General features: G+C 41.4%; 3 protein-coding genes across 6 annotated transcripts; 1 reads left to right on the top strand and 2 right to left on the bottom strand.

Moving 5' to 3' along the window:
* Nucleotides 1–6,708: 6,708 nt before the first annotated feature.
* On the bottom strand, nt 6,709–13,511 carry TMEM42 (transmembrane protein 42). The gene is made up of 3 exons (XM_054991529.1): nt 13,339–13,511; nt 9,257–9,403; nt 6,709–7,726 (listed from the first exon to the last, which is right to left on the bottom strand). Exons 1-3 carry the CDS (start codon nt 13,486–13,488, stop codon nt 7,580–7,582), a joined length of 444 nt encoding a protein of 147 aa, XP_054847504.1. The 5' UTR covers nt 13,489–13,511; the 3' UTR covers nt 6,709–7,579.
* A 1,326-nt stretch (nt 13,512–14,837) lies between these two features.
* On the bottom strand, nt 14,838–60,663 carry KIF15 (kinesin family member 15). Its single transcript, XM_054991387.1, has 35 exons — nt 60,618–60,663; nt 58,654–58,684; nt 57,906–58,089; nt 55,434–55,510; nt 55,215–55,252; nt 54,480–54,577; nt 53,110–53,289; nt 51,497–51,706; nt 51,289–51,414; nt 50,144–50,266; nt 49,512–49,635; nt 47,318–47,409; nt 46,819–47,028; nt 45,421–45,598; nt 44,821–44,950; nt 40,608–40,749; nt 40,129–40,320; nt 37,617–37,724; nt 37,240–37,345; nt 35,826–35,991; nt 33,896–34,046; nt 32,239–32,324; nt 28,583–28,658; nt 28,382–28,468; nt 26,423–26,527; nt 25,695–25,817; nt 24,860–25,006; nt 23,188–23,286; nt 21,300–21,464; nt 20,864–20,973; nt 20,053–20,125; nt 19,062–19,099; nt 17,244–17,409; nt 16,849–16,980; nt 14,838–16,588 (listed from the first exon to the last, which is right to left on the bottom strand). Exons 1-35 carry the CDS (start codon nt 60,634–60,636, stop codon nt 16,514–16,516), a joined length of 4,167 nt encoding a protein of 1,388 aa, XP_054847362.1. The 5' UTR covers nt 60,637–60,663; the 3' UTR covers nt 14,838–16,513.
* A 160-nt stretch (nt 60,664–60,823) lies between these two features.
* On the top strand, nt 60,824–88,139 carry KIAA1143 (KIAA1143 ortholog). Of its 4 annotated transcripts, none has more exons than XM_054991366.1 (4): nt 60,824–60,979; nt 65,964–66,117; nt 73,056–73,261; nt 87,463–88,139. In XM_054991366.1, the coding sequence occupies exons 1-3, from the start codon at nt 60,872–60,874 to the stop codon at nt 73,259–73,261; spliced, it is 468 nt and encodes a 155-aa protein (XP_054847341.1). In that variant the 5' UTR covers nt 60,824–60,871; the 3' UTR covers nt 87,463–88,139. The 4 variants fall into 4 exon arrangements, with proteins under 4 accessions (XP_054847341.1, XP_054847344.1, XP_054847343.1 ...); XM_054991369.1 differs by lacking the exon at nt 87,463–88,139 and adding an exon at nt 87,187–87,202; XM_054991368.1 differs by lacking the exon at nt 87,463–88,139 and adding an exon at nt 87,184–87,200.
* The last annotated feature ends 25,792 nt before the right edge of the window (nt 88,140–113,931 follow it).

Raw genomic sequence — 113,931 nt, 5'->3', positions numbered from 1 at the left:
ATCTTCCGTGCGCTCTGATGCAGGGCTATAACTCACACATATATGCACTAGTCCAATGTGCACGGAATTAAAAATAAGGTACAAAATTGTGTCTCCTTACCATTTCAGCTGTATTAACACCTGTTCCCCAGTTAGCAACCCAGGACTATCCATATCATAACATCCCTTGCTTCTTACAGGCAGCTTACATACTTCCACTTGATGTGCTACATGGATGTCCTTCCAATTCCGCATCTCTACTTCTGGGATTTCTTCGAGACAATTACATTTTGTCATGCAATTTCTGCTTTCCCAAGAATACTGGCAAATATTCTTTCACATGGCACCTCAACCACCTTCTGCTTCCATCTGCAAACAAACCTTTATGTTCACTTCTACAAATTAAGAATTTTAAATTCCTGCCTCCTAAATTCCTTCAGTTTGCTGTAGTGCTTAAGAGCGGCAGGACTCTAGTCTGGAGAACCAGGTTTGATTCCCTACTCATCTGCTTGAAGCCAGATGGGTGACCTTGGGTCAGTCACAGCTTCTTGGAGCTCTCTCAGCCCCACCCACCTCACAGGGTGATTGTTGTGAGGATAATAACAACATACTTTGTAAACCTCTCTGAGTGGGCATTAAGTTGTCCTGAAGGACAGTTTATAAATTGGTTATTATTATTGTTGTTATTGTTATTATTTCATCTGTGGCAAAACCTCAAAGCTGCAAAATCAGTCAAATATGAAATCAGGCGGGAGCCACCATCTCTTAAGAAATAGTTAACTGTTTTGAATGATTGATGGTAACAAAGATAAACATGCCAATAATATAACTTTTATATATCAATTTTTTATAATCTAATATGTATTTTGCACAAAGAAAACAAATCCACTGTAAAGTTTTCTGAATCAATCAAGATACACTGCAATTGAAAAAAGCCAAAAGACTGAGATAGAAAAAGTAAAATGTCACAGTAATGCAAATTTGTTATTTAAAAAGTACTGTTTAATATTGTCAAGTATTGAAATGATGCACAATACAGAATAAATCAATAAAAATTAACTTTATTTTAACAATATAGAAGTGTTACAACCTAACTCCCTCCCCACACACCTGCTACTTTGCATTCCGAGGTTTCTATACCTACAGCTCCCAAACAAACACTCCCTACTCACGTTCATTATCATAAAAGTAACTAACACAGCAATTCTAAACAGAGTTATACCTTTTGAAGTCTATTGCCTTCAATGGACTTAAAAGGGTGTGATTCTGTTTAGGATTGCACTGTACATTTTTGAGGAACTGTGGGGTTTAAGCAAAGGTAAGATAAATGGTTTAAGGGATGGAGGTAGTAAAGATCAGAGTCCATTAAATATCCTACACATTTTCCACTTCCTATTTTACAAAGGGAAAGAAAGAAACAAACAAATGTTGGTGGATGCTACTTTTATGATTTTCAATAGGCTGGCGTTGAAAAATGTTTCAGTATCAGTTAGGACTTCAGTTATTTCTAGTCCCTATTAAATAGGCTTATTTATAGACGGTCTAGATTACAGTGACAATGTACATCAAAACAGACAACTCCTAGTGCAAATAATAATGTTCCAGCAATCAGAGAAGTGTTGATAACTATATAGCTAATAACCTGAGCAAATATTGATTGGGAACAAGCAGTTTATTACAGAATTTGGCAGGGAAGCAAGAAAAGTTATTGACAAAATACCTCCCCGCCTTTTGCATATGATTACAGATTCTCAGGAACACCAGTTTGAGAGCCAGTTCTTTAGAAGCAGAGGGTGTCAGCAGGTAAAAAGGCAAAAGGTGCACGTTATATCTTCTGTGCTACCGATAAGCACCCACAGCTTCCTTTGCCAGCTCATATACTTAAATTTAGTTTGTAAAGTTAAAATTAGAAACAAACGTGGAGTTGGATTCTGAGGATTCATTCTGCTCATGGCAATCGATTCCTCCGAGGAAAGTACTCTTCGGCTGATACAGGACACGTCATGCCTCCAGGGAGAACTCCTTCAACCAAAGGAAAAGATCGCAATGGAATCCAACTCATTGAAGGGTCATATCATTTTTTGCAACTTTACACATCAGTGGTTTCGCTGATGTTCCATCTGATCTCCTTGGACTCCAGGCAGCTAACAAAGAAGTTGCAAAGGCATAAAACCCATATTGCAGTAATTCGGGAAGATTAAGTTTAACCTAAACAGTGATCAATATAATGAGCATCACAAATCTGTTTTAGCAGAACCTTTCAAATGTCGTGTTGGCACAGGGCAGGTTCTTCAGCACCCCAACAGATATGTGAATATTTGTACCCTCCCTCACAACTGTCACATGGGGGCAGGGCTCATTTTGAGGGGGAACGCACAGGAATGCAGTTCCGGTAGTTCCCCATAGAGGTCACATGTCAGGTGGCCCTGCCCACCTGACTCTCGGCCATTTTGGGCCCGTTTCGGCCTGGATTGGGGCTGAAGTAGTCCAGATTGGGCCTCTGACCGCTAGTGGACCACTCTCCCACTCAGCAGCAGCCTGATCATGACCATTTTGGGCCCCTTTTCATCCATTTTCAGCCCCTTTTTGCCATTTTGGGCCCAATTTTGGCCCTGAATGGCCAGGATTGGGTCCAAAACAGCCAGGATAGGTGATGTCAGGGGGCATGTCATATGCAAATCAGTTATGCTAATGACACACTTCCGGTGATGTCAAGGGGCATGGCATATGCTAATGAGTTATGCTAATGAGTTCCTCCAGCTCTTTTTCTCCGAAATGACCCCTGCATGGGGGTAAGGAGACAAGAGAGTCTTCTTGTGCCTCGAGTGGAGCAAATCCTTTTGAAGGAGCCCATTTCTGTACAGCCTGCAGTTTTCAACCTCTTGACTTTGTAATATTGCCATTGAAAAGGGTCAATCCTATACACACTTTCTTTCTGCTTGGCGGAAATTATTTCCAGCAACACAGGCACAGGACTTGGTGTGTCTTAGCGGAGGTTTCAAAGAGGCAGCCTGGATTATTGCTGGCTTTGATCAGCTGTGGACTCATTATCAACCTAGGAATTTCTAAGTCTTTCATTTCCGTGTACAAATGTGATTCTAAAGTTCATCAGTGGGCATATTTGATGTAGTCTGAAAATTGTTGGCACAGATGCAATCAGTTTGTGTTTATTTTTGGCATGACGCTCTGTTAATTCTATTATCACAAGTTTTCCCTCCTGGATTAGAAATATTTCTTTTCCGCTAGTGGTAATACTATATACATTGCATAACAGCTTGGGGTTTTTTGCAAATTGTGCGACACATTCAGTGTGACAAGGCACTTGACTTTTTGTACAGAATCTGGGCTGGGACTCTTGAGAGCGGAACTACAAGTGACACTGGTCAGCTTCCCTCAAGTTTTGATGGGAAATGTAGGCAGCTTGGCGGAATGTTGGACAAGTGACAGTTGAAAAGTCCATTGGACAGCAGTCAGAAAGCCAAGCTGAAAGACTAGGATGCCCACATTTCCCATCAAAACTTGAGGGAAGCTGACAAGTGTCCAACCTGTGCCTTTTGTCACTTGTAGTTCCACTCTGAGTGGTCTCCTAAGTACTAACAAGTTCTTTTAAAATGTGTCTAGTCCTCAGTTAAAAACTTTGAAAAACACATTGACTGCATCTTTTGAAGAATCTGAAATCCCAGACCTCAGAGATTCTCTAGAGACTCTTCATAGACTATTTATATAAAATAGATAACAATTTGTGGATTTATGGATTAAGAGATTTTGACATTAGAAAAAAGAGTGGTTTTAATCATTACCTAGAGAATAGTGTAGATTTGACATGATACAAATATTTGTTTTGGAGAAAATCAGTTTTTGTTTAGCTTGTTTGTTTATTATGTATGTTTTGTATGTTGATTAGTTGTTTTTGTTTTATTAGTATGTGTTTTAGTATTTTTAGATTTAATTTTAATTATATAAAACTCTTAATAAAAAAGAGTCTCTAGAGATCAAGAGGTACAGCTTTTTGTACTTCAACTGAGACCTTTTATATGTCCTTCAGGAATCTGCAGAAAGATTGAATCGTTACCCCCCTCCCCCCATCAAAAAGAACAATGGAAACTCCATTATTGCACACTGTAGGCCATGAGCTCACTTGGAATGCATCTGACAAATGGAGCTCGACCCTAGGAGGTCTGACTTGTCTTTCACTACGACTCTGCAGGATGTGTCACATACTGGACTTTCTGGTTTACATTTTATGCTTCAGTGCATTGCCACAAAAGGAAATGAGGGAGGAAATTTGGGTCAGTATCACTGGAGAAAAAGATGGCTGCCTTTTTGCCAGCTGCTTGAGTGGAAGTCAAAAGATGGTATCAGATGCCTGTGGTAGCCTCAGGATTAAAGTTCTGCCAATACTTGGCATTTTTAACACCCCGGTTGTTCTTCATTATATACTGATCACAATACTGTACTGGGCTGCCAGCAGAGGACACAAGCCAAGAGAGGTGTTGTCCTTCCTAAAGCAGTTAACAAGCTAAGGGTGCAGCCAGAGCTGTTGCTTTTTCTCAGTTTGCTAATGCTACTGATGTGATCTGACTGCATCTCTGCTCTCTTTCTGGGATGAAAGAAGTTGAATAAAACCTAATGCCTTAAAAAGTTTTATTTTCATATGCTTTTTTTTTTGCAAGTGGTAAGCATTTTTATTGTTTTAAGAGTCTTTTGTAAACTGACTAGTAATCTGTTCTAGTGCAGGGCATCTCACGTGTATGTGGATCTGCAATGGCCTCCTCATTCATTCCAATTAAGATTCCAGACTTGCATAGGCTGTTCCTTCAGTGTGCTGATCAACTCCATCTGCTGGAACGAATGGACCCAGAAATTTGAGCCTAGAGTAGAAATACAAGTGGTGGATTACCTGGGGATGCTCAAGTGCAGGATTTTATGTGTAGTCCCCAATTCACATGCAGGCTGTTCTCTCTCAGCACATGTGAATGCTGCTTTCACGGGCCCTTCGTCTGATTCCATCTGCAAGTGTGTCTGGAGGGCAGAGCAATAATTTAGCTCAGCTTTTGCTGCAAGAACAGCAAGTACTGTAGGCTCCTTTGACTTACCAATTTGCATTTTTAAAGGTGTGAGAAACTGTCAAGATCTGCATTTCAATGAATGGATGTGGGAGGAGGGGGAAACTGGGATACTTTTAGCAGTTGAGGAGGAACTGATATCGAACTCTTATTCACGCAGAGCAAATTGAAGAGTGACTGTGTGAGTGAGTGCATGGAAAGTTGGAGGCGGGACACATGAAATGAGGTTCACTCAATGAGCATCCCTAGATACTTGGTAATGTGTATTTCCATCCCTAGGTAACTAGAAATGTATGATAAAATCCAGTAGTATCTGAATATGTTTATTTTCCTTACAACTCTGTGAATAACATCTTTTTTATTTCTATCATAATTTTGTTGGTCCATGTACAAATGCAGCCTTCTCACCCCTTCCATGAAAATGTTGCTGCTCCTTAGTATTTCCATTTAGGAGATTTTCAACCAACTTATCTTCTGTTGCAGGTCTAAAAAAACAAACAAGCCACAGAGACCCCAAACAGCTTACAACACTGTTCCCCCTTCCTCCATTTTATCCTCACAATAACCAGCTAAGTTAGCCTGAGTGTGAGTGACTGATATGAGGCCACCCAGAAGCTGCCATGGCAGAGTAAAGCGTTCACACTCTTTCAATGCTAGGACGTAGCAGCTTTGAACTGCCCTAAAGGATCTAGTGAGAGCTGATGTGCCCCTTCTGTCACGACTCCTGAGCTGATCTCTGGCCATCTATACTGATGGTACATGAAGTGCAACCAAGAGAAGGTCAGCATCTCCCGCCTCAGATAAGCTACCGAGAATACACGAAGCTGCCTTATACTGAGTCAGTCTGGGTCTATCAAGGTCGTCATTGTCCACTCTGATTGGCAGCTGCTCTCCAGGGTCTCAGGCAGAGGTCTTTCACAACCTGCGACAAGAACCTTTTAACTGAAGATGCTGGGGATTGAACCTGGGACCTTCTGCATGCCAAGCGGATACTCTAAAACTAAGCCATGGACCCTCTCCTGGCACTGCAGAGAGCAAGGTGCCTAGGTCCTGCTCCCAGAATCCTTGTTTTGCTTTGGGTAACAATTTAAATATCACTTCCTTATCACATCCTGAGAAGCAGGTCTTTTTGTTACCATTTTACAGATAGCCAACTAACCCTAAGAAAGAATGACCTTCACAAGGTCCCCAGTGACTCAATGATGGAAAAGGGGTTTGAACCCAGGCCTACCAGGTCTAACCCTTTACTGCGACAGACCACAAGGCCTTACTGCACAGAACTGAACATGTAAAGATCTGGGACTCAGTTACATGCAGAGGATGCTGTAGCATAGCAGTTAAGGGGTTTGGTGGCAACTCAGCAATCTGCTGGTTCGAATCCTTCTACTGCCATGAGCTCAGTAGAGGGCACTGGGTATGCCACTCCTCTCAGCCCCAGCACCCCAGCTGTACTGTGGGGATAATAATAGGACTGAATTTGATCATCACTCTGAGCAGTATATGTTGAAATGTTTTATAAAGTGTAATCCGCCCTGAGCCTTCCTGTGCAGGCAATAGAAGCTGAAACAAACAAAACAAACAAAACAAACAAGCACTATATTAAAGGTGGGTTAGCAGGCATTGCATGACACCACCAAACAATGTTTCCAGAAGCATCAATCCATATGTTTCAAGTAGGGCTCGTTTCTTTTAATGTGTAAGGCAGTACACCGCGACAGAAGAACAACACCCACACTCCGAGTACAAAATACATGCAGGTCCTGTAGATCACAAAGAGCTCAAATGTGTAGAATTAGTTGTTTGTGTTAAAAACCTGAAGTCAGCAGCCCAGCCAAGAGATTCAGCAGGATGTGGCAGTGCATCGAATTGTCAAAGAACATTTGGTCTAGTCAGTCTTGCAAAGTTCCAGGTCGTAGCTGCCTTCAAGTTCAGTGTTAAGTTAACTCTTCTTATTTACCAAACCCCCTGAAGCATACCTAAGAGTCCAGAGAGCTGAAAACATCCCTTTTCGATAACCCTCCTCCTTCATGGTTCGATGCGCTGGAGTTTGACATAACTGTGACTTTAATCACATCCTTTGAGATACTTACCATCATATATTGGCAGTAAATCCATCTACATAAACAAAACTAGAGAACGCATTGCCAGAGAAAGCCAAAAGCATTGGTTTTGTTCTGGTGAGATTTCCTGTTCGTGACAGAAACAGAAGGCCCTTTGAGGCTTTTTTTGAGGAAGTGCTTCTTCACTCAACAAGTAAGTAAATGGTGGAATTCCTTGCCAGTGTCTATAATGAAGGTTGCTAGCACAGGTGGCTTTGAAAGGGAATTAGATTCATGGAAGAGAGATCTACTAGCCAAAAAGATCAAAGGGAACATCCACATCTAAAGGCAATTAACCTCTTTAGGAGGCAACACCAGGGGAAGGCCTTGGCCTCTACTCTTTTTTTGTTGACCCTCCAGGGCAACAGGCTGGTCCTGTGTGCTAGACTAGATGCGCCACTGGTCCAGTCCAGAGAACAAACACCGTTTAAGTTTCTATGTTTTCTTTTCCTTTGGATGCCTTTGTGCTTCTGATGGAGGTGGAGCAGTGTGGAGCAGCAGAAGGCCAAAGAGCGTAACAGATATCCCTATCCACCATAACAGAGCATGAGTCTCCCCAAACAGCAAATTGCCAAGAAAAGCCTGAAAAGAAAAGAAGGGTGTCCCACAATTTGGTAGCTATACTGTAGATTAAATCACAGATTCTTCTATTTCCAGTTTGCATGAACAGATACAGCAAATTTCGATTTGTGCTAACTTAAACCCCTTTAATCTTGAATTTCTGATCAGGCATTGCATTTGTTGTAAACCAAAACAGAGCAATCCCCCTCAGGTCTGGATGGTATATTTTCCTTATACCCAGATGCCTTCTGACAATTAAAAGACTGACTTTCTTTGAAGGAAATAAAGGTAAGAAAACATCTCTAAAAATTGGATTCTGAAAATATTTTTCACAAGCTGGTCTTAAACATTTACTACTTCTACCTAAACATTTTATTCCAGATTCCAGAAATCTGAAACACTTGTTACACTCTTGAAGTAAGAAAAAATATTTAAAATCATAGAGAACAATACAACTATTGGTAAAACCAATTATCAAGCCCCATTTACATTATTTACTTCTTTTTAGACCACGAAGTCCTGAACTAGTCATAGTATTAAATGAACTTTATGAAAAGAGGGATTTTAAAACTTTTGTTTTCTTTCAAAATTTTAGGTTTGAGTTGGATCCTGACTAAATTGACAATTTCCACTGGCACCCGTTTACCTCTGCAGATCTAATGTAATCCCTCAGGTTCCTCTGATCCCCCTGAAGCAGCATTTTGCGGACATAAGTGGACTGCAGTGAGAGGGGAGAAGCAGGAAAGCGCCATTCTGCCACTGGAAAATATAGTCTGGATTCAACCCTTAGTGCTACCCTACTGCAATGTTCCAGAATGGAACTCTCAGTCATTTTAAAAATACTGAACATTGGCCAGTTTGTCCTGTTTTCTTCCCATCATCATTTGGTCTGCAATTTGTTTTAATTTAGTTTAACACACACACACCCCAGTTCCTTAGAGGTTTTGCACTGCCCTCCTCTCTTCACTAGAACACTCCCCAGCCAGATTTACATTGAAGAAGAAAAAGAACAAACAGCCACACAGAGAACTTGATTCTCAAATGCTTATGCTACAATAAAATTGGTTAGTCTTAAAGGTGCTACTGGACTCTTTTTGATTTTGCTACCACAGACTAACACGGCTAACTCCTCTGCAGCTATTCCCCTACCATTCTGTTTTTCTCTTAAAAAGGCAAACCGTGCAATGTGCTATCTCCTTGACATTCAGAAGCATCGTACACATGTGGCTGGAACATGCTCTGACCGATCATGTAGGCAAGCTCTATGATGTCACTTGTACTCAGGGCTTTTTTTCTGGGAAAAGAGGTGGTGGAACTCAGTGGGTTGCCCTTGGAGAAAATGGTCACATGGGCTTGTGGCCTCGCCCCCTGATCTCCAGACAGAGGGGAGTTGAGATTGCCCTCCACGCCGCATGGTGCGGAGGGCGATCTCAACTCCCTTCTGTCTGGAGATCAGGGGGCGGGGCAACCAGCCCCTGTGACTATTTTCAAGAGGTTCCGGAACTCCGTTCCACCGCGTTCCAGCTGAAAAAAAGCCCTGCTTGTACTTACAGAAGAGATGAAATTGGAAGCGGTTGAGGTCACAGTGGCTGCTGCTGAAGAGGAGGAGTACTTTAAGGCTTTGGCAAAGAAGGTCCACATTATGGCATTGCAAGCAATCACCAAACCACCGCATCCTGCTTGAAGTATTATGGGTAACTGAAGAACAAGGGGGTTGGAGAGGGAAGGAAACAGTATGATTGCATTATTATTTTTCTCTCCCTATCTCCTTTCATTAATTGTCTGTACAAAGTTAACAGTTTGGAATTAAAGTATAAAACCGTAGTTTGATAAAATCTTTTAATAATGCTAACTGAAGAGTGATGTGGTGATTAAAGTGTTGGGAGACCCAGGTTGAATTCTCCACTTTGCTTGGAAGTTTGCTGAGGGCCAAGCTAGACATGCAGGTTTTTAAAGAGTTGGGTCTGGGTTCCCCAGACCCCCCCCCCCAACTCGAGTTCCCTGAAGCTACACAGCAGCTTTGGGGAGTAGCTGTTAAAAATAAAGGAGACCCTAAATGGCCTCAGAACGCCTCTACAGTGGGCGGGGCTCCTCCCTCTTCCCCTCAATTCGTCCCCCCCCCGTCAAAATAGCAGGGCAAGGAGTTCTTTTTTCCTTGGTTTTTCTGCTCCCTGAGGAGTATTCTGTGCATGTGGAACAGTAAAAACAGGAGGGAACCCTCCCATGCTATTTTGACGTGGGGAAATGACTTGAGGCACGGAGGCATTCTGAGGCCATTTGGGCTCTCCTTTATTTTTTAAGAACCATTTACTTTTTAACTGCTGTATGGCTGTGGGCACCTGAGTTGGGCCTGGGAAACAGCCCCAGCTCTTTAAAAACCTGCAGATCTAGCTGGGCCCTGAGTGCCCTTGGCTTAATTACTCACTCTCAGCTGAACCTGCCTCACCGGGTCATTGTCAGGGTTAAAATGGTGGAAGGGAGACTGTTGTGCTCTGCTCTGAGCTCCTTGGAGAAAGGGCAGGTTAAAAATGTGCTTAAAAATAAATCTGAGAGGGCGGCACTGCAAAAGCAAGGAGTTTTGTGTAAAGGACAGATTGGTTCTGGGGCTGGCTCTGCATTGTCAGTAAATGTATAGCAAATTTACTGTTCATTATTTTTTTTCCTGTTAAACACAAATCTTTTGTCTTTTTAAATATAAAATGCTAAAAGATTTGTGTTTAACAATTTGAAGTTTAAGATTTCTGAACAAAAAAACCTCTAAAATATTGTCAGCCAAGATGGCAGTATTTCAAGATGACAGGAGTGTCATTTTACCATTAGCTTCCTTGGAATATCGATCAGACTAATCAGTCTACATACATGCACAATGGATTAACTCCTAACAAACAGACACTGCTTGGTAGATACGCTGAGGAAAAAGCAACTTTGGGAGGACAATTCTGAACAGAAAGCTTTTCTGTGGAAAAAGATGAAGCATTCTGTCTCCCTGCAATACTCCTCCAATCAAATTTGCCATCTCTCATAACTGTTTTTGTTTTAAAGAAGAAATTCTTGAGCAATTGTCAGACACATTTGCTGCATAAGGTCTAACTTGGCCTCAGGTGACGTCTTGGCAAGGCCAAGTAGATTCACTGCTATTGCTACTCCTTTCAACAATACAGTAGACGTTAGAGTGTTTTCCCAGCACAGTAGTGGGATGAGGCAACCCACAGACAAAACAGGGATTTCTGATACTTGGGTGACTCCTCAGGTATGTAGGGAAAAAAATGTTTTTAGAATCCCTAACACCAAGCAATATCCTGATGAGGACTGAGCATACTCTAGGAGACACAGAAAGCCAAGGGCTTGACTTGCCAGCCTCCAGGTGATAGCTGGAGATCTCCTGGAATTACAACTGTTCTCCAGGAAACAGAGATCAGTTCCCCTGGAGAAAACGGCTGCTTTGAAGGGTAAACTCTATGGAATTATACCCCACTGAAGCCCCTCCTCTCCCCAAATCCCACCCTCTTCAGGCTCTGCCCCCAAAATCTCCAGGAATTTCCCAACCTGGACTTGGCAACCCTACCAAGGGCAGTTGATAGTTAAAGGAAAAACCAATGAAAAAAAGTGGGCAGGCCCAAGAGCTTATAGTATTCTTCAAGCAAGAGTTGGGTCAAGGAGAAATTTCTTGATTACTGACTCCCCTCTATGGCTCCTGTCTCCCAAACTGCACTCAACATGCCCAGTGTATTATGAGCGATCAAACAGCACGTACCAATGACCTTGAAAATCCCTAGACCCTATTATTTTTTTAAATGTAAGTGCTAGCTTCATGGGTACTTCTAAACACCAGGCTTACGTAAGGTAGACTCAACAAAACACTTGAAGAGAAAGAAAGGGAGTGGGATAATCAATCATCACACGGACACAAATATATGGTCCTTTAAATAAATATAATAGAAAGGTGTTCCTTCTCAAACGGGATTAAGTGGCCTCTGCCACACCTTCAGGTGCCTTTATTTCGAAGGGGGCCAGCCAGGAGGCTTTTGTACTCCCAAGTTCAAATCAACTTCAAATACCAGTTAAGGAAGGGATGAGAGAAGCTGAGTATACACCATGCAAAAGATTTGCTATCGGACCTCCCAGTTTTATTTTTTTAATGAAATTCAGTGTGCATTAGGGTGAAGCTACCCATTTGACTAGAGCAGCAGTTCTGGTTGTGTGCATGCTTAACCCTTTTGCTCCTGCATCGTTGTGGTGTGGTGGTTAGACTGATGGACTAGGACGTGCGCAGGGGGTGGATTCTATGCTTGCCATGAACCTTACTAGGTGACCCTGGATCCGTTATTCTGTCTCAGCCTAACCTACCCCACAGGGCTGTAGTAGAGATAAAATGGAGTAGGGCTGAATCTGTACATTTATTGCCCTTTCTTTCTTGAGGAGATGTGAGGCAGATTATGAAACAAACAAAAATTCAGTCAAACAGCACAAGGCATTCAATGAACAATACAGTAGGACTAGGATTACAGAACTGGCAAACAATAAAAACAAAAAAAAGTGATGTTGAGTTTTCTAGAACCCGGCATTACCTGCATGAACTCAGCCTCCTGCAAGGCTGTTATCTAGGTGCTCCCTGCCCCCGATCTTCACTATTCTTGTTCCTATTATTTTTCCTTTACTTGGTTTTTACCTTTTTAAAAGAAGTCATGAAACATCTTTGTATAACAACTAACCAAAATATCACAAAACAGTGCGAAAGCTCTCAAGCTCCCCAGAATGCTTTGCTGGGAGGTTTGGGGATAGAAACTGGGGTAGGCAGGGTTTAGGGAGCGGAGGGTGCTCACTGGGGCATAATGCCCCATAGCAGCCATTTTCTCCAGAGGAACTGATTTTCGTGGACTGAAGGTAAATTATAATTACAGGAGATCGCCAGCCACACCTGGAGGTTAGCAATCCGAGCTACTGGGAAGAGAAGTATGTGCATGTAATTGCCTTTTGACCATATACAAGCCAGCAGTTATATATGTAAGCTACCTAGAGTCATTTTCTCTCCCCCACACTCTTTCCCCCAGCTTAAGAATTCAGTGTAACTCAAAAGCCTGCACACCATATACATTTTGGTTGATTCTAATAAAATTACATGACAGTTTTGTCAGATGATGATTCTATGGCTCAACAGGGCTACCTACAATCTGGTTCTTAACTTTGTAATATACACAGCTAGAATGTGAAATTTCAAGCACTATTTAGTGCACTAATATTTGCTTCATGCCACACAGGCTCATCGGTGTGCTTTTAAAAAAAAAAAGGGTGAGGATACCGGATCTAACCCAGCAGTTATACACCATCTGTCTGTATAGCTTTGCCTTCTCTAATCTTGCGTGGGCAGGAAATGCTAGATGTCAAAGGATGGCAGAAGGCAGTATTGTCTGTGGTGCAAAATCAGCACAGGTGAGCCAGCCCTGAAAATGTAGGGTAAATAAAGGGGGCTCTTGATTCGTTTCTGAAAGGGAGCCGCAGCTGTCGTGTGGACGGGCATGTCGGCTCACGAGCGCCTTTCCCCACAGCAAATCCAAGGCCAGCCTGGCTGCCCTCTCGCCCACCGCCCTCAGCTGCCAAAGGAGACGCTGCGACGCGAACCGGCTCCCTCTTACCCAGTCGCAGGGGCCAGCGGCGGATCCAACCACGGCCGCGCAGCCTCCCCGCAGGTAATCCGCGCCCAGGGCGAGCTTAGCCGCGCAGGCCGCCAGCGCCCCCCACAGGCCAGCTGCAGCAGCGTAGGCAGACCCCCACACGCCCGCCATCGCCGCGCCTCCTCTGCCGGTTAGCGCCGAGGCGCCACGTGGTTGCCGGGAGCGTTCTTCCGGGTACGGTCAGATCATGTGACCCATTTCCTCAAAAGCGCGGGCGGGGGGCGGCACTAGTGCAGGGAGATGTTCATTGGCAGGAGCGAGGGAGGCAAAAGTTGTCTTTGAAGACCTCCCAAACGTCCCATCGCAAACTTGCGCAGAACCACCAAACTGGAGGACGTGTCCTCTTTTATTGAGTCAAGCCCTCTTGTTTTAGGCCTTCCACTTTTCTTAGCATTATTGGCTTTTCTAGAAACACTGGTCTTCTCACAATGTGACCAAAGTACGATAGCCTCAGTTTTGTCATTGTAGCTCCTAGGGAGAATTCAGGCTCGATTCGATATTGTCCCCACTTATTTCTTTTTATGACAGTGGCCCGTGGCAATTTAATACCTAGGAACCTATCCTGGCTCCTCGCACATACTGCCCTCTATCAGGGGGGCGTGCCCTAACCTGGACACTCAGGCTGGTTACATTTCCTAAGCCCTGGTTAGCACTTGGATGGGCAACCACTAAAGGAGTCTCGGGTCACTATGAAGAGGCAGGCAATGGCAAACCACCTGTTAGTCTCCCCCTGTAACATCTCAAAGACCAACTAGATTTCCAGAGCATCAAAGCTCATAGCCTGGGAAGCCAGCTGGTCTTTAAGATGCTGCTGGAGCCGAATTGTTATTCTACTTCTTTACCACACGGCTACTCACGTGAAACTGTCTTCGTCGGCTGTGATTTGACAGCATTTAAGTGTGAAGGCACGTGCTGAAGATGCGCCTTCCCAATGTAATCACTGAGTGCAATGTTCATATAAATGTAACTTTTTGGAGCATTTGTTAATTTTTTCTCACTGCCCTTTCCCTCAAGGACCTGGTTGTTAATTATGAGTTGCTTTTGGCTAGTGTCTGCTTTCTTCTCTTAGGCAACTGAGAATCAATCCAAGGCTGCTCATGGGGAGAGGGACTTTCTTTAGCCTTACATGCTGCTAATAAAATCTTCCCGATAAACAGTTAACTTATCAATGAAGGGAATGACATTTGATCTTTTTAAATTATAGCCTTGGTGCTATGAGGAAGGAAATGGGAGTTTGGGGGAAAGCAAACAAGCTGTGTACATTAATTTGGGGGAGGAAGGAGGGTGCAGCTATTTAGGAGCAGGCTAAGATACATAAACATTTTAATTAAATACCACAAGAAAAGTACTTCTGAAAATGCACATGGAATTCACAGAGCCAAGGATACAAAGCATAAGAAATACATTTAAATCTCACCTTTCAAGCCTTAAAAAAGCAAGACACATTTACTTAATTTTTTATTCTCAGAATAAAAAAAAAAACAGAAAACATTTACAGAATTTTAGAGTCCTGCTATAGCTGCCACGGAATGAATCAGGTACTGAAATAACGGAACACCTTTCTTTCGGCCATGGGACTTAGTCCACATTAGTCTATTGTAAGAAAAAAAAGGCCTTGTGGCACTCTAAAGACTATTTATAGTCTTTAAAGTGCTAAAAATCTCTCCACAACAGGAAGTTTTGTTCACCATAAATATGGATCATGCATGTTTAAATATGGATTACTGGGAGCATACCTAGTAGGGGATTCATATTGTGATGGACTGTGCAGTGCTGAAGAATACTGGACTGTGACTCAATTCAGAAGATCCTCCGAACCATGGTTTTGAGATCAGGGATATGCCATGGGCTTGTTCACTCCCTCCTTTCCCTTGCCACACAAATCTCCTCTAAGATACGATTCTGAAGATTAGCATCAGCTATAGTTTGCCAGATTTGGACATCAAAGAATGCTAGGATTAGAGGAAATGGAAGTAATAGACACATGATGGGAGAAGTGGAGCCTGGAAGGGGAATGCAAACCCTTGACAGGTTCGTGATCCTCCACTGTTCACAGGACTAGCCTCACAGATTACTATTACTTAGATTCTTACTCTTTATTTTGTACTTTTAAACATCATGTGGGGCAATTTAGAATAGCTATTACACATTTAAATGACTACCTTTTACAGCAAAATACACAATAGGAGGGGATTGCTCAAGTAGATATTCTGTTCACTTTAGTGAAACAGAGAAAATATTGTCAGGCATGTTTTAGCAGACACTCGATGAAATTCGGAATATGGAACATTACGTATAATCCATATTTAAACATGCAAAACTTTGCATGATCTAATAAGACAGGTAAGGGCAATACTAGAGGGCTAATTCAATCATATTTCACAAAGCCAACAGTTCTTTCATTTTATTGCCTCCTGTGTGTTGACTACAGATTCTAAAGACTTCTGCCGCTTGTAATGACTCTCCAGTGTAACCAGGAAGCCTTACTGCGCTCCTTCAAAATGAATAGGACATCTTTTTAAACAGCTGACACTCATGTTTCCTGGCCAATGTTGACATTGATGCCTGATGATGGTCTTGTACCTATTTTACACTGAGGCAAGGAGTATTCTGGAGACAAGGACAACTAAGAGAAAGGAAACACACATGACACCAAGTTTACACCGCCCATCATATTAAACATCCTTGTGGTATTTAACAGATCATTTTGTTTCATTAAAAATAAAACACATTTGTTTAAGGCCTCTTTGAACAACAGTCATGAGACAAATCGTTTCGATAGATACACATTTCAAAATAAGTATTACAGTGATTTTTTAACATACAGTCAATTCAATGTGAGATATCCCTAGAGCTTTTAATAACAGGAGGCCAAACGGTGACATTTCCCAGTATATGCAATATTACAATGAAATTCTTTAAAATGGCTCAGTAAGAAAGAATGAAAATTCTGCTAAAAACTGCAAGATCATTTGGAACAAGAAGCCCTGAACCAGAACTACCGCCTGGCATGTTACACAGTTTGCAACCATTTCCTCCTGAGCAAAGGGACGTTGGGCTAGTGGGGAGAAAACCAAGCCATGTCCCATTGTTTACTTGTTGCCAATGACGTTAGTATTTTGCTTTCCTGACCCAGTTAATCCAGAGGATTCTTGCACATTTCACCCTTTTCTTTCAAACAAGCATTTTCAGCACGAAGTGCATCGGCTTCCTATAGAAACAGAGAGAGAGAGAGAGAGAACAATACTCAACTAGAATCCAAGTTATGAACAAAACCACTTACATTATTAAAACTCATGGCTGAACAAAAGCATATTAGCTTTTCCAGGAATTAGCAGAAGCAGCTCCCTTCGCAAAATATGAATCAAAGCGTATTGAATGGAGCGTCTGAACATTAGCCATATTAATGCAATAAGGAACAAAATTCAAACACATTTGATCAGAATGAATTTGAGTTTTTTCTAATCGTACCTCCATTAGTCTAGCATGATCTTTCTTTAGCTTAACAAGATACTGTATCTTCTGATTTAAGTTTTGGTGACCCACCAGCTTCCCGTTCTCCTCAGCAAGAAACTCGACCTGTTTCTTCAGCAAGGACATCTCCTGTATTTCAAAGATTGGCATGAAGAAATGATAATGTAGTTGGTCAAAGACATCACTTTTGCAATAGCTTCTCTGACATGGTGTGCAATTAGGCCCATTTTTAAATACTCTAAAATTATACTTGAGGTTCTTTCAATCCTAGCATTAAAGGGTTCCCCCCCCCATCATTTAAACCGAGGGCTAGTCCTCTGCATTTCATTCCCAACTGACCTCAAGCCAGTAACATTTTGAAATAATTTATTACCCAAAACACTTATACAAACCTTTTCCATTTTTACACTCTGTTCATACATTTCTTCCAGTTTTGATCTCATTTCTTCTTTCTCCTGGAAGGTTTTCAACTCCAAAGCTCTTGTCCGTTCCACCTCCAAAATCATTTCCTGGAAGGCAGTGTTCTTGTTTCTAAGGTCACTCCTGGCTTTTTCCAACCTTAAGAAATTTATAATTAAGAGCATTAATTGACACCTTATCACACCACGACATTTGTTACTTGATACAACAGCAAATATTTTTCTGTAGGCTGAGATTTACATTTTTAAGAACAGTGACATCTTTGAATCTAACTGAATCCACAGGACTGCTTTAGGATCAAATGGGGGAGGGAACCATGTACCTGTCCTGGACTCCTTGGAAGAAGGAGGAGGAAATAAGTTTTTTCAGTGAACTGAATTTTCAATAGCTCAGTGAGCAATCATAAGAAGTCTACTCAGAAGGCAGTCCCATCTAATTCAATGGGGCTTACTCCCAGGAGAGTGTCTTTAGGATTGTAGCCTCAATCCTGCAGTGCTTGTCGGGAATAGTCTTGGTAAAGGAAATAAAATGTACCTCTCTAACCTTTCACCCTGATTTAAAGAGACCACCCTCTTTAGCATGATCTGCCCTAAAAATTATCAATTAGAATTCTACCACACTTACAACATGCTCTTAGAAGTCAAACATGCTTTAATGCTTTGAAGATGCCACCAGTTGCTTCTGTACAATAATGGTTATCCTGTGTTAGAAGCTGCTTTGAATATTTTTTCCCTGAACTTCTCTTGCAAAATTTAATGTATAGGACATAGGTCGTGTATTTTGACTAGTGTTTATGGTTATTTTATTGTTGTCATATACCACGCTGAGCATTAGTTACACTTTTTTTTAAAAAAGCAACTCAATAATACATAATTGGTTGGTATTATGCCCTGAATATTCAAAAAAGGACTTTTATTTGTTGTTGAGCATCACACAGATAATGTGTCAAAGTGTTTTTAAAAATATATTCTTTCTTCAGTCAGGAACTTCAGACGTTTCACTAGTCTGACAGCAAGAAGAAATGGGTGTGTGTGTGTGTGTGATCAGTGTTGCAACATCACGTCCAGGGTTCACGCCGATTGAGGCTTCTCCTGCCCCTCCCCCCGCGGTCCTAGAGGTTGAGGGCAGAGGTATGGCAACCCTCCTAGTTCCCAGAGACACCACAGAAAACATTTCTTGATCACACACCATAAAACAATGAACAAATTTTGGCCAATAAAAATTCTTATTTTATTAGAAATAAAATAAGATCACACAGTCTTAGCAAATTCCACTGAATGTGGTTGAGTTTACTTGCGAGTAAATGCACAGGATGAGGCTGCAAATATACTTTGTTTTAAAATGGCCTACATTATGTATATTTCACAGTATCAAACTCTTGTAATTTTAATAAACGTATCACATTATTTTCATTCCAGCTTAGTAATATAATGATTGCTCTTATTCTAGATGTTCAGAAACAGTAGCTTTTACTTATCACAAGTGATGCTGACACCACCTTTCAAATGGCATGTATCATTTTGTGAAGATGTTTGTGTATAGAAAGCAAAAAAGAACAATTTAAAAAAACACACACACTGAATAATCCATTAAAGTGCATCACATTCATAGGTACTTAAATTTGTAAAACAGATTTCAAGTAAATTACAGAAAACAATCCTTTAGTCAATAAAAGTTTTTGCTGCCCTCTGCTGGTTAAAAGTAAACATTTCAGAAAGCAAAATCACTGTTATTTGGCACATTTCTCTATCACATGGGCTGTTAAATTTTTTTACTTATATTTAACTTACTCTGATCTGACTGCCAGCGTTTCTTCCATGGCTTTAGTCTGGAAAAAAGATGAGCCATATATACATAACTGAGAAGTTTAGAAAGTACAGCAGCAGTGCTGGGGAAAAAAATCACTGATAGCAAAGTTACAACAATATAATCACTGTGCAGTTTATCTGTGGTCAGGTGCTATATAGCCATGCTTTATCTTTGCATATAGACAGCCAGTTTGGTGTAGTGGTTAAGAGCGCGGGACTCTAATCTGGAGAACCAGGTTTGATTCCTCACTCCTCCACTTGAAGCCAGCTGGGTGATCTTGGACTAGTCACAGCTCTCTGGAGCTCTCTCAGCCCCACCCACCTCACAGGGTGTTTTGTTGTGGGGATAATAATAACATACTTTGTAAACCGCTCTGAGTGGGTGTTAAGTCATCCCTAAGGGCGGTATATAATTCTATCATTATCATTATTAAGGGAGTTTATATCATTTCTGAAACATACTGAAAAGCCTGCAGTTGTAGAACAATCTGTTTTGTTGGGAAGTGCATAGTAACATTCTGAGTACAGTCCACATTATGAGAGGCAATATACTGTTTGCAGCCAGTGAGGAAATGTGCATCTACTGCTAATTGTAGCTTGGATTCAAACTCCAAGTGTGGCTTGCACTGTAGGGAACGGGGATACACTGATCGCACTGCACGCACAGGATCTACCCCCAGGAGCAGAGTGGCTTTTTGAGTGGGTGTGAAAAGCAGCAAGTGGGGGTAGGAGGTTCTCTGGAAATCCAATGAATGTTTCTGCTTGCCTAAGTGAGGACTTGGGTAATAGCCAATGAACACAAGAGAAGTCATTTATATATTTAACCATCACAAATTACATAAAAATCACTATAATAAAGGTGTATGCACAACACATGTTAAAATCACAGTCATTATGAAACTCAAATACATGGTCAATAATCACATGCAAGTCATCATGAGATTACTATGGTTATACAAAATATATCCGATACCTTTGCTAGTCTTTCCTTGTTAATTTCCTTCTCTTTTTCCTGTAGGTCTTGAACATCTGGATACCTGGGACTACTGTAAAATATGCAAAAATGAGAAATAAGTGCATTATATAATATTTTTTAAGTTCAACATATTTCCTAGTCTGTCACCTTTATCATCTCTGTAAGACAGGCCTATATTAATTTTCAAACACTACCTGATGGAGAGCGTATTAAAATAGTCTGCTCTCGATGTTACTAGAAAATAAGCAACTATGGTTAGCCCAGGTTAGACTTCGGCTGGCATGAAGTTTTAAGACGGTGAGGGCGTTGTCCTCATCTGACATATATAACTATGGCCACTGTCATCCTTTGACCATCCTGGACCAAAGCTCAGCCAAGGAGTTCCCCTAAGAGTCAACCCAAGTCCTTGTGAGAGTACAAGTCCATCTAAAAACATGGACCAAAAGGATCCCTAGCCAATAGCACCACTTTCTTACACAGATTAAGCTTCAGTTTGTTCTCCCTGTCATTGCCTTCAAATACTGGTTCAGACAACCCTCTGCTTCCTTAGGATCAAATGGGTTGAGCTAAATACTGGTATACTGGTAACACTGTGACCTCCTAAAGACCTCTCCCAACAGTTTTAGGATGTTATTAAGGAGCATAGAAGGTAAGAAGGAACTTTGAAGACCTCAACAAACTAGAGGCCTCTGGAGAAGACGACAGTCTCTAACACAACCTTCTGAAACTTGCCCTCCACGGAGGATTACCAATAGCAATACCAATAAAACGTTTTGCAAAAAGGTCACATCTGGCCACCCATGCTTACCCAGTCCTCTTTCCACTTCTTGCTTCTTCAAGTTGACACTGTAAATTTCTGTTATTTTCCATTAATACCTGCATTTCCAGACGAGTGTTTTCCAATTCACATAACTGAGTCTAAACCAAAGAAGAAAAAATTATCCAAGTAGACATGACACAAAGATTTCAAAACTGTTCCCTGAGTACTTCTTGAGTCAAATATAAAAAGGCATGCTTTGTATCAACAGAAATATTAAAACTATTTTAAAGATTGTAGAGGCTTCGAAAAGAACCAGTTTATCACTAGGAATTTGTCAAGCAATTTTATTAATTTTTTTAAAAAAATGAAAGGATCAGACTCTGCAAGATGATTCTGTTTTTGGGATGGCAGGGGAGTGTCTTTAAAATACTGGATATTATAGCTACTCACAAATTATAAACTTAAAACGGAACGAAGTGTATACCTTTAGCCTTATGATTTCACTGTTTTTAGCATCTCTTTCTTTATTTAATTCAGATACAAGATGTTCCAGGGTGACTGCAGAGGCTCTTCGGTCTATTATCTCCTGCTCTTGGGTCTCTAAATATTTTGCCAGGCTTACATCAAAGTTTGGTGGAGTTTGGGGGTTCTATCAAACGAACAAGAAAAACAACCTTGTTGAGATGAAAGCTTCTTTTGAGCACCTTGCAAGTTGCTTATAATTAAAATACCAGAAACAAGTGCAGCCCCGACATTAAGCAATACAAATGGTTAACTTTTTATTTCAGTTCTACAGCCTGAGTTAGTCTAGAGATTTAAAGTATGATTTTAGTTTATTAGCAATGGAATGGTCTAGTACAACGCAGGGAAGCAAAGTTTTACAAATGCTACAATGAAAAAGAATAGCTACAATTACAATTTTATTGTAATTTAAGTTTTACAAACTTACTTAATATTTTATCCTACTCTTCTATTTCAAAAATAAGGTAACTTACAATAAGGATATAAAATACAATTTCTATTGACAACTGTATAGTCATTTAAAAATTATCTATAAAACTATTCCTAGCAGATATCCAAGAACATTCCAATAGAATAGAAAAAGGAAAAATTATAGAATTAGGTATATAAAACGCAGCAGGAAAAAGGTAGAAATCCAGGGCAAACAACATGGAACTAAAATTAATTAAAACATCAGAGCAGTCCACTAAAATCTTCAAAGCAAGGCTTCATCAGAACTTGGTGCTCTAAGTCAGACCAAAAAGCCTTCTGGAAAAAGATACATTTCATGTTCTGCTAGAAGGCCAACAAAGAAGGGGATAAATGGGTCTCTAAGGGGAGGGAGTTCCATTCTTTGGGGACCACTACTGAAAAAGCGGTGCTCTAGCACCTGCTCCAAGCACCCTTACTTCCAGAAGTGCCATTTCCTACAGCAGAGCTTCATAGCAGTTCTCAGATCTCAGGCAGGAACTTGGCCCTTTAGTTACTTTGGACCTATACCATGCAGGACTTTAAAAGTCAGAACTAGCAACAGGAACTGAACCTGGAAACAAATTGGTAGCTAACATAGTTGAAAAACATTGGCCAGACTTCTTTGAAACAGTGGCGACCTGTTGAACATCCTGACTGCTGTATTTTGCACCAACGGAAGCATCTGGATCATCTCCAGGGGCAGCCCCAGATACGCCATGTAACATTAGTCCAAGCTGGATGTTATCAAGGCATGCGCAACTGGTCAGGCCCATCTTTTCCAGGAATAGATGTAGCCTAAGGTGACAGAACACACTCCTGGCTGTCTGTGCTACTCACCTATCCAGAGGCAGCGATGAATCCAAGAACAGCCCAAAACTGCACACCTGACCTTTCAGCAGAAGTACAGCTGCATTTACAACAAATGGCATACCAAGTCCCAGATCAGCTGTATTTATCGATAATATTTCTAGGCCACCTCCTCAGAGTTCTGCTCAAGGTGGCTTACAATTAAAAACCACAGTATAAAAAACAAGCCATTCCCCCCCCCCCCCTCAGCATCATCTCCTCTACTGCCAAACAGAAATTAATAGAGCAAATGTAAGTCAGTACCCTCGCCCCACACCACCCTCAGCAGTTAGCCCAGAAGGATTCTACGGCTGGAAGTGTCAGACGTTGCTGAAGCGTCCAGAAAAACATAGACCAGCATAGGTGCAAGTAGGGTGACTAAGGCAGCTGTCCCATAGCAAGGACATATTCAAAAGAATCAAGATATAGGAGGACTGTCTCCACTATAGCTCTCTCTCTCTTGTTGTAAGTCAGTACCTTTCACAATATTCAGACCATACATGTACATATACTTCACAGAAGTAACTCTGCATCACCAAAAGTTAGTAATATACCTGTGACGTTGCTGTAAAGGAGTCCATAAGACATTCTGTTTGGTGCATTTTAAATTCATATTCATTCTTCCTGCTCATCAGCTCTTCTGACTTCTTTAGCTACAAAAAATTCCACAGATTGAATTAATATTTGGAGATCACAAACAGTTGAAATGTTTTTTGTAAAGACAACAGGCAATGAATAGGTCTAGACATTTCTGAGAATCTGAACCCTTCTTGCAGTTCTAGTTTATTGGTTCCCAATATTATCATTTATTAAAGCACCACACATCGCCAAGGATCTCTGAGAAAACATAACTGGATTAGACTTTTACACTTATGTAGTGTACAAATGTTTTGCTTGTGGAAATAATTATTTTTCCAGTTCTAGTTACTTTCCTCCATAACCTGAGGGTCTATTACAGGACATGTTTTGAGATACCTACTAGTTAAGTCGTAGTATAATGGGTTGCAGTACTGTCTCTAGTCACAACCAGTGCATGCAAGCTAGAGGTATTTTATTGCATTTTTTAAAATTTTAATTTGGTTGGGAGGGGTGAAATTTGAGTTTTACTGGAATATGGTGTTTTAGTTATATTCTGTAGGCTGCTTTGAGCCATGGGAAAGGTGAGATGTAAATGTTTTAACTGAGAAATAAATGCTATAATGCCAGATCATGAAATGTCCAATTCAGAAAAACAAATGTTCTCACAGACATTCCATATAAGCTCCCAGCACTATTTGATATGCGGACTTCTCAGATCTGGATTCGATAAAGACACCTTTTCTTCATGTGCCTTTGGTAAGCGATTTGTAACTTGGATTTATTAGATTTAATTTAGGTAGAAAAGGAATGTCATGTATGCCCATTTATTTTTAATAGCTTTTATATATGCCAGTGTGATATATGTGTGTCCTTTATACTGTCATGTTTATTTAGATTATTGATTATTGGCTGGGAAAACAAAAGTTTTCACATAGGATCTGGGATAAATAAACTTCTGGTTTTCCCTTTAAGTCAGAAGCCTTGATCCTGTAAGTATTCAATGCCAGAGGGAGCATTCTCACACTGCTCAGTATGACTTAGTGGTTTGTGAGTTGTCTAAGTTCTAGCAGAGAGACGTCTTAAATTATCATGGAAATGAAATATTTTTTCTTTTATAGCACTGACAGACTCCAAACTGCCAATCTTGATTATTCTAGCTATTTTTCAACAGCTATCATTACATGTAAGTATGAACAGCTGGAATCAGCAGTGTTGGAGATCTCAAAGGTAGAAGGGGAAAAAAATGGTCACTATGCCTTCTGCTGTAAGGCTGTACACAAAAAAATGTCTAGGTAGTGCACAAGTAAACCAATGCACATGTTACAAGGTCACCTGTCTAGCTATTTAGGCCTTGGTGTCAAACAAGAGCATCCATCCTTCATGTGAGCATTCAACTAGAACCAATGGTCTCCACAGCCACGTGCAACACATGCTGTCCACTGATAGTTTAACCAGTGCAATCCTAAACACATATCCTCGTAAGCTCACGTACTTCAATGAATTTAGCATGTTTTAATTCTTCTTAGGATTGCCCATGTAATAAAAACCAATTCAAATTAGAAAGGGATGCATGCCAGTCAACAACACGAGCTCCATTTCTTTCCCACCCCCCTTATAAAAAAAACGGCAGTACTACCACAAACTTACTTGCTCCTGAAGTCCTTGGATGATGGTTTCTTTTTTTATCAGATCTTCTTGTGCACACTGAAGAAGTGCTGCATGCTCTTTGGAAGCTTCAGTTAACTTGCTTAGCTGCTCAGAGGTGTGGTTCAAATCTTCACAAAGAAGCTCTCTCTGTACATAACAAAGGCCCAAACAGCATCAATCAGACAGTCAGTCAGTCAGTCAGTCAGTCAATCAATCGTGATGGTAATAGCCTTCAGGATCCCTCTGTTTTTCTCATTGTTACCCTTCAAAACTACACACAGTAGGTTCAATTGCAGTGCCACTTACCTGGAGAAGCTACAAAGGTTTTCCAATTTTGCTATAGCTTAGTGATTGCATTTTTACATCGGAAGACATTAGATTAATGTCTTGTACCCACAGGTCAGTGACTCACAGTTTAGATTAGTGAGTCACTGACCTGTGGATACAACAGTATTACCCTTTCCAGTCAGTGTAGATAAGGAAATTTTGCATCAACAATAGTGACATCCTAAGCAGAGTTATACCCTTTAAAAAACACAGCATGTTACATATTCTAAACACATCATTAATGGGAGCTAAGAAGCCAGCAGAATTTTAGAAGGGAAAGACTCTGGAGGTCTTTTCATTAGTGTTGATCATGTCGGCGACTTACTTTAGCCAAAACCACAAGAATTTGAAATCTGATTTCTGCGGAATCAATACTTCCTCAGGAATACCTGGATCAAGGAAGACTATATTGCACAGTTACTATTCTAGCTATATGATTTCTCTATTAAGGAGACATTTTATACATTTTTCCAATCTATTAGCCATTCAAGGTATGCATGTATCTTACCTCAATCTTGTCTGCAATCTGCAGTCTCTCTGTGGTCTCTCTCAACTCTTCAATCTGCTTTTCCTGTATCTCTATAATTGCTTTGCTTTCTTCTTTCATAGCTAAAGCAGAATTGTACTTACACTAAGGAAATAAGAAGGTAAAGTTAGGATAGAAGAAACACCTCACATATCAGACCTGAAACACTGCAAACTGGTTGCAGGCTGGTGCTGTGACTGTAAGGAGATTTTCTCCTTTTCCCCCAATTTTGGAGAACCCTCTATAGATCAGTTTCTTGATTCATTTAGGCAGTCAATGTTTTAATGTTGGCTGTGACTAAAGGCTGAAACACCCCTTCTATACTTAGAGAAGGTGCTTTTGTTTTTTTAAATGTGTTTTTATGTGCTTTTAACACTTTACTGTTATTTTGTTGTAGTTTGCTTAAGTTCCTTTTATGCCCTAATTGTAAGGCTTTTGGCTCTATACGATAAATACTACTATAAGTGTATGAGAAAATGGTTCTTTCCCATTACTTTTTTAAAAAACTTCTGAACATGTTTTTTGCTCTAGAATGCACTATTCAGAGTCAGTATGATAGCCTTCTAGTCTCTGGAGGGGCTTCAAAAACCAGTTCACTTTCTACGAGTGCTCAAGGAGTCAAAAGAATCTGGCATCAACTGCTGTTGAAAGCATTCAGGTTTCTACAGTTGCTCCACTCTTTAGATCATTTAGGAAAGAACAGAACATACATTTAGGTCCTCCAGGTCTCTTATCAGCCCTTCTATGCATTCTTCTTTTTGACTGACAGACATCCTCATCTTTTGGATCTGGCTCATCAGGTCTGTTACAACTTCCTAAGAAACAGAAAAATGGTGCTTATTTTAATTTTGTTAAGGCACATATTTTTGAATGGCTATAATATAATTATTCCAGTTATTTGTTCTCATCTTCATATGTATCCTACTTGCTAAAACCATCACACTGCTTTGGGTGGCTTTAAAATGGTAACTGGTGCATGAGAAGTGTTTGTTTTATTTATTTATCATCTGCCTTTCTCATTGAGACTCCAAGTGGATTATAAACATAAACCAGTGCTCTCAACAGAATAAGACATCTGACAAGAGAACTAACAGGACTAGGATGACAGAAATCCAAAACAAAGCATATGCATCCCACATGACATATTAACAATGCCAAAAAGTGGAATTATTTTGGTAGAAAACAATCAAACTACTTATATCAATCAGGCACCTTCCCACCTGGTAATTTAACAAGTTTTTTCATAGGGACTAAAATTGTCAAGTATGGGGCTGCCATCACTATTTATTATTATTTTTAATAGTAAAGTGACCATCTGTATATTGGGCTGTAGTTCTTATACCAGCTGGTGTTTGCTCCCATCTATCCTATATTCACATGTGTATGTGGGCTTATCATATCTCAGTCTCCACAAACAGATGTTACATACTTCAGAAACCATAGAATGTAAGCTTCTCTAAGGAGGTAATGAGGGTTTCTATTTGAGTCAACTCATCTCTGATCTCTTCCCATTTAATTTCTATGCCTCCTAGTCAATGCAACATAAGAGTCTATATGGAGAAGCAGTGACAGGCTAGACTTACTCCAGTCTAAGATCAATGATTTCAGTGGGCTTAGACTGGAGGAACTCTGCTTAGGATTTTTTTGAGATACTAGGATATGCCAAATGGGTGACCTGCTAGGTAAGATTTTGTTAGGTTTCTGCCATCTCCATTCTCCTAATTAGAACAAAAGGGGCAATCAGAGATCCAGAGACAGAGAATGTGGTATCACATTAGCGCCCCACCCCCAACTTGACTGAAGAAAGTTGACTCTAAGTCTTAAAACTCTTAGTTTAACTGATTAAAATTGAACTACTTCCAAGCCTGCTTCCCTTTGTTTTCTCTTACTACAATTCCTAGCAGATAAGGCTGAAAGGAAGAACAGGTCAATAAATGAAACAGTTTTATTATTTATTATTATTTATTTATTTAATTAGATTTATATTCCGCCGTCCCCTCAATAGCAGGCTCAGGGTGGATTGCATACAATATAAAACATGAATATTGTAAACACACACTTTAAAACAGAAATAAAATCACATAAGTATTATAAATATTTAAAACAATGTGGCAGCACTTCTCAAAAAAGGGATCCACCACCCAGTCCTCTCCACAGATATTTAACAGAGAGGCTGGGCGGAGAACACATCTGATAGGGAGGGCAGATTTTACACTTGACTCCCCACACTAAGCAGTATATTGAATATCATGCAAAATTATTTTTTATTTTTTTAAAAATATCAAATCTGGATCTACACAACTTGTAGAATACTTGCAAGGAGAGGAATGACAACTAGCTCTGGAGAAAAACTGCAGCTTACTTTCGAGGTCAGAGAAGCAGCAATACACCAGGGCATTTTTAAAGCTGGAACGCAGTGGAACAGAGTTCCGGAATCTCTTGAAAATGGTCACATGGCTGGTGGCCCCGCCCCCTGATCTCCAGACAGAGGGGAGTTGAGATTGCCCTCCGCGCCCCCGAGCGGCATGGAGGGCAATCTCAACTCCCCTCTGTCTGGAGATCAGGGGGCGGGGCCACCAGCCATGTGACCATTTCCTCCGAGGGCAACCCACTGAGTTCCACCACCTCTTTTCCCAGAAAAAAAGCCCTGCAATACACTACACACATACCTTATCAGCAGTGTTTGTCTTACGCAGAGAAGCAATAACTTCCTCAGCAGCAAACAAGTCTTGCTCTAGTTTCTGCAGCTTTACGTCCTACGAAAGAAAAGAAAAAGCAGAAAATACAAAACTCTTTGGATTTGCAAATACACTCACCACACGCCATTACTGACAATTACAAATATTCACATTGCAAATACACTGTTGTACCTGCTGCTCACATCTTGGCATCATTCCACATGATGGTTTCTCTAGTTGTACAGTTTCAGGAGCTTCCAACAACTCCCTACCCCAAAAAAGAAAGAAATGTTCTTAGGAACAGTCGCTTAGACAGAAATTAACGCTCTCATAAAGAATAAACTTCACAGGATGGCAGTGTTTATGCCTACTATTAAAATATTGTTTGTATTTGCCAGTTCATCCCTAGCCACTGCAGAGGCCGTTAGTTATATCACTTGATCCTTGAAACAACCAAGCATCTTCCACAAAGAGAAGCCATTTTATAATAAAAACAATTTATATTGTTAATGGAGCTGCAAGAACAGGAAGCCCTCAATCAGAGCTTTAGTTGTTTAAGCAGCAGGGCTGCAAGCTTAAAGGTACATTTGTTTATTTCTAAAGCTATTTTAGTTCTGATACATTGCTATAATAGAGAATGAAAAAGAAATTAAAAATGGGGTTTCTTTCCAACAGTGGAGCAGCAGCAGTTTGCTTATGAACAAGTTAGGACCTTTTATATTCTCTTCAGTATCTGAAAAAATTACATGGAGGGAGGACAGGGTAGTATGCACATTTAAAACTGATTAATCAGCCTTCTAGCTGACCAACTGGAAATCCTCTCACTTCGGAAACTTATTTAAAACTATACTAATTGAAGTCCAGTCAGAATGCATTCCCCAGGTTAGGAGAAGGGCTGCCAAATTTAAAGATGCATGCATGGCTAATGACCCAAGTCACGGAATCCATAAAAGGCAAAAATGCTACTTTTTAAAAAGTGGGCAGTCTGGCCCAATGAAGCAAACGGAAGGGATCACAGGGTGTGGCAAACGAAAATTGAAGTTAGGCAAGCAAAAAGCAAATTTGAGAAGCGGATTGCTAATAGCATCAAGACAAAGAAACATTTATTTAAATAAAGCCAGAGCAGGAAACCAGCCAGAGAAGTAATTGGGACTTTGGATGATCAAGGAATAAAAGGATTTCTAAAAGAAGATAGGAGAATGCAGAGAAGCTGAATGAGCTGTTTCCATCTGTTTTCACTGTAGAAAGTGAGGGGCATATACCCATGCCACAGTCATTACTTTAAAGGAGCTCAGAACCGAGTCAAATTGAGATGACAAGAGATGAAGTTATAAAACTACTGGGGAAATTAAAAATTAGCACGTCTCCAGGTCCTGATGGCATACATCCAAAAGTTCTTAGGGAACTCAAATGTGAGACTGGTGAACTACTAACCTGTATATACAACTTATCACTAAAATCAGCCACTGTACCAGAAGACTGGAGTGTAGGCATATGTCATACCAATTTTTAAAAAGGAGCCCAGAGGGGAAACAGGAAGTTTCAGGACAGTTAGCCTAATTGTATCGGTGCTGGGGCTATTTGATCTGGAACTGGAGGTGGTGAGCAGTGTAATGGCCAAATCTGCAGCTGACCAAATTATTCAGGATGGCAAAAACCAAGGCCAACAGTGAAGAGCAGCATCTCCACAAATTGGGTTAGTAGGGGTTAGTAGGCAACAAGGTGGCAAATGAAGTTCATGGTAGGCAAGTATAAGACGATACACATTGGAACAAAAAAAATCCCAATTTCAAGTAGCAGATAGCTCAATGAAAGTGTCAATGCACTGAGCCACAGTAGTGAAACAGGCAAACTATGCTTGGATTATTATGAGAGAGAAAATAAAAACAGCCAATATTATAATGCTCCTGTACGAGCAGTATTCCAAACGAGGCTAAGGTGTAGCCTCGTTTGGAATACTGTGTGCAGTTCTGGTCACCACAGCTCAAAAAGGATATTGCAGAACTGGAAAAAGTACAGAAGATGGCAACCATGATTATTAAGGGGCTGAAACACTTTCCCTGTTAGGAAAGACTGAAGAGTCTGGGACTTATAAAAGAGAAAACTGGGACCGGGGGGGGGGGGGCAGACAGACCATAATAGAGACTTATAAAATAATGCATGGGGTGGACAGAGATTTTTTTCTCCTTCTCCCAAAATACCAGAACTCAAGGGAATTAAAGCTGATTGGCAATAGATTCAGGACAGACAAAACGGAATACTTCTTTACACAAGAAGTGATTAAAATGTGGAATTCGCCGTCACAGGATGTAGAGATGGCCACAGGCATAGATAGTTTTAAAAGGAGAGTGGACAAATTCATGACTGAGGTCTATCAGTGGCTACTGGCCTTGGTAGCTATAGGGGAACCTCCACATCCAGAGGCAGTAAGCCTCTGAATACCAGTGCCAGACGCAATATCAGCGAAGGCCCTGGCCTCCGTGCCCAGTTGTTGGCCCTCCAGAGTAACTGGTTGGCCACTGTGAGAGACAGGAGACTGGACTAGTTGGGCCACTGATCTGATCCAGCAGGGCTCTTCTTGTGTTCTTATGACTGACAGCCCTAAGTCCTCAATGCTTTTGCTTACATAGTTGGCTCTAAAGTTTCCATTCCACTAAGGCAGCTCTTGCTGACTGGTTCTTGCATAGAAACACTCCACTAGAGCATGTTAATGGGTCTCAGTTCTCTCAAAGGTGCTAGTCCAGACTCTCACATGTGAAACAAGTGCTAGAAGTACATTTGGCCGCCTTGTAGGCCACACATTATAGGGTGGACACGATCCTACTAAAGTCAAACTACATATTATGCAGAAGGATCTGGAAAGCAGCTCCAGGGGGTGGGTAATTGAGAAAAAGAGAAACGTTTAGACTAGGGGCATGGCAGGTGGGGGTGGTTGGGTTAATTATTTTCCAGTTCATAAGCTGCCCCTTCCTGGCTGTTATTTATTAATTTAATATAAATTTAATATTGATACCATTTATTAATGCTGTCATTTAATATTAATGCTATTCCAACCCTTCCTTCACTTTAAACTATTTTTCTGCAAAGTTTCAAAGCTGCTTTTCAAGCAATGTATCATCGACTCAGTATATCATTACTGTAACGTAACTTGAGTACATCAATATGGAGAAGCGTGGGGTGGGGGGAGGGTGCCAAATATAGAATTGTTAATTGAGGGCAAATTTTGAAAATGCCTAGAAGTGCAAATCATTTATTTACTATGTTTATTATCCACCTCTCTCATGGAGACTCAAAGCAAATTTCACAGTGTAAACTGATATAGTCAGTATGAGGAAACATTTAATAAATGATGCACTAGACGAAGCATGTTAGACATGATATGAAGTGCAGACATAATGCAGAAAAATAGTACTACTTCTACAGAAACCAATGCAGTGACCACAGGATAATACGTGCAGCAAACAAATAATACATCCTATGTCCTAGACTCCATAGTCCTTTCTCCTTTATAAACACCTTCCTGAATCATTCTGTGACAATAAAGCCCTAGTACCTTAATAGAAAACCCTGTTTTACATAGTTTACAGAGTGAAAGAAACATGGAAGCCTTTTTGACCACCTCAGGCAGGCTACTCCAACAAGGTGAACCACAGCAGAGAAAGCATGTGTACAGGCAGTTGGTGATTGTGTCCATTTGCAGGGCAGTTGAAGGCATATTTCAATGATTTTCTTCACAAAATTTATGTTTATGCATGGAAAACATCATTATGTAACAAATTCTAATTTAAATATTAGCAGAAGATGTAACTAAGCTCAAATGGAAGTGAAATTAAAGAAGCAATGCTCACTTGGAATTATGTTCTTTATCTTCCTGTAACTGCATTGTTAATTTTTGATTATGTTCCTTTTCATTTTCCAACAGGACTAAGAGATTCTAAAATATAAATTGTACAAAATTTAGTACACATCTACAACATTTTAAGTTCTCCATAAGGCTCATAAGTTTTTGCATCATACCATATGACTAGCAAGGGGCTTCTCATTCCCTCCCAGTAGAACTGCCACCACCCAATCTGAAACAGGTGTGACCCTTCACCAGCTGTTTGGCAAACTGGTGATTCTCTGAGTGTGTGCAGAGTTCTGGCAGCTGAACAAAAGGCCTGTAGGTGTGGTTTGAAAACAGCCTGACTTAATCAAAGAAATGTCTTTATTGTATTATAGTAGACTACAAAATATATTGAGCACAAGCATACATATAGAAGAATAGTGCTCAAGGCTACAGCTAATGAGAGAAAGAAAAAAAAGCAATCCAAGGTTGAATCTCTACCTGTCCCTTTAGAATTACCAAATAGTACCTGAGGCATCCCCTACTGGGATAGGTGTCTAGTGCTTGGGAAGGTGAAGGCAAGCCCACCTTTAGGCCTCGCCATTCTCCTTCCCCTGAACCACACAAACTAAAGGCTGCAGAGCCTTTTTTTATCCTTGTTTTCCAAGGGGGTGGGAATGGAAAGGAGGTCCCCTCCCTTAAAACCAATCTCTCCCAAACTCCATGGCAACCTGGACGCTTGTCATGTCAGCCATTTCTCAGACCTTTGGTTTCATGATGGTACCAAAAAGCTAGACCAGCATCCCTTGATCCATCTCAGGATGTCAGTTACAGTAAATGGTGTTTATTGTCCTGTCCCTCTTGCTTTCTCAGGTTTGGATTTGAAAAGGTGAATCACAAGCCAGTTTGAAATAAAAAGGCCTACGCCCTGATCATAACAAGATGTTAATATGAAACAGAACCACAAATATTTGAGAAGATCTTACCAGTCCCATCCTAGAGCCTTGATCAGCAATTGGTGGGACAGTCAGGGATTTTTCTTGTTAATAAGAGACCTGACTGTCCCTGAGAACAGAAGAAAGGAAAGCTACTGCATCCTGTGTTGGATTTTGCTCAATCAGTAACTGCTTCAAATCAGCCCCTATTGGATGAGGCAGTTCACCTATTAGCTGACCCAGTTTTTTGCTGCTGCTAAAGTCTGTGTCCAAAATATTCTAGGGTAAGGTAGCAGAACTCCCCCACATAATTATGTGATGTGACAGCCAGGCTGTGCAGAAACATTGCTTGCGGGATCCATTTCAGCAATCTACTGACCTTTGTATAACTTATTTTGTACAAAACTAGAGATACGTGCCTCAAGTTCAACATATGAATTAAGTCTCTGCAACAATGCGCATGGTATCTTTGCATATGGGAAGGGAGTATCAGGACATGCAGTAGTTAATGGTAAAGGGGTGGTTTTCTGAGCTCTGTCTCATCCCTCCACTAACAGCTGTGGTGTGCAAGGGCAGATGAATATCTCAGCACACTTTAGTTCATTCTCCTAGATCGAAGGGGCCGGAGCAGGCCCACTCCTCGACACACTTTCCCACCACTGCAATTATAGAACCCACTTATAAATATGTATTATTATAAACCAGAGAAGTAAGGGTTAATTGTGCATAGCATTCCTCAGGTACCTGAAATGCACTTTTCTGTGCTTCATTTTCCTGCTTGCTTTCGATTAGCTGTTGCGTCAACTGGTCAGTCTCAAACTTCAGTATTTCCTGGAGATTGTCATAGTCATCTTGCAGGCTTGCTTTTCCTTCAAGCACTTTTTCATATTCTAGCCTACAATGGAAGAATTTTTTTTACAATGTTAACCACAAGATTTTGAGCTTTTGTACAGAACTTCTGTATGCAGCTATTTACATTGAGTAGTCAACCTGCAGAATCAGTTCATTGTGTGCCTTACTGTTATAAAAGTATATGCAGACAATTGCTCATTAATTACCTCAGTTACAATTTTAAACCGTGAAGGCCAGTCACTTTTTTAAAGAAAAGAAATATGTCCCTAAAATGCCTCCCTAAAAAAGCTCAGCATCATTTTGCTTTTTAAAAAGCTGTAGAGGTAGGTCTAAACCACCATCTTGTAGAGTTTTATAATCTTGCTCAACTGGCAGAATTCTAGGTTTGTAATCGGGAAATATTAATCCGTATGCACGACAACATGAAGCAAATAGTACAAAATAAGATTCTGCTGCCTTAAATTCACACATGTTGACCATTAGATTAAACTTTGAAATGGGCCACAGGAAGTGATTCTCTAGTTTCAAAACAAAAAAGAATGCAGAATCTCAAGGATTAGTTTGCAGGCAAAAACACCAGGATTGGAAGGTAGAAGCCAATACACAAAACCTATTTGGGCATGAACGCATAATCATGCAGCCATATTTTGTTCCCTTCAAATACCACTAGAAATTCTCTTCACATATAAGCTTTTCTTCTGGCCCTCCAATCTAGAAAGGCTTCAGGTAGAAGTCTTTCATATCACCCCTTTTAACTGGAAATGGAACCTTGTACCTTCTGCATGCAAAGCAGAGGTTCTTCTACTGAGCAGCATGCCACATTGGTATCTCTTCTCAAAAAGAGGAAGTCTTTTTGAAATTTTAATTGGATTGGGAAAATGTACAATAAATTGCTAACATTAACAGTCACTGTAAATTTCAATTGGCCCAGCTTGTGTTGTAAGATTTTGATCCTTCTTCCACTGGGTAGCAAACTCACAGAGAGCAATCCTAAGCAGGTCTACTCAGAATTCTACTCAGGTCTATTCAGTGGGGCTTTCTCCCAGGAAAGTATTCTTAGAATGGCACTGTTAGTTCTGTTAAATGAGAGTCACAACTGCTTTTTCACAGAGCTGAAATTTTTTTAGCTATTCCAAACTCAAGACTACAACACCCAACTAGATCCATAGAGTTAAGGGTAAACACTGTAAAAAAATGTTGCAACCAAATTCTAATCCAAAATGATATTATTTTTCCCTACATGGATGGCATCATTGGAAGAAGCATACCATATATTTATCATCATACAACATTAGCAAGCATTTTTGTGATTATCATATATGGCCATATAGAACTGGCCCATTTGATTCCAGAGCAACCTGAGCCCCAACATGCAGTTTGTACTTGTTGTCTTTTTTGTGTATATAAATTTATACGTTATTGTGTATGTGAATTTGTACTTTATTGTACTTGTACTTCTTGTAAGCAGCTTGGGGCCCATTAGGAAGAATAGCAGCCAATAAATATAATAGCAAATTAGCAAACACATGACAGTATACATACAGAGCCCTGTTCAGATATCACACGAAACCATGATTTAACATTTGGGAAGTGTACCAGCCCTCAGATTAGCCTTTCAAGGCAAGCTCAGCAGAATAAGGCTACCAACAGTGAGATAAAAATGGCCTGTGTTCAGTCGGACTCCTGGAAGGTATTCTCATATGGAAGGTTATGGCTTATGCATGCTTCAATGGCATGTACTAAATCAGAACTAACTAAATGAACTAAATCAGAAGTCAGGTCCAATGAGCTTGCATTATAAAAGACTTTTGTTATGACCTACCTGACACTATCAAGCTGAAGTTGGACTTCCATGTGGAGAGTAGAAAGGTCACTAATTTCTTTCTCTTGCTTTTGTCGGAAAGAATCATACTCCGTTTTTACAGAAGACAGCTCCTTATCTGCAGACTGCAGAACAATCCGCAAGTCATGGACTTCACTCTTCAATACTGTTAAACACACAAAATCCTCTAAAAAATCCATGCATTATAAAAAGTTGTCAGTAGCTGCAAACAGTGATTGCTTTGACGCAACACCACCCTGTAAACTAATGCATGTGCAAGTTCCAACATTCGTCTCATACACAGAAACAGAAATCAAATAGAAGCCTGTGAAAGATGCCAAGGATTGCCTCAGCAGAATAGCGAAGATCACACACACTTCAAAAAGTAAGTGCTGTTATATTACAAAACCAAAAAAACCATCAGCTTTCACTCTGCAAGCATGGATCGGTTTTGCTGCTAGAGGCCTCTCAGTAGCAAGAGAAAATGGAACTCCATCTAGCCCAATAACTTTTCCATGTTTCCATTTTTTTTTACTATGGTATGTTGAAATCCCCCCTCCCCCATTCTGAAGGTTGTCAGTTTTTTGTAGCAACTAGGTTGTTTTGGGCTGTGTGCTACCCAATTTTATCTACTTTGATCTCAAACACCACTTTCAGACATCAGAAATACATTTGGGCTAAATGAAAGCAGTCAAATAAAAAAGGAACCACTCTGTAAAGTAAACCAAGACAAAAATTGCCACACTATGAATGAAAGAGTGGTAATTCAGTTACATTACAAACCTTACCCAAAGGCACTGTGTATTACATTACAAGCCAAGGTCTACATACAAAACTTCAAAACAGAGAAAATCTTGCATGCAGAGCAGAAATCTGAACGTGCTCCTGTTTTGTATTACACTTTCTCAGTAAGTAGGTACACTCAGTAAGTGCAAATACTGCAATCAAATAATACAAGATATATTGTTGAAGGCTTTCATGGCTGGAGAACGATGGTTGTTGTGGATTTTCCAGGCTATATCGCCATGGTCTTGGCATTGTAGTTCCTGACGTTTTGCCAGCAGCTGTGACTGGCATCTTCAGAGGTGTAGCACCAAAAGACAGAGCTTTTGGTGCTACACCTCTGAAGATGCCAGTCACAGCTGCTGGCGAAACGTCAGGAACTACAATGCCAAGGCCATGGCGATATAGCCCGGAAAATCCACAACAACCAAATAATACAAGACTTTAAAGCTATTTAACAGGAAAATGGAATGATCCAATTATCTACAGCTACAGTTTAAAAGTCTGAAAATTGCCTAGCATTGGATGACTCTTTCCCTTTAGACTACTGCCCAAATTAGTGCACAATGAGGATGTACTGTGCTACTGTAAATACAAGGTAACTAGAAAAATTCATATCATACAGACTTACTTTCAGCCTTGCACCGCGTATCCTGGTATTGCTTTTCAAGAGTGTCTATCTTTTCAAGAAACCCTTGCTTTTCGGTTTGCCATTCATTTCTTTCAGATGAGAAAAGCTTCAAGTAGAAAAAAGGGAAGCCAGTAATGGATGTTGTAAGAATATGTAAGACACTGCCTACAGATACAGAGAGCATAGCCTAGTAATCCTCGGTGAAAACAGCCAATTGGTTAGTTTTGGGTTTGCAAAAAACAAGTGCACATCAGGAAAACTGGACCAAAGCTTCATATGAAAACCTAGCTTAAGCAAACAAGATTTCCGCCAAAACAGTGAACCATTAACTCCAGTTCTTTAGTCCCCCTACCAAGTCCATTCAATGCCTTTCTCACCTCTTGTATTTGCGTACAACGGTTCTCCAACTTATAAACTAGCTGTTGAAGCTTTATATTTTTACTTTCTTCCTCATCTAACTTGATCTGAAGAGAGCTTAAGTGTTCCTGCAACAGGGGAAATAGGAAAAAGTTAAATACTGTTCTTGAATTACATTTTAAACTATTATCTTAGCATAGATATTCCATGAAAGGGTGATTTGGCAATGCTTAAGTCTTGCACAAAGTCTCTACACCTGTTTGCAATGGTAGCCATCTCCTCTCCCCCACACCTGCCTCTGCTCCATTACAAGCTACAGGGATCACGGACAAACTGTTTTTCAGATCTCTAGTGAACTCCAGTTCTCCCAATAATTGTGACCAAATGAGTCACTAGTGCTTTATTTTAGTGCTGGCTTCTCACAGAAATATATAAGAAAGAAAGTTCAGTAGGATCTGTACGAGTTCAACTTTGTTCATGCCTTTGAGGGTTGATCCATATGTATCCTTACCTGTTATCTTTATATAACACTGTAGCTTTCAAATGCTGACAGGTTGTGTATGCCACCAAGGCCATAAACAGTTTCAAGTACCCTGACCCCCCAGAAGTGTTCCATATCAATATGGAAATATGCCTACATGATTAAAATTGAGGGCAGTCAGGAGCAGATTTAAGAAATGGCATGGCTCGAGCAAATATTAATGCTGTTTCAATTATATGCTGAAATGCGAGGTATTTTAACTATGATAGCGAAGCAAGTCAACATGAGAAAACTAGCATTAAGAATGGGACTTTGGTTATACTTGTGTAACCAGAAAGCCAAAGTAAGAAGTTTGCCAAGATCTGGTTCCATATCAATGTGATTTCTTTTCTTGGTATTAATGCTTATGAGCAGTGGAAATCCCAGCTCACAAAGATAAGCTATGGGGAAAGGCAGCGAAAGCACCTTTACACACGGAGCTGGATACTTCAGATGTACATACACTTCTGTCATGGCTTGGAGTGTGCACCCCCAAAAAATCCGGGTTTCTTGCTTTGAGTTTACCCGAAGTGTGAAATGATTCTTAGCAACCCAAAATGGCAAGCAGCTTTGTATTCGGGTGTTTAAATCGGTTTGGTATGCTCTGTAAAGATTTGGAACATACCGAAGTGAGGGGGAACTTTTGTCCCAGCCCCTCACCCCAACCCACTTAGCCCCCCGTTCCCCACCCCTCACCCGGTAGGGGAGGAAGCAAGGAAGACCAGCTGGGCAGTGGGCTGGAGCCTCTGCTGCAGCCACCGGGGAAGGCTGGAACCACTGTCTCTGCAGCGGCCAGTGGGAAGGCCCAGGTAAATGTGGTGGTGGGAACTTGTTAGGGGTGGTGGGAACTTGGTGGGGTGGAGGGGAAAGTGGGGTGGTGGGAACATCAGCTGGCCCATGGGGGGGATTCCCCCGCAGGCCAGCTGAAGCCCAGGAAGGGCCCTGAAGTTTCCCAAAGCGACCTGAATCTCTTCAGGAAGCTTTGATTTGGGATTCAGAAATCCCGAATGTTTACAGATCGAATCCGGTTCGGGCCCTTTTCCCGAATCAGAAATCTGAAGCGCACACCCCTAGTCATGGCCACCCGACATCCAGTCCTAGTAGCATCCCCCAAGCAGGATCTGATAGTCAGACCTGAAAACGTTCTCCAGGCCTCTGCCGTGGATTAACAGCCAGAACAAAACCAAATTAAATACCCTCCAGTATACAATAGGCCCAACATCAGAGAATCTAATTGTTTAATTGTCTAATCAAGGGGACTCATAGAAGCCCAGATGAAACAGAGGTGCTAAGCACTTTGCACCCTTTGTTCTATCATTTTTGAGCAGGCCAGAGTCTCACAATGAATCAGCATCTGAGAGACTTCTTCCCTTATCTAGAGCATACCCTGGGACAAGCAAAGATTTCTCTTCCAAACTGGATTGATGCTCAGTCAGGCTTTCAGCAGATCCCACAGATTGCAGAATCAGCACTGCTAGTGCCCCCAGGAAAGCCTCCAAGTACCCTTGGGGATATACTAAAACCACATTTTGAGAATCACTGTCCAAGAGAAAAAGTATTGCGAAGCTAGTGAAACCTGACAGAATAATGCAAAATGCGCAACAGAAAACATAATGCGCAATAATTTAATTTACATAAATTCATCTTTTTTTTGCAGAGAACTAACAACTAAATGTCATTAGTCTTCTGAGAGTATATTTTCTGGTCATTTTCAGAAAGGAACTTCAGAGAAACCTGACAAAGATGTCAATCTAACACTACTTATTCACACTTCAAAATCCTAACATACAGCACCAATCCGATTGAGAAATATTTCCATTTTAATAATAATACCACAAGGTTGCCCTCCTCACTACAACCCCAGGGTCCCCAGCATAATAATCTATTCTGTGGTCAAAAGGAGTCTCTCTTCTTCTGGAGTTAAAAATGCCAAGACTAACTACTGCTTCTCCATAAAACCACTACTTTAATTTTTAGAAGCCTGCATTTTACTTGGTTTTCTGAAACTTTACCTGCACCAATCTCAGCTCTTCCACAACAGCCTCATATGCCTGTTCGTTCATTTCAGGGGGCATCGGTTCATTTAAGATACCATCCATCTCTCCTACGGAGATATCAATAGATTCCCGCCTTGACATTTCAGGGGTTGATCCTGTCACCAACAGAGACCTTCGCTGATAAGCCTTTGTTGGAGTGCTAATGTTCTGTAAAGTGCACAAGACAGCTATTTATACAAGTGTAGAGCAGCTTTAGGAATAACAAAAATATATATATATATATATATATATATATATATATATATATATATATATATATATATATATAACATACAAATGACCATAGTTAGTTAAAGCGCTCACCTCACCCCTAATTTATAGTGTCAATATTTCAAACATGAATTTTCATCATGCACAATTCCGCAATGACAGATTCTTGTACAAAGTACGAAAAGGTTTTCTAAGGATGACATCTCATGGTCATCGTTCCATACCTTTAAAGTTTCTCTGTGCATTTTGTTAAGATGAGAAACTTCCTGGCGTTTGCAAGCCTTGGTGGCTTCCAAAATTCTCTCAAGATGTTGGTTTGCTGTCTGTAGAGACTGAGCTTCTGATTCCAGTTCCCTAATTTTGTTCCTGTTTACAAAAAGAAATGAGTCCAAACACCAAATTAAACATATTGAACTAATTTTCAGATGTAAAAGTAAGGCTCCTGAGAGCCAAACGCTGTCAGCCCACTAAAGATGGGCTTTTGGCATGTCTAAAGAGCATCATTAATCCCCTTTGGTGCAGAAGATTGAGCGAGAAGAGCAAAATCCATTCTAACAATTAAAAGAAAAAATAACTTCCACAGGGTTGGGGTCCTGGCAGGGTCCCTCTCGTTAAAAAAGAATAAGTCTTCTTAGACTACCCCAAAAGTTTATGCTTAGAATCATGGCACCTGCATGTACAAATGCCATGTGCAATGCGGGCTGCAGTATGAAAGAGAATTGGGTGACCTTGAGTGAAAATACTGGCTGGATCCAGCCCGTAACAAAAAGAGGGACTTGTCCTTAGAATCTAGATTACCTCGATGGAAAATAGAACTCTTTTTTAAAAGAGAAGGCTCCTAGCTTAGATATCTGATTGTAAGAGATCACAGCTACTAAAAGAAATGCAGAGGCATTTCACCATGCATTCAAATGGTACCTTAGTGAGGACCCTCAGTACTAATTATAAATTCCAAGAAGGGGATCTACAGGTAGTATTAGTATAGCAGATTTTGTGGTGTGAAGCCAGCACAGTGTCAGCTGTTCATCATCATATTTAGAAGTGTGCACTGAAAAAAAATCCAGCTGATTCAGGTTCGGTATACCGAAATGAAAAAAAAAATGTATTCCCCGAATACCAAATTCATTCTCCAGCATGACTCAGTAATACAGAGCAAATTTGATAAAATTGTTTCCAATGGGAGGTGCGATTTGGAGCTTTCTGGGGGCATTTTTGGGTTGAATTTTACCAAATTTGCTGGAGACCCACTCCTAACTGTCCTCTAATGACCCCCCATTTTATGGCCCCCCCAAAGAAGGTGCCCCAAGCTGCCTCAATTCTCCATTATTCTCTGTGGAAAGAACTAGGGGAGCTATCAAGGGGGCTGGGGTGGCATTTTGCAAGCAAAATCTACTGAATTTACAGGGGACCTAATCCTAAATGTCCTCTAAAGACCCACCACATTTCAAGGAGATTGGACCCTGGGGGGCCATTTTATGCCCTCCCCCAAATAAGGTACCCTCAGCCACCCCATTTGTTTCTATTATGGGAAAAAACCGATTCCCACTGCAGAAACACTTGGATCATGGCTTCCATGGCCACAAGTACACTCTCAATTACAATCTCCACACCAGACAGCCTAACAGAAGCAAACTGAAGCCTCCCCCAAAACCCCACCACCCCCAAGCAGGCTGACCAGCCACTCTCCATTGTTCCCTATGAGGACCAACATCGCACCAGAGAATCACCCAAACCAAAATGAAGCAAAGGACAGTCTTACAACTAGAAGCAAGCTCAAGCAAGGGAATAGACTCCCTCCCCTCAGAACCAAATTGATGCAATGGGAACACTTCAAATGAAAAAAAACCCCCAGAAAATTAGAATAGTAATTTTAAGGTTATTAAACAACAGCTTGGCTTATATTTCTAGATCTATTTTGAAGTAAGCAAATGCTTATTTTAAGACCTTTTCCCCTTCCCAAATCTGGCTAGACTTTTTGCTTTTCTCTGTAGCATATGGAATAACATAGAATCCTAGAATCATAGGACTGGAAGGGACCTCTAGGGTCAATACGTTTATTTTTAAAACTCAAGGCTCTATCCAGCCAAGTTAAACTCTTTTAGTCATTGGTTTCAGCGACAGATGAATAGCCTCTTCTGCATCTTTTCTGTTGAAATAAATTGGATTGAAAATTGTTATATTTTAGAAAGCAGGGGTTGTTGAACACTTTGCCTAGACTTGCTTAACTGTATTTCCAGTTGCAAGACTGTCCCCACCTTGCTTCATTTTGGTTTGGGTGATTCTCTGGTGTGATGTTGGCCCTTTACCTCATCCTCTACCATCTTTGCCACTCCACCACAAAGAGACAAGCCACAGTCTCTTGATAGTGGAGACTCCGTGGCTCAAAGGAACAGCCTCTACTTTGCATGCAGAAAGTTCCAGGTCCAATCCCTATCATCTTCAGTTAAAAAGGACCAGGCAGTAGAAGTGGAAGACCTCTAAGACTATGAGAGACACAGCCAGTCTGAGTAGACAATATTGACCTTAATGGATCAAGGGTCTGATTCAGTATAAGGAAGCTTCATGTGCGAGTCCACACAAAGCCACTTTTCCTGTGTTGTTTTTGTACCTCTTAAAGCCCCCCTTCTGTATCTAATCACATTTACTCCTCTCAGCCAAGCTTTTTATATTTTTTCATTAAGTCAGTAATCAGCTTATGCATCAACTTTCCTTCTACAATCTCCTAATTGGCATATATTAGCAATGTGCCTCCTTTCTCATTTCACTCATCGTCACTGCCTACACAAAAATGAAATGATTCTCGTTTCTCTGTCAAGTAGGTCCCTTCCCTAGAGACCACTAAAACGGCTATAGATCCAGGCCAGGATTTGGGTTACGTTAGGTACTCAAAGATGACAAAAACCTCTGCTACTCCATGTGGCGTACTTAATACTTAAGGGTGCTCTTGGACTAAGGTGTAGTGCTGGATAAACAGGTGTTCAGTGGTGCCTTTTACCAGCTTCAACTGGTTAACCAGCTGCTGCCTTTCTTGGGCAGAGATGCCACCATGATACATGCACTGGTAACATCCAGATTCAGCTAGTTTAAGGTGCTCTACATAGGGCTATCCTTTAAAAGTGTTTGGAAGCTTTAACTGATACAGAATGTTGCCGCCAGGATGTGGACTGGAATGGATTGTAGGGACCCTATCATTCCAGTTGGTCCATCTACATTGGCTCCCAATTTGTTTCTGGGCCGAATTTGAGGTGCTAGCCCGATACAGCATATGGTAAGGATTGACTGCTTACTGTCATGCTCTGAGGCTGTGCATTGGGTGCCTCCACTTTCTGAGGCTAGACAGGTGGCAATCTGAGAGACAGCCTTCTTGATTGTGGCACCGAAACTGTGGCACTCTCTCCCCAGGGATACTAGTCTGGCCCCCTTCTGCCAGCAGATTTTGTCTGGTGTTCCCTTAGTGGTTCCCTCCTTCCTGCCTTATGTTTGCTGTATTTTTTTCTATGTATGTATTTTTAGCTCTGGCTTTAATTGGTTTCATTATATATTTTTATTTTGCTATTTTAATTGTGTGCTGCCCTTGTGGACCAGATTGGGCAGAAAAATGTGGTGTAAGTGTTGTAAAATAATATATTTGGACATACCTAGGGGTGTGCATCGCCAACAAATTCGGGTTTCCCACTTGGGGTTTATCCAAAGCAGGAAAAAAATCCAGAATTACCAGAATCCCGAAGCAGTAAGCCGCTTCAGGATTCTGGTATTCAGCTTGCTTTGGTATGCTCCATAAAGATTTGGAGCATACTGAAGTGAGGGGGAGCAACCCCCCGCCCCTCGGGGCAACCCCCCAGGGCAAACCCCTGCCCCATCCCCCCAACTCCACTTAACTGGCAGGCAGGGAGAGGGGAAGCTGATCAGTTGGGTGGTGCGGACATGCGGAGCTGGGCTCCTGTAGGGCCTGTGCTGCCTCCTTCACCACCGCAGCGGCCAGCTGGGCGGCGCGCAAGCGTGGAGCCAGCTCCTGCGGGCCCGTGCCTCCTCCTCCTCTGCCGCAGCGGCCAGCTAGGCAGTGCATCATTCTGGCTCCAATTCGGAAATCCTGAATCTTTACAAATCAGGTCTGATTCGGATATTTTATCTGAATCGGAAACCCGAAGCACACACATATCACATTGTAGAGCACTCCAGACATGGTGTGGACCCTCCAGTGCCAAATATTCACTTCCAGCCTTCAGAGACAGAATTTTCTCTACAGAATGGCTACATTACCTATTTTTTTTTCATTGTGGAGAAACTCACTGACTAGCCACTTTCTTGAAGCCTTCTTAAACTTTTTATACATTAATCTTTGGATACAGAATTTTACCCTTAAAAACAAAAGAGCAATTTACATTTGCAGGCAAGTTGCTTTGCATTAGAATCTTGAGGCATATTGATTTAGCTTACTTTGTTAGAGCTTTAAATTCTTCATATTCTTGTTGGGAACTTGCCAGTTCACTCTGTGTGTGCAACAGACGTTCTTTTAGCTTCTCAACTGAGTTATCTGATGACATGATGGTAGGACACATCTGCTGGCCTGTTGGGAATTGAAAATTATACTGTGAAATCATAGCTGTCTTCAGATGTGTCAATAATGTATATATTAATGTGCACTATTACATTTTCGGTCAACCTGAATATAAAGCCTACATAGAATCAAGAGCTATGCATCTCCCCCCCCCCCCCCCCCCGTCTCATTGCAGAAAAGGAATCTTGTCCAACACAATTATTCAACATTGGTGAAGTACGCTATCATGATACTGAAAGTGTACCTGCTGTTAGAACAGGCCTAATTCTCACACAGAGGTAAATCCAGAAACCTGCTTAGTGTCTGCTTCACATCAGACTATAGGTAGTCTCACATGACAGAAAACAAAAAAGTGCCAATTAATCTTCTGGGCACTGCTTTGAGAAAGTGATCTTATGAGTAAAACCATGCCAGTATAACTGGGTACAGCTTTTCTAAAAGTGAAAGTTTGTTTAAAATATTTGATTTTATTCCTGTACCTCCATTTTGACACTCTTTCCTTGAAGCTTCTAAGAACGCTTTCTCCAGTTCTGCCATGGCCTGAGCATCCATTTCCTGGACTCTTTTCACTGACTGTAAGGAACGAAGTCGTTTGTTCTCTTCACGGAGGCTGTGATTCTCCATGGCATATTTTGCAATTCGTGGATGATGCTCCACCTGTACATACATGTGTTAAACATTCAGATCTGTTTATACTACAAGCCTCACCTATATTTAGATGAGTTACAAAATTTAAGAGTGACATGCTAATTAGATTTTTAAAAGAGGAAACACAAAGGTCAAACCTACTTTTCATACATATGCTTCAGACAGAAGTTGGCTCAATTTTAAACCCACGAATATCTCTCAATAAAACAAAATAACTATGTGGATAATACACTTTTCATTCAAAGAAGAATGGAGATGAGGAGGAAACATTCCATTTCTGTTTAATAGTGTGCTTTAGTCAAACTAAAGCAGATGGATAATAGGCCTTTTAATAGCTATTAACCACAATGGTTAAATGGAACCTGTTCAGAAGAATAACTCAGAGGACCAACTAACGGGGAAAAATGAGAAAAGACGGTTGTTTACTTGTGCCTTTCCTGGGGCCATTTGGCTGGCTCCTTTTTGAAACAGAACATTGAACAACATCAATCTTTGATCTGAGGCAACGACTGTTCTTTTTGCAGGATTGCATTGGGGGAATCTTTGGACTCCTCATTGCTCCTGAGTGGTCAGGTGGTGTCAGCAGCCACAGTACTGCTTGGGCTGCTATACAAGCTACAATTCTTCTTGAAGAAGTCTAACTTGGCCACAGTTTAGACTATTGTATAAACCCAACATGGGACTATTTTTTAGTTTTCAGAAACTTCAGCTATTCTAAAATGCAACTACCCAGCTAGTGCACTGAGCTAATTGCACAGACCATGTTATACCTATCTCAAGCCACTTACTTTGGCTTCAGATGACTTTCCAGGGACAATTCAAAGTGCTTGTTTTGACTTTTAAAGCCCTGAACAGCTGGGGCCTGGAGGACCATCTTCTCAAGCATGAACCATACAATATCATCCCCTATGGAGGCCCTACTTTGTGTGCCACCTTTTTGATAGGCGAGGATACTATTCATACTATGGAACACCCTCCTTCCAGGAAACTTAATCAGTCCCTATACTGACAGCTTTTAGGAAGGCTGTAAACCTTTATTTTGTTAAACTTACTGCTTGTGGCTCCACAATTAATGCCAATCTTCACTTCCTAGCCGTCATTCTATCATTTTAATCTCATTTTTAATTGCGTATTTTAAAATGTTGTATATTTATTTGTAAACCACCTTGGGGGTACATTTGTGTCAAAAGGCAGAGCAGAAATGTTAATAAATTAACAAAAATGGCTACCTGTTCTCTGAGAGTCTCAAGTTCCTCCTTCAGGTCCTTGAAGAACACTTCTTGCTCCTTGGGCAAAAAGCTACCATGAGCTTCTTTGTGTAGTTTTTCCAGGCGAGTTATATGATCTTCTCTAAATTTAATTATCATTTTGTTGGACTGAATGAACTTCTCCTTTTTGGCACACAGATCTTCTAGTCGGGCAACTTTATCTAACAGGATCTTAAAATAAAGGCAGTTGATTAAGCAAAAGCGACAGCAACATGTACATATATTCCCAAAACAAGAGGCATTGATCTCCAAAAGGCATAAACAGCACCACCTTTTTAAAATTATCCATGTTTTGCCCTGTGATTTAATTTGATTTTAGGATTTAAATATAACCAACCTAAAAGATATAGCTTTTAAGCTTTATTCTTTCCTCAAAACAGGAATGCCTTTTATGCTAGGACACAGGGTTTGTTTTTGGCTCTCCTTTTTGCAGCTAGTGTTACATCATTCCTATTCTTACCTTTCTTTCACTTTCAGATTTTTCCAAAAATCGCATAGCTTCAAGAAAATTGTTCACATAATCTGTATTTCCTACATCATGTGTGATGGTAGCTTAAAGAGAAGATTAAATAGATATTAAAATAAAGAGATATCTTAAATAAAGAGATACCTTGGAAAGAATTAACTTTCTAACACTTGCTCCCAGATTTATTGTTATGGGCCATTCAATGTATTTTGTGATTTTTAAAAAAAATATTACAGTTGATGTCATTATGGTTAAGATGATAAAGAACAGAAGATGTCTTAACCTGAATAAGAAGACTGCACATCTCTTTTCTTAAAGGGCATTATACCTATCAACAGCTACACAAAAGACTGCTGATTGCTGAAGACTAGAGATGGGTATGAACCGGGGGGAAAAATCCATGTGGTTCATGGTTCGTCGCATTTAATGAACCACAAACTTTCATAGACCTGCCCCGGTTCGCGAACCGGCTTGTTTGGTTTGTGAAAACATCACATCCAGGTCAGCAAATAGTCACTTCCGGGTCAGCAGAAAATCTGAAGGAAGTCCATCCCCTGTTGCCTAGGAAACTGGTCGGCGCCAGGATGTCTGTAGTGATGAACCAAAAACCCCAAACCAAATGAACCAGCCTAAAGTTCGTGGCAGTTCGTCAGAAATGGGCTCCGGTCACAAACTTTGATTCGTATTTCAGTTCCTGCCCATCTCTACTTAAGACTAGAGATGGGCACGATCCGCATTACGATAGAAAAAAACCCACGATAATAGCGATCGCGCGATTGTGACCCGGCGGATCGTGATCGTCCATGGCCAACGATCCAGCGATCGGGAGAGGCCTGGATCGTTGCGTTCGGGCTCGGATCGGTGATCTAGACACTCAGGCGCCAGCAATCTATTCCCCTGGCAACGGAGCCAGGGGAAAGCCTGAGCTCTGTTTGCCCTCCTTCTGTCGCCCTGGTAACCCGAATGGAAGCCCAGCTTTCCTTGATCAGGAGGGCTTCCTTCCAACCACGGAGCAGCAAAGCAGTCACAAGTTGGGAGAAGACACCCAGGGGAGAGAGGGGGAAGGGGGTGTTCTGTAGCCATGGGCACTCCAATCTCATCCCTGCAAACCCTGACAGGCAGCTCTGACAGCCAAACACAGACCTCCTGTGTTGCTGAATGGGACCTGAGGGGAGGCGGCTCGTCGCCGCCTCTCCGTGCCCACCAGGCCCGGTGGCGGCCGCCACCACCCACTTTCCCACATAGCTGGGAATACCAGCGCGGCCTGCTTTGGCCTCCACGATCCACGGATCGGGAACGGGAGATGATCGGTGTGGATCGTTAATTTGGGATTGTCGCCGGCACCAATCCACAATCAGCTAGATCATTAATTTTTTTGGATCGTGCCCATCTCTACTTAAGACCTTGTGAAAGAATGCAGAATCCTAACCATATTTATTCAAGAATCAGCCCCACTGTATTAATTTCAACTTGCAGCCCAATCATGGGTATAATTAGTTGAGTGTGCCTAAATGCATTAAAATAAATGAATTTAGGCATGCTTAATTCTGCATAGGGCTTGCAGTGAAGACCAGGCACATCTGTTGAGAGCACGTCCCACTGACCATAGCAAGACTCACTTCTAAGTAGACATTCATAGGACTGGGTTGCTGTTCCTCAGTATTTAGAACTTCAGCACTGCCTGAGTTCAGCAATTAATACTAATACAGCTCACATCCTTGAATTTTGTGTCAACAGCCAACATGTTGTGAAATAAAAGACCAGCAATTTAAAAATATCTAGGAAATAGCTACTAAATTGCACTTTTTTCTGTGATGCTGGCTACATGACCTTGGTTTCTTTTATTTTTTTAGATCTGAAAATGTTTTGAATTTTCAGTTGGGGATTGCAGCAAAGCAAAAAACAAGCAAAAAATAATGTGTTACCTAACAGCTAGGGTTGCCACCTCCAGGTTGTGAAATTTCTAGAGATTTTGAGGATGGAGCCTGGAGAGGGCAGGGTTTGGGGAGTGGAGGGACCACAGCAGGATATATAGCCATAGAATCCACTCCCAAAAGCAGCCATCTTCTCCAGGGGAACTGATCTCTATGGCTTGGAAATGGGTTGTAATTCTAGGAGCTCTGCAGCCACCACCTCCAGGCTAGCAACGCTATTAAACGGCAGGTTCTTGAAAAGAGAAATGATTTACCTATTGAAAGGGAAACATCATGCAAAGATCTCCCTGAAGTAAGCAGAGCAAGCTGCTCTTTCAGTTTCTTCAGTTCAGACTGGAGCTGTTTTACATTCCCTTGGGTGTCTTCATTTACTACAGCCTTAAGCAGAAATTTAAAAATAATGGGTGACACATATAGCTGACTCCATGAGGCACTCCAGATTCATGCCTCTCCAGCGTAAAACTAATTTATAAACATCACACATAAAAAGAATATAATTGCGAGAAACAAGACTATACCAGCAAAGGTTCAAGATTACATGTACTTATAAAACCTGGGGCAGAAGTTGGCACACTCCCAGTCTCAGCTCACTTTGTTCAAAGGAAGTTTCAAGGTTTCGTGGTCACAGAGTATAAAGACATACTAAACAGAGTTATTGAAAGCTCAGAAAGTTAATAAAGTGTTGTGGCTAGATCTTCTCTTGTCATGTGCACCTTTCTCTGCCTATTTAACACATTTTTATCCACCCAGTTTACAGTCCCCAAGACAGTGAAAAATCAAAAACATTGAAACAAACTTTTAAAATATATAACATAAAAACAATTAAACAAAATGCATACATACAGTGAAAACACACAAACAACACACAACTCCTCATCCAACATACCTTGTTTTTAATTAGTTTTGCTCTCTGAGCAAAATTAAGAGTGGACAAAGTTTCACCAAAACATCTGGATCCTGGATGAACATTTGCTATGATGCAAGTTTTTGCATTACCTCCAAGGGAATCCTGTTTGAACACATGAAAGTTAATTTAAACTAATTCCACACTCCTACTGCTTTGGTTCCATGCATCACTGGAAAAAAAACTTGGGTATAATGAACTGTTTCCCCACTGACACTCAGACCCTTAGTGACCCTTGAGTGGAGATCTGTCAGTGTGATGGACAATTAGGAATGGTTTGTTTTTTCTACCTTTTATCTGTACTGTATTCCTGTATCTGGTTTTTAATGACGTAAGCTACTCTGAGTCCTGTAGATCAGCAGAAATTACAAAACTCTTATACTGGATTAATTCCAGTACTAGGCTTTGATTTCTAGATCCCTGTGAAGTCACTAAACTTTCAACAATCTAAAAGCTGTTACGCTTCTTGAAAGCACAAACTGGTCACAGGCACAATTTCTTGCTGAATCCCATGCTCATTTCACTGATCAGCAGTTACAAAATAAATAAATGACACTTGGTCATCATCTTTTCCCTACATTTTGCATTGATTCTTGAAGATCCCCAAGTCTGATGTCACTTTCTTATCACCAGTACATAAAAACTCCTGCAAGCATATACACCTTTATAATTAATCAGACAGCAACACAGAATAAGTTGACTATATGTATACTATTACATCATGGTAAAATTCTGTATTGGATGAAAAGCATCATTGCCTCAGCAAAATTGCCACAATGATAAATATGTTCATAATTGACCTTTGAAAACTAAAAAAGTAGCAGTTTTCTGTGCAACAGAATACAGAAATTTCTTTATAGTCTGGATTGCAACATTCTTCTTTCAGATTTTTTAAAGTAGGGGAATCCAAACATTAAACAGACTAGGGAGAAAATTAGATTCTTGATAATGTTCTGTGGCTTTTGATATATGTAGAATCAGTAATATTTTTATGGCCTCAAATAATTGACTTCCCAAGAGTCGCATACATTAAAAGTCTCTCAAAAATAACAAGACTTTAAAACTCTAAAAGAGTAGCTTTTCTTCTTTTCAAAACAGCTGTGCAAAAAGATAATAGCATACATTACCCGTAGCAAAAAAGTGAGCTTAGAATCCCTGTAGCAGATGTGTCTCTGTTTTCCATTGCCTACATCCACAAGGGCAGTGATCACTTTGCCCAAGCAGCTTAATGATCGGTTTATGTTACCTGCCTCCTAGAGGGAAAAAGAAAGAGGTGATGATTCCAATAGAGCTTTGTTTGTAAAGAAATAGAAGCTGCTGGTTCACTTCACTGACCTTTAACCTTACTCCTTCAGTGTGAGTATCTTTCTGTCTCTCGGACCCAGCCAAATCTACCAAATTGAGCAGAGAGGATCGAATGTTCACAACTTCGTTGCTCTTTTCCACTGACTCTACTGTGATAGTAAAAACAGCATGTGACCTTGAGGACTCTCTATTCATTGAGGTAGATGCTACACGACGATTTCGCCAGCCCATTGTCAACACCTAGTCAAGAGAAGGCACAAGCAGCATTGCACAATTCATTTCAGAACAACCCCAGTAATTAATTGTATCTTGATGTCAGTGGTACTATTTTACTAATCTTCACAAATCTGGTCTAGAAGCAACAGAGTTGCCAACCTCCACATGGGGCCTGGAAATCTCTTGGAGTTACAACTGATCTCTGGACTACAGAAATCAGTTCCCCTGGAGAAAACGACTGCTTTGGAGAGTGGATTCTGTTTTTTTTTTCCCTGCTAAAGTCCCTCCCCTCACTAAGCAACACAACACCCTTCCCTGGTTCTATCCCCAAATCTCCAGGAATTTTCCAATCTTGAGTTGGCAACTCTAAGAAGCAAGGCAAACAAATTTTTATTTAAGTTTTAATTATTTGGCTAGTAGGCAATGAGTAAATATTTAATGACCTGTATTCTTCACCTCCGAAAATAAAGGTAACTTAAAACAACCTTCCTGCAGTTCCCATTTTTTAAAAAATAAAGCTCATTTTTAGATACTGAGGTTTTATGTTAGGTTCCTCAGCCAACTATCAACAAAAGTTGAAGTTGGAATATGAAGGTTGTTGTGGGTTTCCCGGGCTGTATTGCCGTGGTCTTGGCATTGTAGTTCCTGACGTTTCGCCAGCAGCTGTGGCTGGCATCTTCAGAGGTGTAGCACCAAAAGACAGAGATCTCTCAGTGTCGACACTCAGTGTCGACTCTCAGTGTCGACACTGAGAGATCTCTGTCTTTTGGTGCTACACCTCTGAAGATGCCAGCCACAGCTGCTGGCGAAACGTCAGGAACTACAATGCCAAGACCACGGCAATACAGCCCGGGAAACCCACAACAACCATCGTTCTCCGGCCGTGAAAGCCTTCGACAATACTTGGAATATGAAGTTTAGAGTCCTTGTCACTACTTTACTGAAAAGCACTGAATTTTAGCCAAGATCCAAAGAGAACTGCATGAGCATGAAATATTTCCATCCAAAATATTTCCATGCAAACACGGCAGTTGCTAGCTTTCCTGACAAGTTGCTCTCATCCCCTTCTGCTTCATAAAATATTATTCTACAGAGTCCCTCAACTCCAGTGTTCTCTTTTCAGACAGACGCAAGTGGCCATTTTTGTAAGCTGGAAGCAGAAAAGCCCCCAGGTGTGCATGGTAAAACACACACACACATACACACACACCACTTTGGATCCTGGCTATTGGACATCCAGGATTTGGGGAGGGGGTGGGAGGGAGTTGAAATGCTAAAGGGCAAAAAGATATAGTCCAAGTCGTGTAAGAAGATTCCTTCTTTGGAACCATACTCTTCAAACATTATTGCTACTTTAAAATAGCACTATCCTAAATACAATACAAAAGTACTCTTTGTCTGCCTCTCCCTAACAAAACAAGGCATACTTGATATGCTTCAGCAGCCGAAGCCAACACTTGTTCCACTGCACCATCAACAAATACTCCTTTCGTGATGTGTTCTCTGAGCAATAGTCCAGTTGAAGCAGAATCCAGCAGGTCAAATATCTGTTCGTTGTAGATTTCAATAAATGAACACTTGCAGAGGAAACTCTTCCCAGTTCCAGCCTGTAAAAAACATTAACATTTTGATTACAGAAAATATCTCAACATTAGCTGGTCACTAACAAGACAACATTGACATATTCCACAGGAAGGCAGGGATTTATTTGCTTCCTAGCCTCTACCCAGAAAATAACTATTTGCTTAAAGACTTTTATGGTCGTTTTCATCCCATCCTAGAGGTACACCCACATCCAGCACCACTCCCTTGTCCTGCTTCTTTCCCACTACTATGCATCTTGTTCAATCACTGATATGGAGGGGACAGTTCTTCAAAATTTTCGATGCTATATTTTCCTCTGAAAAATTTCCAACCCCAGCTATGTAAATTTGGTTTGCTTCTCTATAGTTGTCTTGCCAGGGCTGTTGTTCTGCAAATCGACTGTGTTAGGGATATCTAGCATAGACAAGCCCCAGTGCAGATGTCCCTAAACGTGGGACATCTAGTATAGGCAAGCCCCAGTACTTGTATGTAGCCCAGGCTTCTATATGGTAGATTTGTGTTCTTTCGCCAAAACTATTTAAATTGGAAACTTTTCCCAGATAACCTTCATCACTGCATTCAATACTGTTACTCACTTCCACTGTACTACTTCTGGAGCCTGTTCTGGCCATTTGAAGATGTGACGGGCAGGAACAATTGCCCAGTGCTATTTTCAGCCTAGAAATACACTATCAGTATTAGCTATGCACACAACAATGCCTCTTTTCCATCTTAAAGGCCAAAATACCTTGATTCCAAAAGAGAAAGATCACACACTGTGCGGCATTAGAGTAGCTTTGCACTAATGCTTTCTCTTTGGGAGGGAGACAGAGAGAGCAGCATATAAAGCTAATATGGCAGTACACTGTATCCTGCATAAGAAACGGAATGAAGATAATTTCATGATACCAGTACTGGCTTTAAAATAGGAAAGGGAAAAACATCAAATGGATGTATAAGAGGGTTTGCCTTCCCTAGCTGACCAGAAGGCAATTTTCTCACTACATGAAAGTAGCAAGCTAAATGGCGGCTTCCCTCCATCAATAAACAGATGTCAAAATAATTTACCACTCTAAAATAGGCAAGCTAGGCATTCCCAAACAAAATGCAGGGCATTCAAGAACAGGTATAACATTTATACTACATCAAAAATTATTCAGCCAATTTACAATCTGGAATTACTTCCATGTCTGTCATTTAAAAGGGGCTTTACCTTTTCTTTCTCTCTGTCAATGAGAAAAAACAGATATTCAAAGCTCCGTGGAATTACTCCTCTCAGATTATGGGTAAAGTTATCAGAATCAGGTGGTCCTAAAAAGAGAAATGGTTTGATAAATATCTACTTAATGCCTGTAAAAATTACACAGCACCTCAAAAACCAAAGCACTCATTTGCTGTATTAAAAGTATGCAGTTTTTTTCTGAAACGGGGCACAGACCTCCCTTAACAAGTTAGGACTGTCAATAGAGAAATAAGATATCCCACAATCTTCTAAAAATCTGGCTTTAATTATACTAATGAGTATGAATGCCTTGACTGAGCCCTGAGCCAAACTCCTGACCTACTGCCTTGCCAGCAAAGAAATGCTGTCTTTGTGTCCCCCAACCCTTACTCCTTTCCCCTTGGCCAAAGGAACCATCTGTGAGCTAAACTAGACATGATGGCATTCATGTGTCTGACACGTCATTGGGTTGACGCCTTCATTTTAAGGCCTAACACAGGCAATTTAAAAATGCCGTGAGCAGCACGGTGCAAAGAGATGCTCTTGTCCCCCCTGTCCCCCCTCCACTTTTTCACATGCAGAAAGTTTCTGGATAAGAGAAGTTTACACACATACTATGCAACATGAAATCTGTTATTACAGTCATCTCACACAATGGAGATTCCCCAGCCTCCCCAGAGGACTGAGAAATACATATTCAGCATAAATGAATGTATTTGTTCTTACCTAACATAGTAAATGTTTTGCCTGAACCAGTCTGGCCACTTCAAAAAAAAAAAGAAAGAAAGAAAAAGTGACTATTTTAACTGCTTGACCTCTCAATAACAAGAACTACTTATGTTGTTTTAATAGGAGAATGCTGTACTTGGACAATCCAAGTGAGAGCCTGCCACTGATTAATTCAGATACTGCAAACGTACACAAAATAAAAGGTCGAAAACTTACTATGCAAAAATGGTTCCATTGTAGCCATTCATGCATGATTCCACTATATTTCTGGCCACACTTGAGAACACTGATTCCTAAGAAGGAAAGAGCAAATACTTTATACTGAATGAATTAGCTTGACTTAACACAAGGCCAGAACATATCATCATGCAGAAGACTTTCTATATCCCAACATTCAGAAGTGCTTTTCATGAAATATGAACAATGGACATTAAGGAACTTTTATTATGCATGAGATAATTAAATCAATGAGAGATATGCTTTCAGGTAATGATATGCAAGTAATAAGTTGGATTTTTTATGAGAATATATTTAATGAATATACCTGTTAGCAGAATAGAAGCAGTGAATGTGTCATAAATCTTAATAACTGAATGCAATTAGATAAACTTCTCTTAACCAATATTCCCTTCTCAATTCAGCTGGCACATCAGATTCCTTGTTTTAATTCTTTCCCCACTCCTCCCCTTACATTTTAAACGTGTGAGGAAGGGACTCTGGGTCCAGTGTCTTTAACTATGTTAGGTATTTGAGAATATTATTAGCTTCACATTGTAGGAGTAAAAATACAGCAGAAATAGCACCAATCCTTCCATCTATAGCAGTGATACTTACTCAGTGGCTTTCTGAGCACTGTCCCCTAATGTGGTACCTGCCCTCTGTCCCAGGGAAGACTGTGGTAGGTAGTTCCCACATTGAAACACTGGAAGGATTGGAGGACGGGTAAGCTGGAAGCTTGTCAAAGCTGTCGGCCTCATGCAAGGGATGGAAAGGCACATTCTCTCCAACATCCCTTTCTCTACAGCCTCTGTCCTCTTATTACAGCACCTGGGCAGCTGTCAGGTGGGGAACAAATAGGCTGCACAGACAGAGGGTACAACCACTACCCAGGAAAAGAGCAACCTGGCCACAGTGGGGCAGCAGTGGTGATTATATCTCTCTCCTTTCACTGCCAGTTCTCTCCCCTCCAGGTGCCTTAGGCATCTCACTCTCACCTGAGCTTCTGTGCTGAGGAGAGTGACACAAAAGAGCAGGTTGAGGTTCAGCAGTGATGGGAAGAGACAACCCTACATGCTCAATAGTATTATGGTAATTTAAAAGGTTACAGTTATATTTCTAATAGTAATAGCTGTATCTTATATTGCTGTATGTGTGTGTTTGGTGGGGTGGCGCACAAAAGTCATGTGGCTCTTTTGGTTGAAGGTAAATGCAATGTCACTGAGTGAGTACAATGGATCTTTAGCCATATGTTCTATTTGTTGTGGTGAACTAGTACCACAGAGGGTTCGTGGCACTTCTTGCAGAGGGAATTAATGACACACATTCCAGGAAAGTAGTCGCTCTTTCACTACTGCACTAAGCTGCAATTAGGCCTATTCTGGGGAAAAAATAAATACCTTCTGGATGCCACCAATCCAGCCACTTTGAAGCACTTTATGTGGAAAGACTAAAGCATATGCTCCAGGCATTTATAAAAAATGCAAAGGCTGCATTTGGATTTCAGAACTACGGTTTGTTTAAATCTGTGTTTGGCATTAACCCCGGTTAGTTTACTAGACTCACATAAAGGTGGATACCATAATCCTTGCATCCACAGAGCATGGATCTTTCCTCCATTCCCTTCCTCCTAGTGATTCTTTCTGACCCTGTGGATGTGCATGAAAGTCTGGCTGGATTCAAACCCCAGTTTAAAATTCTAGTTATGCACTAACAAACATCCGCTTATTATGTAGATTGCATTCAGACATGCACTATGCTAGACTTTAATCAACCTATGGTTTATAAGCTGTGGTATCTGAATGTAGCCAGATAGTTTAAATTCTTTTTTTCTCTGGCTTTCAGGAAGGAAACAGCTTCAGTGGCAGTGGCCTGACAATCAGTATCTGGAAGCTTCTGCATCTGGAAGTCTCTATTTCTTTACTTATGCAACTCTCTCCATAAGTAAATTAGAGGCGAGACCTATATGCAATGCGTTACAGTAGTCAAGTCTTGATATTACCATGGAATGGATCCTAGTGGTCAGATCAGCCATATGAGCATGCATAAGCTCTGGCCGCTAAGCTGGAAAATGATCTCCAGTTTTGATCAAAGCTCAGTAGGACAAACAGGCAACAGCTGTTCTCACTTTGAAATATAAATGCTAATAGTTACTTTGAGTTCTCCTGGCAAGCATCAAGCATAGCTTAACATCACTTCTATTCCATTTTAATATATTATATACTATGGATTTTTCATTTCATTCAGCAACATTTGAATCTCTGCCCACAACCACCAACCCTTCTTCAGCTACAACCCAAAGAAAAGTTCTTTTAAACTGTTTACTTCATGATTTTCAGTTGGTCCTAAGGTGGAACATGCGATCAAAAATGCACACTATGTTATATCCGTTTTATGTTTTTAAAAACCTAGTTAACCTTTTAATACTATCAACATAAACATATTTCGCATGAACAAATCTAGCAAATTTACCTGGGCTGTATCCACATCTGCCACATGATCAAAGGTGAAGATCTTAGGTTCAGGTTTTGAATGCAGACGGACGGTGCTTGATGAAAGAACAGATAAACACAAGCCATGATCCCCATCAGCAAGTCCAGTGCCTTCTGTAGGAGGACGCACCCTCACATAAACCTTAACAGCATCACCTTCAGCACTGAAGGAGGGGAGAGGAAAGAGGGATCTGGGGATTATTTTATGTGGATTTTAACTGTAAATGCTTTTAATGTATTATTGTAAGCCACCTTGAACCATGAGGTTCCAAAATAAACAAACAAATAAGAAAGAAATACCTGCATGAGCATAACATTACAGCAACTATACCATTTAGTAAAATTATTTCACTTCTGTCAAATTATTTTGACCCAGAATACATACAAAAGTAGATAAACTTACGTACTCTAAAATTCTACGGTACATATGAACTACTATGGAAATAAGTTGCTATCATAATTTTAACATGCATCCAAAACAATATACTAACAGACTGCTGAATCCTTTGAACTGGCTCTAGCTGCAGCAATCTAAGAAATAACTGTTTCCATCACAGCTTAAAAGGGGACCCAGTTCCTGGCAAGTGAGGTAGAATCATCTGGCTTTGTTGCTGGTTGATACCTTCAGCTTATTTTTTTGTAACTAAATATAGTTAAGATTGAGGTATAAATCTCTAGTTTTGCAAAGTCGGTCACATTTACGTACATAAGAATTCATAGATTCTTACCCAGGAGATAATACTGCATCATGTGAATCACCTAGAAAACAAAAAGTGAAAAAAAAATCAAGTAAAAGGGACAAGCATTTGTTAGCTAATGCGCTGCTGGTCTTGATGCCACAGGCAGAGAAATTGCCTTTGCCTGGTAGAAGCTGGCTTCCACGTACTTAAAAAAAAGGAACTATTGAGAACTGTTGTGCCTTGGGTTGTCCATTTGGATTTAAAGAAGTACCAAAAACATACATCAATAGCATCAAAATGTAAAGTTAAGGAACAATTTGATTTTAGAATCACATGACTATTGAGCTTTTATATCATAATGTAAGGTCAAGTTGTGTCCTCTAAATGGCATGTTTTATCTAACACATGTTATTCAGACATATATCCTGTATCTGTTATGTGGTTATTAAACTTTAAACATATTAACAATAAATTGCTTTAATATATGTTTATTATACATTGTCTTGGAATCTGTTCTATCTGAAAGTCAGTCTAGAAATATAGAAAATATGTCGAGTTTTTGGTATAGGGCTCTACAAATTCCAGGCACTCAGGTCAACATGGAGCTTAGAAATTTCATTGCAGCGTCTAGTGTTTTCAACAATGATTTTATTTACTCAGCTAAATGTTTAAGAAACCCACATACTGAACAGCTCATCTTCCCAAACGACTGTGTTAAAAAAACTGCCCAAGGCCCATTTAAAGTGCCCAAAGTACAAAAGTGCAGGAAGAGGAAAAAACCTAAGGAAGAATGCATTTTATGTCACTTTTGTTCAGCTTAATGTTGCAGGATGAAGGAATTAGCCTGAAAAGAGTAAAACTTGTTTGCTGTCATCCGGCTTGTCAACGAGGTTGGGCTAACCCAGATCACTCCTTTATTTAAAAGCATTACACACAACAAGTACTGAATGAATACCAAATCAAACCTGTTAAGAGAATCAAAAGGGGCAGGGACTTGTTATATAAATATCTGAGTTAAGGATGTTTGTTTGTTTGCTACCACCAGCGAGTTATGCGCAAGAATTCAGATATCTGTATGATCAAATGCAACCCCCAGGAGAGCAAAAGAGGTGTCCAGTGGTACCTTAAAGCCTAACAACATTTATTGCAGCATAAATTTTCATGCATCAGAGCAAAACTGCGTGAATGAATAAATTGTGTTAGCTTTTAAGGTGCCACAGGTCTCCTGCTTTATTCGGCTCAGTAGAATAACAACTCAACTGGAATCATCTCTGTGAGTTAGTCCTCGCTAGCCTGCAAAATCACCACTTCCAGAGAGATCACTATATAGTTACTCAGGGGTCAAGAGTCTTGGTGGTGAGTTACTTCCTTCAGAATAGGCTGCGCCACAGAATGTTTCGCTTACTTCCCCATTCTCCCTTTTTTAAGATCCAGAGGAGTTAGCTGTGTTAGTCTGTAGCAGCAAAACAGTAAAGAGTCCAGTAGCACCTTTAAGACTAACGAACTTTATTGTAGTATAAGCTTTCGAGAGCCAAAGCGCTTAAAAATGCATCTGACGAAGAGAACTGTGGCTCTCGAAAGCTTATGCTACAATAAAGTTGGTTAGACTTAAAGGTGCTACTGGACTCTTTACTATTCCCTTTTTAAGGGTTTGTAAATGGAAGATAGGATAGGTTAGGTAACTTAATAATATGTTTTACTAATGTACCATTAAAAGGCTGTGATAATTTCTTCTTACTATGCTTAGAAGAACTTTAATCCTCGCTGAACATTTTTGCTAACCGACCCCCCGCCCCCTTTCTCCTCAAGCAGCTCTAAAGTGTCTTCGAAAAGAAGACGGACGTGAATGGAACAGCCTATTTAAAAAGGCGCTTAGGCGGGTTTATTTACATCTGGCACCCACTGCTGCCTCAGGACCACAGCAGAACCGCAGCAGGCGGCGAAAGGCTGTTTCAGCACCCCTGAAAAGCAGCCAGCCCGAAGCCGATCCCGCGCGGGGCTCTCCGCCTTACCTTTCATCCCCGGAGCCATTCTCTTTCGCCCTCCGCGGGAGGCTTCAGCCCCCAACGCAAAATGGCGACAGTTTGAATTTCGCGCGGAGGAGCCCTTCCTCCCTTTATGAAGCCGGTGCGGGAGCCGCCATCAAGGGAAAGGTGGCGCTGTGGCGAGCGCGCCTTGTCATGTGGGGAGGGAAGCCGGCCAGAAGGGGAGGCGGCGCTGCTCGAGTGACGGACGGGAGGGCGGTTGGCCTGCAGTCGTCGCAGCCATGAGCAAAAAGAACCCCGTTTCCTACGTGAAGCCAGCCGAGCCCGCTTTCCTGACCCGCTTCAAGGAGCAAGTCGGCTACCGGGAGGGGCCTACGGTGGACACCAAGGTAAAGATGCAAGCCTTTCGCCCACAGGGGACCTCCGCATCCAGAGGCAGTGAACCTCTGAATAGTGGTGCCGGGAGGCAACCGCCTCTTTGCCCTGTTGTTGGCCCTCTGAAGTAACTAGTAAGACAGGATGTTGGACTAGATGGACCACTGGCATCACAGCCGGATTATGTTCTTAAGCCCTTTCCCGACTACTTATGGACTGTTTTTATCCAGGCCTTCCTCTTAGGGCCTGGGGTGGCGTGGCGTACAAGGCGCTCGCTTCCTCTACTGTATCATAACAACTGCCCTGTGAGGTAGGCTAGGTGAAGCATCCCAAAATCAGATGCTTTGTGTCTTTCATTGGTAGAGCAAGAAGGTTCAGTCTCTGGTTAAGATGGATCATGTAGCAGAGCAAGTTTTGGGTCCAGTATCGTCTTAAAGATCAACTATATTTCCAGAATGTGAGGTTTTGAGACTCAGGTTCCCTTTGTCAGACTCACAAAAACTCATACCCTGGGTATCTGGTTGGTCTTTAAGGTGCTACTGAGCCCAAATTTTAGTCTTCAACTGCAGGTTAACACAGCTACCCACTTGAAAGTATCTCCGTAGATCATCTAATATGTAATAGATTTCTACATAAGATCTGGTAGTAGAGCATCTGCTTTGTGTGCAGCATATGGTCCTGGGTTCAGTTTGTGGCATCTCCATTTAAAAGGATCAAATAGCAGGTGATTTCAAAAAGCCTGAAGAGCTCTTCTTAGCCTGTGGATAAACTATACTAACTTCCATAGACTAGGGATCTGACTTAGCACAAGGCAGTTTCATGTATTCCTTGAGCGTCTGTCAATCAGCAAGCTTCAGTGTGGAGATTTGAACCCAAGTCTCCCCAGTTCTAGCCCTATATGCTGATCATTACGCCACTGTGGTCATCTGTAAATATTTACCGAGTTAAGTGAAACTTGTTTCCAGGCAAGCGTGTCTAGCATTGCAGGACGTGCCACAATATGCTGATGAATTCTGAGGAAGCATCCCCTTCAGACCTAAGGTGCCTGACCGATGGAGTTCTATGCTTTGAATGCTGGAGAAATTCAACAGGAGTAGCTTTTCCCATTACTGACATGTTGGGAAAACACCCTGTTGAGTTTCTGTTTAAAGCACAAGATGTAGAGGGATTGCAACTCAGGGGCTGTCAGTGGTCTGAATCAGCCATCCAAAATGTGAAGAAAGGAAATGTGTAGCCCTGAGCTGTTGGTGAAGATATCACTTGAGAGCAATTAAATGGGAGTACCTGGTTCTGTCTGATAAATTCATTTATATACATACATTGAAGGGGTGGTGAAAGTTCAGCTTTTAACCATCATGATTGTAAGTTAATGGTTGTTAACTTAAGAGGTAATCAATGCACATTAAACTGTCTTGAGTGTGTGCCCTAAGTTCTCACCCATGTACCCTTCATTAATTAATTCAGAATGACTTTCGCTCTCTAGTTCTCTTTTCATGATGATTAATACAGATTACAGTTCTTTCTCTCTCACGCACACCATAAGGATTAATTGAAAGTATGGATAAATCCACACTTTCCACAAGTTCCTCTTGTTGCAATCTATATTTTTTCCCCATGAGGAGGCAAGCAGAAATAGCCTTTTTCGCTCTGACGGCTACAGCCTGGATTCTTATTTTCTGGCCTGTAGCCAGAACATGTTTGTTTTAATTAATGGGAGCAAAGGAGCACAGTTATGTCATGAGTAAATACAAAGCAAACTCATTCATGCATAAATTTAAAAAGTGATGATTAAGTAGATATGTATCGTTTTTATTACATGTATACATAGAAAAATGTAGAAATGAGTTTCACCATAATAGCAACAAGCTTACTTTCATGGGTGACACTGAATCAGACTTATCAGGACATGTAACACTAGCTTTCCAAAGTGAAAGGGAGGAGTGGAGAAAAAATGGATACTCGGTGGCTTGGGAGCCACGTGTAGCTTTCTAACTTGTCCCGTATGACTCTTCTGAGCCCTGTTTCCCCTATGTGCCACCTGTGCCATGTTTCAGAAAAGTTGGCATAGCCCTTGCCTGTTGGACTTGTGGTTGATGGCATGGTTCCCACCTTGAAACAGTTGCTGGCAAGTGAACAGGTAAGCTGCAAAGCCTCCCTGAAGTGCCGCCTTCACATCAGGGATGAAAGTAAATGGTGGCTCTTTTGGGTGATGGTAATTGTGAATGTGGCTCCCTGCAAGCCATGGAGTGAGTCCCGCTGAGCTAGACCATGCAAAATAGATTTTTGTTGTGTTGGGAGCCGCCATGACAGCAAAACTGGCAATGATGGTTCTCCCTGTGAAAAACATGTAAGTCCCATAGACATCCACTAATGCTACTGTGCAATTCAGCTTCAGAGTGGGGATTTGAACCTGGGTCACGTAGATCCTAGGATCTGGGAGACCCACGTTCACATCTCCACTCTGCCAAAGAAGCTTGCTGGGTGACCTTGGGACAGTTGCACCCCCTCAGCCTGACCTACCTCACAGGGTGGTTGTGAGGATAAAATGGAGGACAGGAGAATGACGGAAGCCACTTTTGATCCCTGTAGAGGTGGGATATAAATGAAGCAATCTTTTGTCAAAGTACATACAAGATTGATCTGCGTGCACACTTGGCAAAAATTTATACTAGAAAAGAAGAATCCCTGACAAGAAACCCTCTAGCCAAGTCTGCACAGGTCTTTTTTGCTGCACCCATACTGCAGTGTTTTTTTCCTGGCCACCTGCACCAGATTTGCCACTGTGAGTAGTCACTCTGTCTGGCCACTATGTGGATTTTCCATGGCTTTCCTGGGAGTGCTTATACCATGACTTTTTTAAAAAAGCTGCTTTGTAGTCTGTTGTTTCCCCGTGCACGCTCTTTGTTCCTTTTTGGGGTGTTCTCCCCTCTTCCTCCCCCTGCTAGCCCGCTTCGTTCTGTTTGGCTACTCTAGTCTATCCAGCCACTCCCTCTCTCCTCCTTTCCATCCCCCTTCTCTTCCACTCATTCCTCTTTTAAAAAAAAAATTAAGTTCAGCAAAGGATCAGTGAATCGTTGGTTTGAAAGCATATGGAGTTCCCTTTTTATTCTTTTTGCTTTGGCATGGGTGGGAATATTGTATACGGGGCTGAATATCTGGGTATCAGAAATAAAGATTTTAATATTGAATTTTAGATTCTCTTTTTATCCACTGCTAAAGAAATAGATGCCACTGTTGGCCAATAGACAATTATCACAGCCAATCACATGTGGAGTTCCTTAAAAAGAAAAAAAAGGCACAGGTGAATCAACCAAGCAGGATCAACAAGGGAAGGTTTGGAGGTGTGGTGAGGCCAAAATCCAGGAAATGGGTTGATCCAGCACTTCTGCTTCATCGATTCAGCACACGTGCAAAAAAAAGGAGAAAGAAACGAGTGGCACTGTGACACATGGGTGACAACAGCGCAAGCACTCATGATCCCGACTCTTTTTGGCACGGTGCAGACTTAAAAAACAATCCCCACGGGGCCACGTGGATCAAACATGAAAGGTGTGAATAGCCACATACAAGCCGATTCCATGCCTTTCGGCTTGACTTCAAGGATAGTGAGGAGTTATGTCCCCGGTGCAGAAGGGGCTTTTGTTCCAAGCATGTGGAACACACCTTAATATGCCTTACACGTTTTTCAGATTTCAGATGCTGTTGTGATTAATAAAATACAAATTTATTTAAAAGCATTACTGAATTCATTATAGCTTTTTGTCATGTATGTTCTTAGTCATTGCATACTAATAGTACAACTGCTGTCAAGTGGGGATCTGTGGAATTTTTTGATGTTAAAAAAGGGTCCTTATACTTGAAAAGGTTGAGAATCACTGAGTTAACCCAACAAGAGAGGTTCATACCAAATTAATTTTTTTTCTGAAGTGGAAAAAAAATGACAACAGAGTATTAGGGCCAGGAAGAAGAAAAAGATTTCCATTTGCCTTGCTATCAACACTTCTTTGACATTGTTATGCAGTGTAATAAAAAGCAATTTTTAGGTCTGCACTTGATGTCATGGTGGCGGATTGTTTTTCTGTTCTGTGTGTACTGGTGAAGGTTCAGAGAGTGCAGAAATAAGAAGTAGCACAAACATCCAAGCTGGCTTGCATAGGCTCAGGAGTTGTGTCAGTACTGTACTTTTAAAGGCGCTTTACAGAAGTCTGAAATTAAGTTGTTTTAAATATAGTTATCCTAAATAGATTCCAGAATGTAAAATGACCTCCTGTCTTCTTCCAGAAGTAGATTAAAATCCAGCTAGTAATCAAAATTATATCAAAGATAAAGTTTTCGAGATATGTATCTATAAACAAGCTCTACAAGACTACATATTTAGTCTACTACTTCGCAGTTTAAGGCTACAATCTACACACATTCTTGGAAATAAGTTGAATGAGTATCAGTTGACCTTTCTAGATGACAGAGACAAGATTGAGCTATAAAAGACCTATGTAAATGTTTTAAAGTGATTTTTATTGTCTTGTGATTGCTCTCAGCAAAATCAAGTAAGGTAAGTCACCGTTTCTCCCATCTTATCTGGGATGAATTGAGGGTCTGAGTGATTTGTCCAGGGCCCTGAAGTGTGTCCAGGGCAGGAATGGGACATGAGCGACTTCCAGCCAATCTCTAAACACCAGACTTCATCACCCCTGACTGGTAGCTGCAAATCCTTTTTCTTGACTATTAGCAAGGTATTGTGTCCAATTAGGATTATTACATGAAGGTTAATCTCTTTCTTAATGAGATATAATGTGTAGGGCAGAAGCCTTCTAGCCCAGCCTTTTCTCTACCATGTTGTAATTTTATGCTCTGACTTGATTTTGCTGGGTGTTGAGACTTTGTTTTTTATCTATATGGTCCCAGCCACTTCCTACCAGTATAACATCTTAACTTTCCCCTCTCATTGAAGGTCACCGTTTCTGGGGTGAATAATTTTGCTTTCTGTGTTGCCTGCAGAAGGAGCAGCTCCCAGTTCCTGAAGATGATGATGAGAGCGACAAGGAAGATGAACAGCCCCAAGTGATTGTATTGAAAAAGGGAGATTTGACTGCAGAAGAAGCAACGAAGATTAAAAGAGAGATTAAAGACGTTTCCCAGGCCGAGGCCAAAGGTATATCTGATAATGCTAAATTGTCTCCCCAGGGAAAAGAGCTAACGTAGAGGGGTGTGAATGTTATGGTTCCTTGCAGATTCTCATTCAGAATATGACTGCGGGTATAAAACAGACTTGAAATCTGGCAGTAACTTTGGAGTGGGTGTATGTATGTCCTGACTTGCCCATCTCCTTAGGTCCCCTACTGATCTTACTTTAGTAGCACCACCTTCCACCCCTCTGGTTGCCATTGAACACATTGCCTCTCTCTGTCATGTCCGTGTTGTAGCTGCTGCAGCAGTTTCAGCTCACTAGGGGATTCACATGGATGTGTCTTCTCTCATCGCATCCCCCCCCCCCCCCCGCCCATGGCTTTTGATGACAAGTAATAGGATAAGTAGAAAGCAGGGAGCATCGCAACAACAAAAGGGGTGAATGGCAGTGGCAGCCAGGGCAAGGGTGCAGACAATTGTGGTGGTCTAACTCAACAGAGGGCAATTTCTTATCTGCAGCCATGTGTGTGAAGAACATATGCCAGCTTGACATGGTTGCATCCTTCCTTTTTGAGGAAAAGAATCTCAACAACATTCCCTTTATGGAGATATCTTTAGCTGCAATCTTGATAAAGATCAACAGTACCTCTGTTACATTGTATGGTAGCTTAATAGCTTCTTGTCCCTTATCTTTCAACTCATGACCTAGCTGCGGTGATTCATGCAGCATTCACCTACATGTTAGACTACTGCAACTTGCTCTATACTGATCTGCCCTTGGGCTTGCTCCAGAAGCTGCAACTGGTCCAGAATGCAGTGGCACATGTTTTGACTAGGACTCCATTCCAGTCACATATAACACCAGTCCTGCGTCAGCTGCACTGGCTCCTAGTGGAATTCTGAGTCAAGATCAAGGTTTTGGTTTTAACCTTTAAGGATCTTAGTGGGCTGGGACCAGCATAACTGCAGGACCACTTCTCATCATATGTCCCCCGGAGGGTGTTTCGCTCAGTAGATAAACATCTCTGGTCCCAGGAAGGTTCGCCTTGTCTCGAGTAGGACCACGGCTTTTTTGGGCCTGGCACCAACCTGGTGGAACTCTCTGTTTGTGTAGACCCGGGCCCAGCAGGATTTGTGATCATTCCGCTGGGCCTATAAGACAGAGATGTTCCACCAAGCATACGGTGGTTGAGGCAGGTGGCCACCTAACCAGCCTCCTACCAGAGGGGGGTGTATGCCCCCTTGGGTTTTGCTCCTTATTTGTCAACTGGCCACCTGTCCCATGGGTTTGTTGATGTTGGAGGATTGTACAATATGTACGCTGCTGTCTTAACAAATTGTATATCAAAGTTTTTATATTTTATGCTACCATGTTTTTATCTGTGAAATGTGGTTGTGATACACTCTGAGCCTGTTCACGGGGTGAGTGGACTATAAATCTAATTAAATAAATAAATAGTGGGAATGAAACTTGTGTGTGTGTGTTTTAATAAGAAACTGAAACATGTTTATGAAATATGTTTGTGTCAGTTTAAATTTTAGTGAGAATTACTGTGCCATCAAAGGCAATTCTTAAATTATACAATTTCATAGAAGGAGAAAAATGGTAATTGGGATATAATGCCTTTTCCACAAATTCATTATGATCTCTAGAACTGATTTCTCCCCTCTGTTGCTGTTCTAGTACATTTGGCCCCTGGGAGATCATAAGATATATATATGTCCAAACACCTGGCTGAAAGTGTCCTTACTCATTTAGATTGTAGCATTATTCTAGTCCTGTTCAAGTTGCTTGGATTTCTCTCTCCTTTTTTAAAACCGTAAGCCACACATTATCTGCTAGGGCATCAGAGTATACTTTCTGGATCCCGTACTGCTGCTTTAGCATTTTCAGTTTGTGTTGACATTTGGCTTATTGGCAGCCTTGGTGAGCTGCTGTTGTTTTATGCAACTTTATTTTTGACTTTGGGGGAATCAGTTCTTGCATTATCTGCTTTTCAGATAACGGGTGGCATAGTGAGGTAGCATATGGAGGAAATGTGGCTGGAAGAGCATTCTAAATAAGTGACTAAATTAGCATGAGCAGATAGTAAAGGAGAAAATTAAAGGAAGCTTCTTACAAGTTTGCAGTTAACCACTGAAGAACATAAGAAGAGCCTGTTGGATCAGACCAGTGATCCCATTTAGTCCAGCATACTGTCTTATACAGTGGCCAGTCAGGTCTTTCCCTGATGCTGCCTCCTAACACTGGTATTCAGAAATTTGATGCCTAGAAGTGTGATGCCTAGATGGAAGCTCTCTTCAGTCACCATAGTTGGTAGCCATTGATGGACCTCTCTTCCATGAGTCTGTCACTGTCTCCCCTGGCAGTAAATTCCACAGTTTAATTACTCATTCAGTAAAGCATTTCCTTTTCTGTATCCTGTACCTATTTCCCAACAATTTAATTGGGTGCCTCAAAGTTCTAATATTATGGGAGAGGGAGAAAAATTTCCCTGTATCTACTTTCTCCACCCCATGGTTAATTTTATAAACCTCTACCATGTCTCCCCCAGCGGACTTTTTTCTGGACTGAAAAGGCCCAGAGGCTCCAACCTCTCATCATAGGAAAGATGCTGCAACCCACAACCATCTTGGTTGTCCCCTTTTGTATTTTTTTTCTCTGCGGTATTCTTTTTGAGATATGACGACCAGAACTGCATACAGTATTCCAAATGGGGCTGCCCTTTAGCTTTATGCTATACTTGATGAACTCCGCTCTTGCAGGGATAGGTTCCAGATGTTAAGTCTGTAATGGTAAAATAAAATAGGAATCCAGATGCACTTCAAAGACTAACAAAATTTGCTGCAGCATAAAGACTGTCTGTCTCCATTCTTCGTGCTGGCTAGGAGACCAAGAGCCCAGCATTCCACCCTTTTGAATATAGGGTTGCTGTGGAAGCTGAGCATCAAAAAGACTGTTTCCTTTGTAATGTCACAGCTACCCAAACACAGTAAATAGAAATTGTCTTCATCTTTGATGAGGTGAGGTGTTTTAAGACCAATTTGAAGGTTCCAAGAACACTGTTCTAAGAAGCACTTTTCCACTTTTCTGTGGAAAAAATGGTAGCATGTGCAAGGGTGGTACCCACAAGACCCTACATTGGAATTGCTACTGGCCTGGCACTCTTCAGAGGATGCAGATGGACATAAGGAAGCAGAACTTTGCTTGCAATCCTCTGTATCCCATCTGGGCCTCCCTGTAGTCTAGTTTAGTGACTTGGCTCGTTTGTGCAGGTGCAAACAATGTTCTGTGTCGAAGGCACCATTCCTAGAATGGGGATAGGTTGGGCCTCTAGTTGTCATTTCATTGCCATTCTGAATTCTCAGTAAAGAGACTTAATTGACACATGATGAATCCGGATGGAGCATGTCATACTTGTTAAAAAGATTTGCACATCTCACTTATTTCATATTTCCCCATAGGAACATTGGTATTTATTTTAAATGCATTTCCCCCCCTCCTCTGGACCATCTTAGTTTTGTTGGGTTCTTATTATCCTCACCTCCCCTTGGCTTAATTTTACACTGAAGGTAACTGGTTGCTCTTCTGAAGCCATCCATTTCTATGCATTGAAGACAGCTGTTAGCTTACTTTCTGTGGAAATTTCCCCCTTTAAATCCTGGCACAGACTTTTGCCAGGTTTCTAATGCTGCACATGTTGTTTCTACAAATTCCTCTCTGAACTTTTATAGAGAACTCATCAGTTTTTGGAGGTCATTGGCCCAAGTATCGGGCGCAGTGGAAACTCATCACTTTTCTTGTATCTGGGAAATGGTTGAGATATATTTCATTCCTGGGTGAAAGAAAGGCATCTTTTCTGCAAGCACCCACAAATCAAAGTTGCTTTCTTTCAACACGTTAGCTGACTTGATTTAAGATCTCATCTTCTCTTTTTCATTCCTTCTGTAAACTGCTTGCATAAGACTTTACCTGTAGTCATTCCTCCCTGATTTATTTCTTCGCTCACCACAGCTGACAAACATGGAGTGAGGAAAGGGCTCCCTGGAATTGGATGCTGTCTCTGGTTGAAAGGCTGAAAGATCTTCATGAGCCAGCGCATCCTTTCTTGGGGCCCTTGTCTCTGGGCTTGGTTCACGTACTGTGGGACGTGTCCTTGGACTCCTTTTCTTTCTTGCTAATTCTTAGTAAATCATAACTTGCCGTTCTATACGAAGTTAAGGCCTTGTTGTCTGGAAATCAGAATTGCAACGCTCAGTTTGATTGTGGCTTAAGGTTTTGATTTCCAGGCAAATAATGTTCTGTGCAAAGCTTAGGGTGATTTGCTCAGTTCACCTGCAATTGTAAACAGTTGTTGAAAGGAAGAAGGGAGTCACAGGGTGTGACGGGTGGGGTGGAATGAGCATCCAAGCCCATGACATGTTCCCAGTTTTCCAGAATCTGGAAGGTTGCTCTCAGTCGGCTGGCAGTCTTTTCTTCTGTGTAAGTCAGATCTTTTTTATAGTGTTTTGTTAAAGACATTTTTACAGCTCCTTAGAGTTAGTCCCTCTTGGGTTTTTTTTTCCTATCCTCAGATTGGCCCCCCAGTGCCAATCCAAATAACTTGCTGCTATGCATTCATTCCAAAATAACGTCTAATCCTTTCAGCGGTTATAGCCCGGCGGTTCTGCTTCTTCCATAGCCACGAACTACATTACTTTAGAATCTCTTTTCTCAATGACTTACCCTGCAGACCACTTACCACTTGGCAGATCAGGAAGGCCCTTCGGTGCCGTGGTACACCAGGCATAAATTGTGGCTGGGGTGAAAAAGTCATAGGGGCTGTAAATGGAGCTGTCAGCTGGGAAAGGAATTGGAGTTAGTTGTGGGTGCTGAGCTCCCATAAAAGAAACTAGAGGCATGGGTAGGAAGAAGAAGAGCAATGCCAGGCCAGCTCAGTACTGCTTTGCTCCCCACCCCATCACTGTTAATAACATTTGATTTATATACTGTCCTTCAGGACAACTTAATGCCCACTCAGAGCGGTTTACAAAGTATCCCATTATTATCCCCACAACAAAACACCCTGTGAGGTGGGTGGGGCTGAGAGAGCTCTGGAAGAGCTGTGACTGACCCAAGGTCACCCAGCTGGCTTCAAGTGGAGGAGTGGGGAATCAAACCCGGCTCTCCAGATTACAGTCCCGCGCTCTTAACCACTACACCAAACTGGCTCTTGAATCAGGCATGGTAATAATTTAGAACAGGAATGCAGCAGAACCAGTCATCTTAGCCGAGATCCAGATTCTGTTCTTGAATACATAGCTGGTTTGGATCCTAGAACTGCTTTTAAAATAGTATAATTATTCTGAGTAGAGTATGCTCTGTGCCCTGCCTTGGTCACATTTAATCAGCTTTTGCACTGCATTCCGTGACAGCATTGATGAAAAAGGTAGCATGTTCCATTACAGCTGCAGTTTATTATAAGCCTCAAGATAACAGTAGTGTTAAGGGCACAGAGTGAGTTATTAAATAAGGATCAATCAGCTGCAGTGTTTTTGGCAAGTTTCTATTACACAATTGATTTTTAAAACATTCTGTTACTTAGTTAAGAAAAATGTGTTGCTCAGGAGAAGCTCGGATGCTTTAATGCTCTGTTGTCTTAAATCATCTAAATTGCAAGCCATTTCAGCATGAGGCTTTGCTCTTGACGCATGACAATGGATCTTTGTACCTTGCAAAACAGTTTTTGAGATGCTTCAGTTTCTCAGCAGGTCATCCTATCCCATGCTGCCAGTCTCAAGAGTTTGTCTCTGCAAATTTCCACAAGCAAATGAGTAATATATTTCAGCCTTCACTTATTACATTATGATGACGTATATACCAACACTGCATTCTGTTAACCACCATTTGTGCTGCTGCAAGCCTTTGTCTCAGTGGGGACATTTCTGTGGATAGTACCTAGTTCTACAGTGTTAGTAGGCTGCTCTGATTGACTAGAACAGTGCAACCCATGGAATGCTGCTTATCAGAAAACAATAAGCAGCATTAAATCCTTCAAGCCAAGTTGCTTTTATTCTATTTGGCTATAGGTTATTATAACTAATACCAACAACAGAGGAGAAGACTAATAAATTCTTAATACAATAAAACATTGAATCAGATAATCCCTAGCACTTTTCTTAGTTGAACAGCTCCCTCATTCGAAAGTGTGTCCTAAATTTTTAGCAGCCCCTGCAAAAAAGAGTATTCCGTACCTAATATTTACGTTATACAGAAGTCGGTAAATATATCCCTGATGAACCATTCTTGCAAAGGGACAGAGGATAAGTAAAAGATGTCCTTGTCAGCCCATTGTATAATTTGTATCACAGAATGCAAACATCTTCCCGTTTTTACCAGGTAGTGATTTTATTCCAGCAGCTTATACCAGCCAGATACATGATTCATTCTAAAATTCATTTTTCCTAGGGCTAACCACACTGGGAAACATTGCTTCTAACGGTACTTGCAATTAACTGTATGGCTATATGCATCATTAGATTTTATTTGATTTAACATATTTATAGTCTTTGCTCCCAAAAAATATTTCCTAAGTGGCTTAGATGTCTTATGTTCATGAACTCCTGCTGTGTACTGCACCATCTCTCATGTCACATTGCCTTCTGCTTTTTCTTGGGTTGACCCAAAGGGCAGGCACTTAGAAACACCTAGAAACATTTCAGAGATTCAAGAGAAGATAGTGGCTTTCATCAACAAACTACACTAGGAGCAAAGCATTAAAGCCTCCAGTCCTTATTAGAGCTTGCAAATAGAACAGCAGAGCTCTATAGTGATTGCTTTATAATGAAATGGGATTGGAATAGTGTATTTAGTTAGATTAACTTTTGTATTTGAGATTTTCTGCTGCTTTATGTTAGCTTGGGGAAATAAAGGAAGTGGAAGCAGTGTGGTTTGCATATATGATTGTTTCCTTTTTGCTCTAGATGATGAACCTGATCCTGCAGATGGAAAAATTGTTTTTAGAAAACCCCTCAAACGTTCATCAGGAGAGAAGTATTCTGGTTTGACAGCCAGCTCAAGTAAGAAGAAAAAAGAGACAAAGAGGAATTCTCCAACCTCCCAAAATACAACTAAGCAAGTGAAAAATTGCAGTTTGCTCTCATTTGATGAGGAAGAGAGCGATGAATAGGTAAAAAATTAAGCTGGGTGCATCATGGAAGCAGAGAAAGGGCTTGACTCTTGGGCTTGAGTGTGTGTGTGTGTGTGTATTCCCATCTAGTTGATGCAGCACAGGAAATTTTTACAAGAGCATGTGACATATATTAGCAAATTGATTTATCCGCTCATAATTTCCCCCCTGAGAATATCTTTGTTGTCAAATGTGAACATCTGGATGTACATTTTTACCTGATTATACCCAGTCACACTAATGTGGAAGTCTGCTTACAGTGGTTGGGAAAGTATACAGTTTTGCTCTGGTAAAAGTTTTCTGTGGTATCTCTGAGGAATGAGATCCTGATCACGCTTGATTTTCAAAAGAGGGAATTGTCCTGCAGAACGTCCTTTGGTGGACAAATCCTTGGATAAGTGCAGTGTATTCTGTAACCAAGGATAGATTGTGTGTTGCCACAAAGCATGTGGCAGGATTAAAAATATAAAGCTTCATCAAGGAGCTGATACGAAGTTGCTGTGTGCAACAGCTGTTTTTAGTTTAGTTGGTATTTTAATACCACTGTTAAATGATGGCAAATTTATTTTCTATTTATTCTAGTTTTGGTCCACTGTTCTTCAAAAAATAAAACTGATGTTTTCAGTCTGTTTCCAGTGATTATCCTTTTAGTCTAGAACAGCGTTTCCCAAAATTTTCATGAAGGAATCCCTAGATTAATTTTGCAAATTCCAAGGAACCCCTACCTATGAAAATATTTGCAGAAGAACATTGATGTTGATAGTGGGGCGCATAACTGGCCTTAGCTCAGGAGCCATGATTTAGAATGAGAGCATCTGCTTTGCACGCTGAAGGTCCCGGGTTCAGTCCCCAGCTTTTCCATCTCAAAGGAGTTGTAGGTAACGTGAAAGACCCTGAGAACTGCTGCCAGTCGGAGAAGATGGTGCTGACTTAGAAAGTCCAGTGACCTGACTCAGTATAAGGCAGCTTCATGTGATCATATTTATTTGATTAATTCCCTGATAACCTGCCTTTCTTGCTAAGAGGATTACAGGAGGGAATTACAAAATATTTAAAAAAAAAACAGTTCAGTCAGACAGTATTATTATTGTGTCTTATACGTCATCAAGTTGCTGCCAATTTATGGCAACCCTCTGAATAAATGACCTCCAAAATATTTGACCTACGGTGCCGAATAAACATTGCAGTAGGACTTGGAGGCGGTGCTGTCTCTGAAGCATGATATGCTGCTATGCGGGAAGTGAATTAAAAGGTGGAAGACAATGGAGTAAAAGCAAGATTCGAACCCCTGCTCTGCCCTGGAAGCTCACTGGGTGACTTTGGGCCAGTCACACACTCTTACCCTAACTTACCTCACAGGGTGAAATGGAGAATAATGATGCAAGATGCTTAGGGTCCCCACTGGGGAGAAGGGCAGGGTATAAATACAACAACATTCAATTTATATACTGCCCTTCAGGACAACTTAATATCCACTCAGATCCATTTATAAAGTGTGTTGTTGTTATCCCCACAACAACAAACACCCTGTGAGGTGGGTGGGGCTGAGAGAGCTCCAAAAAGCTGTGACTGACCCGAGGTCACCCAGCTGGCTTCAAGTGGAGGAGTGGGGAATCAAACCCGGCTCTCCAGATTAGAGTCCCATGCTCTTAACCACTACACAAAACTGTCTCCCAGTTTGATGTAAATAAAGAAATAAAAATAAAGAACATTGCAGTAGGCTACAGTCTCTTTGTGAGGACAGTAGAAAAGAGCAAGAGTCCAGTAGCACCTATAAGACTAACAAAATTTGTGGTAGGGTACGAGCTTTTGTGAGTCCACAGCTCCCATCTTCAGATTCCTGTCCTTTGTGAGGGCAGGAACAGTGTGCCCAACCAAGTAATTTTTTCCCCTTGGGATTGAGGGTAAAAGGAGAAGGAGTAGCCTTAGACTTCTGTGGCAGCTGGATGATGCCCCAAGCCAGGTAGACTAAAACATTTCTGCCTTAGTTCTCATAACCCTTCTTGGCTGAGTCAGCCCTACTGAAACATTTTCACCAGGAAGAGGAACCAGATATGAGAAGGAAAGAGGGTCAAGATGGTCAAGGATTTAGCAATTGGGGCTGCAGATCTTAAGAACTCTTCCTTGGAAATAAGCCCCACCTGAACACAACAGTAAGTACTTTTGAGTGGACTTGCTTAGGATTGTTCTCTGCATTCTGCATGAATAAAAAGCTCAGCAGGTTCAGCTACAGGTACAACTTGCTCTCAGATTGCCAAGGAGCACAGCAGAGATTCCCCCCATCCCCCCACCCCACTCCTGACTCCCTTACTTGAAGCAGCTCCCTGTCTGGTGCTGACTGCTGCTGCTGCAGTCTTGCTTCTTTCCTAGCTGTTATCGCCTGCTACTGCCACATGTTCCATGTGAGCAGCCGTCATTCTCCATTTCTGGTACCAAACTCAGTGGAGGTAGGGGGAGGAGGGAGGATGGCTGGCTGGAGGGAATGGGAAGGAGAGGAGAGATTCCTGTAGAACCCTTGAAGGCTTCCAACAGAACCTCAGGGTTCTGTGGAACTCCAGTTGGGAAAAGCTGCTCTAGAATATCGTAGACCTCAAAAGAGTTTGAAAAGATTCCAGTGAATGGATTGAGCCAGTGTGGTGGAGGCTTGCTTGGTGACCTCAGGCCAGTCACATACTCTCTGCTTAATCTACCTGACAAGGTTGTTGAGAGGATAAACTAGAGGAGGAGAACGATGTAGGCTGCTTTGAGTTCCTCCATGAGAATAAAGGCAGAGTATAAATAAATAAATAAAATTATCCATTCTAATTCTGGGTCCTGAGAAAGAATATCCTATTGCTAAAATTTCCCAAGACAGATGCTTACTTACCTCTTAAGAGTCTTCCTGTCCCTCTTTCTTTCATGCATGGATTTGCTGCACACAGGCCAATACTGATTGGTTTGGCCATTCCTTCATCTCTTCCCTCCGCCAGAGAGCTGGTAGAGGTAGAGCAAGGGATTGTTCCTTCTCGGGGACACTACAAGGGGGCAATTAAGGAGGACCTCAGGAGAGTGAGGCAAAGGTTCCTATTCAATTTATTTCACTGTTCCAAAGGGAAATGGGAGGAACTATTATCCGATCGTGGACTTGCAGATGCTAACAGGCTTATCCTAAAGCTTATCCTATATTCGTTAAAAAAAAAAACCTGTTCATCTTTCCTGTACTGAATAAACACTTGTGATTTGTAGATACCAAGGCCTAATACTTGCAAACACCCATCATTCTTAGATTCTTAGAGTCGCAGGAGCATAGTCACTGGAATGTCATAGGGTCTGCCTCACTATAACCACTGTGTTACTTCAGATTTCTCCATCGGTTTATGGCTGCAGTTAGCACCTGCCCCTGCTTCCTAACTTGACCTTGACGAATAACAGCATAACTATGTGGAAATCTTCCACCTGATAGCCTAACACATCCTCATGTAGTAGATTCCTCAACCTCATGAAGCATGGAGGGGGAGATACTCCTGTCCGAAAGGCCTCCTCGAAGAACTTCTGTCGGGAATGATTATTTGCTTGCTCGATGATCTGTGAGCTAGAGAGCATCCTCATACTCCTGCAAACGTGTATGGTATACCTGCAGTGCAGCTTCGCTAAGCCTCTTTGATTACATAAATGACTAAACTCACACAAAAGAGAGCCAGTGTGATGTAGGGGCTAGAGTGAGGGACTAGAATCTGGGTGACCCAGGTTTGATTCCCTGCTCTTCCATGGAAGTATGGTGAACTTGGGGCAGTCACATACTCTCAGCCTAAGCTACCTCACAGGGTTGTTGTGAGGAAAAAATGGAGGCGAATGATGCAAACCACTTTGGGTCATTGTGGGAGAAAGGTGGGTATAAATGAAATAAAATAATATATGTGGAAAAAATAAGCCTTTACTGTTGGCCATTAGTTCATATGCAGGTCCCTCCCTCTTCTCAGGTCTGAGGGAGGATAGTTGTGGAAAAGCAGCAGCTTTGGCTCAAAAGCAAGCTTTGGCCTCTAAGCTGAGGTTTGATTTTGCATTGACTGATATGAAGGGCTAGTGGAGAGAGGGAAGAAGGGCATGGTGGTATGCTGTGTATAAGAGGAAGCCGGAATTGAAACTCTGGATTGGGCAATTCTACCAGAGAGGGAATAGCCAGTTTCAGGCTGGGGAAGGTGAACTGTTTGGATGGGGGAAGCAAAGTGAGGAATAAAGTTTAAATCGCAGATGGAGCTAACCCAGTGAATGAACTGCACTGGAGGGGCCTTCTTCCATTGCAAATCGTCCTGTTGTTCCACCATGAGATGCTCTATGGAACTTTAGGATCCAGATCTGATTTCTGATAGAGGATTTGCTTGCTCAGCACCTAGAGCAGAGCAGTGGAGTGAAAGAGGGTAGTACTGAGAGACTGAATGGAAGATGAAGGGAACATTGGAGTTCAGCACATTGACTATGGGACTAAAGAGGTGGGTGCATCTTATCTGAGGGTGCTCGCTTGCTTAACACTCCAGAAGACAGTGTGATTTCTGTATTTTTGAAATGTGACTGTAGAAAGGTTGTTTATGTTTATAGCCCACAGTATATTGCTTGACTATTTGCCTGCTTAACCAATGAATAAAAGGTACTCTCTAAAGAACTGGAAGTTTGCCAAAAATTCTGTGCACTGGGTCCTCCTCCCCTTCACAAAATGCTCTGCATGCATCTTTCCCACGCAGTCTGCAAAGTAGCTCAAATTAACTGAAAAGCAATGCCAGCACTGGGTTTATCAAGGTGGTGAATGATGGCCAAGAGATCAAAAGGAATTAAATTTACCTTGAAAGGCGAGTGGGAGGGAAGTGAAACCGTCCAGCTGACTCTGCCTAGTCAGAATCTGTTGTTAGGAGTCTAGTAAGCAAATGTATTTAAACATAGCTCCTTTGAGCATGCCACTTTAGTTCTCTAAACAGCGCAGGCAGTGTTTTTTGGACTCTACAGACCCTTGTGCTTTCTGCCCCAGTGGGTGATGTTTCTCCAGTCTTATAGTGGTAAATATTGTATAGCAAGAACAAAAGGCACTCAAAGTAGAGCAAATGCCCTAATGGGATCAGAACCTGCTTTCCCAAGGCACATTTTTGCATCTGTTTGCATTGAGCCCTACGGATTGGGTTGCAGTGGGCATGCAAATAAATGTCCTTGCTGCCAGGTATGAAAGAAGAGGCCCTGTAGGCAGGAAGAGGAAGGTAGAAATCAAAGAACAGAACTCCTGAGATAGCTTGAGCACACCTATTGGGACTAACTGTTCAGAATAATGAAGGCAATCAGAATCGTCCATGAAGCTGGAGCATTTTTCCAAAGGGCAGTTTACAGACTTTGGGGCTTGGTAAGAGGATAGAAAGCTTTATAAATTACATGGTAGAGAGGAAGTGAATAGGATTTTTTTTCTCCTGCCATGAAGTTAGAAATCAGAAACACCCAATGAAATAGATAGGTGGTAGAGTGAAGACAGAATAGGAATTATATTTTCATGCGATGCATAATGAATTTTTGAAACTCACTGCCATAAGATGGCAGTTTGGTGTAGTGGTTAAGAGCACGGGACTCTAATCTGGAGAACCGGGTTTGATTCCCCACTCCTCCACTTGAAGCCAGGTGGGTGACCTTGGGTCAGTCACAGCTTCTAGGAGCTCTCTCAGCCCCACCTACCTCACAGGGTGTTTTGTTGTGGGGATAAGAATAACATACTTTGTAAACCGCTCTGAGTGGGCATTAAGGTGTCTTGAAGGGTGATATATAAATCGAATGTTGTTATTATGTAACAGAGGCCTTTCCATTAGGCTTTAAAGGGGTTATAAAAGCATCTTGAAAATTAACAGTCTATTAATGACAGCTTTTGTGTTTCAGAGACAGCATACCTCTGACAAGCGTGGCTGTAGGGCAACCACAGTGTGCTGCTTTGTCTTTTACACCCCTCTTTGTAAGCCCTGTCTAGGCATTTTTGGTGGAAAACAGAATGCTGGACCATGTGCCTGATCCAGCCGAGTTCGCTTTTAGAAGCTTTATGGAAACACCTCTCTCGAAGCCAAAAACAATAAAAATGCCTAACATTTGAGAACTTCCTTTTTCCAGCGGTTGTTTGCATTGTTCCTAGTCATAGAGAGAGACATACATGCAAAGGACTTGTACACATCTACAAGTGAACAAGGGATGGAGGGTGGAAGTTGCTGTAACATTGCTGTTTCTTTTATACACACATTAAGTCCCTGTGGATAAGTTGTGTGAAAAGGGTTTGTGCCGATGTACATTTACAACATACATGTCTGAGTCTGGATCTGTGACACGAGTGGGTTCAGTTCTGTTCCTCCATGCACATTGTCCTGTACCCACAATGTCAAGTGCATGGTGTGTGCCTTGTGCTGATTCAGCTGCATGCAAGAAGTGTAATATATCCGTTACACCTACCAGATTAACCATTAATGCTGCACATTTCACATATAAGGGGCGTGCCTCTCTGCTCATTACGCCACCACTACCAAACATTCTGTCTTAATTGCATATCTAGAAGAATGGAAGGCCTGGAACTGGAACTGACTAATTGGCCTGGTTCCAAAGAAAAGAGAGAAGACTTCAGTCCTATTTCTATTATTTAGCTGTTCTTCTGACCAGTCCTGAGCTCTACAGTATGTGGCTGATGTAAACCTTAAGTCCATGCCAACATGAAATACTCTGTGGATGCCTCAACAAGACAAGGGCACCAAGACACTCCTGGCTTTCCACGTCTGCGTTTACAGATAGTGCTTTGAACACAAGGCACCAGGGCTGAGCTGTGATTTAAATGCTTACACAAAACATTTAATGAAAAACATGCTATACTGACAGGGTCTCCTTTTAATGGATAATCCTGTTATGATTTGCAGTGAACTAGCCTCGACATTTGTTTGAGTTTATTATTTCTCTTGTGTCACAGTGTATTAACAAAGTAATACTTCACTCAGTGATGTGGGGACAATTTCACTCTCAAGGGCACTAGGCATGCCTTTGGCACTGTGCAAGAGAGATGATAATGCAGGGAGTGTTTTGAAAAAGAGCCAGTTAATAACTTCAGGGCTGATCACAGTTACCTGTTCTCAAGCTTGGGTAAGAATGCAAAGTTTTCATTGGTTCCCTGATATTGTATGTGCATGAACACACACATACACAGAGTGAAAAAGATAGCTGTTGCTACACAGTGGCCCATTCCCGATCCCATGGCAAAGTAACATTCATGTTTAAGTTTATGGTACATCATACACACACACTTTCTATACTTTATGTAGCAAGAGGAAGGCTAACACCTCCAAAGTAGACTCTTCCCACAACTGTAGTAGTGGAACTTTAGAGGCCAGTTCAGATATTTGTACGTTGGTCCATCTGGAATGGTTCAGGAGACGCAGCCACAGATACAGCTGGCAATCCCTGATGTAGATCAGCACGGTGAGCGGATTTTCAGTCACCACCATCCTCACACCAATGAGTACAGTAGCTACTTGCATGTACCAGCTGGGACAGATGTGACTTTCTTCATCCGGCTACATCTCAAGGAAAACTTGGGTGCATTTCCTTTGCATTTCCAAATGTATCAGTTGACCCAGGTGAATGGCACCTTTTAAAATAATGAACACCATAGATGCTGTTCCATTTTCACTTTTGATATTTGGTCTTAAATTAGTAGCAACAGTTTATTTACCAAATGCCCAATTTGCTTCTGAAGTGTGTTGGGGAGGGGGGGGGTCTACCAAGGATTTCTACAGTGCTATGTCTCATGGTCTTTATCTACTATTCTGCTGTCTTCTGCTGTTTCCCCATTCTGCTTCTAGCTGAGCATTCATAAATGCCATTGATACCCAGGATTTTTTCTTTTGAAGAGGTGGTAATTCCAGCCAGCTGATGACAATGGCTGCTTCCACAGACACAAGTGCACAGGCACCCACAATGACAACAGAAAATCCACACAACAGTTTTCTTCACTTTTTCTTTGTCACAGCCTTCCATGGCTGCTGTTCACCCTTATCAATGGGCTTTAAAAAAATCGGTAATAGCATTATAGTATTATGACAATGTATAGCACCAACATATCAGTTCTCAGCTTTAATTTTTTTAAATATGAAGTTTATAGCCATTTTTGTTGCAGAATTATAAGGAGAAATTTGCAGCCAGCATCTTTTCCCCAGCCTTAAAAAAATGAAATCTGGGAACTAGTACATTGTTGCAATAAATCATTATAATGCTATAACACTATAGCAATATAGCTATTACCATTTTTAAAGCCTTTCAGTGGAGGAGGGAAAGGCAGGGACTGAGCTAAAGAAAATGGTGCCAATGTGGGAGGGACCTGTAAAAATGCTTACAGTTGACATTCTGACTACAGTCTTTCCAAAAAAATCATACCAAACCAGATTTGGAATAGATCATAACAAGGTGAGAGGAAATATGGATGCATGATGAATAGAGGACATTTTCATGTGGATGTCAAATTAAGTGCTGCAGTAAGGAAGCCAAGGTAGAGCAAAACATCTGTGTGGAAGCAGCCCATATTACATATGCATACTATTTCAATAGTCTCTTTGGCCTGCTTTGGCTCTTGCAACAATCTAGATATTTAGGAGCATAACTGTTTAGGTAGGCAAAGGTAGTCCCCTGTGCAAGTACCGAGTCATTACTGACCCATGGGGGGACGTCACATCACGACGTATTCTTGGCAGATTTTTTACGGGGTAGTTTGCCATTGCCTTCCCCAGTCATCTACACTTTACCTCCAGGAAACTGGGTACTCATTTTACCGACCTTGGAAGGATGGAAGGCTGAGTCAACCTTGAGACAGCTACCTGAACCTAGCTTCCGCCAGGATTGAACTCGGGTCATGAGCAGAGCTTGTGCTACAGTACTGCAGCTTACCACTCTGTGCCACAGGGCTCTAAGTGAGGGATGGAAGGGCTCTAAGCCTTCTTCCAAAGTCGGTAAAATGAGTAACCAGTTTCCTGGGGGTAAAGTGTAGATGACTAGGGAAGGCAATGGCAAACCACCCCGTAAAAAGTCTGCCAAGAAAGCATCATGATGCGACGTCCCCCCCAGGATCAGTAATGACTTAGTGCTTGCACAGGGGACTACCTTTATCTTTACCTAAATTGTTTAGGAGCCGCTTCCTTATATGGAATTGTACTGCTCTGGAAGAGAACTCCAAAACTGGGGGTTCCATTGCTAGAAACCTGATTGCAAATTTCAGATCTGAATATCTTTCATAAAATCCATGTTTTCATTTTATTAAACGACATTTATTGAGATTTATATATGAAAATAAATTCCAGTACAGTAGCCCTATTAGTCTGCTGCAGTCAAAATAACAATAGGGTGTTGTGGCACATTAAGCACTGATGTATTTATTATGACATAAACTGTCGTGAACCTGATACTATTTTGTCAGATTCATGACATGAAGGGCTAAGTTGGCGACCCCTTCTTCCACCCAAGGGGCTTCTCCTTAGGCTTCTGCCCCAGGCTGTCTGTCTGGTCCTTGGCCTAAGCCAGAAGGGGGTTCATTACCCAGGTCGTCCTCTGCCTTTCTGCTTCATGTCCTGTGCAGCTAGGAGCAGTGGTCAAGCTGAACATCGTTGGCCACTTGCCAAGCCCTCATAAGGAAGGCAGCGTGTTGTGGCAGGTTCTACCATTTTACACAAGCTCTTACTATTGGTTGTGGCAATCTGCGCCAGCTGGCAACCGATAGGAGTCTGGGGGAAACATGGGTGGGCCATGTTGGTGAGACAGCATTACATCATTTCTGGGGAAACACTGGACGTGATACCACTCTAGAGTTTTTGACAGTTCCTAGAGCTGAGTGACATCACTTCCAGGGTTTCCCTGGAAGTGAGCTGGGGTGGGAGATCTTTGTCCCCCAGGGGGTAAATGGCATCCCTAGCCACAGGTCAGGTCAGGCGAGTCTCTAGCCCCAGACAACATTCAGATTCGTATGCAAGGTTATGAACAGCAGAAGGTTAGAAGGGCAGATAATAACTATTACAAAGAGAGGCCAGAAAGCCCATTTTTCCTAGAGCTAGAGTTGCAACCTCCACGTGGAGCTTCGGGTTCTTCTAGAATTAGAACTGATCTCCAGACTACAGGAATCAGTTCCCCTGGAAAAAATGGCTGCCTTGAAGGGTGGACACTATGACCATCAGACCCCTGCTGAGCTCCCTCCCCTCCCCAAAATCCACTATCCCCAATCTCTGTTCCCAAATCTCCAGGACTTTCCCAACACAGAGCTGGCAATCCTACCTAGAGCACTGGTCCAATAAATGAGGGGGGAGGGAAGATTCAGAATGGGTGTGGACCTTTTCCAGCTGTTGATGAATTGACAAAATGGGATGAATCTGAATTGTACACATAAACCTGTAACAATTTCATATTCATAAAGTGAATATGAAATTTTGACTTCATATGTTTTAAATTCTACCATCTTATTTTATGTACTCAGTATGAAGGCAAATTTACTGCTGATATGAGTGACTCCCTGGCCCGAAATGATTTGTTTCATTTCCTTGAAGTCACAGTAAATATCATCAAGGTGAATTACGTGAATGTGGATTAAATTGAAGTAAATTCAATTAAAGCAAGTTAAATGAATGCAAATTGGAATGCAGCTTTCAGTGGATAGTGATCAGAATTAGGATAAGCATTAATGGCTAAGATGAAAATGGCCTGATGCCCCACATACCACCCACGGGATCAGAACTTACTGAGGCACAGTTTACTAGCAGATGGTATAACTTCATTAAATCGCGATCGCCAGCGAAGTCAACCACTAGAACCACCAGCCGTCATGATCTTCTGATGTTTACTGATGGCATCGCCATCACATTTTCCTGTTGTGTCCACGGCCGTTTTCACACTGCTTACTGGCCACGGAACATCATGCCAAGCTCCCGGAACAACAGCAGCTTCCTGGCGCGATTTCACGCCAGGAAGACGCTGTCATTCCACAAGCTTGGTGCGATGTTCCGTGGCCAGTAAGCAGTGTGAAAATGGCGCTAGTGTGGAATATGACAAAGGACATGTTTGGGTCCATGTTTTGTTTAAACAGCAGCCATATAACCCATGAAAAGCGAACACCACATATAGGTTTGGATCTGTGATTTTAATATATGAACTTTGTTCTAATAAACTGTATGGTATAATGAGTGATCCTTTAGTGTATTGTAGAAACTATAGAGATTAAGGAATTATTGCTTCATTTCAGAATTGACATCACACTACTGAGTATTTCTTTAGGGAATAAAGAGTATAAATAAACTCTAAAGAACAGAATAGAAGACCATGGGGATAATGGTTAACAGCAGGCTGAAGAAAAAATAGCGTATTTAGAAGAACTATAGAACTGTGCCTGGTGGCTATTTAAGAATATTGTATGGGAGGCACTGATGGTGGAGAGCTGTCTGAGGGAAGAAAAATAACATAAAGTAAGTTGAGTTGTATTACATGAATACATGGAGAAATGTTGGTTGAAGGGGCATAATTGAGAAGAATGTACCTCTTTAACAGATTGCCAGATGGTTGCTGTGTTTGTGTAGTATCCCATCTCAATAGATCAGTATTGAGATGTATCAGTACAATACACACAGTTTCAGGTTAGGAGTTTGATCCTGTACCTGAAAAAAAGAACCATCTGAGTCAGCCAAGTGCAAACGAACAGGCACAAAGAAGTACATTAGTCACCTTTTGATTGTCCTCAAATTCAGGTGGATAGGAACAGCTGACTGGGAAAAATACATCTTCTCACAACTGCCTATCAACAGTATTCATCACACAGTTTGAGCACCCCTCGTTTGTTGACCTCAGAGCCATTGTGATCATGTTGTCCTAAAGGCAAGTCTCCTTTTTATACACCGGTCAAGCTCCAGGAATATCAAAAAGGCACAACTCATTTCTTGAACCAGCTCTTCAATGTAGCAGTCACTCACAACTAAACAAATGAAATAATCAAATCATTAAAAATAACAGTTCCACTCTGTTCTGCACCAGTCTGACCTCCTCTGTACTGTGTCCAGTTCTGGGTGTTGCACTTCCAGAGGAAGGCAACAAATACTGTCAGGGATCTGGAAAAGAAGCCCCGCAAGGAAAGGACTTGAGCTCTACTGGTCCAGAGGTCAAGACTAGATCTAATGGGAAGGTGGATTTCAGTTGCACGCTGAGAGAAGTTTCTAACACAAGAATAGCAGGGCTTTTTTTCAGCTGGAATGTGGTGGAACGGAGTTCTGGAACCTCTTGAAAATGGTCACATGGCTGGTGGCCCCGCCCCCTGATCTCCAGATAGAGGGGAGTTTAGATTGCCCTCCACGCCGCTGAATGGTGCAGAGGGCAATCTAAACTCCTCTGTCTGGAGATCAGGGGGCGGGGCCACCAGCCACGTGACCATTTTTGCCAAGGGTAACCCACTGAGTTCCACCACCTCTTTTCCCAGAAAAAAACCCCTGAAGAACAGTGAAAACATTTACTGTGGGGGGACTGCTCTTCCTTACCGGAGGTCTTCTGGCAGAAATGGAACAGCCATCTATGGGGATGCTTTAGCTCCGGATTTCTGCACTGAGTAGGGGGTTGGACAAGATGCCTCTTCCTGCTCTGTGATTCCTGCATGGTTAGCATTATTACAGATCTCAAAAAGTGAAGAACTATTTATGTATTTATTTATGATAGTTATGTGCTGCTTTTCTCACATATACTCAGTGGCTGGTCCATTGAAAATAAACAATGTTAACAGAGTTCTTTCCACAAAATAGGGCTTTCTGCCTCCTCTTTCTCGCTGAATTTCTCTGTCCTATCCTAAAAGTAACTCCTGTGAGCTGGGAACCCTGGGGGAATGCCATCAGTTTAGAGCAGAAGGCTGTAGCTGGCGTAAATCAGCTGAAATTACTGCTCCCCCTTGTGTGAGTTGCATTTGCTTGGACTAAAACTGTGCTGAATCCAATTCCAAGCAGATATGCACAGAATATAATGGCCAACTTTGTAAGACATTAACTGCCTGTATTTACTCCTATGGTTCAAGACAAGAAGCCTAGAAAGTACTGCGTGCTACATTCCAGCAAGAAGGGCAATTTTTGTAATAAATCAGCAACTAAATTCATCATGTACACCCATATGAATGAAGGTGATTGCTTTATGTATTTCCTATACTTCCAGCCCAAGCAGAATTCATGTGCACGGACTTCATAATGGGGTAGGCAGAAGGCTCCATTTCAGATAGAAAATTTGGGAACAATTTAAGGTCAGCAAATTTTGGACAAATATAATCCAAAGTCTGCTGCCCCTTGGCCTAACAGAGGGAAACGCCTTCAAGCTGATATTGGGTGTAAGTGTTGATTGCAAAATTTCTAGAGCTTTTTCTTTAGGTCAGTGACATGTAGCTCATCTTTGTTTGTCCTCCACCAGTTTAGCAACAGCTCTAAGAAGCTACACTTAACAGTGTGCATAGGCAGTATAATTATAGAGGGCCTTCATCAGTGGTGGGAGACAAGAAGAGGAGCACAGTAACTAGGAGAGTGGCACAGTGAGTGACCTCTTACACAATGTCAAAGTGTCCCTGCACAGTGCACACAGACTGCTACAGCCTATGTGTCCTGAACATAGGGCTTTAGCAGAGCTGGAGAAATAATACATTCCCACACATAGAGTCGCCAGGCCTTACAGTCTAGCAGTGGGAGGCTCTGGCAGCCGAGACAGATGGAAGTGGCATCATTACAATGTCTTGATGTCATTTCCGGCTGAAAACCTGGAAGTGACACTCTAGGAAGCCCATGGATCTCTATGGTTTGAACATCTGGGAGATACTGAGAGCAGGTATCACTTACAGTTCTTCAGCAAAAAATACATCATACAATATCATTTCTGTCCCTCTTTCTCTCTACTGTTCATTTCAGCAGCAGCAGAGACCAGGGAGTATTGGTGGGGCCCTTCCCACTATTAGCAGGTAAGTGGCATCTCTACCAACACTTTCAGAGTTACTTTCAATAACATTTACTATAACCATAGGATTTCCAGAAAGCATTAACTAGGCCTTCCAATAGAGACCTTCTCTTTGTAAACCGCTCTGAGTGGGCATTAAATTGTCCTAAAGGGTGGTATATAAATCGAATGTTGTTGTTGTTGTTGTTGTTGTTGTTGTTGTTATTATTCTGATCATATCAATTTACTTACAGGCAGAAAGGAAGTGCAACACAAATCAGGGGAAACGAGAAGCATTCCATAAGCTCATAGCAGTAGACATAATGCATTACAACTCCTGCTAAAGTTCCAACGGATTAACCAAACCCAGTGCCGGTACTACTGAAAGTGCTCACATACTATTGCTTCTCCAACACTAAGATGGTGGTATGAGCAAGAGTGTATCCTTGCAGAACAAGAAGAGCTCTGATCCTTACAATACATTAATATCTGGAAAGGCCCCCCAAAGAATGTGGTACTTCAAATAAAAATTTCTCCTATTGAGTTCTTGGCAATGGATGTAAACAAAGACAGTAACAGATTGAATGAGATTTGAAAAGTCAGTTTAAAACATGTCTCTTGTTTTCTATGCAGTGGGTTTACAAAGGATCTTATATGATGAGTGCTGAAAATTTTCACTTTTATACAATGGATAACCAAACAGCTTCTTGGGATCCCTTTTACATTGTCTGTTCCTCGTAAATGTTAGCCAGCGAGCCACTCTCAGTGTAAATAAATGGGAAAGGAATCTGTTTTGCTTTTATGCTTTCTGATGAAATCAAAGCCCAGGCTCTGCTGCCAATATTCTCATGCTTTCTTCCCTGACATGCCATTGCCAACTGCCTACAATGAAAAGCTTAAACTAGTCATAATCATGCCAATTTTATATTGTAAGCCCTACAGCAAATTTATGGAGTTGTGAAAAACTTAAATCACTTTTATAGTTTTAATAAATAACGGCACACGGTTTTTGGGTGGCAAGTCTGAGTATTTAAAATGTTTATCCAACCATCAGTCAAACAGCTGCTTCAAAAATTCAGTCTTGAAGATCAACAGATACGGGGCGATCAATCAGACTATATGCAGGATGGCCGAACAAGAATGAATAAATCATTCTTTGCATTCCTGTAGACAGAGGTAACAAGTAATACCTCTGTTTGTTTCCTTGAAGGAATATATGGCCAAACTCAATGTTATATTTTTAGTAAGTTGGGACAGGGTTTCCTTGACCCAGCTCTCATTTGGCTCAGTCAGATGACTGTTTCTATGAATGAAGTTCTCACATACCAGGGGACCAGTTTGGATAGTTGCCATGTTACAGGGGAGGAGGACTTAATTCTTCCTCCTGCACCATCTTTTCAACCTGCACGTGCATTGTGCTAATAAAAATACAACTTTTAATTTGGCCCTTGGTTCTATGGTGCTACAGAAGCTAGCGTAAGTGAAAACATCATAAGTACACGCACAATCCGTTAACACAGGTTACTTGTAATTTACTACAGTAAGGTACCCATAAAACTGGGTGAAGTGTTCATGCATGTCCCATTACTTTCAATTTGCTTTGCTAAGAGAAATTCTCTTAATTACTCTTTACCTGATTTCTCCCTGAAATCCAACAATCCATCCGTTTCCTCTTTTTTGGAATTTGGAGTGTGTTTCTAATCAATCCTGTTTGGGTCACACAGAAATTTGAAGGCAGGAGGGGCAGGAAAGTTCTGCAAAATTTCATAATTTCGTTCTGCAGATGCTCAGAGGCAGGCAACTGCAAGGGCTGATGAAATTGAAAGAGAAATCTAAATTGAAAGAGAAATCCCTCATTTAAAAGAGCATAAAAGGACTCAATAACTATATCTTAAAAAGTGAATTTCAGGAAACTAAATTCTCACCATAACAACACTAGTTTCAATAGGAGGTATGGGTGGAGAACATGTGATGCAAACATTTTGCTGATGCTAAGCAGGGCTTTCTCTGGTCAATGCTTAGATGGGAGACCTATCTACACTGCCTTGAGGGCCATGTTGGAGAAAAGTGTCATATAAATACAGTAAGCAAATAACTTTCTCTAGATTATGGGGATAGTGTCATGCATGATATCACAGAGATCTAGAAGGTTGTGTGTTACACTTCCCTTTTGCTGGGTCAGAGTCCATGGACATAGAGCTCTCAAGCTAGGGATGCCAGTACCCTGTGCCCCCCTCCACCCTCCACCCCTGCATACCTGGCCGGCAGAGAGGAACACGCCTCCCGGGGCAAATCGGGCCACTGTGGAGCACGGGAGCTCCACATGTGGCCTGCGTGATGACATCACTTCCCAGACACACCACTCCAGCAGAGAGGTGGGTATCAGGTCTCCAGCCTCCCGCTGGGAGGTTAAGGGGGCCTGACAACCCTACCTCCAGCATCCCTTGTCCTTGATCCAGCCTTGGATGAGTCTCATTATATAGAGAAGAGAGGGGTTGCCTCACCCTGTTCTCTCTCCCTCTCAAAGCCTTTTCCTCTCTCACAGCATCTTGGGGGTGGCCTGGTCCTCGCCCTTTCATGGGCCAGCCTAATAAAGGACTGTCTGGGGACCCTGGACTCTGACCCTGGAGGCCTGGACTCCCCCAATACCCTCTCTTCACAGTTGGGGCCAAGGTGAGTGAAGGAAATCTGGTTCAATGGACTCCCTGGCTGGGCCCTCCCTTCTGCCTTGCCCTCCTCAGAGGCTGCTTTGCCTGCTTACCTAGGCCCCAGGAGGCCCTAGCTACTGCTGACCTCTTCCTTTAGCCTGTTCCCAGATGCAGCCTGCTGTCTGAGCCCTACCACCCTTCTGAGCTATGTGCTGGGCCTGAAAGGCTCTGAGGCAACTTTTGGTGCATCACTGGGTGTGGCCTCGCCTTAGCTTCTTCCTCCACAGCCCCTGGTCAAGCTTCCCACCTAAGTGGTACCAGTGGTGCCAGTCCCCTGGTAGGGGTGGGAGATCCCCTGCTCCCAGCCTCTGCCACCTGTCACCACTCAAATGGCCAGCAGGGGAGAAAGGCGCAGGGAACAGGCCTGGGAAACAAAATACCTCCCTTGCAAGTCCGCAGCAAGTGCACTCCCAGGAGGTACAATGACATCACTTCCAGGAGTGACATCAGCATGCTGGCCATGGGATGTGTTTCGCTTGGGGCAGATTTGAGCCCCAATTGGGCAATTCTTAAAGCATCAGCCTGGTGCAAAGTGCAGGAGCATTCCTTCAGCCAGTCATGACATCATTCCTGGAAGTGGTATCATTGTGCCCTGCTGGGAGTGTGCACACACTATGCACGCAAGAGATTTTCCATCTGGCAAGTACTGGATCCCCCCTCTCACTGGGAGGGTAAGGGGACCTGGCAACACGAGTGGTACCTGGGCTAGGCTGCCTCCTGCCGAGGCTCTTCTGGGGTAGGTGAGTGTTGAGATGCAGCCGCCACCCTCAGACAGGAGCTTCTGGCCTGGGGCATATATGTTTATATCTTTGCTGTATCATTTAAAATAGATCAACTTTAAACAACAGTAATTGGCCCAATAAAATATATGAGGATGATTTACTCGGTGCTAAGCAACTGAGCCAAGAGAATATGTATGAGAACAACATGGTCATTTTATTTATGACTTGCTCATTCCATCCAACTCTATAAATGTTACTTTCTTATAAATTGTTAACATAACTCCATTTTCTTACATTTGCCAAAAATTAAATGAAACTAGGGAACTACCTTCCAAACAAGGTTGTGATGATGTAGCATGAACAAGCAATATTGCGACAGTTACAACATAACCAAACAGAAAAACATCTCAGTCACAAATGACATTCAAAATCCGTGAAATGAAATCTTGCCATGTTCTTCTTGATCCAAATATAATACGAAAATCATCTGAAGTACAAATTGGAATATCTTCCTGGAATTTATATGAAACCTAAAGAATAAGACATATGCAATGTGTTAACCATTTATGTTTGCTCTCTGATTGTGAAATCACAATGTGTGCCTTTACGGCCACTTTAAAATTTACATTTTCTGTGTTTTTATGAGCAAATGGAACATCTAACTGCTTATCCACAGATATCTCCAAACCTTAATTCTGTAAGTACCCTCAACTATCTGGCCAGGCAGAAGGATCAGCTCTTTATATGTCTAATTTGCTCTGTGAATCTGGGTTATGTACAAAATTTGAAACAAGATGATATTGATTGAGGAGTCAGAAGTGAAGGAAAAAATAATCCACCCATTGCTTGGGTATACAAAATATACTGGTAGAGCCCATCTGGAGGTATGGAGGTAGCCCTATAGGGCAGCAGATCTGCCACCCTACATCAAATCCTAAAGAGAGAGATCCTGCACCCTTAAAGGTGCTGCAGTCAAGCTCACAGCACAGTCAGTCTGCTTCTCCAGCATCTAAACTGCATTTCCTTTTCATACAGACATGTGTCTGTCATCCAGGAGCACCACCAAGCTCTGATAAGCTGCTTGAACAGAGCCATTAAAGCCAATTGAAGGGAATGTCTGCGCTTAGTCCATGAAATATTGTCATTCCTTTTGTCATGGGCTTCAATTCCACCAAAAAACTTGGCTACATCTATAAAGGCTCACCTACACAGGCCAGCGTCTCCAACTCCACCATGGGGATGCGGCTGCCATTTCAGGGATGAGATTCCCTCATTTGCCCCATGCTATATTGAGTCATCTGCCCCATGTAGGAATGGTGGCTAATCTCGCACCAACTCACATCCCCACCCCTCTTCCCTTGTGGTTGGCAAGGAAGGGTGAAGTGAACCTGGGACATAGTGCAGAGTCAGAACATAGTGCAGAGTTTGTTTTTATGCTGTTAAATCTCGCTTTTGTCATTATTTAATGTACCGTTTTATCAATGTGTTTTTATCTGTATGTTGTAATCTGCCTTGACCCCATCCATGGGGAGGGCGGACTATAAATTTAATAAATAAATAAATAAATAAATAAATAAATAAATAAATAAATAATGACCACCATAGGAGTCTGATCCTGGACTGGTGAGGAGGGGCAACTGTTTTCAAGGGCTGAAACGCTGGGGTTTCAGATCTTGAAAATGGCTCGAGTGGAGGGCACGGGAACCTCTCCTCCCCACATCATGGTCATCTTCAGGATCAATCCCTCATGGCATTTGTAAGCAGATGGAATTTCATCCAAAAATGGCAGAGGCATCCTGTTCAGGAGGAAATTATTAAATTCCGCATCTGTTAGAGCACTGTTTAGCTGGTACTTCTTCCAGTACTCAGACACCATAGAAGAAAAAGAAATGTAAAACATATTTAATTCAATTGGCTTATGGCTTAAACCTTATTAATAAAACATAATATTTAATAATAATGGGTTGGAACCTTCCTGCTTTTCTGCTGGTGAAAAAGGAACAAGGCATCCTTTTAGATTAAAAAACAAACAAACCCAACTAGGCCTCAGCAACACCAGCTGAAGCAGAGAATGAACTGACTTTTTAAAATTCTATGAAAGATATGAGGAATTACAGCTATATGATCATAACTGGTACATAAATCCCAGCATAAGGAATTCCATGAATAGATTATCTATATGTATTTCACATAGTGAGAAGAGTAAATACAGTCATTCACAGCAAAAATTGTCCATACAAAGAAAATAACAATAACTTCCATATTATACAACAATTCAGAGCAAACAATACAAGCTCCCAAGTCTGATTCATTTCAGTTTTCTTGTATGTATCTTCTTTGGTACTTCTGATAAGAGCATGAAGTCCCCTTAATTTGCTGGAATGAAGACAAAACAATTGTTGTCATTAAGAGTTGTTATTCCCCAAAAATCCTTGTACTGTAGAGAATTCAACTAAGTAATCTCTGTGTTTGCTTTTAAAATTATTGCATATACATTCCTCCAACGTTGATTCAACATCTGAATAAATGAACTTCACCTCAAGACTTCACTTCACAACTGAGTTTCGTTTATTCAAATGTCTCGAAACGAGCCGATGTACTGGAACAAAACAAGATGGCTGCTCCCTATGGTATTGCTAGGACGTCTTCTTTTTTTCCCTTTTGTGCAGTCATAGCCTCTTAGCCTAGCCAAAAAGGCTATGCTGAAAATCATGGGACCGCGTGGGATGAAGGCTAGCACAGTGAGGAGTGAGATTGAGAGGAAAGGTTGGCTGGATCCAACCCAGTTCTTGCAGCTCTGTTTTAAAAGTAGTCAAGTACAGTAAAGCTACCTTAAATAATCATTTTTAAAGTTTTGGAAAGGGAAAATGGGAGAGCAAGGGGAAAGATATTGTGTATCTTCTAGAAGTACATGAAGTGTAGAGACCACTTTTTATTTTATTTTTCAAGAAATTTTTATTTTATTAATAAGATTAAAAGCCCAGTAAAAAGGACAAAAAATAGAAGAAAAAAGTAAAGAAAAAAGAATACAAAGAAAGAAAAAGGACAAAGATTGAAAATAACAAAAATAATATGTTTCATTTTCCATTTTTCTCTACACCTATCATATTTTAACAAGCATTTTACTTTTAGTTTTAATATCTCTAAAGTTTACCTTTTTAATACTGCCCCCCTTCTGTTTATTTTTCCCAAATTTATCTTCTTAACAATCAAACCCACAAATCATCAGCTCATTTTTCCTTATTTCACGCAGAAAGTCAATAAGGGGTTTCCAGTTAAAAGTAGACAATGTTTTATCTCTGATCACGAGATCCCCACTTTTTAGAGGGGAAGACTAGGCAGATCTGAAGGAAGAGATACACACAGGGGAGGGGAGTGAGAAGGATACACCAGCAGATTCCCAATCACCTGCTGGCTTCAGGCGCGACAGTGGGATTCCCAAAGAGCAGGTGGTGTCTGAGTGTGTCTGTACCGTTGCATCAAGATTCCAGGAGCAGGCCTTGAATACAGGCAGTCCTATTTAGGGTCCTCCATTCAATCAGTGCTGTCTTACATTCAACCCCTTGCTCTAAAAGCAAACCCATGTCAAGAACACAGGGTGAGCGTAATATGATCAGGGTTGCCTAGCCCATAAAGCAACTGTGCGGTCGCTTTCTAAGTGAGCTGCCGGCAACTGAGAAGCATGTCCGGAAGCCCATCTAACCCCCCCCCCCCACACCCCAAGTCTCCCGGTCAGTAGGGTAAGATCAGTTCGCTGTGGCAAGATCAACCTGAGATACACATAGGAGTAGCTTGCATAGATTGCACAGCTGAAAAGAAAGATAGCTGTAAGCTCAGGATCAGAAACACACTCAAAAGAACGTGTGTATTTCTGGACACAAATGACGGATGTCTACTAAAGCCTCACTAATCCCATGTTAAGGCGATGTCAGAGTAATTTATATGTGGAGGGCACAGAAGGAGAAGGAATCATGTGCAGCAACGGCAGATTTTTAAATAAAACAACAGGGACTCTCTCTTTTCTGCCTCTGGGATTTTTACTGTGCACACAGGGAAGTAAGTTCCCCCTCTATTAGTGCTACTTGCGTTTGCTGAATTTGACCCAGAGGTCTCAAGGAGAAATTTATTCTCTTTGAACAATGCTCAGGTTTGCCTTTGAGCATGTCCAAGCTGAGTTAGAACAGAATTTGTCACTACTTCCATTTCAGCCAATTGCCTCCTCAGTTCAGTTTATCAAACAAGGTTTAGGTGGTGATGGATGAGACACACACAACTGAACTGGATAGATTGCCTCATATTCTGCTGTCCACATTTATCATGGGGAAACTGTCTACTGTTTTTTGGAAGCACAATATAAATTATCAATAGCTAGCAGAATATTGGGACAAGACTCGGTTTTCTGGCTCGATGCTCAGTCTGGAGAAAGACTGACTTCAAGGCAAAAAACTGGTAGGAGTTGCATGGAATTTTAAAGCATGTGAGAATTTGCTTGTTAAAATGTACATCCCATTGGTTATTGTGAGAGAAAATCACACACATGTATCTACAAGTTAGTGGGGATATATCTACATGTCAATTCTCCATTCTTAACATCAGTGTGGGTCCCTGGAAATAGTGTTTGGAACAAGACAGAAGGAATCACCACCAAGGTAAAAACAGTTTGGAGTAGTGGCTAAGAGCGGAAGGACTCTATTATAGAGAACCAGGTTTGTATCCCCACTCCTCTGCTTGAAGCCAGCTGGGTGACCTTGGGTTAGTCACAGCTCTTCTGAGTTTTCTCAGCTCCACCCACCTCACAGGGTGATTGTTGTGGGGATAATAATAACATACTTTGTAATCTGCTCTGAGTGTGGCATTAAGTTGTCCTGAAGGGTGGTATATAAATTGAATGTTGTTGTTGAGGTTGTTATTAAACATGCGCAGCTGGGGTAGAACATTTTAAGTGTGCAGTCTGTGCCTCTAAGTGTTTTCCAGGGACATCCACAGATGCAATGGCACAAAATGTGTTAGCAACTGTTCTGCAGTGTAAGGGAGAGATTCTTCCTGTCACATGCCCCAGGATTCCCTTGGCACCCTCCTGAGAGGCTTAAACTTGATGCTTGATTGCATGTTTGGCTGTATGCAAAATAGCCTGGCAGATTCCATAATTGAAAAACAAAACGATACAAGCAGCCAAAGGTAGAGAAGATCATTTTGACAGACAAGCAACAAGGCACAACATTTGGAAGGAAGCAAAAAAAATTTGCTCACAAATACAATTAGTAATTCAGAAGATTTTGTAGATTAAAATACAATCGAAACCAGAGACCATTTTGAGAATGGCTATAAAATGTTATATAGATGGTATTTAACACCGAAAAAATTAGCCATAGCCAACAAACAGCTATCTAATAAGTGTTAGAAATGTAAGGAGCATGAAGGTTCTCTATTTCATATGTGGTGGACTTGTCGTAAGGCTAGAGACTTTTGGACCAAAATATGTACTGAGATGTCTTTGATACTTTGTTATAATGTTGCAAAAAATCCAGAAATGTTGTTATTATCATTGCATTTGGAAGATGTTAATAGAAATGATAAGATATTGATATATTATATGATAGCAGCAGCTAGAATAATATATGCTCAGTATTAGAAGAGAGAAGAAATACCTGAAATTGAAGAACGGACAAGGAAATTGTTGTACATGGCTGAAATGGATAAACTAACAAGAAATTTGAAGGAGCAAGATCCAGAAGTATTCTTGGAAGATTGGAAAAAGTTGAAAAAATATATGGAAAAGAAATGGGATGTTAAGGGACAATTATGGTCTTTCGAGGGGTTCTAAAGAAATTAAGTAAAATAAGATATAATTAAGATCTTTACTAATAATAAGAAAAGAACAATTTTAGCATAGAAATAAGGTATCATTAATAACGGGGGGTTGGAGTGCTGTTGGAAGTCATTATCAAAAAGAGGGGAGGGGAGGGGTTGGGGAAATATACACAGGGGAATTGAAATGTAATGTATTTGTATTTGAAATTGATTATATATTGACCCAATAAAAATCTATTATAGAAACCAGAGACCATTTTGCTGGGAATGATGGATATTCAGTTGGAAAGAAGCTTTGGAACTTTGTTTTATATTTGATTACAGCAGCAAGAGTATTATAGGCACAAAACTGGAAGAGTTCATCACTGCCTACAGTAGAGGAATGGTTAATAAAGGTGCTGGGTTTTGCAATGACACTATGATGGCAAAACTTACTTCATTGATCAGAGAGACAATAACTTTGTTGGCGAATGGAAACTCTTATAGCCTTTTAACATGAAATAGATAACAATGATTTGATGATTTGTGGATTTATGGACTAAGGAACTTGGACTTTAGAAAAAAGAGAGCCTTTATCTTTAACATAGAGCAAGAGAACATTCAAAAATGATACTTATATTTGTCGCAGAGAAAATCAGGAGCCTTATTTTAGTTCATTTAGTTTTTCTTTGCATTCTATGTTTTGTTTGTTTTGCCTGTATGTTTTGTTAATGTGGTTTGTTTGCTGATTTTTTATTTGGTTAGATTTTGTGTAATTGTACCTTTATGTTTTGACTTTTTTATTAAATAAAACTAGAAAAAAAGGGACAACATTTGGTGAGATTTTGGGGTGAAAACTCCAAGGCAACTCTGTTTGATCTATTTGGTGGCCAGGTTAAGATTTTATGTGTTAGCAACAACCAGACATACTGCATTCTACACCATGCATGCATATAAGGTATGATAGAATAGTAAGGAGAGAATTGCATATTGATTCTCCTTCCCCTATTCTATCAGTGACACTATTTCTCATATAAATACAGTTAGTTAATTTTAACACAGCCATTGGGTGGATGTGTTGCTCTTTTCAATAACCATATTATCTAAAAACAGATTTTACACTGTCCTTGTAGCCAGCCCAGCAATATTAAAAGGAACAAGAGCTGTAAATGGACATTCTGAAGGGGGGAAAACCCCTAAATAAATGTTATGATGGCTGAAGTCCATCTTTATCATGTAAAGAGCTTTCTCTTTGGTTTCAGATTAATGCTCTTAATTTCTCCTGCACAGGACTTGGGAAGATCATGTGTAGAAAATCGGGCAAGCAGTTACCCTGTTTGGTGGCTATGTACAATTCTGTTGTAGTGTCTCTTGAAGCCAACAGACTTCGTCACCTGGATATTGTTTCCTGTTCAGAGAAAATGTGTGTAAGAGTGAATTTCACATATCTAAATTGGTATATGAAATTAACATGTAGATACTAATTGCCATATGATAACGTGTAGATTTAAGACTAGGGAGTTAGGTACAGGAAGTTATATATAGGAAGTTAGGTAAGAATCTCCTGAGCCCGGTAGTTAAGGCACATGACAGAACAGCCTTAATGATAAGCAGGGTTGGGTCTGATCCTGGGAGTTCTATCTACGTTGGCCTGAGTTTCATAATCAGAGAAAGACAGAATATAAATAAACTGTCAAGTAGGAGGAAATGTAGGATGCTAGAATTCTCCCAGTTGAACTTTGATAGTATTGAGGTTTCATTTTCACACATCTGGACCACAGCATGTTTGACCATCCCCCCACTAACCATTATACAACAATGTGGTATGCCTTACCTACCCTCTCACAGTTATTCTGTAGTACTTCCAGTCAGTTGCATATCCTGCAATAGAAAGGTGTTGCTGGTGGACCAATTTTCCAGTCAGTTCACAAATGTCTCAAACATAATCTTTACAGCTCGTAGTCTGGGCCAATTCAAGGTATTTTTTGCTCTAAGCAATGTATAATCCTCACCTCCTGGGCCTGTGCCGCTGCGGACAAGGTCCAAGCCAAACAGCCAGTGCAGCAGGGGCTTGGCTTGGACCCGACCAGTGGCCCAGCTCCAGGAAGTGATGCCAGACCTACTCATAATCAGGTGAACTATGCCAAATGTTGACAGCAAGTGTTGACAGCTGTTTCAATGGGGACATTCACATCAAAAGACAATGAATGCAGCCTTTCTGAAGGTGGAGTGGAAGGAGAGACATGGAGTAAGTAAAATTCCATGTTGGAGATCATAATGTAAAGTCTTTAGGAATCTCTGCTTTGAGATGTTACAATTCTCACAGCCGGCCTGGAGCCTTGATTGCTTTTCCAGCTGCTGTTTTTTTTTTTTGCGTCATTCCCTTCTACCTTCTTGCTGTGAAACTGAGAAACTGCAGGGGGCAGCAATACGTCATCATCACACGATGAAGCACTCAGAACGCTGCCCCCCCCTCAATTTCCACTCAGAGAGAATCCTCCCCTGCAAAGCCTCCAAAACTTCTCCTCTGTAGCTGGGGAAATCTATCCAGGCTCTATTTATTTTTAAATGGATTATATCTAGGCTTCTCTTATGAAAGTGCCTAACATCTGGCATTCAAAGAATATAATCACTCTGGACTATCAGTGCCGGTGTGCCTTGTATTAAATTTTCGTTTGTCTTCCTAGTCAAATACCTCCCCCCCCCTCCTCCCTCTCTCTTTTTCTTTCCATGACCTTTCATCTTAGCAGGGGGTCTGACAAGAAAGAGGCTTCTGGAAACGCAATGTGTTTCTCATGTGGTTTTTCAGCTCAAGAATTGCATGGTACGTAATTTTTTTCTCCCTCCCCCCATATCTACAGTAGCACCTGCTGCTTAGGTTTTTATTATATTTTAGAGGCAAATGGAATAAAGTATGGAGAGTGGCAAGATAAAAATGTCAGCTTTATGTGAATTTTATATTAGTATTATTTTTCCCCTGTTCAGATTTGACAAAACTGGATTTCTTGTACCTCAAGGATGCCTGCTGAGTTCTTTTCCTGTCAGATTGTTCTTAAACGCCAACATATGTTCCAGCAAGTTGTGGGCCATATGGGGGGTAAGGGTACTAGTTTCTTTTCTGTCAAAAGACACAGAAGAATTTAAGAGAGAGACTTGGGCTCGGCTGTGCTCTGTTATTTCCCAACAACGAAGGAGCTTGAAAAAACAGACAATATGGCTTTCCTGTAGCTGTTGGATCTTCGGACAGGCACAACACAATACAAAAGCTGTTTAATTGATTCTCACCCGGAACCAGACAGCTGGGTGCTTCTGAGTTAATTGAGGGCCTGTGGAAGATTAAACACAGGCAGAATGGAGGGAAAGGATGAGGCAGTGAAACGCTCAACAAAACCAAGCTACAGATACTGTTAAAGAATACAGATCCCAGCAACTGCAAAGGCCAAAAGTCTTTATGAAACCTTGGCAGCAAGGCAGGAGTACACATTGTAGAAGACATGGGACAGACACCAAGGCAGGCTTTCCCTGTGCTACTGCCCCCACCGCCCCTCGTGAATAATATGTAGTGTTACTGTCTTCTTGTTGCAATGTCACAGAGTTGTGTATCCAGAGGAGTTAGCCGTATTAGTCTGTAGCTGCAAAATAGTGAAGAGTCCAGTAGCACCTTTAACCAACTTATTTGTAACATAAGCTTTCGAGAACCACAGCTCTCTTTGTCAGATGCACCTGACAAAGAGAGCTGTGGTTCTCAAAAGCTTATGCTACAAATAAGTTGGTTGGTCTTAAAGGTGCTACTGGACTCTTTACTACAGAGCTGTGTATTTCTCCTTCTCTACTTGGTATAATTGGTTTTTGAGGCAGAGGCAGGTACATTATCGTGATGACATCTCAACATGAGGTAAATGGTACTATACATTACAGAGGGGAAGAATACAACACAATGGCTCAACTATCATAGTTTATGCAAGAACCTGGGAAAGTAGGTGAAGGATGTGACATCCTGCTCTCTGCTGGCTGTGGGACAGTGCTAGGACAGAGAAATTTGTGGGGAAGACCAAATGCTGAGCTTCTCTGACACATAGAATTGTGGCATACTACTATGTTGTCTAAATACTGCTCAAACCTCTAAGACTAACTTAAATGGTCTTCTGGAATTGCTATTTGTATGCCAGATCAGGGCAGAAAAGATACATCAAGAGATGTTTTTATCCTACAAGCGTGCAAAGCCTGTTGCACAAACATTTTTTGGAACTGTGAAATTTTATTGACTAGACAGGTCTTGAATTAAGCCTATTGCTAAGAACTTGGGACACAATCTAGCCAAGGTTATGGCCTTTTTAGACTCCCATTCATTCCCATGAGAGAGTCGAGCTTATGATAAAAAGTCTCCTGTGGAAATCAATAAGATGGTAAAAAGGTATAACTTTGGCTGTAAGATGCCCTTGCCTTTAGAGCTGGATTCTGGCTCAGCTTTCAGGCAGCTGTTTTATGCAGGCTTGTGTCTTGGCTGTCTAAGTCCAGAAGTTTAACTGGCCATTTTATATATCTATCTATTGTTGCTTACTCAAACTTTTGGGAAGATCTTGGCCAACGTTCTTTCTCCCGAAAGCCTGCACTAACTGCTTAGTTCAAAGGATACATACACGCATTGCTTTAGACAGGGCTTTTTTTCTGGGAAAAGAGGTGGTGGAACTCAGTGGGTTGCCCTTGGAGAAAATGGTCACATGGCTGGTGGCCCCGCCCCCTGATCTCCAGACAGAGGGGAGTTTAGATTGCCCTCTGCACCATTCAGTGGCGTGGAGGGCAATCTAAACTCCCCTCTGTCTGGAGTTCAGGGGGTGGGGCCACCAGCCATGTGACTATTTTCAAGAGGTTCCGGAACTCCATTCCACCATGTTCCCACTGAAAAAAAGCCCTGGCTTTTGAATATTCATGATCATGATACACAAAGAATGGACAAAATAAAAATGCAGTACAGCTGAAACATCTGAATGGGACCCAGTAACAGATTGGATACCCAGAGCAAGCAAAACCTTGGGACTATTTAATGGGTTCTATTTGTGGTACCACTCTATCCTTTAATTATCACTTTATGAGTATACCACATCTCAATGTCAAGCAACATCAATGAGAGTTAAATATTTAAAATATTGATGGGAGGGCTCAATAAAATGCGGAGTATAATATATATCAGAAAGAGCTGTGGAGTTCAGATCAATTAATCAATATTTGTAAAATTACAAAGTTAAATTGCTAACCACCAGGTATTTGATAAAAAGATATTTTATTATTACACTGTAGCATGCTTATAGGAAAAACTTAAACAGTCTGTGGCTATCACAACAGTATTCCACCTCCCCTATCCTAGTCAGAAGGGACAGAAATTCAAGTTTACTCTAGTTTTGTCATGATACACAAAGGACGGATGAGTAAGAATGACTCAAGCTGGAATAACTGTTAGGACCTAGAGAGCAGCAAGATACCAGGAACAGAGTTCTTTCCTTAAGGCTAGCTAGGATAGAAAGAGATTTCAAGGTTTATGTTTCAACAAATCATGGAGAAATATAAGTCAAGATTAGGAATTGCTTGGTCAAGATCCCCTGAGGAAAAAAAGGAATACATCCTACCTTTGCTTCTTCCACTTAGGCCCTTTTCAGGCATTAAACTTTTGGTGCTTTTGTCTTGCATACTGGAAAAGAATACGAAGCTGAAGTTGGTTCCCAGTTCCCAGTTCCTTATTCGCAGTTTCTTATTCCTTATTCGTTATTCGCAAAGCCAAACAAAAATATTGAGGGAAAATTGAAAAGCTATAGCTCCAAATGAAGTTTGCAGGGGCACATATTATACACGTCCATATTCAGAAGACTCAGCACTCTAAGTAGACCTATACTGGATCATCCTACAAAACCCAGATCTTGAATAAAAAACTGCAAAATAGGATGCCCACAAAATAGGCATCCTGCAAAAATAGGATGCCCACAGAACATTTCAATAAGAAGAAAGGGGCGGCAGCTGCAGAAGAAAAATTCTTTGGATCACCGCAAATCACACAGATCTGAACTCCAGAGATTGTCCCCTACAAGAGGACATGTGCTGGTGCTGATCCAGTCTCTGGTTCTGGACCTAAGGCCTCGAATGTGGCCTGTCTCCAAGCACCCTGTATTCGACATGGCTTTGAATCAGGAAGTGGTGAAAATATAAGCCCTCTGAAACCCCAAACAATCTTTGGATCACCCCAAATAACACACCCCTGAACTCCAGAGACTGTCCCCTACAAGAGGACATGTGCTGCAGCTGATCCCGTCTCTGGTTCTGGACTTAAGGCTGTGAATGTGGCCTGTTTCCAAGCACCCAGAATTAGACAAGGCTTTGAATAAGGAAGTGGTGAAAATATAAGCCCTCTGAAACCCAAAACAATCTTTGAATCACCCCAAATCACACACCCCTGAATGCCAGAGACTGTCCCCTACAAGAGGACATGTGCTGGTGCTGATCCAGTCTCTGGTTCTGGATATAAGGCCACGAATGTGGCCTCCCTCCAAGCACCCTGTATTAGACATGGCTTTGAATAAGGAAGTGGTGAAAATATAAGCCCTCTGAAACCCAAAACCATCTTTGGATCACCCCAAATCACACACCCGTGAACTCCAGAGACTGTCCCCTACACGAGGACATCTGCTGGTGCTGACCCAGTCTCTGGTTCTGGACCTAAGGCCTCGAATGTGGCCTCCCTCCAAACACCCTGTATTAGACATGGCTTTGAATAAGGAAGTGGTGAAAATATAAGCCCTCTGAAACCCAAAACAATCTTTGGATCACCCCAAATCACACACCCCTAAACTGCAGAGACTGTCCCCTACAAGAGGACATGTGCTGGTGCTGATCCATTCTCTGGTTCTGGACCTATGGCTGCGAATGTGGCCTCCCTCCAAGGACCCAGTATTAGACATGGCTTTGAATAAGGAATTGGTGAAAATATAAGCCCTCTGAAACCCAAAACCATCTTTGGATCACCCCAAATCACACACCCCGGAACTCCAGAGACTGTCCCCTACAAGTGGACATGTGCTGGTGCTGATCCAGTCTCTCGTTCCGAACATAATTCCTCGAATGTGGCCTGACTCCAAGGACCCTGTATTCGACATGGCTTTGAATAAGGAAGTGGTGAAAATACAAGCCCTCTGAAACCCAAAACGATCTTGGGATCACCCCAAACCACACACCCCTGAACTGCAGACTGTCCCCTACAAGAGGACATGTGCTGGTGCTGATCTAGTCTCTGGTTCTGGACATAAGGCCTCGAATGTGGCCTCCCTCCAAGCACCCTGTATTAGACATGGCTTTGAATAAGGAAGTGGTGAAAATATAAGCCTTCTGAAACACAAAACAATCTTTGGATCACCCCAAATCACACACCCCCAAACTGCAGAGACTGTCCCCTACAAGAGGACATGTGCTGGTGCTGATCCAGTCTCTGGTTCTGGACCTAAGGCCTCGAATGTGGCCTCCCTCCAAGCACCCTGTATTAGACATGGCTTTGAATAAGGAAGTGGTGGAAATATAAGCCCTCTGCAACCCCAAATAATCTTTGGATCACCCCAAATCACACACCCCTGAACTCCAGAAACTGTCCCCTACAAGAGGACATGAGCTGGTGCTGATCCAGTCTCTGGTTCTGGACCTAGGGCCTCAAATGTGGCCTCCCTCCAAGCACCTTGTATTAGACATGGCTTTGAATAAGGAAGTGGTGGAAATATAAGCCCTCTGCAACCGCAAATAATCTTTGGATCACCCCAAATCACACACCCCTGAATGGCAGAGACTGTCCCCTACAAGAGGACATGTGCTGGTGCTGATCCAGTCTCTGGTTCTGGACATAAGGCCTCGAATGTGGCCTCCCTCCAAGCACCCTGTATTAGACATGGCTTTGAATAAGGAAGTGGTGAAAATATAAGCCCTTTGAAACCCAAAACAATCTTTGGATCACCCCAAATCACACACCCCTGAACTCCAGAGACTGTCCCCTACAAGAGGACATGTGCTGGTGCTGATCCAGTCTCTGGTTCTGGACCTAAGGCCTCGAATGTGGCCTTCCTCCAAGCACCCTGTATTAGACATGGCTTTGAATAAGGAAGTGGTGAAAATATAAGCCCTCTGAAACCCAAAACAATCTTTGGATCACCCCAAATCACACACCCCTAAACTGCAGAGACTGTCCCCTCCAAGAGGACATGTGCTGGTGCTGATCCATTCTCTGGTTCTGGACCTATGGCTGCGAATGTGGCCTCCCTCCAAGGACCCAGTATTAGACATGGCTTTGAATAAGGAATTGGTGAAAATATAAGCCCTCTGAAACCCAAAACAATCTTTGGATCACCCCAAATCACACACCCCTGAACTGCAGAGACTGTCCCCTACAAGAGGACATGTGCTGGTGCTGATCCAGTCTCTGGTTCTGGACCTAAGGCCTCGAATGTGGCCTTCCTCCAAGCACCCTGTATTAGCCATGGCTTTGAATAAAGAAGTGGTGAAAATATAAGCCCACTGAAACCCAAAAGATCTTTGGATCACCCCAAATCACACACCCCTGAATTCCAGAGACTGTCCCCTACAAGAGGACATGTGCTGGTGCTGATCCAGTCTCTGGTTCTGGACCTAAGGCCTCGAATGTGGCCTCTCTCCAAGCACCCTGTATTAGACTTGGCTTTGAATCAGGAAGTGGTGAAAATATAAGCCCCCTGAAACCCCAAGTTGGCAACTACTGTAAGGAGGTGCTTCAGACACCCAGTTGCCAATTCCCAATACCACCATTGTCTCCAATTTAGGTAAAATAGGACATATGGAGTTCAGCTAAAATGGAAGGAGATCTCCAGGTACGGCAATCATAATATGGAGGGTCCTCAGTGGGGTATAATTTGTAAGTCTCGGAGTTCTCTAGGTGGGTTGGGATCAATTGTCAGGCTGAGGGTAAGGGCAGAGGCATGGACCAAGCACAGGAACGCATGCCTGGCAGCCCACGGCCTTCCCCCTGCTGAGGAAATGTCAGGAGAGTCAGTACAGGATCTGATCTACTCCTCCTGAGTAGCAGAGATGAGCCAGCTTGGAGAAAGAAGCTTAATGAACCCAGCCTCACCTGTAGGAGAAACTCCCTTTATAAGGCCGCAGCTAGCATGGGATTAGCTAGTCACAATTGTGGTATTCTGGATTGGGCTGTTGGTGAGTTCTTAGGTTCTGGTTGCCTGAGCCTTGGTGGGTCACAGTCTTTGATTTTGGAATCTGTTACTTGACCATGGAGTTTGACCTGAGAATCTTTGTTGTTGGCCCTGTTGTTGTCAGAACTTGCCTCCAACCTAGTGAGCAGGTTTAATCCTTCTGTTTCTATTTGTTGCTCTCCATTATACTCTTAGATTATGTTGCTGCTGTTTTTGTGGGTTTGTCATGAAAATATGGTTTAGAGCAGATTATAGTAAGTGATACATGTGTATTCTAATGAACTTTGTTTTAGAATTTCATTAGGCTGTCTTGGTTTGGGGCATAAATTGAGCCAAATGTTTACGTTTGGTTTTCTATAGTGCCTTTAATAAATATGAATCTGCCTTTCGGATCTCTTAGTGTATCTTTACGTTGGAAGGGTAAATATTTTTACTTTACCCTTTCAACATAAATTTTAAATTTCAGGCATGGGAGAGACGGAGCTCTTTCAATGTGCTATCATTCTCTTCAACACCGACACCACACCCTCTGCTTTTCTCCATTTCTCAGCTTCTTCTGGTGGTAGCTAGGATAATTCACCCCATGAAGTAGGTTCAGGTATTTCTGCTGTTCTTAGTGCAGAGGTAGTCAAGTCAAGCTTATTATTACAGTCTGCGACCAGTACATATAAAACCATTTGCAAATCAGTTTAAAAGCAGTTGAGACTGGATACTGGGGAAGAACGATGAATAAATATAAGAGTAAAAAAATAAGATCATCATAAATTAGTTGTTTAAGCTGCCTTATGTGATTTACGTTGCTTGTAGACCTGGGCACAGAATCTTGCTACTTGACATGGTGTCTGGTGATTCCGATCAGACAAAAGATAATCAAGTTTGATTTTATTTGAACTTTCAGGGAATCTTTCTACTAATGGACTGATGGTTTCTGCTCTAATTTTACTATGACTTGGGCAGTTGAAGAAGATGTCCTCCATTGAGTCAATTTCTCTTAGGGGATAGGAGCAAAGCCTAAGAGAGTAATGGACAGCTTTAAACTTTCCTTCCTGAATGGCAGAGGGTAGAGTTGAACTTCTAGCTATAGCAAATGCCCTTCTGGAGTTACTGGATTCAAGAAAGTAAAAATAGGCTGCAGGAGCGGCAATATATTTAGTAGTATCTGAAGAAATAAAACCTGGTGCTCTAAGAAAATGTTTGTCTTTCAATGTCTGTCACTCTCTGCTTAATGAGTGATTTTTCTCAGGGCCAAGCTACACATGACGAATGACACTTGAACAGCAAGTGTATTTCTCCCTGTTCACTTGCCCTCCACTCAATCCACTTGCCGTTCAAGTGTCATTCGTCATGTGTAGCTTGGCCCTAAGTCTAACCCCATGACTAGCAAACTTTGAGGGGAAAGACCCAATTTTCCCAGGGATTTCAGAGTCGCCTTTTGCCAATTAGATTGAAATTTGTCTTGGAATAACAGAGGGAGCAGACCTTGCGGGTTTAGACGTCCTGACAGCCATTTGAAAATTGAAAGGATGGTGATTCTGGCCTCTACCCTTAACATTCCTGTTTCCAGTCTAACCCATGAGTTAGGCATGCATTTGGGCACTTGTAATAGAGCCCTAAGGAATTTGGAGTGCACTCTCTCAAGTTGAGAGAAAGAGGAGGATGGCAGCCCCAAGAATGATCCGTATACTAATTGGGCCAATGGTTTGGCTTTAAACAATCTGAGTGCAGCCGGTACATACTGCCCCCCTTGTGATCGATAGAATTTCAGTATACCGTGTGCTGTTTTTTGTCCCACATCAGCAATGAAGCTGCTATGTGTTGTTTTGGTACCTGAGGCTTGCAAAACTACACCCAAATATTTGAAGCTGGTAAGTTGTTCTAACTGATGCCCCTGAAGCTCCCATCGTCTGATCTTTGGATTTTTACCGAAAGCCAGGATCTTAGTTTTTTGGTAATTAGTTAGAAGGTGTTCAGTATCACAGAATTGGGAGAATTTTTTTAGGGCTCGTTTCAGCCCTATGGGGGTCCTAGAAAGTAATACAGCATCAACTGCATAGAGCAGTACGTGAATGTGCCTATTTGCTAATTTGGGAGGGTGCAATCCAGGGTCATTCAAAAGGTTTACCAAATTGTTGATGTAGAAGATAAACAGAAAGGGGACTAGAAGGCACACCTGCCTGTAAGTTTGAATGGGGTCAGTCAAATGCCCAATTCGGCTGCACCTTACTCAGGGCAGTTTGCTTGTGCATAGCCCCCAAAAGGGACAGCAGTCGCCTATCAATAGAGGAGGCCTGCAGTTTCCTCCAAAGTCTATTTCTAGAGACTGTGTCAAAAGCTGCTTTTAAATCAACAAATGCCCGGTAAAGTGATGCTTGGTCTCCTGTAGCGTATTTCTCTACAAGGTGTTGCATTACTAGGCAGTGATCTATTGTTGACCTGCCAGCTCTAAACCCAGCTTGCTCATCAGCAATGATTTCCTCCTGTTCTAGCCAGTCTAAAAATTTCTTCAGCAGATGTTTCGTGGACAACTTGCTTACAATGCTTAGTAAGCTGATTGGTCTATAATTGGATGGATCCTCCTTCTTTCCCTTCTTATGGAAGGGGACTACTATAGCCATTCCCCAATCATTGGGGATGTAGCCGGTTTAATCAATATAAGTAAATAGGGAGGCTAGGAAAGTTGCCCACCAGTCCTTATTTGTTTTTAGTAATTCTGGAGATATTCCATCAAGCCCAGGGGCTTTTGCATTGGTTGTTGTGGGTTTTCCGGGCTGTATTGCCGTGGTCTTGGCATTGTAGTTCCTGACGTTTCGCCAGCAGCTGTGCCTGGCATCTTCAGAGGTGTAGCACCAAAAGACAGAGATCTCTCAGTGTCACAGTGTGGAAAAGATGTTGGCAGGTCATTTGTATCTACTCAGGAGGGGTGGGGTTGAGCTGAGTCATCCTGTAAGAGTTTCCCAGGGTGTGGAATGCTAATGGCGGGAGGATTCACTGTATCCTGAGGAGGTTCTTTTGCATATGGATTGGTGCTTGATGTGCTAATCTTCTCTTCAGGGCTATTGTCGAGTATAGAGTGTTTTGTTAGCCTGGTGTTTTTCAGAACTGGAAACCACTGGAAACACCAGGCTAACAAAACACTCTATACTCGACAATAGCCCTGCAGAGAAGATTAGCACATCAAGCCCCAATCCATATGCAAAAGAACCTCCTCAGGATACAGTGAAGCCTCCCTCCATTAGCATTCCACACCCTGGGAAACTCTTACAGGATGACTCAGCTCAACCCCACCCCTCCTGAGTAGATACAAATGACCTGCCAACATCTTTTCCACACTGTGACACTGAGAGATCTCTGTCTTTTGGTGCTACACCTCTGAAGATGCCAGCCACAGCTGCTGGCGAAACGTCAGGAACTACAATGCCAAGACCACGGCAATACAGCCCGGAAAACCCACAACAACCATCGTTCTCCGGCCGTGAAAGCCTTCGACAATACATTGGCTTTTACATTCTTTAACTGGCTAATATAAGCTTTTACCTCTTTGGCATGAACTGGGGGGCATTTGGCCAGATTTTCTATTGTTAGGGCAGGAGGGGGTTGAATAGGATCATCATACCTTTTTTGGAAAAAAGAAGTCCATTTATCTGGGGGGATAGCGGAAGCCAAGGGGGAGGCGGCTGTGGAGGCGCGGTTTGACACTAGTTTCCCGAACACCACTGAGTTTTTGCTCGTAGCTGCTTCAATTATATTGGCCCACAGTTTTCTGGCATGTTCTTTCTTACAGCGGGCAACCAGTGATTTATATTTCTTTTTTAAAAATGAAAGAGAATGATATGCATCTTGTCTGGTCTTTTCATCAGCTCTCAGTGCTAGCTTATAGGCATAGATTAAAGCATTTTTAGCACAAGTACAGCTTTGATCAAACCAAGGTTTAGATGACAAATTGGTCTTGACCAGTTTTCCCTCTCGAGCACCTACCAAAAGTGGCCTTAAGGATTGGACGAGGTCATCATAACTCTTTAAAGGATTTTCAGATTTTGAGGAAACCTTAAAGGCTTGACTATATAGTTGTAGGTTCTAGTGCAGAGGTATTTTTCCCTGCACTTGTTCCTCTGCAGCAAGTATGCTCTGCGCATTGCTACAGCAGAATTTCCCTACTTTCCTCCCTTTTATTGCAGCCATGAAGCTGACTTTCTGCCCATTTCTTTCCAGACACAGCAGAATAGCTGTGAAGATTTTAGTGTTTTCCACTCTGCCTCTTCTCTTGGTGTTGCTGGGATACAGTTTGCTCTATGAAGTGGGGTTTTTTCTTAGCTCTGGAGGCAGTTCCCCACCTTTTCCCTTTTGTTTTCCTTCTCACTTCTTGCTTGGCTTCCTCAAGTTGCTGAAAAGTTTCTTTTTGTAGCATTGGAAGCTATTTCCCCACCTTTTTCCTGGCTGGCACAACAGAGTGTCTTCTACTCCCACCCCCTTCTCATGTTTGCTGTGAGACAATGAGAGAGAGTATTATGTTGTACTTGAAAAGGAGATACTTTTGTTTGCAGTTACTTAATTTGTTTGCTTTCTTCTTCTTAGCTGGCTCTCTGGAGAGCTAAAAAGGAGTAGTTTCAGTAAGGATTGTTCCTCTCAAGTTGACTGAGACTTCTGAGTTAACTTTGAGTCTCCTAGACTATTTTGAGATGCTGCAATGACTGGCAGTATTATCTAAAAGCAGGATGATATAACTCATAAGGTTTGCCTTTTTCGAGAGTTAATGATCTCATATTGCCTATCCAGATCCATACCATACTGCTGTTATTCAAAGAACAATATACACGAATCGCTAGCATCTTTTTCACTTTAATAATTACTTCAACTGGTCCACTTTGTTGGGGAAAAAGGTTAAAAAATAGCTTTTCTTCAGAGGTGCAATGGATCTTGAATCAATAGAGAGTCAGCACACGACTTTAGCTTTTAAAATCATTTACTTCTAAAGGAAAAAAGGTTAACAGGATTGCCTACAAAATAACAAATGCCTGGAGCTACATTCTCACTACTGGTTACAAACAAAGAGCTGGGATAACTGAATGGAGAATCTTCTTCTTTCTCGGTCCTCTTGACCCTGAAAGAAAATCACCTGACCTGTTGACCAATAACAGTTTACAAACACTCAAGTTTTCCGGGCTTGCAGATTATTGGCTTTGAGCCAGGTTCCCCTTCCAGGTCAATCTAAACAATAGCATGGTAGGTAAACACATTAACCCCATACTGACTGAATCTCAGACCTTGCAACATACCTATATTCCAACACATTTATGGTACAGGTTTCTCATACTTGTTTTACATATTGGGAAATGTCTTGTTTTTTTTTCTTTTATTTTTTTAAACCAAACAAACAAACAAACAAACAAACAAACAAAAACAATGTACAGAAGTAAAATAGAACAACAACAAAGTCTTAGTGAACTATATACAATAAACGTCATGCCAATATAGTTAAAACAAAGACAACTAGCATTTTTTTTTCAATTATTTGATAGTCGTTGCTTCAAATCTGAGTAACAAAAAGTAAATGCTTAGGTGGAGAGTGATTTGTATTGAAAATGAATTCAATGAATGGTAACCATTTTGCAATAAAATCAGTTTCTTTCAAATAGTATTCACTCTGGTATAATTCGTCATGTATTTTTTCTTGTATATAGTGGTCCCATATTTTTTCTAACCATTTTTCTGCTGTGGGAACCGTCTTTGATTTCCAGTGTAAAGCTAGCAAGTTCTTAGCTACAACCAAAAGGTTGCTAATTAGATATTTTCTTATTTGTGGAATTTCGAAAGTATCCCATACATTCAAGAATATGATCTTTGGATCAAGGGGGATTTTGTAGCCCGTTATTTCTTTTATATAACATAATATATCGTTCCAAAAAGGTTCTATTCGGGGGCATTCCCACCAGCAATGTTTAAACGTTCCTATATTTCCACACTCTTTCCAGCAGAGCGGAGGATTTGTTTTAGTTATTAGTGAGAGTTTTCTTGGTGTTATGTGCCATCTGTGAATGATTTTGTAATTTTGGATTTGGGAGGTAACTGTCTTAGGTTTTAGAATCTTTGCAGTCCATATTTCTCTCCATTGTTCAGGTGTTAGCTCTATGTTGCAATCTAAGTGCCAATTTGTTTGGCATTTTAGAGTTTTAATTTGGTTGAGAGATAAAAGGATGTTGTATAGTTTAGAAATTAATCCCTTTTGTTTGAGTGATTTGGTATCAAGTAGGAGTTCAAAATCGGTTGCGTTCTTTTTAAGTAATTCTTGTATTTTTATTTGTTGTAGCATGTTTGAGAGTTGAAAATAGGCAAACCAGTGAATCTTGTGTTTTATTTTTTGTTCTAATTCTATTTTGTTTATGATTCCCTTTTTTGTTGTTATATCAATTATGCGGATCATATTTGCTTGGAGCCATATATTTTTAAAGGCTTTAGTTTGCCCTGGAGGGAACCAATGCTGTTCTATAAAAGAAGAGAATCTTGAGAATTGTGGTATAAGTTTGAATCTTGTACGATCCCAGGTATTGATTATTGATTCTAGAAAAGGGTTATTTATTTTGTGGGGTCGATCTTTTTTTGTGTTCCAAAACATATTTTGTATATTGCAATGTTTAAGTTCTGACTCCAAGATTGCGATCCAGTCAGTCTTATTTGCTGTAATTAAAATTTGTAATGTATTGAATAGTCTGTTGGCTGTCTGATAGAGTTCTAGATCAGGGTATTTAAAGCCTCCTTGCTGTTTTCTTAGCTTAAGAGTTTTAAAGGCTATTCTTGGATGTTTCTTCCCCCATAAGAATTGGTTTAATAATTGTTGCCATGATTTAATTTTCTTTTGTGGAATTGTTAACGGTATTGCCCTAAAAAAAAAGAGTAATTTTGGAAGTACAAATGACTTAATTAGGTGGTATCGTTCTAACCATGAGGGTGTAATCCTTCCCCATTTATGTAGATCTGCTTTAATTTGGTTGATTGTTTTGATGTGGTTTAGTTCCATCAATTGGTTAAGGTTATTAGGGATGGTTATGCCTAAATATGACATTTGCTTATGGTTTCAGTGGTACTGACTAGATTGTTTGATATGTGTAACAGTGTTTGCTTGGAGAAATATTGGAAAGAGCTGTGACTTGGATTGATTGACTGTAAGGCCCGAAATTGAGCCGAATTCCAGTAGTTTATTTTGGAGTGGGTGTAGAGAATCTATGGGATTTGTAATATATACAACCATGTCATCGGCAAAAAGGCTTAATTTATATTGATTGTTCTCTATGTTAATTCCTTGTATTTTGGGGTCTTCCCTAATAGCTATAGCCAACGGTTCGATAGCCAACGCAAATAAGATTGGTGAGAGAGGACACCCTTGTCTTGTGCCTCTTTGGATTAATATTTTGTGGGATAGATGATTGTTAATTGTTATTTGGGCAGTTGCTTGTGAGTATATAGCATTTATTATTTTGAGGAATGTCTCTCCAAATCCCATGCAGTGTAAAACTTGTTTTAAGTACGATATTTCTAGAGAATCAAACGCTTTCTCTATGTCCAAAGATAGAAATATTGATTCTAATTGTTTTTTTTGACTGTGTGAAATTAAGTTGAGTGTCTTATAGATGTTATTAGTTAAATCTCTGTTTGGAATGAAACCTGATTGATCTTGGTGTATGTAATGTGTAATAAATGAATTCAACCTTTTAGTTAGTATAGCTGTAAAAATTTTATAATCTTTATTTAGTAATGAAATAGGTCTGTAAGAAGTTGTTTTAGTTGAGTCTTTACCTGGTTTAGGGATTACTATGATCGTTGCAGTGAGCCATGATGGGGGTATTTGTCCGGTATTTAAAACTGTGTTGCAAGCATGCATTAGTGGAGTAGCAATTAGTGTGGCAAACTTTTTAAAAAATTCTGATGGGTAGCCATCAGGTCCTGGAGTTTTGTTATTTTTGAGTGATTTAATAACATCAAGTATTTCTTGATGTGTGATGGGGCTGTTTAAGAGTAAACGGTGTTCGTCATCCAATTGTTTTAAATTCTTGAGTGATTTTAAGAAATGTGTAATTTTCTCTTCATTTGGTATTTTAGATGAATAAAGTTGTTTATAATAATTGACAAAAGTATCAAGAATTTCTTTTGTTTTGAATTGTAGTTTCCCATTTTTATCATATATCTGTTTAATGATATTGGATGATTTTTTTCTTTTATTTTATATGATAGTAACCTCAATGATTTCGGATTGTTATACCAGTAGTTTTGCTTAACATATTGGAGATTTTTCAAAATTTTGT

Source organism: Eublepharis macularius, chromosome 11 (assembly GCF_028583425.1).
Source record: "Eublepharis macularius isolate TG4126 chromosome 11, MPM_Emac_v1.0, whole genome shotgun sequence".
NCBI classification, from domain to species: Eukaryota; Metazoa; Chordata; class Lepidosauria; order Squamata; family Eublepharidae; genus Eublepharis; species Eublepharis macularius.
Note: the sequence above shows the minus strand (reverse complement) of the source record. Positions and strands in the feature narration are given on the sequence as shown.

Coding starts and splice junctions, on each gene's coding strand:
- TMEM42 (XM_054991529.1), bottom strand. CDS start 13,488: ATGGCGGGCGTGTGGGGGTCTGCCTACGCTGCTGCAGCTGGCCTGTGG. Junction 9,404..13,338: donor CCGCTGGCCCCTGCGACTGG/GTAAGAGGGAGC, acceptor CTTGTTCTTCAG/TTACCCATAATACTTCAAGC. Junction 7,727..9,256: donor CTTCCAATTTCATCTCTTCT/GTAAGTACAAGC, acceptor TTTTCTTTTCAG/GCTTTTCTTGGCAATTTGCT.
- KIF15 (XM_054991387.1), bottom strand. Junction 58,090..58,653: donor GATGCAGTATTATCTCCTGG/GTAAGAATCTAT, acceptor CCCCTCCTTCAG/TGCTGAAGGTGATGCTGTTA. Junction 28,659..32,238: donor GATAAAGAACATAATTCCAA/GTGAGCATTGCT, acceptor TTTTTGGGGTAG/GGAGTTGTTGGAAGCTCCTG.
- KIAA1143 (XM_054991366.1), top strand. CDS start 60,872: ATGAGCAAAAAGAACCCCGTTTCCTACGTGAAGCCAGCCGAGCCCGCT. Junction 60,980..65,963: donor GGCCTACGGTGGACACCAAG/GTAAAGATGCAA, acceptor TGTTGCCTGCAG/AAGGAGCAGCTCCCAGTTCC. Junction 66,118..73,055: donor TTCCCAGGCCGAGGCCAAAG/GTATATCTGATA, acceptor TTTTTGCTCTAG/ATGATGAACCTGATCCTGCA.